Source organism: Lampris incognitus, chromosome 7, assembly GCF_029633865.1.
Source record: "Lampris incognitus isolate fLamInc1 chromosome 7, fLamInc1.hap2, whole genome shotgun sequence".
In the NCBI taxonomy this organism is placed as follows: Eukaryota; Metazoa; Chordata; class Actinopteri; order Lampriformes; family Lampridae; genus Lampris; species Lampris incognitus.
Genome location: NC_079217.1, coordinates 19,875,104 through 20,019,282, shown reverse-complemented (window position 1 = coordinate 20,019,282; position 144,179 = coordinate 19,875,104). Strand labels below are relative to the sequence as shown.

The following is a 144,179-nucleotide window of genomic DNA, read 5'->3' as shown; positions in this document are numbered from 1 at the left end:
GTGTGCGTGCGACATTTCTGCATGGTCTCTCCACAATCAACTCATAATTGCTTCTCTAAGCCATCCTGTATAGAGTGTGTGTGTGTGTGTGTCACGTTCTATCCAGAAAATAGAAATTAAAAAAAATGATACATATATTATTACATTATCGGCTGCAGTTATTACATTTTCAACGGATTTTTTTCCAATGCTAGGCCAATAACGTAATAACCAGCCAACAACGTAATACCCTATTACATTATTGGCAAGTTATTAAGTTATTGGCTTTATTACATTTAAAAGGGCAAAAATTATTACGTTATTGGCAGGCATTACGTTATTGGCAGGTATTACATTATTGGTTGCTACAAAGAAAAGTTTTAATATTGTAACACTTATGTCTCTATCTTGTCCCTTTGTGTTCTAAGAGTCGGCAATTCTTCAAGGAGGGTTCCTTTTGGCTAACAAGGTTAGTCTCCCAGCCTCCCTCTCCACCCTGCAGAAAGATGACTGGCCCAAGGCGGGTCACCCAGTCCTGCAGGCGGTTCGAGAGCTTTGCAAACAGGTGCAAGATAACGGCAGTCTCAACACAAAGGCTGTCGACTGGAGAAAGAAAATAATTTGTGTTCTGTGGTGTAAACTGTGGTGCAGGGAGAATAGAGAGGATATAGAGACAGGCTGGAAGGAGAACCCATTCTTTCAGATCCAAAATGGCCTCCCTGAGGTCAACTATGTTGTCCTGCTAGAGCTGGTTAAGTCAATGGCAGCAGCTGAGACCTTTGGCTACCTCCTCCGGTGTCTTCCCAGAGCCCAGATCACTGTTGAACTGAGTAGGCTGGCTCAACACGTGGCCTGTAGCCCCACTTCAGAGGACGATGTCCGTCTCTTCCTGGGGGTATTTCAGGAACTGTGGAGGGGTGGAGATGAGTGGAAGGCAGGAGAAGAAGACAGCCTGGAGAAGATGCTGACTGATCAGTTTGCTCGTCTCTCCTCCCAGCCTCCACTTTCAAACTTTACTGGTCAGTCCCCTCAGGCTGCTAAGAGGCTAAAGCTAGACACATTGGATCTGCCTCCACCGTCACCGTCTGTATCCCCATCCACCACTGATGTGTTATACATTCTCCTCCACACTCTGAGAGACTTAAGAGATCATGTGTCCACAACAGACCTCTGCCATCAAGCCCTTTCTGTTTCCCTTAACGCTGTCTACACCTCCTTCCTTATAAATCAAGTGGTCATACTTCCCATAAAGCAGAAGATGCACTTTCTATCAAAGGTTGTAAGCCTTAGAGTTGTGAATGATGGGAAGTTGACTTCAGAGCTTCTTCAGGAAGTTCAGAGAGACTTGCGAGCATCTCACAGCCCCTCTCTGTATCAACCCAGTAGGATGACTCTAAATCAAGCCTTGAGGATTGTAACAGAGCTCATACAGTTTTGGCAAGACAGAGGCCTGCTTAAGATGTCCTCAGGTACTTATCCAACTTATTCAGCATTTAAACTAGCACAAAGTATCCAGAGAACTCTAGAAGCCTTGGAGGGAGTGAACACTGGAACTATAAATGTAATGGATGAGCAGCAGAGTCTGACAAAGATGACAGTTATACTAAGAGGTGCACAGGAGTGCCTGGCCTTCCCTGTGATAGAGAACAGCCCTGAGATGAATGCTAGGGTCACAATGGCCATCATTAATTATCGCCTTGAGAACTATCAAGACTTTGCAGTATTATTGGCTTCCGAAAAGAGCTGGGCCACAAGCAACAGTCACTGGATGGACTGCCTGGAAAGGAATCAAGCAGCCTTTCGGCAACATGAAACGCTAATCACACTATCCACCACTTTCATGAGTGCATGCCACAGCAACACAGTGGATGTAAGCCAATCCAAAAAACTACTGAAAATCATTGTGGACATTTTCTCTCAACTTCCCCTTGAAGACAAGAACAAAGTATTGGCTGCCATGATGACACTGTCAAGTAGAGGGCTCTTTGGGGTCTCTCTCCCCTCTGCCTTGACGGATGGCTTTGGACAGGAACTCAACATGGCTTTCAACTGCATCATCCAGGGAAGGGGTGACGCATCAGTGGCAATGTTGCATAGTAGTCTGAACACCGCTGTTGCTTTGATAGCAAGGGTAGCATTCCAAAACCCCAAGGCTGCTTTAAGGTCTTGCTGTCATTCAGCTATTTTCAATAAGGGAGGGTTCTCTCTTATGGCTACGATCCTGCAGCAGCTACATGGACTGAGAGGGAGGGAGATAAAAGATGAGGAACAAAGGAGTTGGGAAGTAGACATAGAAAAAGCGGCAGGCGACCGGACATATGGAAGAAGAGATGCTGTAGGTGACCAGAGTCTACTCTGTTGTTGCCTGCAGGAGACAATTAAGAACAAATTGTTGTCAGCCAATGAAAAAGAACAGTTCCTCAAGTTCCTGGGTCTGCTAATGACGCCTGTCATAGAGATTGAGGGAGAAGAAAGAAGACAAAGTTTTTTGTTGCCCCAGGAAGTTGTGTGTTCTTTCGTCTTGCCTCACCTTTCCTCCATGGGTGAGCTCACTGCCTTTTTTTCATACTTTCAAAATGACATCTTTTTCTTTGTTGTAAAGTTTTCCAAAGTAATTGATAGGCCTTTTACAGGCACAAATATTGTCTTAGAACACTTGTAGTATGTAGTCTATAGTATATAACTGAGCCATTGAAATGGCTCAGTTGGCTGTGAATGGCTGGCATCCAGTGAATGGCTGTGAATGGCTGTGAAAATATGAGTCTGTTTGATCCAAATCATCACTCTTTCTTCTCTTCAGATTATGGCCTTAGTTCCTCTCATGGTCTTAATTTTGAAGCCAGTCTGCAGCTACTCCAAGGTGCCCTGAGTCTGGAGCTCCAGGAGCCAGTCTCTTCTCCTCACTGGGTCCTGAACTGTTCTCCCTTTCCTCTGCTCTACATCCTGGCCCAGCACCTCCACCAGGCCACCAGGTGGGTTTTTAGGCCAATCTCAGATCCCTGATTGTGATTTCCACCCCCCCCCCCCACACACACACACATACAGGCATTCCAATCTACCAACAAATGTCATTAAATGTGTAAAGCTGAAGTCCTTGGTTTCCCCTATCTGTCCCTCCATTTGGCGGCAAGAATCACAAACAAGGCGTGGCAACCACTGCCGTTTGTGTGCTGTCAGTCCAGCAGTAAACAGTTCCAACCTTTGTAAAATTGCCATCCCCAGAGCAAAGCTAGCACAGACAATCTAATGTATTGCAAACTACATCAACCAATGTGGGAACCCTGTTGTACTGTAATATTGATTGTAGATTGGTATATTACTAGTCCCTCAGTAGCATTGCCAAATTGTCATCACGTTTCAGTCCTTTTTCCTGCTTGAGTAGGAACATGTTGGCTGCTGCACCATTGTTCATCCTACCCTGTGAGGAATTTCATCAAGTGTATGAAGAGTGTCTCCAACCCATTATAAAGATGTGTTAAGTGTTATGTAACCTGACTCCATGGTAGATAGATAAAATACCATGTAAAATCCTGGATTTCCGCTTTAATGCTGAATACATCAAGTTATTTACCCTTACTTCGTGTAAAATCCTTATTTACTCATGTGCTGTTTCAATCTCCTTTTACATCTTAAACTAAACCCATTTTATCTCTGCTAGGTGTTGGGAGCAGCCACAAGAGGCTGCACACTCCCACTTTTCAATGGACACCAAGGAGCTGCTGGTCTCAGCACTGACTACACTGGGGTACATAGTAGGTCGAGAAGTAGCAGTTGCCCCCAGTACCTGGTCTAGAGCCCTGTTCTGGCTCTACAACAAGATGGAACAGCTAGACTGGACCGTTCGCTTCCACTTAAAGACTGTATGGGGAGAGCACTTCAAAAATGAGGTGCCATCATCTCTGATGACTGTATGTGCTCTTCCAGAACAGGTGGGAAATTTTTATTTGAATTCATATGTCTTGATTGCTTGATAACTTCCATCACAGGTTAATGAGATTATGAATTATGTTGTTAGTTCGTTTTTGCTTGTCCATATTGTTGAGCTTGCTTTCCGAACTTGAACATCTCCTGTATTTTTTTAAACTTCTCTGGCTTTCTCTGTCTAGGAGTGGACAGATTTGGAGCTGCCCCATTATGGCCAGGGAACAGGCCTCCTGGCCTGGATGGAGTGCTGCTCTATATCACACTCCATCCAAACCACCATGCTGTCTTGTCTCTCTTTGGACCAGTGTAATCCTGATCACTGTAACATGTTCAGCAAAGGCCTGCTGGTGGCCCTGACTCAAACTCTGCCCTGGTGCTCCATCTCTGAGTGGACTAGACTGCTGAGAACCTTGCGGGAGCTCCTTTGCTCAGGCAAGCTTCATGTTCCCTACTCGTTGGAGTATGTGGACTACCTGCCTCTCCTGGATCTCAGGGACTTCTCCTATGAGCTCCGCTTGTCGGTTATCCTGCTGCGTGTCCTGCAGTTTCTCTGTGGTCCCAGCTGCTCCAACTGGCTACCAGTGGAAGGATGGTCTCATGTTGGGAGGTTGTACGCCCATGCTGTGAGGGAGATACTGGCATCGCTGAAATCCCAACTGCCTCTTTCTTCAACCATCAGTTCATCTATTTCTCCAAAAACCTCTGCCACACCTGCTCCATCATCTGATTCTGTTATGTCATCGAAGCCAGAAGACTGTAGCCAAGCCTCTGCTTCATCCAAACTTTCAAAAGTGTCTAAGAAGCCAGAAGACCATAAACACAAAGTGTCTCCACTCACCATCCCTGCCCTATCTGTAGAGCCACTGAAAGAGGAAAGAGTTCCAATAGTTCCCAGCAAGGAAGTCTTGTTTGTTCTCAGCCAGCTCTTCTGTCATGTTCAACATGTTCAGGTTTGAATTATTAATATATTGACTGTGCTTACAGCATGACCGTGAACAACTGTAACAATGGTGAATTTTTAAAAATGTATTGGAATGGTTTCTGCAACAGTTTTTTTCTTTTGTCTCCCAGGTGATGATGCCAGGGGGTCAGTGTGAGCCTCTGTTCCTGTGTGCCTTGGAAATCCTCAGCCACTACAAGGCCATCATTACTGCCTTCCCAGACAGCAGCACACCCCTGGAGAGTGACAACACCAGACACTTCTTCTCCACCATCACAAACAACCTGGAGAACGAACAGATGAAGGCTGTGCTTCAGCAGAACATCACTCAACTCATGTCCTCGGTGGCATAAAACTCCTCAGATTTCTTCATTTGTGTACACTGTTGAGAGATCTAGATTTTGGAGTCCCTGGTTTAAAGATACACATAAAAACAACAATTCTCATTGTAATGTATCATTAGTAGAATATATAAAATTATTTTATAAAAGCAAGATATTTATTCTTCTGCTTTTAGATAAGTTTTTGACCAAACTAGTTTCAGGATGTCTCACCACTTGCTGTCTACACTCTGTAGTGTCATGTAAACTTTATTCAGACACGTGGCATGACTGGTTTTAAGTTTGAGGAGTCTATTACAAATCAGTTGTTTGACATTTTGACATCAGTAGAGTTCTTTTCAAAGTTTTAGTCATATTTTGAGTATATTAGCAGAAATCCTGTTAAAGCCAGGACTCTTATATCTGTAACAAATTTGATGTTTTGCACTGATGTCTTAATAAAAAAAGAAAAAAAAGAAATAAGATTTTGAAATCAATAAAAAGTATTATTTCTTAACAATAAAGTTTTTTCCTTCTAAAATGCTGTTCTGAATCAGCCAGCTTAATACTGTTTTGCTAACAAAATATTGTTAAGAAAAGGACATTAATGAAGATATCAGTCATGTTTATTCATAAAAATAATTTAGTAGTTCAGGTATTATTATAAAAGCAGCAGAGCAAAAAGTTCTCATTCTGTTTATTAGTATTCTTAGTAACTGATGACCCTCCTAGATTGATTCCTAAGAAGTACACATTCGCAGGAAAAAAACAGCATTGATAGGCATGGACTAATTCTACAACACATTTTACACACAAGTGATAAATGATGCAGGACCGAGACTTCGTGCCAATGAGAAAAGGCCTTCCAAAGTGTTAATGTCAGACCAGGTTTTTTTCCAGGACAGTAATGCACACTATTAAATGGTAAATGAACTGCATTTGATATAGCACTTTTTCTAGCTGTGACAGCCGCTCAAAGCATGTTACAATTAATGTTTCACATTCACCCACGCAAACACACACTCATTCACCAACGGCAGTGACAACCATGCAAGGTAACAACCAGCTCATCAGGAGCAGTTAGGGGTTAGGCATCTTGCACAGGGACACTTCGACTATTTGCCAGAAGGAGCCGAGGATCAAACCAGCAACCCTGCCAGTTACCAGACAACCTGCTGTACCTGCTGAGTTACTGCTATCCATTGTTCATTCTGTCTTTTACCTGGCTTTGTGGGAGTCATCTTTCCCTCTCTTCTGCCTACGGTACAGTCTTTGAGCTTTCTTCAGCAGGAGGATGAACCAGTAGATCTGAGGAGCCAGGATAGCCAGGTTGCCTACATTGCAGTGGAGAGGCAGGTGGAAAGCCACTCTGTGCAGAGGAATGTCATACTGGCGTCCATACATCCAGTACATGAAGGGGAAGAGGAGGATGCGGCAAGTGAAGAAGCTCACAAGAACCATGACACCGTTGATCTTGTGGAGCCTACTGTCCTCCAGGCCCAGCTAGATACAGAAAGCAAGTTGGGTAAGACAGAGGATTAACAGGGGAAAAAAAGGGGGAAAAATATAGGTCAACATCACCCTTTGTGGTAATAGAACAAAATAAGAATTGTATCTCAATCCTTTCTAGTGTAAAGGTTATGGAGTTGGTCAACAGCTAGTTACGATGGTATAATATAAGCTGTTAACAGGTATCCAGTAACACTGTACAGGGGTCACTTGTGCATTTGCGCCAGCTGTGTACCTGAATGAGAATCTTTCCTATTGAGACGAATGGAGTGCTGAACTCTGTAATGAACAGACAGCCTATGAAGAAATCTCCCAGTCCTCTCCTGAAAAACTGAAAAATACATATGTTGTAACAGTCAGTCCGCCCTAAGCTGGCAGGGCGTTTATTTTGAGTGTGCAATACAAATAGAGTATGACACATACACAGTTTTCACCGAGTGTGTGAGAGAGTTCTCCTCCTTACCAGAGTAATAGGCATGAAAACGAGAAGCAGCGCAAGGTGATGGAGGACCAACAGCCAGTCCCTCTGGAGGAAGACCCTCACCGTCTGCAGAGAGTGTTCCCTGCATGCACCACTGTGACCTTTGGCCCTCTGAAAATGGAAATTGCTCAGGTACATGGCAAAGATATCGTAAGCCATGTAGGGAGCTCCAAAGAGCACAAACCCGTCGACCAGCCAGTGTCTAAGCGAGATCAAGACACAAAAAGCATATTAGTCCAAATTAATATGTTATGCATCTGCAAGCTATGTCAGATCCTACACGTGAGGGGGGGGGGAAGGGAAAGTCGACAGTGTTTCCTTAAAAAAAAAATTGTCGCCGATTTCCGGTGGGGTAAGTCTATTCTCATACCTGTCAGTCATCACATCCCTGCAGGAGGCGACAACAATTACTCCAGCCGCGGTGGCCAGGGACGCATGGACGGAGGAAACAAACCTAAAGTACAAATTTAATGGCGGTTTCAGTCAGCGAAACATTCACAACAAAACAATTATGTGTATTACGTCATGTTTCTGTTACAATAAATAAAAAAGGCGTCAGAATGACATCACTCCAATAAAGCTTGTTACCTCGTACTAACAGCCACCACGCTCGCATCGCTCCAGTGTGAGCACGTAGATCTGAGCACTTTTCTGGAGATAATGAAGAGTCCTGAGAAAAACGCAGCCCCCCTGGCGAGGAGGGAGAACATCCTCGCTTTTCCTCTGCACCCCCCGCAGCACTTTCAAGTCACCATGGAACTTTTACAAGCTTCGAACAGCTGCAGGGAGACTCCGGAAGAGACGTGTAGCGCCAAATGTTGTACCCCCAAAAGAATGTATACGTATATCGTTAACCATACAATGGGAAATGTATTATTTCAACTATTTTTCAGATTATTTCAATTATTATTACATGTATTATATTATCGACACGGTTTGAGCATACCGAAACCAGTCTTGCGCGTTCGCTACGCTGCTTTGTTTGTAGAAACCGGAGTGATGATATAAAAAACAGTAGGAAAAAAACAATTCCAAATGTTGCTAATTTTCTTTTCCTTACGGAAATTTAACGATAGCCAACGTCCGTTTTCAGTGAACACGTTGCCTTTTCCCGCGACGCTACGGATAACATGGGATACAAACGATTTTGGGGATGCAAATATTGGCGTCGCGTGAGTGACTTGAGCCAAACTCTTGTTGTTATTGTAGCCGATCGATAACGCCCTGCTGGAGTCTAACACTAACATCCAATAATCAAGGACATTGGACTTGGTACAAAGTCACATTTAGTGGCAACACGTTTCTCTCTGTGTGCTTTCTGGACTTCCCCGTTGTGAGACTACATCGTATCATGTGTCATTTTACAGCGCAATCATTGGATGGAAGGGTGCGCTTTGAACCAATGAGAAGGATATTAACGCCAGTAACCTTGGATAAGAATAGAAGTCATAGAAATAACATACGACATGGCAGTAGACCTTTATTAAGAGAATTAGATTGGGCATATGACTGTCGTGAGTGGGCTTGTGCAATAGTTTTTCACATCTATTTGTACATAATCATTCATTTGTGCTTTGCACCACTGCAATGCAGTCTATGTAAATGCCCCTTTGATTTTCTGCTGTATGTATGCATGCTTGTATGCATGGTGCTAGGCAAAAGGGAGGAGGGGGGCTTGAAAGAACATTTGCCTTTTCTTAACCATGATAATTTTTCTTACACCTACTACTACTACTTTCGGCTGCTCCCGTTAGGGGTCGCCACAGCGGATCATCCGTTTCCATTTCTTCCTGTCTTCTGCGTCTTCCTCTGTCACACCAGCCACCTGTATGTCTTCCCTCACCACATCCATAAAACTCCTCTTTGGCTTTCCTCTTCTCCTCTTCCCTGGCAGCTCCATATTCAGCATCCTTCTCCCAATATACTCAGCATCTCTCCTCCACACATGTCCAAACCATCTCAATATTACCTCTCTTGCTTTGTCTCCAAACCGTCCAACCTGAGCGGTCCCTCTAATATTATCGTTCCTAATCCAGTCCTTCTTCGTTACTCCCAGTGAAAATCTTAGCATCTTCAACTCTGCCACCTCCAGCTCCGCCTCCTGTCTTTTCGTCAGTGCCACTGTCTCCAAACCATATAACATAGCTGGTCTCACAACCATCTTGTAAACTTTCCCTTTAACTCTTGCTGATACCCTTCTGTCGCAAATCACTCCTGACACACTTCTCCACCCACTCCAACCTGCCTGCACTCTCTTTTTCACCTCTCTACTGCACTCCCCGTTACTTTGGACAGTTGACCCCAAGTATTTAAACTCAAATGCCTTTGTCACCTCCACTCCTTGCATCCTGACCATTCCACTGTCCTCTCTCTCATTCACGCATAGGTATTCCGTCTTGCTCCTACTGACTTTCATTCCTCTTCTCTCCAGTGCATACCTCCACCTCTCCAGGCTCTCCTCAACCTGCACCCTACTCTCGCTACAGATCACAATGTCATCCGCGAACATCATCGTCCATGGAGACTCCTGCCTGATCTTGTCCGTCAACCTGTCCATCACCATTGCAAACAAGAAAGGGCTCAGAGCCGATCCTTGATGTAATCCCACCTCCACCTTGAACCCATCTGTCATTCCAACCGCACACCTCACCATTGTCACACTTCCCTCATACGTATCCTGCACCACTCCTACATACTTCTCTGCAACTCCTGACTTCCTCATACAATACCACACATCCTCTCTCGGCACTCTGTCATAAGCTTCCTCTAAATCTACAAAGACACAATGCAACTCTTTCTGGCCTTCTCTATACTTCTCAATCAACATTCTCAAAGCAAACATCGCATCTGTGGTGCTCTTTCGTGGCATGAACCCATACTGCTGCTCGCTGATCATCACCTCTCCTCTTAACCTAGCTTCTATTACTCTTTCCCAAATCTTCATGCTGTGGCTGATCAACTTTATACCTCTGTAGTTGTTACAGTTCTGCACATCGCCCTTGTTCTTGAAAATCGGTACCAGTATGCTTCTTCTCCACTCCTCAGGCATCCTCTCACTTTCCAGGATTGTGTTAAACAATCTAGTTAAAAACTCCACTGCCATCTCTCCTAAACATCTCCATGCCTCCACACGTATGTCATCAGGACCAACTGCCTTTCCACTCTTCATCCTCTTCATAGCTGCCCTCACTTCCTCCTTGCTAATCCGCTGAACTTCCTGATTCACTATCCCTACATCATCCAACCTTCTCTCTCTCTCATTTTCTTCATTCATCAGCCCCTCAAAGTATTCCTTCCACCTTCTTAGCACACTCTCCTCGCTTGTCAGCACATTTCCATCTCTATCCTTGATCGCCCTAACTTGCTGCACATCCTTTGCAGCTTGGTCCCTCTGTCTAGCCAATCGGTACAAGTCCTTTTCTCCTTCCTTAGTGTCTAATCTGTCATACAACTCACCATACGCCCTTTCCTTTGCCTTTGCCACCTCTCTCTTTGCTTTATGCTGCATCTCCTTGTACTCCTGTCTACTTTCTTCATCTCTCTTACTATCCCACTTCTTCTTTGCCAGCCTTTTCCTCTGTATAATTTGCTGTACTTCCTCATTCCACCACCAAGTCTCCTTGTCTTCCTTCCTCTGTCCTGATGACACACCAAGTACCTTCCTAGCTGTCTCCCTCACTATTTCTGCAGTGGTTGTCCAGCCATCTGGCAACTCTTCACTACCACCCAGTGCCTGTCTTAACTCCTGCCTGAACTCCACACAACAGTCTTCCTTCTTCAACTTCCACCATTTGATCTTCGGCTGTGTCTTCACTCGCTTCCTCTTCTTGGTCTCCAAAGTCATCCTACAGACCACCATCCGATGCTGCCTAGCTACGTTCTCCCCTGTCACCACCTTGCAGTCTCCAATCCCTTTTAGATGGCGCCTTCTACATAAGATATAGTCCACCTGTGTGCACTTTCCTCCACTCTTGTACGTCACTCTGTGTTCCTCCCTCTCCTTGAAATATGTATTCACCACAGCCATTTCCATCCTTTTCGCAAAATCGACCACCATCTGTCCTTCCACATTTCTCTTCTTGACTCCATACCTTCCCATCACCTCCTCATCACCTCTGTTCCCTTCACCAACATGTCCATTGAAGTCCGCTCCAATCACCACTCTCTCCTCCTTGGGTACCCTCTCCACCATGTCGTCAAACTCACTCCAGAATTCTTCTTTTTCATCCATCTCACACCCAACTTGCGGGGCATATGCGCTGATAACATTCAGCAATAAACCTTCAATTTCCAGCTTCATACTCATCACTCTGTCTGACACTCTCTTCACCTCCAGCACGCTCTTGACATACTCTTCCTTCAGAATTACCCCTACCCCATTACTCCTCCCATTCACACCATGGTAGGAGAGTTTGAACCCACCTCCGATACTCCTGGCCTTACTCCCCTTCCACCTGGTCTCTTGCACACACAGTATGCCTACCTTTCTTCTTTCCATCATGTCAGCCAGCTCTCTCCCTTTACCAGTCATAGTGCCAACATTCAAAGTTCCAACTCTCACCTCCACATGCCTACCCTTCCTCCTCTCTAGCTGCCTCTGGACATGCTTTCCCCCTCTCCTTTTCCTTCGCCCAACAGTAGCATAGTTTCCACCGACACCCTGCTGGTTAACAGTACCGGTGGTGGTTGTTGGTAACCCGGGCCTCGACCGATCCGGTATGTAAGTCTTATTTATGATCCGCATATTTGATTTGGCAAAGATTTTACGCCGGATGCCCTTCCTGACGCAACCCTCCCCATTTGTCCGGGCTTGGGACCGGCACTAAGGATGCACTAGCTTGTGCATCCTCAGTGGCTGGGTTGATAATTTTTCTTACACCAAGTGCATTAAAAAAAACCTATTTTTGAGCTCAGAAAAGAAAACATGCCTCTGGCCTGCAAATCTCTGATATGGGTAGAATTTAAACATTGATGATAGTCTTTATACATACTAATGTTCCTTTATTGAGCTATATCTCATAGCATATTTCATCCCCCCCACAAATTGACCCCTGTTTGTATGTATGTAAAGTGCACTGAGAGTTACTGACAACTGAGGATTAATTCCTTTCACGTGTAAAGCATACCTGGCCAATAAAGCCTGATTCTGAGTTCATTTACTTTCTAACTTCAGCTGCTATTTCACTGCATTTTTGCCAATATTGCCCTAATAGTGATGACTACCCACAGTTAACTTATCTAATTCCCACATTATTTCTAAAGCGGGTTTGCCATCTCCAGTAGTTGTGAACTTCAGTCTGATCTGTCGTGTTTTTGTCAAAGACGGTGCCAGTGGCCACATCCCTCCACCATCCACTGCAGGGGCTCTCCTCGCGCCGCAATAAAACTCTCAATCGCCCTTCCTCTTAGTTCACTTCCATACGGGAACAGCACCACGGTGTATCTCCAAAACCAATTCCCCAAGACACTGAGGTACTTCACTGTTGGTTTCCTGTCTTTCTCTCCAAAGGTGTCCACAGGTACAGCCAGGAGAAATACCAGTTTACCTCTGGGTGGACAGAGGGAGGGGCTTCATCCAATCTCCAATCTGACTCGCTCGGGTTTAGCCAGACTGAACAAACTCCATCCAGGGGCATCCACCACAGTGACGGACCACCGCGACACCTCCCCACGGCCCACATCACACGTGGTGGTCTTCTACCCCTTCTGAAACTCCCGTCGACTCAGGAGGACATTTCCTGCTAGACTCTTCTTTGCCACTCTCCATCCCAGTAGGATAAGACCCAGGATGGGCCTCAGAGGAATCAGGAATTAGGAAAAATGTATTGTCATTTCTTACATGTACTCACATACAAAAAGAAACTCAATTTCATTTCTCCCAGCCCACAGCAATGCAACACAAAAAAACACACATCCAAAACTTCCCAAAAACGACACTAACAAAACATACAAAAACAGAGAGAACAAAGCAAAAAAAAAAAAGTTAACAACACAGTCCACTCAGTGCAGCACAGACCAAAAAAAAAATTCCTCTGTCCAGAGAACAAACTTCCACCAGGATGAATGTTGGAACTGCCAGTCTGCATAGGCCAGCAGCTAGCTTAGCCTGCCCCGCTTCCACGTCCTGCCAGACTGCCCTTGGTGTTTCCTCCCTGGGCCCAGCTCCAGGCAGGGGCCATTGTCATGGGGCCCATCGGACGAAGCAGACCAGGCTCCCTCAGCTGATCCAACGCTAGCTCTCCCAGCAAGACACCTACGACACACCTCCCCTGACACCCCACACGATGACGCAGAAGCAGACAAAACACTGCACAGTCGACGCTAGGTGTGGCCGCCGCCAGACCTCCTCTGTGTTTCCTCATGGGTGCAGCTCCGGGCAGGGCAGTACAGCTCTGGGAAGGGCCACAAGCTCTCTCAGCCATTAAATGAAAGAAAAAATCGACAAACAAAATAAAAAAACTTCACACAAAGACACAAACTTAGATGCAGATGTGGACAAAGACACTGCATAGTCGGCACTGGGTGAGGCCGCTGCAAACGTGAGACTACTACCACTTTTGGCTGCTCCCATCATGGGTCGCCACAGCGGATCATCCGTTTCCATCTCTTCCTGTCCTCTGCATCTTCCTCTGTCACATCAGCCACCTGCATGTCCTCTCTCACCACATCCATAAACCTCCTCTTTGGCCTTCCTCTTCTTTTCCTCTTCCTTGGCAGCTCCATATTCAGCATCTTTCTCCCAATACACCCAGCATCTCTCCTCCACACATGTCCAAACCATCTCAATATTACCTCTCTTGCTTTGTCTCCAAACCGTCCAACCTGAGCGGTCCCTCTAATATACTCATTCCTAATCCTGTCCTTCTTCGTCACTCCCAATGAAAATCTTAGCCTCTTCAACTCTGCCACCTCCAGCTCCGCCTCCTGTCTTTTCATCAGTGCCACTGTCTCCAAACCATATAACATAGCTGGTCTCACAACCAGCTTATAAACCTTCCCTTTAACTCTTGCTGGTACCCTTCTGTCGCAAATCACTCCCAACACTCTTCTCCACCCGGAAGATTTGAATAATTTATTTTTACACTGTTTATGACATAACCACATTTGCCAAATAATGTCTAACCTATGCAGCCATATCAATATGTACCCTGACTCTGCTGAATGACAGAAGCTAAGCAGATGTGGGCTTGGCTACTACCTGGATGGGCGATCTCCTGGGAAAACTGAGTTGCTGCTGGAAGTGGTGTTGGTGTGCCAGTAGGGAGCAGTCTCCCCTCTGGTCCTAACAAATAACAAATATCCCAATGCCCCAGTGCAGTGACGGGGACACTGTTCTGTAGGAGATGCCATTCTTCAGATGAGCCGCTAAACCGAGGTCCGACTCACTGTGGTCATTAAAGACTCCATGGCACTTACTGCAAAAGAGTAGGGGGTTCCCCGGTGTCCAGGAAAAATTCTCAACCTGGCTCTCTCCATCTGGCCACCTAATCATCCCCCCATGTAATTGGTTCAATGATTCCTCCCTCTCCACCTCAACCTGATGTGTGGTGAGCGTTCTGGTGCAAAATGGCTGCGGTGCATCACCCAGGTGGGTACTACACATTGGTGGTGGTTGATGTGAGTTTCCCCCCTTCACTATCTAGTCTGGTCATAGAACAGATTGCACTGTTACAGGCCCATAAGCACATCTTACCTGACATATTCCTTATCCACAACTAACCAAGTTTAACCTTTAGAGACCATCACAGATATATCACCTGCCCTTTGAGTCTGCATGACTGAGAACATACTTCTGGGCAGGTACAGTGGTCCTGAGGCTAACCCGCCCTTCCTGGATATCTCGTTTTCCATCATAGCCATTTCTACGCCCTCTTTTCCTCTGTGTTGCTTCCCTTCATCCTCTCTCGTCATATCTTCTCTTATTCGGTTGTACATCATCTGCCTGACTCCACTAGGTTGGCTGTTGGCCTTCACCATTATCTCAGTCTTCTCAAGATTCCCCTTGACTTGGCCTATGGCATCTATGCTCTGACTGGCCACAACATGGTACCTGTTCCCACATCCCTCCAACAGCCACTGCAGACTTCTCCCCTGTCCTCTTACATATTTCTGTATGAGCAAATGTCCTACCAAAAAAAAAAAAAGAAGAAGCTTAACTGACATGATAACGCTAAGAAGATTGATGCACCATGCAGTGTTGTCAGCATTTATATATCAGAAGAATAGTAAAGATAAAGAGCCCACTGTGTACATACTGAATCACGGGGGTTCACAGTTCACTGTTGTTGTTGTTGGTTTTTTTTATACTTGTACTAGGATGGAATAAAATGAGGCCTTTGTGTGTAGGGAGGACTCTGTTTTTTCCCCCATTCACATGGCATAACACATTTGATTTATAAGACGCTATTTCCGTAAGTTACATCATCTTAAACAGCAAATATGAGTTGAGCTTTCCCCATATGTGCAAAGTGACAAGAAACAAACACAAGCAGATGAACATCAGTCACCTAACTCATCCCCATGGGTGAAGATAACCATGGCTCTCTGCCAGATGGAGGTCTGACATTGCCTGAGTTGGGCCTTCATGGCTACCCATTCCTTTTGGCCAAAGTTGCGAGTGATGGGCAACACCAGCAGAATGGCATGGAGTTATGAGCTGCAGAGAAACAGCCCTCTGCAGAGCTCCTTCAAGACTTCATCTGGCCTGGCAGACAAGGTAGACCATTTAGGGGTGTCCACTACTGTCAGGTACACGCACACACACACACAGACAAACACAATCTTCATACTGTCTTGTTTTACCTACTTCTCAGCGACTTACCAGGAGAGGATGCCACTTAAAGTTGGCTGGCCATGCCATGCAGAAAGGACCATAGAATACTGACGAGCTAGCGTAAAAGTAAAAGTCTTCACCTGGTACGACAAAAGTACAGAAAACTGACGCTTCCTTGGTGGCACAATAAACGATTATACTTTTTGATCACTCAGCTGGGTTCTCTCTTTGATTCAGTAGACTACCAGATCCTAAATGGACGGCAGCTTTTATTTTGACACGGAAGGAAGTTGAGTTTAACGGTTATTACGCATAGGTCACGAAGAAGAAAAACCAAAAACCATTCTCTCATTTGTATTATTTCTTTGAGTTCCCGGGTCGTTCTCTGTGTGGAGTTTGCATGTTCTCCCCGTGTCTGCGTGAGTTTCCTCCGGGGGCTCCGGTTTCCTCCCACAGTCCAAAGACATGTAGGTCAGGTTGTGATACACGCAAATAAATTCTGAACGTTATAACGTTAATACGAAGCAGGTTACATTAATCTTACTGTGAATACAAAGTTTTATATAGCATTTACATTCATTTCAGAGTGCTGTGTTTTGGTAGTTTGGTAACTTCATAATGTGTTACTACTTTGCTAACTAGTTAAGCATAATATGAGAAATGAAAACGTTTCATACAGTACAGCAATGTGACCTTACGAGGCTGTACAGCATTTACAGTATGCAGTACAGGCAGGTTAAATGCATATTTTGTTGCACTTTGTCACAAATTTCTTTCTTGCACTGTTCTATACTCTTCATTATCAATACAATCTTCTGGGGGAGGTCTTATATGGCCATGAAACATGTTTTTCTTTGCTGGAAACTGTTATAAAATGGCAGTTTAAAACCGTTTTTTTTTAAAAAACATTCCGCGGGAGCATGCCCCCGGACCCCCTACAGGGTCCCCCCCCCCAATATAAAACTCTCTCCTACGCCCTTGGCTATATCCATCCATCCATTATCCAAACCGCTTATCCTGCTCTCAGGATCGCAGGGATGCTGGAGCCTATCCCAGCAGTTGTTGGGCAGCAGGTGGGGAGACACCCTGGAGAGGCCGCCAGGCCATCACAGACCCCCCCCCCCACCACCACCAACACACATTCACACTTAGGGACAATTTAGTATGGCTGATTCACCTGACCTACATGTCTTTGGACTGTGGGAGGAAACTGGAGCACCCGGAAGAAACCCACGCAAACACGGGGAGAACATGCAAACTCCACACAGAGGACGACCTGGGATGACCCCCAAGGTTGGACTACCCCAGGGCTCGAAACCAGGGAACTTCTTTCTGTGAGGCGACCACGCTAACCACCTATATCCAACATATCAACAAAAAAAAAAGAAAAACAATGTTCGCTTTCCAAGAGAGTGAATGTCAGGATGACTGGTGGAACTGCTGGTCTGCATGGGCTAGCAGTTAGATTAGCTTGCCCCGCTTCCGCGTCCTGTTAGAGCACCCTTGGTGTTTCCTCCTCAGGTGCAACTCCAAGCAGGGCCGTGGTCCCTGGGCCCAGCGGACGCAGCAGACCAGGCTCCCCCAGCCGATCCAATGCCAGCTCTCCCAGCCAGACACCTTCGACACACCTCCCCACACTCCACACAACGACACCAAAAACACAGTCAACGCTAGGCGAGGCCGCCGCCAGACTGCCCTCGGTGTTATCGGAACTGCCGGTCTGCATGGGCTAAGTTAGCTTAGCCTGCCCCGCTTCCACGTCCTGTCAGACCGCCCTCAGTGTTTCCTCCTTGGGCATAGCTCCAGACAGGGCCGTGGTCCTTGGTCCCACCCCACAGGACACAGCAGACCAAGCTCTCCCAGCTGATCCAGCGCCAGCTCTCCCAGCCATCAAATGAAAACAGAATGTTTAACGCAGACATGGACAAAAACACTGCATGGACGGAGGGAGGCTGCCGCAAACGTAAATTTGCACCACCATCTTCCCACACTGATATTGGGTGAGACCACTGCAAACGTGAATTTGCACAGCCATTGTCCCGAAATGGAATTGGAACCCAAGAAGGTATACTATTCCCTCCATCCATCCATCCTGCTCTCAGGGTCGTGGGGATGCTGGAGCCTATCCTAGTCATTGGGCGGCAGGCGAGGAGACACCCTGGACAGGCCGCCAGGCCATCATAGGGCCGGCACACACTGGGATTATGTTTATTATGAAATTATATGATAATATATTAATATATTATAGAAGGTACAATGATTACGTTTCAGTTGTTTCACTACAACTTATGTATTAATTGTATATGTTCTGCACTTTTTTACTTTGACATGTGTAATCATTGTACCGAATGCAGTTGTGGCTGTAAAGCCCTTTGGAACTATATTTTCTAATTAGGGCTATGCTAACAAATGATTTGACAAGTGTCTAGTTAATAAACGCAGCCCAAAAGCAAGGGGTTGGGAGGGTGAGGAACAAAATCAATGCAGAGTGGATTCCTTCTGATCTCCGTAGCACCGTGGTGATGATTGCTCTTGTGTGGTCATTTGCATCCTTACCGAGACATTCATGCAGTTAAATTCACATTTCATTGCAAGTCGCATGAATGGATCCATTCCAGTGTCTCCGGGCAAAACACAGAGTCCCTACCTGAGTCCTGTGCAGAAATTGAGATTAAGCACAGCCGTTTGCCATAATACGTTAAGTACGCGATATTGTATTTAGAAATCACGTCAGGACACAGCGCTGTCGCTCGACACAACCTCTCCGTGGCATTCTTTATTTAGACTGACACAGCATCAAAGGCAGACCCGATCAAACAACCCAGAGCCCGCAGGCATCACCAATCGATCCCAGCACAATAGAACAGCACCAAATCAAATGCAGCACTGTCGATGTGTGCATACATAACATTTCCCCCCCCCCCCCCGGCAGGATTTCAAACATGAAAGGTTGACACAAAGTCCTCTAGGTGGCCAGGGCGTAAACGTGTGCGAACAGGTCGCGGGGCGGCCTGAGGCTGGTCAGGCCGAGGTGGGGAGGGAGATGGCAGGGGAAGCTGAGGCCCAGAAATGTCTGGGCCCGTGTAGGAGCTGCATGAAGCCCCGGGGCGTCTCGCCATGCTGAGGGAATGGCTATGGTTGTGTCACCAGCTGTGTGTGGCGGAGCTGACACCTTCCGTAGACGACTGGAGTGCCACCGAGTGCCATCGCTGAGGAGGTAAGTGGCTGGGCCCAGCTGACGGGTGACTTGGAGAGGAGAGGACCAGTATGAAGCCATTTTATTGTCCCTGTGGGGCCTGCGGACCCTGACCCAGTCTGACACATTGATGTCTGGCACCCTGGTTCGTTTTGACTGGTCAAACCGTTGCTTCATCCGCGTCTGCTGACGAGTGACTGAGGCTCTGACCCCAGAGGGAGGTGCCTGAGGTGTGGAGGGGCGGAGCCTGTCAAGGGGCATGCACAGTTCCCGGCCTAGCATGAGAGAGGCTGGGGAGACGCCTGTGGTCGAGTGCTGTGTGGCCCGATAGTGCAGCAGAGTGTGACGGATGGCCTGCGTGAAAGAGCACCCTTGGGCCATGTGTGCTCTGAGGCCGTTCTTCAGTGACTGGTGAAAACGTTCAACGCCGCCATTGGCCTGGGGGTGGTAGTACGCAGTGCGTATATGACGGATGCCCTTGCTGTCGAGATAAGCAGTGAACTCAGCAGAGACCAGCTGAGGGCCGTTGTCAGTGGTGATGGCCTTTGGGAGGCCCCAGCGAGAGAAAAGAGAGTCCAGGAAGTCGATGATGATCTGTGAGGTCACAGTGCCGGAAGTGGTGAGTTCAGGCCATTTTGAGTGTAGATCGTAGGCGACCACCATGAAGCGTTGGTGGTGGGGAACTCCATGGATCTCACCACAAATGTCCAACTGCAGGTGTTCCCAGGGCTGAGAGGGCCAGGCGAGAGGTTGCAGGGGTGGGGGAGCCTGGTGGCCAGTCTTGCCACTCACAAGGCAGGCAGAACAGTCCTTCACCAGAGCCTCAATATCTCTGTCTATCCCCGGCCACCACACCAGGTCTCGGCAGCGCTGTTTCAGTTTCACAATGCCCAGGTGGCCTTCATGCGCCGTATTCAAAACACGTGCACGGAGAGCAGCTGGGACCACTGTGCAAAACCCACGTGCCACGCAGGTGTCGTTCCAGCAGGAGAGCTCCTGTCTGACTCGGGCGAACGCAGCCAGCTCCTCTGGGACCTTGTGAGGCCAGCCGTTCTGGATGTAGGTGCGGAGCTGGGAGAGGACAGGGTCCTGTTCGGAGGCTGCCCTCAGCTCCTGCAGAGAGACAGTGGCCTGGAGGGGTGTGTGTAGCATTTGGACAATGTCCTTTTCCACACAGTCAGTGTCCGTCTGTGGAGCTGGGGTGGAGACAGAGCGAGAGAGCAGGTCGGCGACAACATTGTCTCTGCCTGGGGTGAACTGCAGGCTGAAGTTGTACTGGCGGAGGCGGTCAGACCAGCGGTGCAGCCTCAGGGGTTTGTGGCCTGTCCCAGATGTGGACAGCAGCGCTGTCAGGGCCTGGTGATCTGTCCTGAGGGTGAAGGAGCGGCCATAGAGGTAGAGGTGCCACCTTTCACAAGCCCAGATACAGGCTAACGCCTCACGCTCACCCACGGAGTACCGCTGCTCGGTCAGGTTGAGGGCACGGGAGGCGAAGGCAATGGGCTTCTCCACACCGTTCTGGGTTTGAGACAGCACGGCCCCTATCGCTGTGGCTGAAGCGTCACAGGTCACAAAGGTGGAGCTGGAGATGTCGAAGTGAGCCAACACTGGTGGTGAAGTCAGTTGAGTCTTAAGATCACGCACAGCGTCACTGCATGCCTTTGACCACACCCATGGCTCGTCCTTACGCAGCAGCTGGCGCAGGGGGGCTGTGGTCGCAGAGTACTGGGGAAGAAACCTCAGGTAGTAACTTGTCATACCCAGGAAGGAGGCGACCTGGGCGGCCGAGCTGGGCTCAGGGATGGCCTGAATGGCGTCCACGTTGGATTGTAGTGGAGTTACACCGCTCGCTGACAGCCGGAACCCAACGAAGTCGATGGCTGGTACAGAGAGGACACATTTCTCAGCACTGAGAGTTAGCTTGTGCTTGGACAGGGCTGCGAAGACCATGTTAAGGCGCTTGTCGTGGATTTCACTGGTGGGCCCGTGTACCACTATATCGTCCAGATAAATGGCCACGCCCAGTATGCCAGCCAGCACGGAGACCATGATTTTCTGGAAGCAGCTAGGGGCGGAGCTGAGACCGAAAGGCATCCTGGTGTAGCGAAACACTCCTGCATGTGTCACAAAGGCTGTGAGGTTTCGGCTGCTGGGGTGGAGGGGCACCTGTAAGTACCCCTGTCTGAGGTCGAGCTTGGAGAACACCTCAGAGCCATAGAACTGAGCAGTGAGTTCTTCTGAGGTGGGCAGTGGATACTTATCAGGGACCACTGCCTTATTTACTGCACGTAGATCGACGCAGACACGCAGGCCCCCCGACTTCTTCTTAGCCACCACGAGGTTTGAGACCCAAGGTGACGCGTCCACCAGTTCAATGATGCCAGCTTCCAGTAGTTGTTGCAGCTCGGCGGAGACCCCATCACGGAGAGCCAACGGGATGCGGCGCAGTGGTTGGATGACAGATTTCACAGCAGGGTTGAGGAGAGGTTGATGGGTGAAGACAGAGAGGCAGCCCAGCCCCATAAACAGCGATGGCCACTTCTGCTGCCAAGGTGTGGCGACAGTCAGGATTGCTGCCCCCCTTGTGTCTAAGAGGGAAAACCCCAGAGCGGAGAACAGGTCCAGGCCCATCAGGTTGGCCCCACGGCGTGCCACATGAAAAACTGCATTGGGCACCAGCTTGGTTCCATAGCGGACAGTCAGTTGGAGAGAGCCAACCAGATCGATTTTGGAGTCACCATACCCACAAAGGACAGCTGAGGGTGCGGACAGTGGCAGTGAACCGAAAAATTGACTGTAGGTATCAACATTCAGGAGAGACACACTTGCACCGGTGTCCAACAGCAGGGGGATGCACACATCATTAATGTTGACTGTGCATGATTTGAATGACACTGGCCCAGAGCTCACCTTGTGAATGACGGCGGTTGAAGACTGGGGGGTGTGGCCCTCTGACCCAGCCGGGGAAGATCGACAGACGTTGGCAAAGTGATTGTGCTTACCGCAGCTACGGCATGTCTGGCCACGGGCAGGGCAGTTCTGAGCCCTTGAAACATGAGACCGAGACCCACAGTTACCACAGGACTGTTGAGGGCGGGGCCGAGAACGCCGTCGTTGCAGTTGCAAGACGTCCCCAGTGGAGTCGGTGCCCGCCTCGCTCTGGCTGGGTTGCGTCCCGAGGGGCAGCCGTGAGTAGAGGGAGGAGTCGTTGGCAGCTTGACTGGAGGTAGCCACTTGCTGTGTATTTAGCATAGCAGCACACTCAGCTGCTCCCTCAACCTGTAGTGCGATGGTAATTGCTCTGGACAGCAGCAGATCGTCTTTTTTCCAGCAGGAGAGTCTCACGCACCTTTGCGTTGTTGGTGTGTTCGATTAGCTGGTCGCGAACCATCTCGTCCTGAAGCGCGCCAAACTTGCATGAGCTAGCTAGCCCTCGCAAATTAGCGACGTACTGCCGCACAGACTCACCAGGCAGTTGGTGTCGCTGACGGAATATAAATCGCCGAAGGAGGGCACTCTGTGGAGCAGCGAAATGGGTGCTCATAAGTCCCACAGCATCGGCAAAGCTTGTGACGTTCCCCAGAGTCCCGAGCACACGATGACCCTCTGCTCCCAAGCAGTGAAGCAACAGAGCCGTCTTCCTAGCCTGGCTCACGTCGTCGAGCCCTGAGGCGATGATGTAATTTTCAAAACTATGTAGCCAGCGAGTCCATGGTACCGGAGGCTCGCCAGGTAATGCCAGGAAGGGGGCAGGTGGTGGGAGAGAGATATCAGCCATCCTCGTCGCCAATATTGTATTTAGAAATCACGTCAGGACACAGCGCTGTCGCTCGACACAACCTCTCCGTGGCATTCTTTATTTAGACTGACACAGCATCAAAGGCAGACCCGATCAAACAACCCAGAGCCCGCAGGCATCACCAATCGATCCCAGCACAATAGAACAGCACCAAATCAAATGCAGCACTGTCGATGTGTGCATACATAACACGCGACACCAGGATTTTACTCAGATTATGGGATATATGGACGCTGACACTTGGAATCAATAATTCCAGTTTCCACACTTTGCAATAAATCCACTCACTTTACAGATCATCCCTCCCTCTGCAAACCCCCCCCCCCCTTAAATCCTAACTGACTTTAAGATTCCCCAACCTGAAGGGACTCTAAAGAGCCCTGATGTAGTACGGGTACTGTAGCTGCCTACACACTTTCTTATTTGCTGAACAGAATATGCTTCCAATGACAAAAAAGTATATATGACATTACATATTACATTACAGTCATTTAGCCGATGCTTTTATCCAAAGCAACTTACAATAAGTGCATTTAATGTAGGAAAGCAGAACTACCAGTCATCAAAAAACATATACGTATTCATCTTGTTGCCTGAAGCACCTCTGTGAGCATGGGGATATCCTGGTCCCATTTGACATCTATGCTGAGAAGGTGACCACAGATATGCAAATTATACAGCGGTACATCCGCAAATTAATTAATTCATCCCTTATAACTTGTTTCATCCAATGTAGGTTTGTAAATTACTATTGGAGCCTAAGCTTTTTATTGTGGGTATATATCTTATCAACCATCACTCACAAAGCAAAGAGTTTAAATTCATAGACGTGTATATTACAAGCTAAACATGTAATTGCTATTAATTGTAAAAATGTTAATGGGCCAAGAATCGGAATATGGTCTGAAGAAACGGTTTCAAACATGTCAATGGAAAAGATAACATACATTGTTAGATCTAAACAAAATATTTTTGATATCTGGAGACCTTTCATGTACTTCTTACGGCATAATGTTAATGTTGGTAACCTGCTTCAGCAGAAACAAGCTCTGAGGGAGTAGGGTACCATCAAGACCATGTACACTGATCTAAGACACACCCTTTACTTTTTATTTAAATAAAAAAAAAAATTATATTTTTTTTCTTCTATGTACCTACTTGGTTGGCGGGGATGAGTTGTAGGAGGGAAAGTGTTCGCTGTGTTTTGTATAATTGCTATTCATTGTACATTGTCAAACTATAAAAAAGATAATAATAAAAAACATAAAAACGTAGGTTTGTCCAGGGCTGGAGTCAAGCCCACTGGGAGGACACATGGGGCAAGATCACCAGCAGGAGTATCTTGGAGTCTGTAATTCACCTAACGTCTTTAGAAGGTGGGAGGAAACCGTAAACTTACACCAACACGGGGAGAACATGCGAACGCCACACAGAATCCAGGACCCTTGTGCTGTGGGACAACAGAGCTAATAACCACCGAACCCCAGGCGCAAACATACAGTTGTTTGATTTATTCAAAAATTGTGTCCTTCCCGGGCTCTCTTTTATAGCCTGGGTGCAGACAAAGAGGCTGGTAGACCTTACATGGTATCAGGTCCCACCATGCAGAAGGCTGCAGATCATGGGGTGCAGAAATAGACGGTGAGGTCACCTGCAGGATGTAAACAGTACTCTTATTTATACACAGGGTTCCATCTTTAAAGGAAAGGATGTGTTTATATGGTGTCTGAAAGCGAAGGAGAGAGCCCTTTGTGTTTACTTTCCCCAAGACAAATGATATCACAAAAGTAAGATTGCACCCTGTGTTCTCCCAAGCTAAACGGAGGCCTATGATTCAGGAATGAGCACTAAAAAGCGCTTGTAATGCACATTCTGCAGACAACCACGACACTATTGCGTCTCTGAAATTTGTGTTTGCCTTTTTCTGGCTTTTAGCCAGTTTATTTCATGTCGCTATTTCTCACATAACTGCATACAATTTATTTAATTTAGTTCATAGTAGCATGCATGTGATGGTTAAAAAAAAAACAAAAAAAACCCTTTATTCTCTGGAGTTCCACTGACACATTAAATTACCGGTATGCTTTGGCCCTTTTTTCAAGAGACAAAACCGTTGGTGTTTCAATGTGAGGGTCCCAAAAGGCAACTTGATTGGTGATGACCGTTGGCAATGAGAAATTCTGAAAACAAGTCTTTTGGCTTTAGTCCAGTCAAAAAAAAAAGACAACACAGTGTAAAAGTAAAACCACCGCTTCATAGAATTTATTCTCATATATATTTATATATATATATATATATATATATATATATATATATATATAATGTGTTTGACTGCCACTGTTGAAATGTGTGACTCATCACATTATCAGCTGTAAGCATAAATAATAAGTTTTTTCTCTCTTGAAACCTGTTAAATGAACCGACTGAAAACAGTTATGGGTCATTTTCAGCACCACTGAGTAGTACATTCTCTATATTGCATCAGGATATAAAAATATACAGATATAGTGTTTTTTGTTTTTTTTTTCATGTTGAAAACATTCTTTCTGTGTTGTTCAATGGCATGAAACAAGAGAGGAAGAAAATACCCCATGCTGAGGATGAGGATTGTTACCATCCACGTTATTAAGTCCTATCACATCCCTACTGGATCGTCCATTCATTCACAACACTTGTAAAACATCAGTAGCAGCCACACAGGGAAAACTAATTAAATAAAACACAAGTTTGAGGGGAAGGCTCCAAAATAGGCCACACTCACAGTGCTGCTGGCCTCCCAATCACCTTTTTTGGGGGTGGGTGGCGAGGGGGAGAGTAGACACAGAGTTTAGCAGTTATCTCTCCAACAGACGGACTACAGGAGTGTGGTAGCACAGTGGAAGGGCCAACTGGGGTAGCCAGGCTGGCCAGTAGGCTGTGAGCGTCATGCAACAATCACCAGTCCTGTGACGTTCTCTCCCGCTGCTGTCGTACTGCCACAACTCAGCAAGTTTCAAAAGTGGTGGTTAATGATGTTATTCATTGTGCTAGGGAAATACAGGTACAAAAATCAAAAAAATAAAATAAAATCCAAAGCAAAAAGTATGATAAGTGCAACAAGTCTTAATGTTTTTTTTTCTTTTTTTTTTCAAATATAATTTTTGAGGCAAATGCAATGATGAAGAATTCAGGAAAAGGTGCAGCTGGCATGAGATTTGGGTTCGCACTGCATAGAGACGGACTTTTGAGATGGAGACGGTTTCACCTGTCTGTCTGTTAGGCAGATAGGATTATTGCCTGGCACGGATCCCCTGTGTAAGCTTCACATACACACACGCGCCCACACACACACACACACACACACACACACACTGACGACTAAGACACATACAGTTACACACACATGCACACACACAAACACTCATGCATATACAGAGTGCTGCTCTTTCTCTCTGTCAGTTATGACTGGGTTTAGGATGAGATATTTAGGCTTATGGGGGATGCAGCCTTCAAGATGTGGAAGTTTGTGTTGTGTTTGTTGAGCGTGACTGTGTGTTTATGTGTCCATGTAAATGTGAAATACAAGTCCAAATGAGCCAAATGAGGCATGGCTCCACTGACACTCTTCCTCTCTCCTATTGCTCCATCTTCCAGTCCATCTAGAGAGTTATCTGGTACCATGGCCCCTTGTCCTCCAGGAGGTGCTCACATCCGTGAGGAGGAAGCCAGCTCATAAAACAACACATAGGCATCGCTGCTGCGCACTTGGCTGGAGGACATTGGCGTTACTCTGGAGGAAGGGAGGGAGGGGGAGAGAGGGAGAGACAGACAGACAGAGAAAGGGGAGTATGCGGCAGTGAAATTAGAGGGATTGGGTTTGACTCTACTCAAAGCTAACAGTAGCTGTAATGATTTGTACATGATCAGCAAAACGTTTCTGGGCTTACAGGTAAATGTGATTGCAAAAACTAATCCAAACAAATAATGACACTGTAAAATATTAGGAACGTCTGCTCTCTGGACCATCCAGATCTCAGCCTTGATCCCTTACTGACTGTAAGTAATAAGTCAACTTCCTTCATGAAGTACAGATGCATAGATGAATAGATGAAAGTTTTTTTTCTAAAGAGCTGAGACAGAAGGGCATCAATCTCAGAAAACAGAAGGCAGCTTTTTGTGACAATCGATGCATACATGCAGTCTTCCCAACCAGTCTACTCAGTGCAGTGTGCTGTCATGTGAGGGGCCCAGTGGTCTTCATGGTTACCCTCGAACAGCTGCAGCAATACCGCTTGCAAAAAACAACAACGCGATCGATGGGAGAAGTGCAAGAAATATGTGTAACTAATAGTTCAGTGAGATCCAATAAACTACAGCTGAAGAGAAAGAGAGTGGTGCATTAAGTAAGAACGCAGTGTAGCTGGGAAGACCCTGAGGGGCTTCAGGGAGGACCGAGGACTCACAAGGCAGTGAGCGGGAGAGGTGAGTGCAGCTTAGGGAAGACATGGAGAGTGATCCCTCTTTTACTTCCTCCTCTCATATTATCATTCTTAGTGGGATTTTTTTTTTGGGGCTACTGTTATCATTTTGTCTGCCTTTCATTTCTCTCATCTGCGAGAGAGTCAAGTCCAGTTATAAATTATAACCGTGTTGTTCAGCAGGAAGTTATCAGTATCTCAAAAAGTGAAAACACTTAATCACCCTGCGTGCTGTTAACGACCATTCACTTTTCCTTGAAAATTAATATGTAAAAAGGTATTAAATCTGCCATTTTAGGGCATCCGGGTGGTATGGCGATCTTTTCCATTGCCTACCAACATGGGTATCGCCGGTTCGAATCCCAGCATTACCTCCGGCTTGGTCGGGCGTCACAGACACAATTGGCCGTGTCTGTGGGTGGGAAGCCCAATGTGGGTATGTGTCCTGGTTGCTGCACTAGTGCCTTCTCTGATCGGTCGGGGGGAGGGGGAACTGGGGGGAATAGCGTGATCCTCCCACGCCCTACATACCCCTGGTGAAACTCCTCAATGTCAGGTGAAAAGAAGCAGCTGGTGACTCCACATGTATCAGAGGAGGCATGTGGTAGTCTGCAGCCCTCCCCGGATCAGCAGAGGAGGTGGAGCAGCGACCAGGATGGCTTGGAAAATAAGGTAATTGGGACCCCCCCCAAAAAAAAGCCATTTTATTGAGAGCTACTTAGTGAATTGTGTGTATGGCAAATTTAACTGAGATTTTCAAAAACTGATTTATGCTACTACTTCTAGGGGATGGAAATGCAAATGGCTCCAAGCACAAAATCTAATGATTAAAAAACAATTTTAAGACCACTATTTGGTGTCAACAACAAACTATTATAGACTTATGCATGATGAATTTGACTGGCGGTTAATGAAGAGTGTGTTCTGGGCACAACCACAACTGCCTCCTAGTAGGTTTTTTCATTTTGGTACTTGGCGCCTTCGAGAATCAATGTTCCCCTGGTGTTGCTACGTTTTCAATTAGAAATCTGTATTGATAAATAGGAAGTGATTGATCTGGTCAACCAGCTGACTGTTCCAACCAACCTGGAGTCATTGAAGGTGTACCATTCTCCCGAGGTGGGATTGCGACAATAAGCTGTGTAGTGACCACCCATAGTGGTGCCTGAGTGGTTGGACACTGCATACAGGTTGTACACTGCATTAACTGGGGAAAGATAGACACAAAGAGAGAAAACTCAGATCCTATAGCTAGCGTTTTGTCACCAACATACTAGAATTTTAATCACATGTTACTTTGGTGTACAGTCATAAAATATTAGATGGCTTATGTTTACGGCAAAGCTGTTGACACGCTATGCTTTCCTTTGGCTTCATGAAGAAACATGTTTATAATTCAGTTATCTCCCCAATTTCCAGTATGCTTATGGACAGTGGGTGGACAATTTCATCATCTAAGCCTGGTTACTTCGTAGTTGAAGTTTACTCTTCAAAGCAATGATAACACCAAAATGTTAATACTAGAAATGTGAAATACAATGTTGGTCCCACATATAGATACAATATGTAGTTATTTTTATACAATCAAACCTAAAAAAAATCATCATTCCTTGATTGATTACACCCCCCTCCTTCTTTTTTTTCTCCCCAGTTGTATCTGCCAATTACCCTACTCTTCCGAGCCATCCCAATCGCTGCTTCAACCCCTCTGCCGATCTGGGGAGGGCTACACACTACCACATGCCTCCTCCGATACATGTGGAGTCACCAACCGCTTCTTTTCACCTGACAGTGAGGAGTTTCACCAGGGGGACGTAGCGCGTGGGAGGATCACGCTATTCCCACCAGTTCTCCCTCCCCCCTGAACAGGCACCCTGACTGACCAGAGGAGGCGCTAGTGCAGCGACCAGGACACATACCCACATCCGGCTTCCCACCCACAGACATGGCTAATTGTGTCTGTAGGGACGCCCGACCAAGCCGGAGGTAACACGGGGATTCGATCCGGTGATCCCTGTGTTGGTAGGCAACAGAATAGACCACCATGCTACCCAGACGCCCTGACTACACATTTTTGTGCAAGTTCCAAAACTTTGCCCTAACACTTAGAATTTCTCATATTCATCTCTCATGCCTATAGACCTTCCTAACCTGTATGACAGAACCACCACCATCTCAATACTTACTGGTATTTTCAGAGGCAAATTCATGCAGGTCAAGGTCTTTCATGGGGAAGTTGACAAAGGTGGACAGTTTGCTGGTTCTACGGGCTTCAGAGAATCGTTTCAGGTCTGGACAGGAAGGGCAGTCAAAGAAAAACTGAACTCTGTCAACATCCTTCAATACATGGCCCATGATTAATATTAGAGGTTATCTTGTAAGATCCAGTACAACTACTGGGCAGGGCTCAAACTGTCTCTCTAAGATGTTCACATAATAAGAACAACATGCTTCATGTAGCTTGAGATCCAGGACGAGGTGCAGAATTTATGTGGACAAAAAAACCCTGAGTGTGTAATATGTCATATTTGAGAAAGGAGAGGGTTTCTCTCAGCAATCTATATACACACCACCTGGTTGCTTGTCCCCACCTAAGGCTGTGATTTTTATTTCTATCTTTGTGAGTAAAACCCCAGGAAATGTGTAAATGTTGACAACCCAAGTTGTGTGACTGCCACAATTTAAATTAATTGCTTCAGTGTATTTTAAGACAGCGTCACAAAATTTAGGAAGTTTCAAATGAAAACATGGAATAACTGTGTCCCTGACTTTCCTTGACACTAACAGACTTGTCCTGATCCATGCATCTGGCAGTCAATAATGCAGCTTAAAATGCAAAAGCTAAAAAGCATATGCCACAGATCTGAAATACATGTAAACAGGAAATACACACATGCCTAGAATCTGCACTCATCACCACCATACTTTGCTGGTTATTTCTGACATTTTCCATCAAGATCAGTCACCCCTGTTCTGGGTAAAGGATACGAAGCACTAAGATCTTAGGGAACTTCTGTATTGTGAACTTCTTTGTGCATCTTCTCCTGGCTTTACACCTGTAGCATGTCTGTGGAGCAGAGGGATAGAGACACTTAATTCGATCACCATTTTACAAGCAGCCAGTTTCAATCCACTGCAGCACACACGTAAGCATGTCCTCTGCTTCTGAATCTGTTGCTGTTAGCCTAGTCGGATGCCATCTCATCCACCTCTATCGTCCGCTCACGTCAATTGAAGATGTTAGCTGGATGGAGAGGGGGTGAATGGTCCTAATTAATTCTCACTGATTTTTCAACCTGAATGTAGCCTGGGTGACAGCTGTCCTACATAAATTTTATCAGTATATCATCTTTGAGCCTCATTCTTTTAGCCTCCGTTGGCAGGAATTATTATCGTTGTTCGTCTCTTTTCAGTATATTCCCACAGTTGCATTTTAATGGTGGGGAAGACATTACCGGTCTAATACATGGCAATGATTTTCATGTGATTAGTTGTTTAGACCTGTTGTGTTCACATTCCTAAAAGTAAAACATGGGCAACAGGTTGCAATTTTGTTCCCAGTGATTAAAGCACAGACTCTCTCTATTCTTCTCTCTCCACCGCGTGATGACTTCGGATCTCGGATCCTTTTTGCACTGCGTCCTGTCTTCCCTTGGTCACAGTCCCACCTTCACTCTCATCACTTCTCTTCTTTCTCCCTCTGTGTGAATGTTGTGTTGAAGTCTGCCTCTTGTGAATTCTGTTCTGCAGGGCTACGCAGCACTGGTCTTGTGGCATGGGTCTCACTGGCTCTTGACTGCATCTGTAGGGTTGCCTTGACATTGTCTTGCGTGGCCACAGATTTGCCACATATGCCTTGCACTCGCTCCTTACAATTTTTATTACCCAATACATTGAAATTTACTTTGTTAAAATCGATGTATTAACTGTATATTTTCTACGATACATCACTCTGTGTGTAATCTATGATGGTACATTATACTCTATTGATTCGACACCTATTGCAGGTCCTGGAAGAAGGATCCCTCCCCTGTTGGACTTCCTGAGGTTTCTCCCATTTTTGCCCTGATAAGGTTTTTCTAGTAGAGTTTTTCCTCATTCATATCAAGGGTCTAAGGATAGCGGGTGTTGTATACTGCACTGATTGTAAAGCTCTTTCGGGACCACCTTGTGATCTTGGGTTATACAAGTAAACTTGACTTGACTTGACACTAGGGATGGGACGATATAGGATTTTATCATGGATTGTGATAAAAAACACCCATGAAAAGGATGATCGTGGTGAATTTCCATTATCAGGATAATCCTAAATGGGGATAATTGTGACTATCCTCAAGAGTGACTTGAAAAAGTTGTTGGCGAGTCAGATCCATAACTTCGGTACAAAGATTGGCTCTAACCGGGAATCCCCACTGGAGGAGAGGTGTTCTGTCATCCAATCCACACTGACTCCGTCTTCCGTAAATGCCTATCCAACCAGATGTTGACGACTGTTCTGGGAAGCATAAACCGCCCGCATTCAAGCCTCCTAGAAAATGGCTAAAGTTTTGTTTATTCTTGCTATATAACTGTTTAATTTTGATTCAAGATGATGTTAACATACACGTTTGTATTCGTAATGACCACTACCACTTTTTCACATCACAGAGGTTTTTTGTGCTAACGTAAAGAAAATTAAATTAAAGTCTGCCTGTCATGAAACAGGCAAGCTCAAAGACAGATTGGGAGCCTTGATCAATCAATGTAGATATGGTTAACAAGTTCAAAACACATACAGCGGGATATTTGCGTGAATTAAACAGCTGTCTGTGCAGATTATGCTTCACTAAATGCGACAAAAATAGACTCGAAGCGTTAAAAAAAATGTGGGGGGTCTCCGTGAGATGCACCTCATGGAGTCAGTATGGATTGATACTCTTAGGGTCTCCCCGTGGGATATGGCAATGTGACTAAATGAAAAAAAAAAAAAATTCCAATATATTTTTGTGCCATTTTAAGAGTTTTAAGCATGTTTTGATGATTCTCGGGATAATGTTATGAATCGCAATTATTTTGGCCAGGAACATTGTGAGATGACATTTTCATATCGTCCCACCTGTACTTGACAGAGCTACCCTTATTTTAGTCATTCATACATGCATTACTCACTGGCTTCTCGTCCCCATCGAGGACATCTTCTTTGGTGAAGAGCCGCATACAGTCCATAAGGCTCACCTCACCATAGCCCTTCTGAGCACAAACACAGATGCATTCACATTAGCATGCACACAAACACGCACGCACGCGCACACACATTTAGAGGACACAGACAACACAGAAAGAACAGAAAGATAACAGACAGCTCACATTAGTACAAATCAGCAGTGCCAAAATGATGAAGCCTCATGCAAACAAAAAGCACTTTAATACTTGAGGTCGCTCAGCAGCAACCCTAAGGTCAAATCTTCACTCCAGAGATAAAGGTAAAAGTCTCATATGTACAGAATGTTTCAGTATATATATATATACACTACCGTTCAAAAGTTTGGGATCACCCAAACAATTTCGTGTTTTCCATGAAAAGTCACACTTATTCACCACCATATGTTGTGAAATGAATAGAAAATAGAGTCAAGACATTGACAAGGTTAGAAATAATGATTTGTATTTGAAATAAGATTTTTTTACATCAAACTTTGCTTTCGTCAAAGAATCCTCCATTTGCAGCAATTGCAGCATTGCAGACCTTTGGCATTCTAGCTGTTAATTTGTTGAGGTAATCTGGAGAAATTGCACCCCACGCTTCCAGAAGCAGCTCCCACAAGTTGGATTGGTTGGATGGGCACTTCTTTGAGCAGATTGAGTTTCTGGAGCATCACATTTGTGGGGTCAATTAAACGCCCAAAATGGCCAGAAAAAGAGAACTTTCATCTGAAACTCGACAGTCTATTCTTGTTCTTAGAAATGAAGGCTATTCCATGCGAGAAATTGCTAAGAAATTGAAGATTTCCTACACCGGTGTGTACTATTCCCTTCAGAGGACAGCACAAACAGGCTCTAACAGGTACTATTTAATGAAGATGCCAGTTGGGGACCTGTGAGGCGTCTGTTTCTCAAACTAGAGATTCTAATGTACTTATCTTCTTGCTCAGTTGTGCAACGCGGCCTCCCACTTCTTTTTCTACTCTGGTTAGAGCCTGTTTGTGCTGTCCTCTGAAGGGAGTAGTACACACCGGTGTAGGAAATCTTCAATTGTCGAGTTTCAGATGAAAGTTCTCTTTTTCTGGCCATTTTGAGCGTTTAATTGACCCCACAACTGTGATGCTCCAGAAACTCAATCTGCTCAAAGAAGTGCCCATCCAACCAATCCAACTTGTGGGAGCTGCTTCTGGAAGCGTGGGGTGCAATTTCTCCAGATTACCTCAACAAATTAACAGCTAGAATGCCAAAGGTCTGCAATGCTGTAATTGCTGCAAATGGAGGATTCTTTGACGAAAGCAAAGTTTGATGTAAAAAAAATCTTATTTCAAATACAAATCATTATTTCTAACCTTGTCAATGTCTTGACTCTATTTTCTATTCATTTCACAACATATGGTGGTGAATAAGTGTGACTTTTCATGGAAAACACAAAATTGTTTGGGTGATCCCAAACTTTTGAACGGTAGTGTATATATATATATATATATATATATATATATATATATATATATATAGTGCTCGTGTGTGTGTGTGTGTGTGTGTGTGTGTTATTGTATTCCTGAGTGTTCCCTAACCTTGGCGATAGGTAGAGAAAGATCCCAGAAGGGGTCGAAGACAGTGGAGCAGAAACCACAGTGGCTGCAGGTCAGAGAACTCTTCAGCTGGCCTACAAACAGGTCTGGGGGAGAGGAAAGCACAACGGTAGAGAACAGACATTAACACACAAGCTGCAACAACACTAGGGCCACTAAGATCAACAGAACATGAATAAGAAAAGGAGAAAAACCCCACTGGATTCGTGTTATATAATCTGAGTTTAAAGGATCTGCCTTCCAGACAAAACAACAGAAGTTCTTTAATAACATTTAAAAGGCAGTCATATTTTCATGAGAGCAAGAATCTTGCAAAAGTACGTTTTAACTTCACGTGGTGAATATCTGATTCAGGAATGTCACTGAGGTGTGCCGACTTAGATGTTCTGGACTCACCTACAATCTTACTGTCCTCTCTCTCCAAGTATTTGCTCCACATCTTCTTCCCTTTCTCCTCATCCCTGGAACATGGAAAATATGATATCAATACATCAAGGTCCAACATCTGCCCCAATATCCAAGCTCACTTTATTCAATTCAACAAAATACCAGATTCATCTTAGTTTAATGGAGAAGTTAGAACCCAGAGGAGTCAATTGAGTTGGAACCCAGAGATCAGACCCTGAATATTTGACCCTTTGGACTAGACACATTTTTCATTCTGAAAATGTTTGTCTTTATTGGGGTCTTTCTTCAAGGCCTGACAGCAGACAAAACACTGTAAATTGCTGGTGAAATTGAGGATTTACCAGCAATTGTGGCCAGCATGTTTCCTCCTCAAAAAACTATTCTGCAGTGGCAAATACTTATTTCTCTGTTTTAAAGAATGAAAGTAACATGGCCCATGTCAAGGGGTGACATAAATTACGAAGAGTAAGCCTCACCCTTGAATAAGCTAGAGTTATATAAATCCATAACTGACAGCCCAAATAAAATCCAGGGATTGGGGCTTTGAACGGATTTGACCTCTAGTGGGGCAATATGGGGAAGAAAGCAGCCTTATTCATTTGAGGCTTATTATTAAATGACAGCCATAAGAAATTTATTCTGCCTCACTCCTAATTCCTACCCCACACATCATCACATGTGCACACACATGCCCACACACAGGCAGAGTACTCACGGGAGATGGTCAAAGTCCTCCACAGTGCCTCTAGGCCTGACAGTGACCCTGTTGACCTCATTGTGCAGGCCATCCAGGAGGAAACGCAAGAACTCCTGGGCGTCCTGTTGGCTGAAATACAGATGCACCAGGAATAAGTCAGGACCACTCTGACAGAGAGGGAGTCAGTTCTACATGGTATAGTATTTTGGTATCTTGGACTATCTTTACTACAGCTGCAGAACAAATTTGTTTTCCAAATAAAGCTGGTTCACTCCTGTTTCAGATTGCTCATAAACAAGCAAATCTCAGAAATCCCAAACAGACAATGAATAGTAAAATTAAAAAGTAATCCCCAGTGTGCATGGCATCTCATCAAATCTTGTGTTGAAGGAGGAAGAAGGCTTACTTGTATCCCACAAATCTGGGAGCGTATCTCTGGATCTGAGTTTTGAACTCATAGGGGCTGACCGCCTCACTGCTGGATGACGTCCACATAGTCTGGATCAGCTTGGCAAATTCTTCAAGCACAAGGACAGACATACAGCTTATTGACACAATTGTCTCTAGTTTTAAACCACTTTCACTGATTCCTTAACTACAAGAACTGAGGTAAGATTTAAGCTTCTGGGTTGATGACAAGCTGTGTTTGGATGTTCTCTGAAGTAAAACTAAAATACATTAGTCCAATTTGGGTCAGCATTGGTGTGGTTTGTTTTGTGTTATCCTTATATTTTAATCAGCTCAAAAATAATCAAAATCAGTTTTCATACGAAGTATGACAGGGGACATCTTCATACTTTATTAGACAGGAGGAATTGTGAATAACAGTTACACTTTTTTACCAAAACATCTGCTGCAGCGAATCAAATGCATCCCTCATAGAGACACAGTGTACTGTAAGTTGGTGCCGGGTGTAAGGTGTGTTTGTTTCGTACTCTAGGGGGCCTCTGCGTCATTTCTCTCACCTTCCATGAGGGCTGTGTTGGTGCGGCTGTTGTTGTTAAGGTCTCTACGGTGCGAATTGTGCAGGCAGTAGTCTCGCAGGCTGTGTGTGTTGCTGAGACACTGCAGGATACTGTTCATGAAACACTGTGGAGAGATAAACACAGACCCAAACACCCACACACACACACACACAAACAATTTAATTGGGTTCCTTAACAGTGAAAACATCAAGTTCATAATAACAAGTAAATGTTTGGCGACTGATCACTCATTAAAAGAGTACTGACACATACTGTTTTCATCCCTCCCTTCGCCTAATATCCATTTGAAATACGTAAGAAGGGCTCAGCTCAGAGTTTTAGCAGTTCACCCATTCATTTGACCGAAGTTATGGTGTGTGACACCAAGTTGCACAATACTGAGGGGTGTTCAGAACCTCATAATTTTGAACCACTAGCTCCCCTGGCTCCGACTCAAACCCTCAGGGCAAGTCAGCTCAGTCACAGGCTCAGCTGCCAAGCCTATAGGGGCAGCCACTAGGGAGGCGCAGGAGAGACTGGGAGTAGCGGCATTGTGCTAGGACACTGTTAACCAATGGTCAGTGCACTCACTCATGTAAATATTGGTGGAATGAACTCATTCCAGTAATGATAAACTCATGTCCACCATATGCTTTCCCATATAGAAAGAATACAAGCAAAATTGTACAGAAATTGCTTTCGCATAAACTTTTCTGTCATGGTTGCAAGGTCAGGATAGAGCTTTGCTGTTATGACTGAAAATACTATCATGTGCTGACACACACATACTACACTGAAAACACTGTACCAACACACACGTGTCCACATGTGCCACGTGCAAACTGGTAAGATCAGAACAGTTAAACAGTGAGAAAGAGAGAGTGAGAGAGAGAATCCTCTCTGGTCCATAGTTCAGCAGTGAGCAGCAGGAGCTAACTGATTAGGTTACTGTACACACACACACACACACACACACACACACACACACACACACACACACACACACACACACACACACACACACACACACAGAGTTTATTTCAGGAACCGTCCTTCTGCCTGTTGCCTGGCAAGCATTTTGTCATACCTATACCATCTTTCATTCCAAAATACTTCATAAATAAAGACTTAGCACACAACTCGAGGTGCAATTTCTAACAATTAAGTAATGACATGAGTTAGAGTAATTTGCTATTTGAAATAAGTTTTGTAAAATTACGCAGTGGATAAAATTTTGCATAACAACCGCCACTATGAAACCAACTGTTAACTAATAAACATTTTTCAGAGTTCTGTGTTTGCTGTTAGTATTTTTATGGCCAGGTATGAAAAAAGATGCCAGTTTGGGTGTACACTGAGATACTGCAGGTGCAGATCTTTTACCTGGATTTGGAGTCAATGCTTAAAATATAGCCAGGAAGCCCCGCTGTAGAGGTGAGGGGCAAGGAACGAAGGCTATAAGGTGACTTCTCTAAAAGACTCCATTTATAATTCTACTTGACCCCTGACCTCTGTTGTTTGGTGATGTGGGAAAAACAACAGCAAAATCCATGTAAGCAAGTCAAACAACTTAGATGAAAATATAATGGATACACAGCATATATGATAACGTCTGCCATTTCTGAAGGCCCTCAGTAGACATGGTTTGCTAAATCCAATTGGTGCAAAGTTTACCAAGAACTGCGAGTGCTAGCCAAGTCTTTGGTATCAAACAAGGGGAACAGCTCAGCTGGCTGGGCTCCTGTGTCTTTCAACGCAGAACCTGTCTTTGACTTGGAGCAACAACAGCCCAAATTAAAACTGACAAAAAATAGTGAGATGATATTACCGATTTCTCTGGTTATCTGTACAAAAGGAAGCGAACCATATTATCAGCTCTTCCGTCTTTTTCTGTGAACCACAGCCAATCTCGTCTAAGAGGATGTGATGAGGAATGACAGGAAATTTGGAAGTATCAGAAATCCTTGAACCTTTTGTGCAGCAAATTAGATCGTAACCGGATACATGTGCATATATGTGTGTGTTTGTGTGTATGTACATGTGTACGTTTGTGTGTGCGTGCGTGCGTGGGTGTATGCCTTGTGTGTACTTACAGTGTTCCCCAGGTTCCGTAGTCCCACCAGGCCCTGGGCACTCTTAGAGTTCTGAAATGAAGGAGACAAAAGAAATAGCATGTTCAACTTGGACATGTGAGAAAGATGCAGCACACTCTTGCATATCAGTGTGTGCGTATGTGCTAGGAGGGAATGCAGCCTATGAATGAAAGACATTAAGTTTTTCCTGGTATAAGTGATCTTTTCAGCTGCAAGAGAGCACATTGCGGTGTTAAACTACAGCAGACGTTTTGCTTGGTAATCACTCCTTTGACTGTCCAAGTCTGTCAGGCACTCTAAACACTAATGGCCGTACCACCTGGACTGCCTAGACGTTAGATGGTTTTCATATGTGGGCTCATTAACAGAATCGGAATCAGCTTTATTAGCTAATTGTACCTATGCACACAAGGAATTTGACACCAGTACACAGCAGGTTCTAGCATTTGCAGACTCACACAAAACAAAACAGAAGAAATAAATGGAACCAAACCGGACATTGGAGGCAAGCATATACGCACAACAGGTATGTTGCTACTATACAGTTATTTTGGTTGAATAATCAACAACCTCTGTCCATCTATTATACTACCATATGACCTGTATACTATATTGCCCATACACTATACCATATTCCATACCACGACTCCACAACCCATCATGCTCATATACAATGCTATATACTCCTGCTATATTACACTATATTATATTATTTCATGTACCAAAAGTATACACTATATATTCACCTACCCTCCACCTCATAACATACTACTATATTATATACCTTTATGTTACAACCACAACAATAACAGCAGTGATTGTAACCAGTATACAGCAGTTGAATATGTATTTACAATTGTATATTTGTATTGCACAAACATTGTATTGCACAGCTGGTTTATAGCGGAAGTGCACATCGTAGATATGTAGGTGAGACAGACCAGAAGGGGCTGTTTACAAAGTGTCATATTTACATAATAAGTGTCTGTTATTGCACCATGCTGTTAAGTGTTCATGAGAGATGGCTTGTGGGGGGGGGGGCTGTTCCTGCCAGAGGGTAGGGGTTCAAACAGACTGTGACCTGGGTGTGTGTGTGTGTGTGTGTGGGGGGGGTCTGTGCTGATTCTGCCCACCTATTTCCGGGCTCTAGAGGTGTACAGATCCTGCAGGGTGGGCAGGGGAGCGCCAGTGATTTTTTTTCTGCTGTCCCTACTGTTCGCTGCAGTCTGTTCCTATCCTGTTTTGTTGCTGCTCTGAAGCAGACCGTGATGGATGTGCACAGGACAGATTCAATGACTGCGGTGTAGAACTGGCTTATTGTGCATGTTGGCAAGCCAAGAAAACATGGAACATTATTCTTATATACGAGATCATTTTAGTTACATCAAACGCATGGTAAAATATAGACGTGAATTTACAATTTTACTCGTGGAACTTTGCTGTAAGGCTTGTGATATTAATGCAGTTGAATCAGTTGTGGGTGATTATGTAAGCTTTGTGTTTGAGAAGCTACTGTATCGGTGGAACTATCAAAGCGTGGATATGGCGGCAGATAAGAGGGGCACTTGTGCCCTTGACTCAGAAGCAGGAGAATCAAGATAATATTTTTTTAACGCTTGCTTAAGTCTTAACGGCATTTCTTCATCATGTTTTATCAAAAGCGCCATAAAGTCTTTCAATTATTCCTTCATATGTTATGTAGATATAGGATATAGTCTAGCCATTTGTGTTTCTACGTGAAAAACAGCCTTTTATGCTGTTTTGTATTCTGATTGTTGCAGCTTTGCCTTACCGTTCTCTCCAATAAGTAACCCGGCAATATGCAAAATGGGGGATAATGATTGCATAAGCAAATTAATGATTGATTATTATATACAAATTATTTGACAAGCTTGGCCATGATGTGTTGGGCCTCCAGCCAGAATGACAGGTAAACAAGCTGGTAACCTGAGCTGGTAGGGAGAGGCAGCGAGCAGGACTGCTGGGCTGACAGCTTAAAACCAGTCACCTGATCTTACTGTGGAACTCAATCTTACCTCAGGGTGACCCCCACGTTCCCCGCTACCCCTCATCTGTGGCATAGCAAGAGTACATCTACTAACCTTATTGTTTGTTAGGGCAACCTGCTCGTTCCATGCAAGAGGCTGGGAAGGCAATGCCAAGTGGAAAGGAGTGCATCCCAATATGGGGACTATAACTTTTTGTACTTTCACAATGAAACTAATTGTGAAAAATACAGCCCACCTCTTGAGAATTTGATTTTAAAGCCTGAGATGTTGCCCTAAGTCTGAGGCACAAACCTAGGCACAGTTTGTGGGCAGGCTTATGAAGAGAAAAATGTTATGAAATAAATAAATAAAAAGAAAGCCACTTTATTTTTGCTATTGTAAAGGTTAAAATGATTTTTTTCTCTGCATTTAACCCATCCTATTGTATAGGAGCAGTGGGCAGCTGCAGAGCCCGGGGACCAACGCCAGTTCTTCTTTCCATTGCCTTGGTCAAGGACACAGACAGGAGTATTAACCCTAACATGCATGTCTTTTTGATGGTGGAAGGAAACCAGAGCACCCGGAGGAAACCCATGCAGACATGGGGAGAACATGCAAACTCCACACAGAAAGGACCTGGGACGGCTTGGGGTTCGAACCCAGGACCTTCTTGCTGTGAGGCAACAGTGCTAACCACTGGACCATCGTGCTGTCAATATGTTGTTTAGATTAGGCTATCTTCTCTATCGAGACAATTCTTCCCATCGTTGTTCCCAATATAAAGAGCTAAGTGACAGAAGGGAAAGGCAAGTGACTGTCATACACTTATGAGAAGTGTGGAGCTGACTTTATGTGCGGCTCCCGTCAGCCATCGTGTCACATACACACGCTCACCTATGGAGACGAGAGGCACTGTGAGTGGGTAGTAGGATAAAAGGGGCTATATAGGTTACACCAAAAGTTACAAGATAAAGTGAGCAGTGCTGCCCCAGTCAGACTCTCCTGGCAATTTACACAAGAGGGACTGTGTTCGTCAGTGTGATTTGTCTATCGATAACATGCACTTCCAGCTTGAGTACTAACTCCGAAAGGGCATTGGTATTTTATTCCTACATATATAATCTCAACCACCTGCCTCTTTTACTCAGTGTGTGTGTGTGTGTGGGAGGGGGTGAGGGGGGGGGGAATCCAGCAGTTTAATTAACTCGGGATTACCTTAAATCCTCCTTTCCCTACATACCACTGCGGTTAGTAGCGCCCTTTAATAGCCACTGACAAATAACACACTACAACTGCACAAGTAAATAAACACAGACACATGTGCAGACTCTCTCACAGACATTGACTAACACACACACTTGTGGCGTGTGTCTAACTTCCAACTGCTATTTCCTGAAGTTCTGACTCAACCCCTGTCCAAAAAAAGTTGACCTCTGATTGGCCGCTCCTGTCCTAACAGGAAGCAGTGCAAACTCTGTCACCGCCAGCTTTTCCACAACAAACCTCCCTGCTGTTTTGTGTGTGTGTGTGTGTGTGTGTGTGTGTGTGTGTGTGTGTGTGTGTGTGTGTGTGTGTGTGTGTGTGTGTGTGTGTATGTAAGTGTGTCTGAACACAACGTTGTGTCTGACCTTTGCTGAACTCTGTTGAGTAATTCTACCACTGCCCACAAAAATAGCACCCTTTCTTTTAATACAAGCCTGACTTGTCTGCTCCTGATTGGATGAGCCTCTGGTTTGCTGGGCTGACGACATGATGATGAAAACACCATCCAGGCTCTGTCGCCATAGCAATGCTATTTTTTTTCTTTTCAGATAAAGGGAAAGGGGAGGACATTATGACATCACAGCTGCGCAGTTAACAAGTGTGTGTGTATGTGTGTGTGTGTGTGTATGTGTGCTCTCCTGTGAATGCCAGACAGAGAGAGAGGGAGTGTGACGGACTGGCAATGAACAACTAGTGTCAGTTGTGACTTTAGACCATTTGTTTTTCAGTAAAACACCAACCTAGCCTATTCCAAGTCATTTATGTTAGCATAAAAAATACTTAACATATCCTATGTTGGTCTATTGTCTACTTGTTTACGACACTGTGTGTAAAACGCAACCATTAAGTCTACTAACCTTCTCACAAAACTGTTGGAAACAGGATACTGTAATGTTATGATGAAAAGCCTGTATGAATCATTGGCTCACACCCAGCTGTAATATCCCTAATGATGGCTAACCCAGTACGTTTATCTTCTAATATTCTCCGATGTAAGTCAGTTAGCCAAACCGTTACGTTTACTTGTGAGCTGCTTATTTGAATGAAACGTGGTTAAACGTGGATTAAGAAAATTATTTCAGAAAACATGAAAAATAAACATAACTAGACAGTAACAAAACTGTCATGTTTTGTTACTGTCTTTTGTTACTGTCATGTCACTGTCATGACAGACAGACAGACAGACAGACAGACAGACAGACAGACAGACAGACAGACAGACAGACAGACAGATAGATAGATAGATAGATAGATAGATAGATAGATAGATAGATAGATAGATAGATAGATAGATAGATAGATAGAACACAAAACGTTCCACAATCAATCATCTAATCCAACGCCTTGGTGACTCGCCCGATCCCCACCCACGCATTACAGAATTAAGTTGGTTAACGACACTAATTTAAGAAAATGAGCTTACTTAGGTGTTTTCCAAGGGAAAGAAAAACAGAACAGATGGGACTGGTAAACAGAGCAGGCATTTAGTTAGGGTGGGCAACGACGCAGCTCTCTCGCTCTCTTAGGTCCAAGATGGGTTAGCTTAGCTCTTATCCCGGCTCCCTTCCCTCCCTTCCTGGAGCGATCACACCGCTTGCGGTGGCGTTTGGTCCGGCTGGTCTGGCTGGGTGGTCGGAAGATGCTGTAGGCAGTGATCGTCTCAAGGTCCGCTGCACTTAATCCAATCCCCGTGCTTCCTTTTTTGTCTAAATTAAAGTGATTGCATATTTTATCTTTCCAGATTGGGGGCTCCAAACCGTGGTCGGGATACATACCTCCGGTTTTAGGCCATTTTAATCAACTTTTAACCTGACTCATAGCTGGTTATAGTAATCGTTAATGAAAGAACAGCCTTTCAGTGAACAATAATAAAAGAAAACAGAAAAAACCATTGATGTCTGCATTTTTTTTTCATTAATACCCCCCATTTCACATTGCCCCCACGGTAAACCTTTTGTGCAACAAGAAACACTGCAAACTACTTGAAAACATCGACTGTTAAAGGATGGGGTAACACCATTTACTTTCATTTTAGCTCTGCTTGAAATTCTTTGGCTAATTTCCACAAACATCACTATGAGACCATATTTTGGGAAACGACTGTCATACCACGAGTAGTTGATGACTGTGTTATAATAGCACCGCTACTGTGTTGTATTCATTCTCCTTCCCATATTTAGCTACTCTCCTCATACTTAAGTGCGCCTCCTCTCCTGCACTCTGAATGTAAACATGGCCTCGGTCCAAAATCCTGGGCCTTCTCTGTCTCATGGCCCACACTGTCCAGTGGGACAGCAGTTCTTGGAAATGTCTTACTGACCAACTCTTTGGAAAAACACACACACACACACACACACACACACACACACACACACACACACACACACACACACACACAAGCTGTTGGAGGCTTCCTACCAAAAGTCCACAGTACATGAATGGCAGAAATTCCTGTTCCAACACCCTTTTTGTCCTATTAACCTCCTTTGCCGTTTCCCTCTGCACACCTATTTCCGTACTCCTCTCTCTTCATCATATCACCATCCACCACCCTCTCCTCCTACCTACCTCCCTCTAAACTCTTCCCCTCTTTCCCCTTTTCCCCCTAGGGGCGATGAACAGAAAAGTAGATGAATATTGGGGGTGGTGATGTAGCCTAATTAACTACCTCCTTGCCTAGCCTTATGCGCTCATATACATTTGCTAATTACTCTGATTTGTAAGCTTGAAGTTGATCTACTTAACAAGATAACCTAATTTGAAGATGGTTTCATCAAAGTGCAGCTGTAAGCTAGAAAGGTCCAAGGAGGCTTTTTTATGCTATGAATGAATGAATGAGTGAGTGAGTGTGTGTGTGTGTGTGAGTGTGTGTGTGTGTGTGTGTGTGTGTGTGTGTGTGTGTGTGTGCATGCACAGTAAAATATGATAAAGTGAAGAGGATATTAAGAAACCTGAAATGATGAGGGGAGACAAAAGAAGAGGAGAGTATACTGTGGAGAGGGATTAACTGAGAAGAGGAGTCAGGGGAGGGAACATAGTCATTATAGTTTCAGTCCATTCACGTGAGAAGAGCAATACATTCTGCACACAAAAGAAACAGCCCAGAGGAGAGAGGTTACTTACAAGTGTTCTATTCATCTAAGCAAGTAGCAGCTCAGCCAACTAGCTTGCCGCTTTAGAAATCCTACTCCCAGTCTAAAAAGCAGAAGGGGTACTGGCCCCTCCATTAAGAACCTTTCCCAGATCCAGCTTTAACTGGGTCTACATCCCGAGGCCTGAAGTCAGAAACATGGAAAATCACTGGTTGGCCTATACCCAGCCTAGCGGACGTAATATCTGTCTATTCACTGTGCTATATTAATCTAAAGCTCTGAGAGTGCTGGCCTGTGGGGTCGGTGGGGGTCTGAGGAGGTGGGTCACAGTCAAAGGGCCCATCTTGGCTCAGTGGTCTCTGCTAGGAGGTTGAAGGAAATTTAAAAAACAAAACAAAACAAAAAAACACTGAACTTGGCACTTGAAGTCACTGAAAAATTAGCTTAAAATAGCTCACATCTATATAGTCTATGACATCACAAGTTCAAGGTCATATTAAGCATTATCATATTAATATTATTAATATCACATTAAGCATTATGAATGTATGCAGGTTTGCCATTCAACTAGACACCACACTGGGGGATTTTGCAGATGTTCACCAGGGAGGATGGGAAAAAGGACAGGTTAGCCTTCTTAAGACTGTGAAAATGAAATTGGTGAGGGGGGGGATATTTGATTGTTGACATTTACCGTAAACCAACACATACTGATCAGTACTTATGGTTTGACTCTCATCACCCACTGGAGCACAAACTAGGAGTCATCAGGACGCTGTACCACCAAGCTGACAACGTCCCCACTGACACAGTGGCTGGTGAAGGGGAGAAATCCCACATTAAACAGGCCCTGGTTTAAGTGTGGTTACCGTAACTGGGCATCTGTCAAAACCAGGAAGTAACCAAAGCAGCGTGCCAGCCGATCGAAGAGAGAAGGACAACAGCTGCCTAAGTGTAAACCAGTGGTGATTCCGTAGGTAGCGGGAGAGTTGGAATAGTTGAGATGCGTATTTTCCAAACACTGGGTCTCAGTTGCTTTCAAACCCCAGAACACACTCCACCAGAAATTGGTCCATCCCCAAGATCAGGTCCCCGGCACAAACAGAGCAATATAGTGTATACTGTTAAGTACCAGGAGGATTGCCAAACAGACGCTGGCCAAGAGGATGGCACAACACAGAAGAGCTAACATGTCAGGCCAGGACTCCACAGTCTACACCCATCTACAGGCCTGTGGCCAATCTTTCAAGGATGAGGATGTGCACATCCTTGATAGGGAGGAACGCTGGTTTGAACAGGGAGTCAAAGAGGCCATCCATGTGAAGAGGGAACGACCATCCCTGGGGGGGCTAAGAGTACATCTGTCGCCATCTTACAATGCTGTGATTGCAACTATTTTCCAATCCTCTGTGACAAGTACACATGGCCATTGAAACTCTAGTTAATGGTCACAGTAATTTGTATATGAAACTGATCGTTGGTTCGGTAGTTATGCCACTGTATTGTTTATAATGGGTGGGGACACCTGCAGTCGGCTGAGACTGAAGAAGACATTTAGATGGGTGATTAAACGTTTCTCCTAGTAAAATGTGTCCTGAGGAACTGATTCAAGTTTCTGTGACTCACCCACACACTATCTATATCTCTATATATCTCTATACCCATATGTCTATACCTCTCTATCTAGCTCTCAAACTATCTATTTTGTCTAATCATTGTTAAATGTTCATTTATACTGCAGTAGTAGGGCAGTTGTGGACTTTATCTAGGCAGTCAACAGTTTGAGGTATGTGCAAAATAACGACCCATGTCCAAATCCATACATTGTTCCAGAAAGACCTGAATGGGCAGTCTGGTGAGACGATCTGACAGGGAAGCTGATAGCAAGGAAAACAATGGCCGAATGAGCAGAATGTGCTAAAATAGATAAGCTTAAAAATAAGATTTATTTTACTTATTCATGTTACTCAAAGTCAGGGGAGTTAATCTCTTTGATAGACTCAATGAGTGACATGCCGTCAAATGTGTTTTGTTACTTTTTTGGCGAACAGCTTTTTTTTTTGGCATCATATTTAGATTATGCTAGAGATGTTGCTAAGTTATGTTCAGCATAATAAGTAACTAATTGACGTGTCTGTGACTTGTGTCCTGCATTCAGTCCAGTACTGATTGTTGACTTTATTGTAAACTATAGCCTGGAGAATAGCAAGATTACAAATAGTACACCATTTTCAGCATTCTGTGATTTACTGTAAAAGGCCAAGTCCTTCTTCACCTTTTTTTTTATGTGTGTAGGGTTTCCTTTTTTGCAGGCAGGTAGCTGTGGTATGCTGAAGACTAAGCCATCACACTACATGATAGCAGCAACAATGTTCTGCACAGATTGGATTCTATGCACTCAACATAAAACTATCTTTAGAGCTTCGTTATTGCATCAAACCGGATGTTTACATTCAACCAATGGGAGAAAGAAACGATCATTTTGCATCAATGCATTTCACTGTATAAAGCATGCAAACAAGTTCAGAACTGAAAAAAAATGGCAAGTCAAATTTAATTTCCCTTCGACTAAAATCATTTGACCACGTGAGTCAAATGCTTCATAGCTGCCAGGCCGAGGTTCATTGGGCCAATGTAAAGCCTGCCACTAGATGAACTTTGATCCGGTGTTTTGGTCACATGCTTCACATTGTCATCAGTAAGTCAATGCAGCCATTTTTTTTTATTTTCAAAGGAAGCTACTGGGATGTTAATTGTGTGAGCGTATTAGTATAGGCCCAATAAGCTGAAAAATCAGCAAAATATCAACATTGTCAAAATGCCAGAAAATATCTATATTTTTGCAGTATCATCCACTCCTACTTGGTGTGTTTACATCACGTAAAATCTAGGATTCGAAGTAAAAAAAAAAATGACTGTAATGTTTTCCTGTAGTGCTGCATATCAGCCAACACTGGTCAGAAGGTAACAGCCTTGATAACAGACTGCAGCCACAGATGGGCTAGGGTTAGTAATTTTTGGCTGCAGCTTGTAAATTAGTTTACGTTGCAAGCGCTTTCTGCAAGCAGCAAACAGACATTTGCATGTTATACTGTATTCCAAAAACCTAGCTGGCTGCTAAAACTGTAAAGATGTCTTGTAAATTTTGATGGCTCAGTCCCTGTGACCTGCAGACAAAAAGGATTAATTTGATATCCTGAACTTTACAGCCAAGGTGCAGAATACAGGGGGCCCTATGACTGACACCTGAGACCCCTTGACAACCACAAGAGAAAATTTTTGGGGGGTCTCAAAAATTAAGCTAATTATTTTAGTAGAGAGAGTAAAAGAAGTAGACAAGTAGAAGAAGCGAGTGGAAGAGTAGATTTATAATTCAAAGGCATTTTTCATGGAGCTGTTGGCAATCTCCAATCTAAAACATCTCTCATACTCATTGCAGCTTGTAGAAACTAGGTAACTGTTAAATGACAATGTAGTATCTCTGTAATCAGTGTTAAGGTCAGTAGTAGGGTGATTTATGATACAGATCCGCATCACCACAATGTCAACGAAATCCCATTACTGCTCCACTTTAATTTTGGATGCCGTCACTTATTGAAGTGGAAACGCATTAACAAATTGTAGAAGTTTGGTCATCGGCTCTCAAGACACGGAAGCAGAAAACCATTGTGCTTTTGTGGAGTTGATCCTTTCAGCTGAATCTTTGTAGCCAGTCAATAGGCATGGGAACACTGTAATTGTATTTATTAATTTCTTTAACAAAAGTATAATACCCAATTATAACCACATGATGTGATGATTAGAATAAGAATGTTCTAACGATGAAGCAGCAATCATTGGCAACGCTGTCTTCGGGAGGGGGGCGGAGTCGGCTTGTGTTTGTCATGTGAATGCGTCTCTGTGTGTGTCGGAAAAACAGTGGTTCGGCTTGGATTCGCCTTGTCACGAAAGTGGGGAGGCGCTTTCCTTCGAGACTGCCGGCCGGAGAGATGCAGTTGGCGAACGCATGCAATACGAGGGTGGGTGTTTGAATTAAAATAGGGATCAATTGGCCACTAAATTGGGAGAAAAAAGGGAAAAATCAGAAATAAATTAAAAAAAAAAAAAAAAAGAATGTTCTATGACGTTGTCATGAATACTGAGCCACCAATGGGGTTGAAGTGCAGTAAAATCTAGCCAAAGTCTTGGCGTCGGATGGAGGGCGGGCTGTTGGCCAAATGGGACAGCACGACACTACCCGCTGTACAAACTAGTTCTGCAGCAAGTTGTCAGTACACCAGACTCCAAAATTGGAGAATGGGGGAGAGATATGAGAATGACAAGCTCAGAGAAATATTTATCCTTATTAGACCCAAAGTTTCAAACATGTTTAAAGCTGCTATGGACGACAGTGGCTCAGAGGTAAAGCAGGTCGTCTGGAAACCGGGAGGTTGCCGGTTCGATTCTCAGCTCCTCCTTGCAAAAATGTTGCGGTGTCCTTGAGCAAGTCACCTAACTGCTCCTGATGAGCCAGTGTCAACCTTGCATGGTTGACACCCCCATTGGTGCATGAGTGTGGGTGAATGTGAGGCATTAATCGATTGTAAAGCGCTATGTAAATGCAATCCATTTATTTATTCACTACAAGGAGTCATGGATTTCAATTGATTTTGTGCGATAATGTGGAGAAACATGGTAGTATTTCGTGGCAGAACGACTTCATTGTCACAAAGATCTACACATTCACCATCTGGCTGTTTTGAAGAAAAGTGTGAAAGATGTATTGACGTTTGGGGAGAACAGCTGTTTGCAAGAAATACAGGTAATGTATTTCTATGAAATTATTTTTACCTTTATTAGACTAAATAAATAAATAAATGAATCGAAAAATGAATCGAAAAAAGGTCCTCATAGTAGCTTTAAAGCATAAAAATGGAAGCGAAAACTATCTACACATAGCCTACATTGCAAATGTAAAATATTTAAAAAGCATATAAGCATTTTAAATCCCCTTGCTCATTGTGCCAATTTGCATTTTTGTTTGGTACAGAAATCATACACCCCCCACACACATTTTCACCTCTACACAGCCCATTTGGCAGTAGGGTTTTTTAAAATAATCCCACTTTTCTCAGTCTCGCCTGAAGTGAATTCATTTTACCAAACATTGACAAGAGAAGACATACAACTTGTTGGGTTTAAGTCAAGTCAAGTCAATTTTATTTGTATAGCCCAATATCACAAATTACAAATTTGCCTCAGTGGGCTTAACAACAACACAACATCCTGTCCTTAGACCCTTTCATCGGATAAGGAACAACTCCCTAATAAAACCCTTTAACAGGGAGAAAAAATAGGGAGAAAAAATAGGAAGAAACCTCAGGGAGAGCAACAGAGGAGGGCTCTCTCTCCCAAGATGCACAACGTGCAATGGGTGTTGTCAAGCAGCGTCCAGGTGTAAAAGTAGATACAGGCATTTATTTTCTATCTATTTCACAGAACATAGGCTTAAATATCCTCCCTGTCCAATACATACACTTGGTTCCTGGGAGTCCTGTTAGTAGACTGATTGGTTTTGGTTTTTTACAGGGTTTGGGGATCAATTGGAATGTAAACCAAATAACCCCCATGTTTCTGGAGTGGGCTCATAGCAGCTGATCTACAGAATAGGTGCCCGCTGGGTTGATCCTTGAATGCTATGCCAACCAGTATGTTAAAGACTCTTGCCCACTCTCTCTCCTCTACCAATGCGTCTATGGCACGAGAAAAATGAATGCCCCGTTATCAGCGGTGGCATTGCCTAGGTCACCCTGGAAGTGTAGAATGCAGTCTACTGATTGGCTGGCATGCCCGTGTGAGAGAAAGCAAGAGAACAATTTGTTCTGACCCTCTCCCGCCCTCTCTCTCCCGCCCTCTCCCTCTCTCTCTCTCTATCAACAATCTCACATCTCCATCTCTGTAAGAGATAACACTTCTACTACCAACAAAGCCTCTCGAAAATGTGAATATAGGTGACACAATCACTTACATGTAGGTGCCTGCACACATACAAACACACGAAAACAAATGTTTTCACAGACACCAATTGGAAATGAGAGACAATATTTTCATTCATTCCCCTAAAAGTACATAGTTTTAAAATGAGTCAACAGCACTGGCTGTGACAACATCAGATGATGTGAAACCACTGCTCCTCACACATAGAGAAGCACACATACACACACACACACACACACACACACACACACACACACACACACACACACACACACACACACACACACACACACACACACACTCACAAAAGCATAGCCAGATCATCTTACTAGGAAGAATGACCCTTTTTCTGAGTATAATTAATATAACCTATCATTCTTGCGATTGGCCCTTGGGTTGTGTTTCATAAGATCTAAGACTGTGAAAGGATGCATTAATGCAACCAGGTTCTCCCATTGGCTGTACTGAGCTAACATTTAACATTGTTTAGATAACAGATAGCAAGAGGAGGGCGGTAAAAAAAAAAGACTAGCCTCTTATGTAACAGCAACATTCTTCTTTACACTATCTCGAGTCCACTTTCCCATGCATTTCCACTGGGAGAAAAAAAAATTCACACCCTCGATGGTAGAAATGCTGAGCCAGATGGGGACTCTTACCCAACGAGATTGTATTTTATCCTTGCTGAAGCCTGGATCTCTGTGCCTACACAGAATCACCAGAAACTACGGTGGAGTGTGTTACAGGTCTGGAGACTGTGAAAATGACAGAGAAATACGGACGTGTAACTGAAACAAATGGCATATTATGTCATTACTGTTACAGTGTCAGCACTGCAGGATCTACCTTCCTTTACTGCCATTATTTACAACAAAAAAAAGGAGGAAAAAAAATGCGGAGAAGTGGATGAATGCTGCTTTAGAAAACAAGCTTTGACCAAACAGCTGTCAGTGCAAGTGGGCAGCTTGCTTGCTGAGCAAAATCATGCACATGCGTGCAAAGCCACACACACACACATATACACAAACACATACACACATATGCTTGCATACACACACACACACACACACACACACACACACACACACACACACACAGTCTCTTATGCAAATTCGCAATACACACACACACACACACACACACACACACACACACACACACACACACACACACACACACACACACACACAAAACGTGGGTTTTCCTGCCAAAATTACTGTAATCCAGGCAGTAGAAGGCAGAGAGGAAGAGAGTATACGGAGGAGGAGGAGGAAAGTGGCAGGTGGAATGATATTAAAACATACAGCATGTCAGGCTGCCAGGTCTATACAGAACTTAAAAGTGTGTTCTAATGCAATTTCTCATTACATAACAGTAGCCTGCATGCAGCTGCCTCACTCCACTTGGTATCCTGGCAGGATGCACACACACACACACACACACACACACGTCTGTAACAGCACTGTTTTTATCAGAGCTAAATGTCATTGAGATTTCTTTCTCACAAAACATGTAGCCTAGAAATAGGACTTTTCTCATATAGAAAACCCCAAAAAGTTGCATTCACTGTGAAGAACTTATAGACTATTTTCATACAGCAGGCTGCAGACATTTAATGAGCTTTAGTATTTGTTAAAGTAAAGTCTGCTACGCTGAAAAGATGGCTTGAAAAAGTGTCTCCATCACTGACAGCAGCAAAAACACTAACCTGTAGACATTCAAACCAAAGCCACAGCTATATCCGGTTTTTTAAATAGAGCATAGCCTTGAGCAGCCAATGACTTTTCTCATCATAATAACCTGGCTATTTATAGGTGCCCCTACCCCCCCCGAAATTGATTTTGCTCCCAACAGTTTTGACAGTTTGCTTGAAATCGAAAAAGAGGACTCGTAATCTACCAGCCTTAAAAACTCGAGGAGCACCCTTCTCAACGAGCTCCGAGTCTGCTGTTTACAACCAGAGCTGCCGTCACGCTCTCTTAAGACGAAACATCGAGGGGAGACCGCGTGCAGCGGTCACCCAAACAAGACAAGGCGCGAGTCACCCTGTAGCTATGACTACAACGACTTAATCAGATGGCAATAGTCACACTCCTGCAGCCCACCTGTTGTAGCTGATGATACAATAACTCCCACAATGCATCACACGGATTTATATTTGGTAGTCCGCAATCCCCCCAAATTAAGGAAAATTAAAGATTAGATTTCTGTCCTGCCCAATCACACTTTCAACAACAACAACATAGTTTTGTATAGCGCCTTTATTAAAGGCGGATAACGTTTGTTTTCTCATGCTATGTGGACCTTATTGTCTTATTTCCATTTCTGGGGCAAAGTGACTGGCAGGTCGGAAAAAGCCCAGGGCGACGTATACAAACCAAATATTCCAGATGACAAGAGCTACGATAAGAATAAGCTCTCCCGAATGGCTCCCCTATAAATAAAAAGACAGCAGTGGAAAATCGGCTCTTTGTTTATATTTACACACTATATAAGGCAACACATAACACGAGTTGCACGGTAAGAGCAACTGTGAGGGTTTACTGGGAAAGATTAAATCTCGGTTATATAACTTGTGACCTGGCAGTGCAGGCCTGACGCGGCGGCTTAACAAGAGAGCGGCTTACCGCTGGAATGACTCACAACCGCCGCTCGACCGCAACAGCCGACCTCTCGCCAGCCCGTCATATCGACACAGAAAAGTACCTTCAATCCGCATCTAAGCTTAACCCCCCTACATGGAAAAACACGTCAAGGGCATGCTGCTATACCGATAACGCCTAATAAATATACCCCCCCCCCCCATCTCCATCGCTTACCTTGGCTTGGTTTATGAGAAGCCCCACGAAAGTTGAGACCAGCACGGAGCCGGACACGCTGCCTTTCCTGCGCATCTCCTGCTTCAGAAAGGGGAAAGCGGCGGCCGGCGGGTCCTCTGGTACGGTCACCGTGTAAGACTGCCGCATGCTCGGCATACTTGCGGCGGCGGCGGTCGTCGCTGGAGCCCGTTACTGGTGCGAGTGAAGATGGGGGTCGGATTTTTTTTTTTTACTTCTTTCGCTCTCGTGTTACTTTGTTATTGCGAATGAAACAAACGCGAATGAAATACGCAATACTTTCAATCCTTGACCCGATCTGCTCCCCTCGCACTTGTCAGCGCCATTCATTCATTCATCATTCACACTCGCGGTAACCTTAAGTCCCTAATCACAACGAACACGGGGACCTGTGGCTCTCAGGTTCTATTACTCTACCACGGCGCAACAAACGGCTGCTACGGCGCACACACTCAACGACTTGGCTACGACGAAAGACAGAAGATGACTTAGATCATTCGGCGCTTGCCCAGTTTCATCATAGGTCTGGTAAATGCGATGAACGGGTACTGTATTTCCATTCCGTTCGTTGGATGCCGCTTAAGACCCGCCCCTCACAGCGACCACACACACGTCACTCACCGCCCCCCGGTTGGTTTCTACGTCACACGGTGAGAACCGTCCATTCGGTTTCTCCGGGGAATGACGTGAGGACTACTGGCGCATTCCAAGGAGACTGCTATTCTCCACGATGGCCCATGTAGAAAATTAACCTCAATTCCTGAATACAATAAACGTTAATACATCCCACACACAAGTGAGGAATGTTTTGTTTCGTTTTCTACACGGTGCTGGCTAAGAGCAGGACAACACAGTTCTAATCCTTGCCCGCACACTACGCCTCTGGGGAAAATACAGATGTGCTCATATTTGTTGATACCCTTTACAGCTCACTGAAATAATACTTCACTCCTCCTGAGATGTGATGAAATTAAAAGCGATTTTGTCATGTATACTCGCATGCCTGTGGTATGTCAGAGAATAAAGTAAAGAAGCTGTGAAAAGAGACGAATTAGAGATGATAGAATAGATGATGATGATAGAATATCTACAGGTATATTCTAAAATGGCCAGGACACATTAGTTGGTACCCCACAACAAATGTTCGCTGAAATAACTTGGAAATTGACAAAAGTATCTAGCATCCACCATTGTTTATTCCATTTCAAAGAAATCAGATTTTGCTTTTATTTTTTTTTATTCAACATCCACCCATCCATCCATTACAAATGAAAATGGCCTGGACAAAAATGACGGGACCCTTAACCTAACATTTAGTTGCACAAACTTTAGAGGAAATCACTACAGTCAAACGTTTTCTGTAGCTCTCAGTGAGACTTCTGCAGCTTTTAAAACGTATTTTGGCCCAGGTATTTTGGTTTGATGGGTGCCTGCTCCAGACAGCAAGTTTCAGCACTTTTATAGGATTCAGATCAGGACTCATAGAAGGCTACTTCAGAATGGTCCAATGTTGTGTTATTATCCATTCTTGGGTGCTTTTAGCTGTGTGGTTTGGGTCATTGTCCTGTTGGAGGACCCATGACCTGCATCTGAGGCAGAGCTTTCTGACACTGGGCAGTACATTTCGCTCCAGAATGCCTTGATAGTCTTGAGATTTCATTGTGCCCTGCACAGACTCAAGGCACCCTGTACCAGGTACAGCCAAGCAGCCCCAAAACATAACCGAGCCTCCTCCATGTTTCACTGTAGGTATGGTGTTCTTTTCTTTGACAGCTTCATCTTTTTCATCAGCAAACAGAACTGATGTGACTTGCCAAAAAACTCATTTTGACTCATTCGTCCAAAGGACATTCTCCCAGAAGGATTGTCACCTGAATATTAATGGGTCTTAACTGATAATGCAGATGATATAGCTAAATTATGTTATAATTACTATTCTAATCTACACACATCAAAGTTTGATTAAAGTAACTTTACTTTGTTTTGTCAACATCTTGATGAATTTGATCCTAGGGAGTTGTTCCTTATCCGATGCAGGGGGTCTAAGGACAGGATGTTGTGATGCTGTAAAGCCCCTTGAGGCCCATTTGCAATTTGTGATATTGGGCTATACGAATAAAATTGACTTGACTTGTCAATATGCATTTTAGTAAATTCCAGTCTGGCTTTTAATGTTTTTTTCTGTCAAAAGCAGAGTCCTCCTGGGCCTTCTTCTATGGAGCCCACTTTTGCTCAAAACACGACAGATGGTGCGATCAGAAACTGACATACATTCACCTTGGAGTTCAAGAGATTCAAGATTCTTTTTTACGTCTCATTATACAAGTACAAGAGAGTATAATTCTTGTGTTTCAGCTCTTCAGCACTGCAGCAACAATAACAATTTAAAAAAAAGAACAAAACAAAACAAAACAGATACAAGTTCAGCTTGTATCTCTTTGACAGTTCTCCTTAGTTCTTTTCCCACCATTTCCACTATCCTTCTGTTCAATCTGAGGTCGGTTGTCCTCTTGCGGGTGCGCCCAGTGAGGCTGGCTACAGTTCCATGGACCTTAAAACGTCTTAATAATATTTGCAACTGTTGTCACAAGAACATTAACCTGCTTGTAGATGGTCTTGTAGCCTTTACTTTTACCACACTCGTCTATTATTTTCTTTCTGGCCTCCTCAGACAACTCTCTGCTTTGCTTACTCTGGTCCATGTCCAGTGTGGTGCACACAAAGATACCAAAAAGCACAGTGACTACTTTTCTCCATTTAAATAGGCTGAATGACTGATTACAAGATTGGAGACATATGTTACACGAATTTAAGAAACTAATTAGTTTGAAATATCACTATAATTCAAATATTTATCTTTTCTAAGGGGTGCCAACAAATGTGTCCAGGGGTCTCATTTATAAAACAGTGCGTAGGATCCTTACTAAAAGTGTACATGCGCACAAAAGCCGAAAAAGGCATGCACCAAAAACAAAAAAATGGGACTTAAATGTGTGAGAGGCATCATTATACAATCTGGCTTCAGTCACCACCTCACCATGCGTTTATGTACAGGTGCGCACATTCTCCTGTCGAGTTTGTTTTTATAGATCACAAATTTTGCGTGGGAAGTGACGTACGCCTCTTTCAGGAACTGTTTTGTGCATACACAATGGTTATAAATGAGACCCCAGGCCATTTTAGAATATCTTTGTAGAATAAGCAATAATTCATCTGTTTTCACAGCTTCTTTGCTTTATTCTATGACATACCAAAGGCATGCAAGTATACGTATATATATATATATATATATATATATATATATATATATATGTATATATATATATATGTATATATATATCTTTGGCAGTCCATCGAAACGATGATGACTGTGTGACTGTGATACAGTTTAAGCTCGGCAAGCACGCCTGATGGCCCCCAGGCCCGCATTGTGAATTCAGTGCAAGTGCAAAATTGCAAAAATAACCCCAAACAGTTTAAATATTAAAGCATTTCCCCTGAAGCGCAATTTTGAGGTGCCATTAAAAGTTGCTGTGAAGACGCTGGATGTAATGATTTCAACATCTCTAAATTTTTTAATTTCAATTGTTTGAATGTTTACTCAGGGACGCACGCAAACTTACATGTTACATTTTTGCAATATGAGTCTTGGATTATTACAATTTTCACACTTTACTTTAGATAAAAGGACATGGAGCCCTAAAAAAAAAGTAATATCAAACTGCAATATTTATAAAATTGATACCACATAAATGGCATAATTTGCTCATTGACACAATTTTTTCACCCAGATTTATCAAAAAACACAGGCTATGCTATGTGTGCAAAGAACCATATTAAATATATGCAGTCAAATTTCATCAGAGGTGCACATGTTTATTTTTTTCATAAATGTTGCAATACTGAAAAACAACGTATTGCCAAATAAAGGCAAACAGCCACTGTAATAGCTCCTGGACTCCAGAATGGGTGACTATTGAAAATAAATGCCATTAAATGAAATAGCTGACATGCAGCATTCACTGTTGAGAAATGCAGATATTGCTTGTCTGTGAATGTTCTCATTGCTTGTTGACAAGGTTTCCTTATTATCTCCCCTTTGACTTTAAACATATCAGGATTTACAGTGGACACAACCTGGATAACCCATGGCTATTGCAACAGTGCACGTTCTGCCAGGTGACATAAAATCCTAAATTAGATGTACTTAAAAAAAAGCATGATTGAATTATACTTGGCACCAGAGTATGAGTTAATGCGCTGGCGCATACTCCATTTTAGCAGATGAGAATTGCATTTTGACACCCAGATTGTCCATAATACAGCAGCTGTTCACAAAGGGATCACTAAGAAAATAAACTTGGCATGTGAGATTGTCAATAACACAACAAATAGCTCCAAATAATATCTAACGACTAATAAGGGTCTTGATGACAAATTTAAATAAAAATGCACAAGGGTTTTAGAGTTGTTGCTAATTTTCTTCATTTAAAAATCAAGTTATCTATAACCATAAACTCTGATTTTTAAAAATGGCAAAATGACAAAAAGACAATTTAAATCATCACTAGGAACAACAGCCAAAGTTTTTATTAAAATAAATGAGTAATAAAGTCTGTACTGACCACGTCATGCATTATGCATTAGTCTACCTGTTTAACGGAGCATGGCCAATAATGTTTACTACTTTGTATGGGGGGGGGGGTTATCAGAGTGACTGACTGTTCAAACAACAAGGCATCTGTGTGGGGGATATTTCAGTTGAACCAAGTTACAAGTCATAAAGAGCAGCATGTCCCCAGTAGCAATCATATGACCTGGACTCAAGCATGTGTACACAACAAATAGCTGAGGAACACATTCCATCACCAGGCTGTGTGTGTGTGTGTGTGTGTGTGTGTGTGTGTGTGTGTGTGTGTGTGTGTGTGTGTGTGTGTGTGTTTACCTTTTCAATTACTGCTATTCCGGACATGGAAAACTGCAAAGTCAAATGGAGCAAAGACTACATGTTTATGCTCTGATATCTTCAGCAAAAAAGAGCTTAGCAGTAGCATAAAACAAACACAGATCCCTTATACAACACATGGGCCATGTATAAAGATCATGTGTAGGCCTAACTGATGAGCAACATCACGAATCAACTGCCTTTATCTCCTTTATGGAGAATATGGAGACTGATGATGGTTGTGGTTGGGCGGCATGGTGGCGCAGTGGTTAGCGCAGTTGCCTCACAGCAAGAGGGTCCTAGGTTCGAATGCCGGGGTAGTCCAACTTTGGGGGTCATCCCGGGTCATCCTCTGTGTGGAGTTTGCATGTTCTCCCCATGTCTGCGTGGGTTTCCTCCGGGTGCTCCGGTTTCCTCCCACAGTCCAAAGACGTATAGGTCAGGTGAATCGGCTGTACTAAATTGTCCCTAGGTATGAATGTGGGTGTGTGTCGGCCCTGTGTGATGGACTGGTGGCCTGTCCAGGGTGTCTCCCCGCCTCCTGCCCAATGACCGCCGGGATAGGCTCCAGCATCCCCGCGACCCTGAGAGCAGGATAAGCGGTTCAGATAATGAATAGATGGATGATGGCTGTGGTTATCAGCTGATCTGTTAGCAAACAGGTATCTCTTCACCTGGACATTTAAGATCAAACCAAAGAATTACACATTGCTTTGGATGACAACTGAATCAATTCTTCATCGTTCATATGGGTCTTACACCTCTGAAGCCTGCTCCCCTGCAAAGAACAAAACATTCTTCTTCTACCTAAAATATTGGCAGAAATTCACTCAAGATATGAGGGCGAGTTAATGTCTGAACAGAATGAAGTTTTCTGTATAGTCCTTGTAGATTAGGAGTCCAGCAGATACAGGCCAGTCAGCAGTTGGCTGCAAAAAATGTTTCAACACCGTGTTACCTCCAGCTTGGTCGGGCGTTCCTACAGACACAATTGGCCGTGTCTGTGGGTGGGAAGCCAGATGTGGGTATGTGTCCTGGTCGCTGCACTAGCACTTCCTCTGGTTGGTCAGGGCGTCTGCTTGGGGGGAGGGGGGACTGGGGGGAATAGCGTGATCGTCCCACATGCTATGACCCCCCCCAGCGAAACTCCTCACTGTCAGGAGAAAAGAAGCAGCTGGCAACTCCACATGTATCGGAGGAAGCATGTGGTAGTCTGCAGCCCTCCCCAGATCAGCAGAGGGGGTGGAGCAGCGACCGGGATGGCTTGGAAGAGTGGGGAAATTGACCAAGTACAATTCGGAGAAAAAGGGGGAAAAATCCACCAAAAAAAAGTTTCAATAGAGTTCTTAAAAACTCCTTCCATTTAATTAACAAATAAACTTTCTATTTGAAGCATTTGATACACAAAAAAGAAAAAAACAAGTTATACCTTAGAAGCATGTAGCTGTCGAATTATATAATGAGACAAGAATGCACATTAATACTAATACTGCCAATATGGGTTCCAAATAACAAACATAAACCCATTGATTCAGTGGACAACACGTTTTTTCAAACGATTTGCTTCCTGAAAAAATATTAAGAGATTATTATAGACAATGTCAAGCTGAACACAAAAATAATTTTGGATTTTCTGTTATCACGTAGGAATTTGGAGAAACATTAAAGTAACTGTTATTTAATTGAACACGTTTAATCGCATAATGACGTTGACACATTGTGATATTTCAACTGAGTATAAAATGTTTTCCTGTTGATTTTCATTTGTACTCAGCATCTGGTGCCTCTCGTGTCAGTGTCCAACAATAGTCGGCCAGCACTGATGGATTCCAGTTGCCCTGATACCTCTTTTCCATGGTTGCCATGTCCTGGTGAGACCTTTCACCAAGTTCATCACTGACTGCACCAAGATCAGCAGGGAAGAAGACCAAGTGTCCATCCATCCATTATCCAAAACGCCTATCTTGCTTTCAGGGTCGCGGGGATGCTGGAGCCTATCCCAGCAGTCATTGGCCGGCAGGCGGGGAAACACCCTGGACTGGCCGCCAGACCATCACAGGGCCGACACACCAAGTCCAAGTCCAAGTGTGAATGCAGAAAATGAATTTTCAATGACATGTTGCTCTTCATGGTTTTGTATGCTTTAAGCATGTTGTCCAGCAGCTCAGTGTAGTTTGGTGCTCTGTAATTGCCAAGAAAATTCTCCACAACATCCTGAAATGCCTTCCATGCAATTTTCTCTGGCTCACTAGCAGATCTTCTAACTCCTTGTCATTGATGACCTGTCTGATATGTGGACTAACAAAAATGCCTTCCTTAATCTTGGCATCAGTTATTTTTGGAAACATTTGTCTCAAATAGTGAAATCCATCACCTTCTTTGTTCACTGCTTTCACCAAATTTTTCATCAATCCAAGTTTTATATGAAGAGGAGGCAGAAATATCTTTGTTGGGGTGACAAGTGGTTTATGGACCACACTTTCCTGCCCTGGAATGAAATGCTTACAGAGTGGCCAGCTCTTTTTAATGTAATGCGAATCTTCAGCACAACTATCCCATTCATAAAGCAAACAACAGTACTTTTTATATCCGAGCTGCATTCCTAGTAGCAGTGCCAGTACTTTTAGATCACCACATATGTTCCAGTCGTAATTGTTGTACTGTATGTTGTTTCAACAACAGTTCCATGTTATTGTAGGTTTCTTTAATGTGTACTGCATAGCCAATGGGTACTGAAGGGTGGACTTTGCCATTGTGTAAGAGGACAGCTCTCAGGCTTAACTTTGACGATCTATAAAAAGACGCCATTGTTGTGGGTCATGCACAAAACCCAAAGCCATGAACAATTCATCAATGTGAGTGCAGAAACAGAGCTTGACAACGTGTGTAAGGAAGTTTGTCAAATGTTCTTGACGGTTCCAAAAGACAGAAATTTTTGTACCTGATGACAGCAAACCCCATCCTTGCAATCTTGAACAAAGTCGTTCCGCTTTAGGTTTCCACAAATCTAAATCCCCGACCAGGTCATTTAATTCTGGCTGTGTTATCAGATGAGGATAACCAGGCATAAAGGGTTCAACATCTGGATCAGTGTCATTTTCCACATCTGGTTCATGCGTTGTGGTATCTTCATCTGACTCATCTAGGCTCCATGTCTCTGGTGACTTTGGTACTGGCAAACTGTCCTCATGTGGCACTGGTTTCATGGCTGAAGGCAGATTAGGGTATTCAATGGATTTCTTATTTTTAGTAGAGAAGCCAGATACATTGGTCAGACAGAGGTAACAGTCCGTCATGTGATCCTTCTGTTCTCACCATATCACTGGGACTGCAAATGGCATTGACTTCCAAGTACTTCTGAGCCAAGCTTTCAGGTTGACTGCACACATTGCACAACAAACGTGAGGAGCCCAGGGTTTCTCTTGGTCACCAATTTTATATCTGAAGAAGAGCAGTCATAGTGCGTCTTTGAGCCTAAAGCGTATACTCGTCACAGATGTAACAATGTACCGCAGCTGTTGCAACATTGACGAGATATTTCTGGTGCATTAAATCATCCTGAAGACAATAAATCCTATTGTTAAGTATACTCACTATTACGGGTGGACCGATATGTTTTTTTCAGGGCCGATACGGATACCGATTATTGGTAGGTTATGGAGGCCGATAGCCAATATTTGTGGCTGATATTCAGTTGCAGTAAATGTAAAAAGTTTTGTGCCAAAATTTACAGCAACACAAACCCCAACACAAGGCTGCCTTTAAGTGAGCTATGGGCCTGTAGTTATTTAAGCTGCATATTTTACCTGCTTTGTCCTTAATGACTGGCACCAACAGAACAGACAACATTGAGTCTGGTAACAAGTCATGGATCATAAAACCAGTAAAACAAATAGCAAGGAGAGGAGCTATCCTCGGACTGGCATATTTAAGGTGTTCAGCAGTGATATGATCTAAACCACTTGCTTTGTTAACAGACAGCTTGTTTGTAGCTTGGTACACCTCATGTGACATGATCACCATTGAATCATCCATCCATCCATCCACCATCTTAACCGCTTATCCTGCTCTCAGGGTTGTGGGGATGCTGGAACCTATGCCAGCAGTCATTGGGCAGCAGGCAGGGTAACACCCTGGACAGATCTCCGGGCCATCACAGGGCCGACACACACACACACACACACACACACACACACACACACACACACACACACACACACACACACACACACACACACACACACACAAACTAGGAACCGACATGTCTTTGGACTGTGGGAGGAAACCGGAGCACCCGGAGGAAACCCACGCAGACACAGGGAGAATATGCCAACTCCATACAGAGGACGACCTGGGATAACCCCTAAGGTTGAACTACCCTGGGGCTTGAACCCAGGACCTTCTTGCTGTGAGGCGACTGCGCTAACCACCGCGCCACCGTGCCGTCCCCATTGAATCATCACTCTCAATACTGCCCACCTTATACAGAGCTGAATAAGGTACTATAATGCTGTCCCCATAACTCAGCAATATTGTCTGTACCGGAGATACCATCAACAGTGCATCGTAAAGATGTTTTATAGTTGTTGAGAACTCACTTCTTTCCAAAAATTAGCAAGATTATTTCTTAGCAGCTTCTTAGCCATGGAATCTGCCCTCTGTATGTACTGCCCTCTGTATGTACTCTGTGTGTGTGTACATACACACAGGGTGTTGTGATGCGTCTAGTGCAGCAGTGTGTAGTTGGAGGGAAGGTGCATGTGTTCTTCCAACCCGCTTGTGTCCTTCCTGCCCTTAGCTTGCTGCCGCTGGCTAGCCTTTGTGGCGAATAGGGAAGCATCCTAGCGTGTAAGCCTTCCCTTGCCAGTACATAGCCTCTCCTTCACCAAGACTCCTGCCAGGCCTCCCCGTGGCCACACATGGTAACTGGGGTCTTGCGGCCCCAGGCTAACTTGGCAGGGGATCTCGGAGCAGCAGTGGGCCCGAGATATGGTGTGCAGGCCCTGGCACCTATCAACCACTGCCCCGCTGCCTTGTGGGTGAGTCTGGAAGACATAAGGCTAAGGGAGCTTACCCCAACAGAAAAGCAAGCTGTGGCGGCACGCTTCGAGGCGGTTTCCGAAAAACTGGATTTCCGGCAGCCCCCTGCAGTTGTGTGGAGGTGCCGGTCGTCTAGGGATCCCCCTTGCCATCGGAACCATCTCCTCTACAATCAAGTCATGTGGCGTTGGGAGAAGCGCACCCCCCATGCCACTTTAAAAACCATCTCTGCGCAGGTATCTTCTGCTATCTTGAGTCCTCAAAGGACCCACAAATAGAAGAAGATGGTCATCATCGGGCACGATGGACAACCAGCAAGCAAATGTACTCTGTATGTAACTAAAAAATATCACACATTAGCTTTTTTCTTTTAGCCTAGTTACATTTGAAGATTAAGCACAGCAGTGGAAATTGTGTTCTCTGTTGTCGAGTTCATGTTGGACAGACATTATGCTCTTTGGTGTGTGTGTGTGTGTGGGGGGATGTAGAAACTAACGTTATAGTGATTAAAATGAACTAGTTCATGTTCATTTATTTATTCATTTTTTTCAAATGAGCTGCTTTGAGCTTTAAGAGCCTCCGCCAACCCATCCATCCCCAGCCTGCAATCACTGCCACCAGTGCATAAGTAACAATGTGTCACTAATAGGATTTCGGCGTTACCACCCGACCTCGTCGTCTGGGATTAACAATGTTGTATATGACATCAAAATATGTTGTACATGATAGCACATTTAATGACTGCTGCTCTTTTAGCAACGCGTTACCACCTGACGTCACCATCTGGGATGAACTATGTTGTATACAACATCAAAATATGTTGCACATGATACGTTTAATAACCGCCGCTCTTTTAGCAATGCTTTACCACCTGACCTCATCATCTGGGATTAACAATGTTGTATATGACATCAAAATATTGTAGTGAATTCAGAGGCAGCTGGGAAGTGAACCCGGGTCTCCCGCACCGCAGGCAACTGTGTTAACCAGTCAACTAAAGCAGGGGTCCCCACCTTTTTTTCATCGCAGACCGGTTTAATACTGATGATATTCTGGCGGACCAGGGGTGGGCTAATAACGACCGGAATATAGGTTAGGCTTATAAATCAATAGTATCATAACATTTAAAGTAATGTTTGGATATTAAACACACAGCACATATTTTCCTTGGATTAACATAACATACATATACAATACTGCAACTCACCAATATCACTGAATCAGTGATATTAGTGAGTCCTGGGCCTGTTTCCCTGCAGCAAGACAGTCCAATCAAGGGGTGAAGGGAGACAGTGACACCCGAAGTGCGTTTCTTATGTCCAGTCTGTATTGGTTGGCTAAAATAACCATAAATGACTCAACCAGAAGAGCTGTTTAACATGCTTTATTCGTACTCTGATAGGCCCTGCCGTAAATCAGTTCATGGTAACTCCTGTGGGGTCACTACCGTAATAATGTAAACTAACCTATGACACATCAGTACAGCCCCCTTCCTTCAAAACATTCAGTTTTCAGATGTAAACATTGATGACAACATAATGAACAGGTCAATTGTTTTTGTGGAATCATAAAACACTTTTTTGTATTTTTGTAACAAAAATCCATAGCCCCCCTCCCCCACCCCCAACGTCCTGGGCTCCCCAAAGTCCTTATAACACAAAGGCATGGCCTGTAAAACATATCTAAAAGTCAAGCCGCTCAGGAGGCCTAACAGTCCGCTTAGATTGCTGCAAGGCTGGAGGCTCCAACTCAGGCCCCCGCAATGCCATGTGAGAGGAGGCAAGGGACAGTTCCTGTTGACCTGGAGAAAGACCCTCTAACTAACTGGGCGTCGTTAAGAAATTCTGAATGTCATCACTCCAGTCCGGCTAAAAGGTCTCTCCTGATTTTAAGAGGCTTCTCCTGTTTCTCCATTAAGTGTGGCCAGTTTTGGTTCTTACAGTATATGACCGTGGTGCCACCTGTTCCAGGAAACCATCACTTTTGTGCTCCATGCAGCAGGCTCCTCTATGAGCACTACATCATGCCTCACCAGTTCTTGTAGAGGCTTGGATCACTTGTCACAGCTGAGTTTTTGTTTGTGCTTTAGGCTCCTTATGTGAGCCGGGACTTGTGCCTCACAGTTGTTAATGTCCAGCTTTGGTCTAGTGTGCAACTTTAATCCCATAAGGATCTCAGCCGGAGAATAGCCAATTTTGAGAGGTGAGGATCTGTAAGCTAAGAGGGCCAGGTATGGATCTGTATCACTCTGTGCACACTTCTTCATGAGTCTTTTTATGATCTGGACCCCCTTTTCAGCCTTCCCATTTGCTTGTGGGTACAGCGGACTGGAAGCTGTGTGGCTAAACCCATAATGTTTTGCAAACTGCTTAAATTCATGACAAGAAAACTGTGGGCCGTTGTCAGTAACTACCTCTTGAGGAATGCTGTGTCTAGCAAAAATTGACTTCAGATGAACTGTGACACTTTGTGCTGAAGTCGTTGACAGCAGAGCTATTTCTGGGTAATTTGAGAGGTAGTCAATGGCTAACAAATATTCCTTTCCATTGCAGTAGAAGATATCAGCCCCAACCTTCTCCCATGGTTTTGAGGGGATCTCAGACAGACTCACTGGCTCTTAGGTTTGCTTGTAATGAAACTGAAGGCATGTGACACAGTTGCCAACCATTGCGTCTATGTCTTCATTCATGTTTGGCCAATACATAGCCTCTCTTGCCTTGTGTTTACACTTCTCTGCCCCTCGTGCACCCTGGTCAGCATCTCTTTATGCATTGAGGTAGGAATCACAATACTATTGCCTTTGAGCGTCACACCATCCACCAGTGAGAGCCCAGACCTGATTGGGTGATACTGCTTGCACGAGCCCCTTTGCAAGCCATGCTCCATGTTTTCCATTACTTTGGAGAGAATGGGGTATTTGGAAGTCTCCTCTGCTATTTTCCTGAGTTGTTAATCAGAGGCAGGAAGTGTGTCCTTCACAATGTGAACATGCAGAGCAACATCCACCTCAGTGCTGCTACAGCACACCTGAGACACGACTGGAGTGGCACGAGAGAGCCCATCAGCAATCAACAAGCAAGGCCCTGGCACATAGGTAAGGACAGCATCATACCTTTGTAGCTTCATCATCAATCGCTGGATGCAAGAGGACATGTCATTCAAGCTTTTTCGGGCAATGGCTATCAAAGGCTTATTTTTTGTCTCAAGAATTACTTTAGCAAGTCCATATATGTATCCATGAAATGTCTCACAGCAAAAAACCAGTCCAAGGCACTCTTTTTCAATTTGTGCATAACGACACTCCACTTTTGTCATAGAGTGTGATGCGTAGGCGACCAGCTTCCAGGAACCTTCATGCCATTGCAACAATACGGCACCTTTCGATGCATCAGCTGACACTTTAGTTTCCCCGTCAGCTTGAAAAAATGTCAGCACAAGCTCCTGAGCTAAAACACCTTTAATATCCCCCCATTCTGCATAATGGGCAGCTGTCCACTCAAAGTCAGTCTTGGCCTAAAGGAGTTTTCGCAAGCGTACTGTTCTGCCTGCTAAGTTAGGGATAAACTTCCCAAGATAGTTTACCATTCCAAGCACCCACTGAAGGCCTTTTTTGTCAGTTGGTGCTGGCATGGCATTGATTGCCTGAACTTTTGACTCATCACGCTGAACACTTGAAGATAACTTATCCCCAAGAAATGTCGGTTCCCTCACACCAAACTGACACTTTTGCCAATTGAGTTTAAGACCATGTCTCTGTACTCGTTGCAGCAACTGTTCAAGTCTCCGATTGTGCTCCTGTACTGTAGAGCCCCAAACCACCAAATCATCCAAATAGACTCGGACCCCCTCCAAGCCCTCGATGATGCACTCCATTGCCTTATGGAACAATTCTGGAGCCAAACTAATCCCAAAGATAGTCTGTGGAAGGCGTATCTCCCAAAAGGAGTATTGCATGTACAAAGTTTTGCACTTGGCTCATCCAGTTTCACTTGCTAGAACCCATTTGATGCACCCAGTTTACAGAAGTAATGAGCACCAGCCATTTCACTGGCTATTTCTTCACGTTTTGGAATTTGGAAATGTTCCCATTTGATGGAGGCATAGAGGTCTTTTGGGTCTATGCATTTACGCAGATCACCACTCTTTTTTTCTCATGCACACAATTGACCTTTCGCAAAGTACCGCCCCAGAATGGTGCTTGTCCAATCCTACTTTAGCAACGGTCCATCAAGCTTTCAAACACACAACAAAATGCTGAAACGGCGTGCCTATGGGATCTGCGAATCGGATACTAGATATCTGAAAAGTTTGGAGGGGGTGTAATTTTCTTTCCCTTCCAGAAACTCAGAACGCAAGAAGCGCAATGTCGGCCATAGATTTCGCAGTATAGCAGACCCCATGGCTAGCTTAATCCGTCCAAAATCAACAAAAATACCTGTCTGCTCCAAGCTAAGCTTGCTACTAGCTATTATTGATAGCTAATACAGCTAACGTATTATTACTGTTACTTTTACCCACACAATGCACTGATTTCTTCCTTCATGTTTTGGTGTTTTCCAGCTACTTCCTGGATAGTTCTGAAATGCTTGACGGGCAGTAACTAAGGGGGGCGGGACTTTGCGAAAGGTCAATTGAATTGACCCAGTCAGTTGGCTCATCGGTTTTCTTTATCCCCAAAGCCACCATTCTTTCCAACTCCTTTTTGAGGCCGTCACATAGGGGAACAGGAACCCATCTTGGGGCATGAATCACAGGTCATGCATTATCAGTAAGTGTAATTGAGTGAACAAATGGCAAGGTAACAAATCCAGTAGATATCGTCATATTGGCGAACAACCTCCTCAGAAATACTGCTCGAGTCCGTTAGAGCATACACACGCTTGACCAGGCCAGGGTCCTCGCATGATTTGTCTCCGAGCAATGAATCATGATCCTCTGGAACAATAATAAATGGCAGTGATTTGCATTTGTCTTTCACCTTGACAGTGCGTTTGCAGGTGCCATGTGTTTGAATGGCCCGTCCATTGTATCCTTTCAAAGCAGTTTCAGTCTTTGCTACAGTGGGTCTCCAGCCCAAACTATCAGAGTCCACAATATTAATCAAATTGGTTTTAGCACCAGTGTCCTGTTTTAAGAGAGGAGCACCCTTTACTTCCAAAGATGCCACCCAGTTATCACCTGTCACTGCATTAACTGTAGGTGTATCCAATAGCACCCGTGTCCAGTTTTAAGAAGGAGCACCATTTACTTCCAAAGATACCACCCAGTTGTCACCTGTCACTGCATTAACTGTAGGTGTATTCAACTCAGTTGTCACTGTGCTAACAAAAAACTCATCAGCTTTTTCACAACGTTAATGTTGCGCCTTATTGTCTTTCCTTTTGCAACACACATCCTTGCAAAATGACTTTTCCCCATTGCATTTCAGACATATTTCGTCATAAGCTGGACACTGTCGACCCTGATGACGTGTGCCACATACTGCAATCAAAGCGCTTTTCGCTGCGCTCTGCTGAAAATTTGTTCCCTGGACGCTCTCTTGTGTACTTATCACATCGACAGAGGCACTTTCCATATCCAAGGACAATTTAAGAGTGTTTGTGCTGAATGTTTTCATGAGAAACTGGGCAAATTCACTTGCCTAAACATATCTGAATTGCACCATCCAAAGTGAGCTCAACCTCCCTCAACAAGCGCTCTCTGATTTTTTGGTTGTTTATTCCAAAAGCAATTTGATCCCTTATCATAGATGAAGTCAGATCAGCAAAATTGCACGTTTGCGCTTTCAATTTTAAATCCGTAAGGAAAACGCCGAACTTCTCCCCTTGCTGCTGCACACGGCAACGGAGCACATAGCGTTCATAAGTTATTTTTTGGCGAACAATGGGCATCAAACTGCCGCAACACCACATCAAAACTGTTCCTGTCGTGTTCTGAAGCAAATATGAACGTGTTGTACACATCGATGGCTTGTGGACCCGCAATCGTAAGTAAAAGAGTAATCTTACATGGGCGCCAATGGCGGACAGGTAAAACATGAATCGCTGTCCAAACGCTCTCCAATTCACATCGACATTGCCTTCCAACTGCAAACCTAAAGGTGGATTTAAACAATCCATCGTTGTTATTGCCGCCGCTGTTGTGTTTTGTTGAGTCTTAAAAAAATGAGACGACATAAGGAAACTTTAGTCTCCATTTATTGCCCAATTCCCAACACCTGCGACTGGTTTGTCTGAGCCGTACGCAAGTACGTCACGTGATACGCAAATCACGTCATGACGTATACATATCTCCGGCCGGCGTTATTATGGATCCCACTGCTTTTCTTGGCAAGACACGCCCTGCGTAGCGTCCAGGCGCTAGGACTCCACCCCTACTCTGCCTCTGATTAGCTAATCTTAAACCTAACTCCGCCCTAACCCTAACCAACCCAACCAAGGGAGGCAACGAGTACTGGCCAATCAGAGGCAGAGTGCCAAGAAAAGCAGTGGGATCCATAATAACGCCCCCGGCCGGCAGTCTCGAAAGAGACGCCTCTTTCGTGGCCAGGCGAATCCAGGCCGAACCACTGCTTTTTCCGACGGTACAGGCTAGTTCCCATCGATGCAGAGAACGGTCAACTGAGCATGCGCAAGTACTCGTTGCCTCCGTTGCTTGGGTAGGTTAGGTTAGGGTTAGGGCGGGGTTAGGGTTAAAGTTAGCTAATCAGACGCAGAGTAGGGGTGGGTCTTCCTAGAATCCCAGCGCCTGGATGCTACGCGGGGCGTGTGGAGGCATGGTATAGGCATTTCGCGCATGCTCAGTTGACCGTTCTCTACTCCATTTCCGTTCTCTGCATCGATGGGAACTAGCCTCTACCTTTTTCCGACACACACAGAGACGCACTCATGTGACGAACACAAGCCGACTCCGCCACCCTCCCGAAGACAGCGTTGCCAATTATTGCTGCTTCATCGAGTCCGGCCATAGTCGGATCTGACGAGACCGGGGCGCGAACCCCGGTCCCCAGTGGGTACATTTTCTATCTGTTAACATTCAGTTCCCCTTCTTTGGGTTTCTTGCTTGTTTCCAACTATTAAATTTGCTCAATGAGCCTCAGAGGTGCTTTAATGTTTCTGCCTGACCTCCTGATTTCTGTTTCAGTATGCTCTTTGCTTCCCTTTACAGGTGTTACAGATACAGGTGAATTTGCAGTTTCAGTTACAGGCAAGTTTGCATTATCAACATTCACGTTTATTCATTTCCTCGGGTAACACTTTGCTCCTTTTCAAGTATCTTCAGTACGTGTCTGCAATTTCTCCTGTATGTTGCCGCTTTCTGTGTTTGCACCTCATAGGATCTTGGAGCTACATTCTGCAGTACCCTAGCGTCTAGGCCCCAGTATTTTCCATCATGCAATTTGACCCCATCATTTGGTTTCAGCTCACTCAGTTCTTTTGACCCTGTCATAATTTCTTTTCTGTTTCAGTTTGTCCTTTTGTTTTCTCTCAACTAACCCTTTGTCTAGTACACACTCACTTTCCAGTGATTGTGGCATCCGGGTTTTTAACTGTCTATTGAACAGCAGTTCAGCTGGCGACCGCCCGTGTGACAGTGGAGTTGACCTGTAGTTCAGTAGTGCTAAATAAGGATCAGTTTTAGAATCAACAGCTTTCTTAATTAGCAACTTCACAATTTTCACTCCATTTTCAATGAAACCATTAGACTGTGGATACTTTGGACTTGAAGTCACATGTTTGAACTCATAGGTCTTTGCAAAGTTGTGGAACTCCTCACAGCTGAACTGTGGTCCATTATCAGTCATTACATAATCAGGTATGCCATGATGTGCAAAAAATGAGCGCCATCTCTGGGTAGTTTGAGAAATAATCAACCACAAGCACGCACATTTTCCCTTCTAGCTCAAACAGATCTATGCCCCCTTTGCTCCATGCTTTACACACCTCATTATTCTCAACCCATTTGGGCTCTTTTGTCTGCTTGGCCCCATGTTTCTTACAGGTTTCACATGAACGTATGGTCTGCTCTATGTCCGAACCCATATCCGGCCAGTATAATACTGTTTTGGCCCTTCTCTTAAGACTTCTCCATACCAAGATGTCGCTCATGTATTTTGATCAACATGTTAAGTTGCAAAACCTTAGGAATCACAATTCTAGGACTCTTAAACAGAATGTTGTCTGACAACTCGTCCCTGAACTGGTGGTAAGGTGCAGGTACACCGTGTACAGACCAACCCTGGGTGATTGCTTTAATTACACTTTTAAGCATTACGTCATCAGCTGTGGCCCTAGCTATGACGGTCCACATCTCATCTGAGACTGGACAGCTTTTCCTGATCAAATTGACATGAACGGTTTCGTCCTGCTGATACTGTTGCAGTGGGACTGTGCTGTCATATGCACATGACAGCATGTCTGCCACCAACAGTTCTTTACCAGGTCTGAATTCAAGCTCAATGTCATATTTCTGCATTTTAAGGAACAACCTTTGTACCCTAGGTAGTGTGTTCGCTAGGCCTTTTTTTTGTTGCTATGGCCACTAGTGGCTTGTGGTCCGTTTCAGCCCAAACTTTTTTTTTTACCATAGATGAACACAGGAAACTTTTCACACCCTAATGCAAGAGCTAAAGCTTCCTTTTCCATCTGTGCATAACTGCACTCTGAGGTTGTCAATGCTCTTGAGGTATAAGCTACTGGGCGCCATCGGGTGTCGTATCTCTACAGCAACACTGCACCTACCCCCGATTTAGGTGTATCTGCCGAAATTTTGGTTTGACGTTTTTCATCATACAACTTTAAGATGGGTGCTTTCACTATAAAGTCTTTCAACCCATCAAACTCTCTCTGATGGTTACTGTCCCAACTCGTCAGAAGTTTTGATTAGTAGACCTCTCATCTAACTGGTGTGGCTTGAGAGGTTAGGTATAAACTTACCTACATAGTTTACCATATCAAGAAATCGCTGAACACCCTCTTTGTCGATTGGTGCAGGCATGTGCCTAATGGCTGTGACTTTGCTTTGGTTAACTTCTACACCATCTTGTGTCAATTTTTCACCAAGAAAAGTAATTTCTGTTTGTATGTACTGACATTTGCCTGCATCCAGTTTCCAGCCACTAGTTATGGCTGCGTCTAGTGCCATTTTCAACCTCATGCTGCTCAACTGTACTGCCCCATATCAATGTCATCAATGTATACCTCGACACCTGGAACACTCAAAAATTTGTTGGATTGTTCTATGAAACACCTCAGATGCAGAAGCTAGCCCAAAAGGTAATCTTTTGAAAGAATACCTTCCTAATGGAGTACTGAATGTACTAGGTTGACACTCTCTTCATCTAGACTTATCTGCCAAAACCTGAGGATGCATCTAGTTTAGAAAAGTATTTTGTGCCTGCTATATCAGAAAATATGTCCCCTCTTGTAGGCAGCTGGTAGTGTTCTCGTTTTAAATATCTGTTTAACTCTTTGGAATCCATACATAGCCTAAGTGAGTCATCCTTTTTCTCTACTAGAACGAGTGAGTGTGCCCACTCAGTAGGTCCCTCTTTTTTCTACTATGTCCAAGGATTCTAGTCCGTTCAACTCTTTTAGTTTTCCCCGTAGAGCTAGTGACACATTCCTAGCTGCATGAATGACTGGTTTGTTTGGCTTTTCTAGCTCAATTTTGTGAGTGACTAAGTTTCCCAATACCCTGAAAAACATCAGCATAATCATCCTCTACATTTCCTGTGCCCTTGTCACTTTCATTTTTTTACCCCATGAACACGTTTTACCGGACCTAATGCATTGCATGTTTTAAGCCCAATTATGGATGGCTTGTTACCTTGCACAATTACAAAAGGTACACCAAATCGCTCAACTTTTATGGACATTACCAAAGTGCATGTACACATTGTAGGGATAGCCTCCCCACTGTACACTCAAGTTTCACATGGTCCTTGGTGTTCACAATGGTTGGAATCTCCAACCTGGCCAGGTCAGTTTCAGCCATTATGTTGGCCTGTGCGCCTGTGTCCAGCTTGAAACAGGTGTTTGTTCCATTTACAGTGTACTCGGCCGTCCAATCCTCGTCCTTCACTGCACTGTAGACCATTCCCACGAAGAGGTCACCTGCAGCGTCACTGTCGTCATTATGGATACAGGGATCTTTCTCTGGATCTGTTTGCAGACCCTGGCGAAGTGGTTCTTTCTGCCACACTTTCGTCATTCCTTTCCGAACGCCGGACATTGTTGTGGTCTGTGTTCCCCACCACAGCGCGAGCAGTGCCTCATCTCCAGACTCTGCCACTTGCTTTTTTCGCCACTCTGCTGCTTTGCTTTGTGCTTAGGTGCAGACTATTTCCATGACTGTGTCTTTCAGCTGGTTACGGTCCATGTTTTTCAGTCTATTCTGTGTCAGTTCTCTTGCCTGACACATTGGTATCACTTTCTCTAGCGTCAAGTCAGCTTCTCCAAGTAATTTTTCTCTGACTCTTGTCATGCACCTACATCACTATCCTGTCACGGACCAGCGAGTCAGCCAAACCGCCAAAATTGCACGACTGACTTTTCAACTTAACTTCCATAACAAATTCTTGGGTCTGCGACCTGCTATTGAAAACATACTGTAGCGAATTCGAAGAGCAGTGCAGAAGACCGTCGCCACAGCCGGGACGCGAACCCACATCTCCCACTCCGCAAGCGACAACGTTAACCAGGATCCGACTGGTTAACCAAGGACCAACGTGTCTACTTATCCATGCACGTTACACTACCCCCCCTCCTTCGGGAAGCATATCAGCTCCTTCACGCCTCTAGGCACATACGCTTCCGATGGCCTTACGGTCTCATCATCCCACTTCTGAAACCAGTGTGGTAAACGTAGAAGTAATGACAAAGGTACATTTTCAGTCTCCTTTGTCGAACTCACGCAGAGACAAGAACTTTCTTAAATGTTTCCCGTCAACTTTAGTTCAGTCGGAGGCTTTAAGAGATGCTCCATCTTTTCCAGGCGTGTTTTCCGCACCCGCGTGCCGCGACTAGCATAAGCTAACACTGATAGCACTAGCAACTAAAGTTAGTACTCACCGTTCGTCGTCCAACTTTTTGACCACTTAACTCGTCTGTTCACGAGTCTAACATGAGTTCGACAACTGCTGGTACCATGTCTTGTTTTGTTGTTGAGTCTTAAAACATGTAAGATGACATAAAGAACCCAGCATCCCCGCGACTCTGAGAGCAGGATAAGCGGTTAAGATAATGGATGAATGGATGGATAAGGAACCTTTAGTCTCCATTTACTGTACAACTCCCAACGCCAACGACTGTTTTTTTCCAAGCCGCACGGAAGTACGTCACCTGATACCCAGATCACGTCATGACGTAGGGCAGTCCCCAAGACAGTTTACTCTTCGTACCATGTATAGCTTGTTTGCATATGACGCGCAAACTGTAGGTGGAGAGCAGGAAGTGATTTTCTACAGAGGAAGCACTATCAAAAATTCTCAAAATACCAGTCGCTCACATCGATTAAACCGAGAAACTATGAGGAGTGTTTATCGAGTACCAAAAATTGTTGTTCGTAAGGGGTGGAAATACAAGAAATTGACCGAAAACGCCGGAAAAAATGGCTTGCGAGCCGTCGTCTGCGGTCGGAAGGAGCGGAGTCGGATAATGCTCGTGTGTGCAGTGACCACTTCGTCAAAGGTAAAGCAATTGTATGTGGCTCTGTTTATGTAGCTTAACTGTTTTCTTACTTCTCTCATAATATCGTCTAAACTAGCACAGTTCGGGCTTTCCTCCATCTCTTCCATTCTGCTTTTCACTTCCTGCCCTCCATCTGAATCTCGCGCGTCATCAGAATCACGTGACTGCAAACAAGCTATTGGTTGGCTAAAATAACAACCAGAAGAGCCGCTTAACATGCTTTATTCGCGCTCTGCTAGGCACTGCCGTAAATCAGTTTATGGTAACTGATGTGGGGTCACTGTCGTAATAATTTAAACTAACCTACGACACATCAGTACACACTTTATTCCGCAATTTTGTTTTCGTTGCATTCATTGCAGAAACCCCGCTTCGCAGAGATATGGTGTTGGAAATGGAAGAAAAGTTTTCAGCGCTTTCGTGGCTATCTCAGAATATTCAGCCTTGACTTTGATCCAGAATGTCGGCAGAGATGTTACGTCAAACATACTTCTCAGTCCACCGTCATTTGCAAGCCTTCCCGCGCTGACGATTCGCCGGGTACATTCACAAATGGGTCACGGATCCATTTCTTTAAATTTCTTGGGTCATCTGCGGTTGGGAAGTAACGCTCAAATTCTGTCGACAGCGAAGCCAGGTGATCGCGCACCAGCTGGGAGAAGGCCGGTGCAGCCTCAGTCTCTCCCAAAATACCAACTAATATTTGGATCATGTCAAATATGACCCTGTCCACTCGCCGTCCCCACAGTTCCAGTTTGGCCTCGAATGCAGACACTATCTGCCAACTTGAAACTGCTGTCATTCTCCTCTGAAGTGACAAATTCAGTTCATTGAGGAGGTTGAAGATGTCACACAGATAAGCGAGTTTTGTTATCCACTCCTCGTCACTGAAATGTGCTGCCAGTGGTGACCTTTTTCCAGAAAGAAATCTCTGTAGTGGCTCTCTTAACTCAAAAACCCTGGCCAGGGATCGCCCCCTTGATAACCACCTGATTTCAGTGCGTAAGCGGAGTCTGTACTGTGCGTCCCTTCCCTCGCAAAGCTGCTCAAACAGACGTGAGTTAAGGACGTGTGCTTTGATGTGATTTATGATTGTAATAACGTCACCCAGTGAACTTCAGACTACATGACATTTTTCGGCTTGCCAGCATTTCTGTGTATCATAGTGTGTAGACTGGCATTCAGGAGCAACCTCTTTGACTCGGGTAGTGAACCCAGACAGCCGTCCGGTCATAGCTGCGTCCCCATCCGTGCATATTCCAACACAGAATGAACAGTCCAGTTTGCCTGACATGTAGTCATCCAAAGACTTGAACAGTTCTGCCCCAGTTGTGTTAGTTGGCAACGACAGAGCACACAACATATCCTCATGCACACACACACACATATATATATATATATATATCGCACATAAACCAGCAGTATTGCCTTGTCGACATTGGTAGACTCGTCGACCTGGATAGCATACCACGGTGACTCATTAAGCCGCTCAAACAGCTGTATTTCTGTGTCCTCCGCTATTTCTCAATTCTCCTTGAAACTGTGGTAGCTGAAAGAGGAACCTTTGCCACCGTGTTAGCTGCAGCTTCCCGCAACAGTTCACAGGACATGTCCTTCGCAGCAGGCCAAATCAATTCTTCACCAATAGTGAAAGGCTTCTTAGCCTTAGCAATACGACTAGCCCCAAAGTACACTCTCAGAGCAGCAGCATTTGTAGAGGTGGTGGCTCTCAGCACTTGCTTGTCCTGCTTGCTCGCGTTGTTTTCACCCAAAGAATTCCACAGGTTTGTCCTCAAGTGCAGGGTGCTTGGACTCAAAGGTGCCGAAGGAGTTTTGAGGGCTTCATTGCCTCATTAGTGCATGCTTGGACTGACCAAAACAGCTTGCTTTGTGGGCAATACACTAGTTTTGTGTATTGCCCACAAACACACTAGACACTAGCGTGTCTGACATTCTTGTGTAAGAAGTCGGGTTGTTGTGAAGCGTCTAATGTGTTGGTGTAGTGTTCTGTGCCTGTCACGTCTCACTCTCAACCTTCACCGCTGGCCAGCAGAAATGCAAACAAGAGAGCCAAGCTCGTAAGTCTCTCCCTGCCAGTACATAGCCTCTCCAACAGCAAGCCCTATGTAGTGCCTCCTCGTGGTGACACACGGTAACTGGGTACACCTTGGACCTTGGCTGAATTACAAGGGAATCGGAGGCGGTCTGGTACCTAGACGTGCGGTACGCAGGCCCACCGGTGTATGAATATTCCCTGATGCCCACGAACCAGCCCCCAGCTATGGGTTAAATAGTGCCACTGCCTAGTGATTACCTCGGGAGAGGAATAGGCTGCAGGAGTAAACCCCTACAGAAAGTCCATGTTTTTTTGCCTTGCCCTTTTGTATCAGTCCAAGTCGGGGAGTACTGCTGGTGTCGTGTGTGGCTGCCGCTTCTCCCCCTCGTAGCCCCCCTTCCCAGCCACCCCTGTATGTTTGTGATATGTTTCTGTTGTCTTGTTTCACCCCGTTTATTGTAAAGCGACTTTGAGTGTTAGAAAAGCGCTATACAAGATTGATTTATTATTATTATTAGAAGTAGACTTAAAATATGATGGGAAAATCACAAAAAAAAACAGCATGTGATGGGAAAGATAGCAGGTGATTTTCATTATCAGCAGCCCAAAATCCATAAAATATACCCAAAAAAGTTCAGGAAGCAAAATCTTGTCTAGTGATTGATTTTAAGAACCTGGGTCTTATTTCTGCAGTTTTTACCATCATGCATGTCAGTTATATATTCGCTGGCTTCATTTTGTAAAATCTTGGATATGGCACCACTGCTGGACTCAGCTTAATAGCACTTTACAGGGCAACAGAACATGAGTGTCAGACACATTAACAAGTCCAATTCAACCTGATCTAAAATGTATTTGGAAGTGAACTACTAGTGAACAATCACCCAAAATGCCCAATATTAATCAGTGCTACTTCAGAGTGTAAAACGATTTCATAACTAGTATGCACGACTGCAAATACTATGAAAATGAGGTCTAGGTTGTAAAAAAAAAAAAGTCCTTTAACAAACCAGAGTTATGGAGAGCACAAACAATGTTCGACAAAGACTGCAACTCTGAATCTGTCCACTGCAGACGTTGGCCACAAGCTGACACGTTTCATTTTATACAGAGCTATACAGTCCAAAACAGACTCAATACCCGCTTACTCAGGCCTGAGCTACAAAAGCATGGGCCATTCTTATTAAAAGTCCACAGTTAATCTCCAACTCATACCAGAACAGCTTTTTTTTTTTTTAGATCAAACCATAAACTGCCTGATCAAGGTAGCAAAACAGAGCCAGACAGTCTAAAAATATTGTTGACTCAACACCAGTCTAGACACAAAGCAAAAACAGGTTGACTTGAGACTGGACAAATTTCACCCATGCACATCACTCTGGCATTTAGGCAGGGAACTTGCTGAATCAACCTCGGTCTCAGGTGGGGGACTAATTTAGAAGAGTTTTATGGACTGCAGAAATTTCCGGCATTGTTAATACGTGCGATAACTGAATTGATTTAAAAAAATAAATCTCTCAGTTCATATCATCATCAGAAACATGACCAGTTGTGTTCAGAATTAGTGGTGAAAGAGGAAGACCAAGACACTGATGATTGATTTGCACATGTCATGGTGAGAACAGGACCCAAATGCAGACAGTAGAGACAGGCTGGGATAAAGCGAGGCTTTAATCAAAGTACTTAGAGAAACTGAAGCGACAGGTACAACACAAAGGCATGAAGCACCTGGCCAACATATAAAGCTGACAAAATGAGCCAGGGCAACCAGGGGGAATATATACCTGCTGGAGAACAAATCAGGGAAATGGGGAACAGGTGAGCAGGGCAGGAACAGAAATGGAACACCAATCAGGGAATGGGGAACCAGTGACCCTTGGAAACCCAGACCACACAACATGACCCCACCCCCCCAAGGGACAGATTCAAGATGTCCCAAATGAATGGACCAGGAGGCCCAAGCAGGGTTGGCGGAGGAGGTCAGGACCAATTGGTCTGGGAGCAGATGAATGGGGCCAGAGATCTTAGGCAGATGGCCTGTGGGCTGGACTGAAAGGTGGAGCAGCTCAGGCAGATGGGCAGGCGGATGACCTGGAAGCTGGTGACATGGACGGGACAGCCGCTCAGGAGGCCAGCACCGTGGACAGGATGGAGGTGGGACTGCCCGGGGCATGGGCGGCAGGGCCATCGGAGATATGGCAAGTTGGGGCTGCCTGAGCCATGGGAAACCAAGAGCTGGAACCAGGCAATCTCGAAAGTCCAAAGGCAGGTAGCGGATCGAGATCAGGCGTCAGCAAGGTTGGCTGGAGGCTCGGGAACAGGATCAGCCCGGATGTCAGCAGAGAAAGCTGACGGCTCAGGAGTGGGAACAGGCTGGGCGTTGGCAGGGACAGGCCAACCACTCCGGAACAGAAAGGCTCTCTGTAGCACCTGAGACTGATGCTGAGCAGCTGAGACTCTGGAGAAACATGGGAGGCCGAAATGCCTGGCTTGGGAGGATCAGAAACAGGGTTACCATGGAACTACCACCTGAAAAAAGCCATTTCTTGGGCAAATTCAGAGTCCCTCTTCCAGATGGCAGTGAGAAGTTTAAAGAAGCCTGGATTTTTTCCAAGAAGCTGTCCCTTGACACACCAAAATCCTCCCAAGTATACATCAGGCTGAGCAGACCTTCTGGGTCCATATTTGGTCAGATTATACTGTCACAGCAAGAGCAGGAACAGGACCCAAATTCAGACAGCTGGGATAAAGCAAGGCTTTAATTAAAGAGTACTTACAGAAACTGAAGCGACAGGTACGAAACAATAAATAAGGCATGAAGCACCCGGCCAGCATAAACTAACATAGAAAACATTTATAATCCAACAAATGAGCCAGGGCAACCAGGGGGAATATATACCTGCTGGAGAGCCAATCAGGGAAATGGGGAACATGTGAGCAAAGCAGGGGCAGGAATAGAAATGGCAAACCAATCAGGGAATGGGGGACAGGTGAGCAAAGCAGGAGCAGGAACAGACCTGGCAAACCAATCGGAATGGGGGACAGGTGAGCTTTAGAAACCCAGACCACACAACCATGGCAGCACATAGCTACTTAACCTTGCCACTACTTGCAAACTACTTACTATCTGTCACCGTCACAGAGAAATACTGTTCTCTGAATTGTGAGGCCATAGCCAACTATGCTTCTTTGAGACATGTGTTCTGCTTAGTTGGTGTCTGCACTGAGATATGAATACACAGGAGGATAAATTCAGGAAAGTGGCCAATGGCTAATATGAAAACAGATCCCAACAGAATAGCTCATCTTTCAAACAGCCAGATGATTAAGTGCACCTGGCACAGGAGCGTCTTTATTAATGAGAGATATGCTACTCAGAACGCACTAAAGATGGGTTGACATTAGCAATAGCAAAGTCGGGGGTAATTTTCTCAGTACTGTCTTTGGCATTGGTACAACCACTTCAGTACGCTGGTGTGTGTGTGTGTGTGTGTGTGTGTGTGTGTGTGTGTGTGTGTGTGTGTGTGTGTGTGTGTGTGTGTGTGTGTGTGTGTGTGTGTGTGTGTGTGTGTGTGGAATGTGCTGTGCAGCATGGTCTGTGCTTTGTGCTTTAGTGTGAGTTCAACAAGCGAGTGCTAATTATATCAGCTTGTACTTTCAGGGCTACAGTAGGAGAAAGCAACAAACAAAACTCTTAATTTTTCTTTGATTTTACTTCGGTTTAGTTAAAGGTAGCATGTTAAGGAGTTTATGGATTTAGACTGAATTTAACACAAGAACAGTGTATGATGGGTATGAGGTACTGACTGTGTAACATCTTTGGCTCTGATGTAGCAAATGGAGTCAGCTCTCAATTAAAAATCAAGGTTATCCAGAAAATCACCCCCACTGGACTGCACCTAATGTACGGTAACTTTGGGAGGACAAAGGGGAGGTGAGAACAATATAAATCAGGGAGGAGAATGGGGAGGTGATGGGACAAAAGATACAAAGCTTAACACAAGTGGATAGGTGTGTAGTTGTATAACACGGGCCTACTCAATGCAGACCGCATGGGTTGGAGATTTTGAGTTTTTAAATGCATCTAATTTCTATCCTTATCCTTGAGCTCATCCTCCCAAACCTTTATCATGAACTCCAAGCAAACAGAACACCGCTGTTGAATGTGTTGGCTGGACGTGTTTGACCTGAAAGGACACACTGGGTGATATCAGGAAGCATTCATAGGGACTCTCTCAGATTTTCATCCCCCATCATGGTATTCAGATGTTTCTCTTCACCATGCATCAGTGCAGTGAGCTTGGGAGGGACATGAATATCCTCCTCAAACCATTCTAGAGATTGCTCTCAGGTTTTATCAACAAACAACTTCTTCTCTCACTAATCAGAATCTACATCAACCCATACACAACAAGCATGCACACACCAACAGAATGTACTCACATATCCATCTGAGCGTTTACTGTGGCCCCAGGGTTAAAACTCCCCAGCCCTTACTCCCTTATTAATGGATAGTTGTTGATGACTTAATAATAACTAGGACTAAACAATATATTGTTTCAGAATTGAGATCCCAATATACACATGTGCAACAGTCACATTACAAAAGATGCAACGTATGGCAAATTAGGTCCAACAGTCATAATAGGCTACAATTCTTATTGCTTGATAGAAAATGAAATCTAGCAAGATCCACTTCTTTATGACTACTCTCAAAAAAAAGAAGAAAGAAATTCAAGTGCATCTGACAAATATCATTTAGCAGTCTGATTTAATGACTTCTAGGAAAACTGTCTTATTTCCATCCATCCATTATTCAAGCCGCTTAACGAAAATTAGGGTCGCGGGGATGCTGGAGCCTATCCCAGCAGTCATTGGGCAGCAGGCGGGGAGACACCCTGGACAGGCCACCAGTCCATCACAGGGCAAACACATTCACACCTAGGGACAACTTAGTATGGCCGATTCACCTGACCAACATGTCTTTGGACTGTCCTTATTTACCCCACCAAAATCCCCCTAATCATTGCTAGAGTGATACATTCTTTGCAAAAGGAGCTTTGAAAGTTAAAAGCTGTATATACCTGATGAAATTATCCAACATCTTTTTATTCTGATATATGCAATACATATTGTAAAAAAAAAAATCACACTGTCATTTTTCACAATGTCATTTGTTGGCCGTGTCTGCGTGGTGCACTCTGGAGCACCTGGAGTTTCCTCCCACAGTTCAAAGACATGTAGGTCAGGTGAATTGGCCATGCTAAATTGTCCCTAGGTGTGAATGTGTTGGCCCTGTGATGGACTGGCAGTCTGTCCAGGGTGTCTCCCCGCCTGCCGCCCAATGATTGCTGGGATAGGCTCCAGCATACCGTGACCCCAATTGGGATAAGCGACTTGGTTAATGGAATAGAACAATTTTTTTTTTCAATATCTTTCCGCCCAAATAATAACAACACAAGGTCTAGTTCAAGTTTGTTACTGCCCGTATCTCCACAGCATGGCCAAACATGGACAGGGAAGACAAGCCTGAATAGTTTCAATATGCTTTTCATTCGCATTTACTTGTATACCAAGTCCAAGTCAAACCTTCATGAAACCTTAGAAGAAATACTGATATTGTGCTGGGAGAAACTCTTTTCTTTGACCCATTCCAATGGAGAAGATTTCGTTTTGTGCCACCCTGAAATGCAAACACGACTTTGGGATGAGGGGAAAAATAATTGCTATGACGTATTGTTTTACAGTGCGCAGCACGCAGAAACAATTCCATGTGGTAATGCAATGCACAAGAGGCATTGCTTTTCACTGTGTGATGTGAAGAGAAAGTGCCACAATGAAAAGCAAAATCATCATTTCATTGATATGCATCTTGTTCAGCTACCATCAAGAAAAACAATGACAAGGGATTACATTACACACAATTTAATGATGAAATCGTTCCATACCACACCGAAATGCAAGGGGCATCTTTGCTTTCCTCCAAACGCTCTATTACCTCATTTTCAAAAAGTACATGCTGAATCGTGCGACCAGGAAATGTAATCACTGTCCAATCACAGTTCTCTAGCAAATGGGGCATGGTTGAGGAAAACTGACTGAGATAGTCACTCAAGATCTCTCGCCCTGGAGGTGCATGGCCGGCAACTAACAAATGACTACTGATGGAGAAGAGTGTCAGGAGTGATTTGTGACAGAAGGCTACCAGCAAGAGTTAAAGGGAAGGTTTACAAGATGGTAGTGAGACCAGCTATGTTATATGGTTTGGAGACAGTGGCACTGATGAAAAGACAGGAGGTGGAGCTGGAGGTGGCAAAGTTGAAGATGCTAAGATTTTAATTGGGAGAGACGAAGAAGGACAGGATTAGGGATGATTATATTGGAGGGACAGCTCAGGTTGGACGGTTTGGAGACAAAGCAAGAAAGTCAAGATTGAGATGGTTTGGACATGTGTTGAGGAGAGATGCTGGGTATATTGGGAGAAGGATGCTGAATATGGAGCTGCCAGGGAAGAGGAAAAGAGGAAGGCCAAAGAGGAGGTTCATGGATGTGTTGAGAGAGGACATGCAGGTGGTTGGTGTGACAGAGGAAGATGCAGAGGACAGAAAGCGATGGAAACGGATGAGCCGCTGTGGCGACCCCTGATGGGAGCAGCCGAAAGTAGTAGTAGTAGTAGTTGAACAAGATGCAAATCAATGAAATGATGACTTTGCTTTTCAGTGTGGCATGTTCTCTTCACGTCACACAGTGAAAAGCAATGCCTCTTGTGCATTGTATTTCCATGTCGCATGGTTTCTGTGTGCTGCACACTGTAAAACAATATGTTGTGGCAAATGTTTTCCCTCTCATCCCAAAGTTGTGTTTGCATTTCAGAGTGGCATGAAATCCTCTCCATACGTTCCTAACACGCCTTCCTCCTCGAGTAAATAGGGTCACTTTTTTTGTGGAATACAGACACTTAGAATCAACTTTAAAAGGAGCACTCCATGTCTAATTTGAGGATTTGCCCTACTGCACAAGGTCTGTTCTCCCAGATAGGATTTTCATGTTTGGTATGTGTATCACACTTATCTCTCCAGTTTGTCTCCATGTGTTAGAGGCAGTGCTGACAAGTGTCACAGGCTGGTGGAGAATTACCCTGTTTGTCTTCACAGCATAAACATATCATGATATGATATTGAGCTAGTGTGTTTGAATGTATTTTGCATTTGACAAAAAGAAAAAAAGTTTACAGAGGACTCTTTAACTTTTCCACTATTTCATTGGATGACTTGGGATATCAAACATTTGTCCATTTTTCTAATCCCTGTACGATTGGGCATAGTTCATGGTTAAATAGACAACACCTTTCCAAATCTCAGTAGCCACTATCCAGTAATAGGTGTCACATTTTGGATAAGAAAGATAGGATATTTTTTGCAAGGAACCCTAAGAACATGACAGATTTGCCAAGGACAAATAGCCAACTATCTCTTTTTCAGAAAAAAATGTATAGATTGATTTTTATTTTTCCCTCCCGTTTGCCCTGATGTCTCATGCCTGTCGTCTCCTCTTTCACTCATCCTCCTCCCCTCCTCTCTCTTCCTATGAGTATGTAAGCAGTTATTGGGGCTAAGCTTTAAAGGAAGTGGGTCAACTCACTCTCTTGACCTCCATAGAGGAGACATTCACACTCAGGTCATCAATACGTAGCTTAGAGATGAGCTTTGTGGACCACAGTCCTGTTCCATCTTAGCCAGACAACTCCCTGTGAGATGTGATAGGTAGCTAATTGCAAGGCTACAAGGGTCAGGTATCTGTGCCCCATTCACCACTGAACCAGCGTAAAGAAACAAATCATGTACACTAAAATTACTAGTTTACACCCAACTGATCAAGTAGCTTTTTATGTCTTTAAGCCTGTGTATAACACGAGTGACAGAGCAAATGCAACATGCTTGATATGCTTTTTTTAAAATCAGGATTTGGATCAAGTGGGCTTAATTTGAACAATAGCGCCCCCACCTGGCACAAAAACCGATAGTCTAGGTAGCCACAGAAAATATAAGGCTTGAAAAAAGAATGTGCAGTAAGAAATTTAGTTAAATCAGTAGTATCCCTTTATGCAAGAAAGATGCTGAGGACTCATGTTATATCCCCAGTGATCCCTCTCTCCACCCTGGATACTGTTCTCCTTCTGATAATTACATTGCGAATAAAAACAGCAGATATCCAGCCAGCATAGTACTGGAGTAATGGAGGTCTTCTTACCGTGGAGTCCCTGGTGGGGGAGCTGGAATACCCATGGTTGCTCCTTTCCCATGAAGAGGAGCTGAACCCTCTACTGCTGCTGCGGCTGCTGCCGAAGGCCTCCTGGGTGGTGCTCCGCGAGAGGGCATCCTGAGTGGAGCTCCGAGACAGGCCCGAGTAGCCCGGACGCGAGCTGCTGCTGCTGCCATACAGGTCGGCCACATCACTGGTGCGACTGCGGTAACTCCTCAGGGCACTGCTGGAGGAAGAAGGCGGGGAGGGGGAAGGGTCAGTGAGGCCCAGGGTAGACAGATCCCTGCTCAGGTCGCTCTGGGACACGGACTTGCGTCGGCTGAGCGAAATGCTGGAGGCCATCGGTGAGGAGGTGAGGTAGCTGGGCTGCACTGAGGAGGAAGAGTAGGAGCTGTAGCCTGAGTAGGCTGACCCCCCATTTAGACCCGATCCTCCATAGGCCTTGATGGGGGTGCGGCTTAGGCTCTCACTGCGGCGGCTACTGCTGCTACTCCCAAGGATGTCGCTGCGTGGGACAATTCGGCCGCGGTCACGGTCTGGCTCAGACGAAGTGCTGTAGTTGCGTGTGCGGGCGGAGGAGCTGCTTAGGTAACTGGAAGGGGAAGAGTATCCTGAGGAGGGGGAAGTGGGGGACTTGTAGGAGGACAGCTTATCCCGCTCGCCATAGGAGCTAAGGCCTGGGGTCAAGGAGGAGCCATAGGAGCTGTAGTGGCTGGTGTAAGAGGAGCCAGCATAGCGCTTGGCTGTGGAGGAAACGCGGGACATGGTGGTGCTGCTGGGTGTTCAGCCACAGGGAGGGAGAGCCTCTGGAAGACCGCATTGACTGCAGAGGGGGCAGAGAGAGCTCACAATTAGTTCATCAGCAGTGACTGAATCAATAACCACTACATTAACAATGTAGTATGTAGTTATTCAAACAATAAGTGTATCATCTATCCTCACGTCTATTAAAAAGCATAAATTAAACTTTAAAAAGACAAAATTGTCTGAATGTGAATTAGTTATGACCACCAGAAATGCCCCTTTTTGTAAACATATATTGGGTGAAATATCATCAGGCTTTCAATATACCAATCATCAAATTTATTTTATTTAAAACGTATTTTAAATAATTATTGCATTTCTTTTATTTATCTTGATTATCGATTAAATAGTGCATGGCTGGCAATAGCTTAGTCTGAACTGTTTCTAGTCAAGCAAACAGCAGGTTGTGACATGGGATGATCCAATGTCACTACTATGAACCGAAATTATGGGACTCTGAAGTGCAAATTACACAATATTAGTGTCATTAGCATTCAATTCAGGTGAGACAGCATTATGTCTGTACAATCAGTAGAGACTATGGCCATGTAGAGTAGTTACAGAAGTGATGAAAATGATATCTTGCATGGTTTGAAAGGTACATTTCACTTAAAAAAAAAAATTAACTGATCACTTCTGCACTGACAAACTTACCACCAGTGAAATTTTCTCAATACGGAAATGATCAGTTTTCAATCAATGATCATTCAACAATAAAGTTTTGCCAGTGCATTTCTAAATTATGCACAACAAAACTTCAATGGTGTCTGGATTAAAAAAAGTAAACATGTCCCTTGTTTTTGTTATGACTACATGATAAGATTGAAAACATTCTGTTGTGTCAGCCTAAAGCTGTTTTAGCAGGTATGAGGTTACTTATATATTTAGCTTAGAATATACAGTGGGCCAGATGCAGAGTGTATTTGATGGTTAAGACCCTAGTTGCCAGAGCCACATGTACCCCAACTTGCTAAAGAGCCCTCCTTTTTTGTCTTCCTCACCTTTCATAGATTACCCTTTCTCTTGACGATTTGTGAAATCTGACACTGAAAACCCTTTTTGTGGTATATTAACACTTTTCCCCAGCCTGGTTCTATGTATGTACACACTGTGACTATATTGGGAAAGACCAACTAAATTTTGGAGGTTGGGCTAGATATTAGCGATGCAAGCAGGGTGCACAGTGTGTTCCTGTGGCAGCGGAGGCAGTGACAGGCTCTAGTTCACAACGCAGCGCAGCATCTGAATAAATAAAAGTATCTGGTGTTGTTGATACGTGTTGGGTCCAGTGGGGACAGCTCCTGTTTCTGTAACCTCTCTTTCCTTCACGCACTCCCTCTGTTCCCTATAGTCTCCCCCCACTCTGTTCTCTTTACCCCTTCTCTTGCCCTCTCTCCCTGGATATTCACATAAACCCCCTAGCTAGCTAGCTAGCTAGCTCTCTCTCTCTCTCTCTCTCTCTCTCTCTCTCTCTCTCTCTCTCTCTCTGTGTTTATTAATAATTCAAGAAATGGATCTGGAGTAGGCAGACAGGGAGCATACTGGAGACAGGCCAACACACACTGCAGGCGAAAATAGACAGACCCGGGGTGTGGAGGTACATAAGCGGACCATCCCATAAACTAGCTAGGCTACCAACATCAACAAACCTGGCCCCTGACTCCTCTTCTGGGCTTGGCTAGTTAGGGCTTCTTTGCCTTACCAATGAGGGTAATAGTGGGTAAACTTCATTTTGTTCCCTTATCCAGCACTGTCTCATTCGACTTTTTCACTCTAAATACAGATGATCGTGCTAATCTGTACTAATCTGTGTTTTGGGGGAAATGCTAATGCTTTCACGTCATACGTTCTCTCCAGTGGTGTTAATTTGATTAATTATTACAAAGACACATGTTTACTTAAAATCACATTGTGTTGGTGTTATCAAGAATGATGGAGTGAGTAGATGGAGTAAAATAGGAGTATTGTGTGTAATAAGTACCCCATAGTCAATTTGCTGTTAAAAACAAGAAAAAACTGACTTCAGTGAGCAAAAGTAACCCTTCCCCAGATGATGGGCAGAAGAAAGGCAAGGAGACATGAGCCTTGAACAAAACAAAACTCACTTGTTCCAAATTTTACCTAAGTGCCTTGTGCATACAAACCTCAACAGCCAGTATATTTTCAAAGGTGTCCCCTTGTCAAAGTCTCTGGGCACAACACACTGAAACAAGTTCAGGCTGGCCTGGTGAGTGAACTGCTAAGAGGAAAATGCAAAAAGCAAGCCAAACCCATGGGAGCACACAACAATTCCAGGGTTGATGAAATGACAGCAACTTCATGAGTGGATGTCGCCACAGAAACAAAACATGCACAACACCACGCCAAACACCCACACACATTCACTAACACACCTTCAGCAACACAAAGCATGCACACGCGCACACACACACATACACACACACACACACACACACACACACACATATGCACACACGTTCAGCAACACAAAGCATACATGCATGTGCTCACACTCGCTCTCATTCTCTCTCTCTCTCTCTCTCTCTCTCTCTCTCTCTCTCTCTCTCTCTTGGCTACTCTTCATTTCAAGCCCCCCTGAGGTTGTGCCTACCAGTAGTTACCATAGCAATGAGCTGCATCTGTTTGCTTGCTACCAACGCATAAAATACTTAAAAGTCGTAGCAGAGCTTATTCCACACAGTTTTGTCCTACTATATTGTCAGAGCAGTAGCCTGGTTGTTCCGCTTATCATTGTAGCTTTTCTTTCTTTCTGTAGGTCACCAACAAGACAATACCCTCATCAATCATCTTCATCTAACTTTCAAGATGCCTCCACACTGAAATAGAATAGAACAGAAAGTTAAATTATGGCTAGAACATTGGTACTATTGTTTCTGATAAGTTGCTGGGGCTACTCAACTTTGCTGGCAAGAGGGTAATACCATGTGGCAGGTGTGACAGGTTGTTTACACCTCCGAATGAAAGGTAACAGGCATTTTAAAGCACTATAAGACCAATCACATATGCATATTAGATAAAAAATTGAGACTTCTTTTAGTTTGTAGTCACTACCATTTAAAATACTTATAGTCTAGTCCCTATGAAGTATAATATAGATGGAATTGTTAAGTTTGTCAAGGACTGTCAATGTGAAAGTGAAAACAAAAATAACTAATTTTAGCAAAGCAAACACAATGCCTCTATTCATAATCATGCAGTTCACTTTATAAGTGGGTGCAAAATGGCCACAAAATACAGTAACTTCCAGCAACATTTTACAAAAAAAAGAAAAAATCAGAGTAATCCATGAAATAAGTGGACCTGTTTCCAATGGCATCAAACACAACGCATGCAGAGAGATGCCCACTGCTTACATGACATGCAGACTAAAACCTATAGACTGGAGGAGAATGTATTATCATTAAACCCTTTCCTATTTTGACCTTTAATGAGACAGCATGGTGAAGCCAGTCAGGTCATCAGGTTATTTACCATGAAAGCTACTCATAGAATTGCAGCTACTTAAATCAATCAAAGAAAAATAATCAGTTAAACTTTGCCATCTCAGCAAAGTTTGGCTCAGCAAAGTAATCTCCTAAGCATTGGTGCAGCTTGTTATTATTCATGGATCACCAAACACTAAGGATACTGATGGGAGAGGAGCTCACAAGTATAAGGTGACTGGAAGCACTCGCAAGGCTAATTTTATTAACCATGGGCAACCAATATTAGCTAAGCTGATCAGTCCAAAAGTCAATCGCTCCCCCAGCCTGTGGGCACTTTAAAAAAAATTAGGAACAGACAGCCAAATCAATCATCAATCACCCAAGGGAGCTCTCATCACCACAGGACATCACTTTACCATTTTGAGACAGGCTTGCTTGAGGTTTAATTGAAACAAAACCAGCTGCAGTCCCCCTTCATTAATACAATTAAACTTTATAATATTCACAAAGTTTTCAATCAGTTTTGAAGTGATGGCGAGATCGAAAAGTGGCCTTTGGCAGGGCACTACTATTTGGTAGTGCTATGTCACTCTCTCCAGCACTTCCACTGGCAGATATCACTTCTCACCGAGAGATGCCACTTAAAAACTGGTATGGCAAACTGTTTGACTGGTATGTCACACTGGATACCGCTTCTTACTGGCAGCTATACGAACACCATCGGCTTCTGCCTACAGTTAAGTGGTACCTCTGCCGGCGGGCGGGGGCAGCCCCTACCGCCAGCTTTCCAAACATATAAATAGCACTAGATCTACGATTTCTGGCATGTTTGTTTTGTTTTTTTTGTAATTATTGTCATTTCAATATTTTTTGATTATAAGTTTTAGTCGGTATGTCACAATCCGGGTTTGTCTAAATTATTGAAATGTAAAGTAGAAAATGCAAAGAAATTGCAACACATCAATCCACACATACAATTAATAAAAAGTAAGGGTTCTAAGAATATCTACAGCATTTTTTCATAAACATTTAATGTTTACAGAGCGAATAACATTATCATAAAGAGAGAAATGCAGGCTGGAGCTGTAAGTGACACACGGAAAGTCCAAACCTGAGTTAGGTTAATTCAAATGTTAACTTTCATATTTCCGATACATTTCAAGAAACACACACACACACACACGCACAAAAACGACATGGCTAATGAAATCAGCAGAAATACATTCAATCATTTTACGGCTTTACCTGTCGTAAAATTATACAGGAAGCAAAAGTGTAGCTTATTTGAATATGTATATTGGGGTTGAGCTGGCAGTAGGGGCTGCCCTGGCCTGCCAGCAGAGGTACTACTTAATTGTTGACAGAAGCCAAGTGTGTTCATGGCAGCCAGTGGTGGAAGAAGTATTAAGAATGTTTACTTGAGTAAAAGTAGCAATACTACAGTGTAAAAATACTTTATTACAAGTAAAACTCCTGCATTCAAAATCTTACTTAAGTAAAACAACAAAAGTGTTGGCATCAAAATAAGTAAAAGCAAAAGTAAAAGCACTCATTATGCAGGATGGCCCATTTCAGAATCATATATATAGCACATTATTGGACTATAATTATTGATGCATTAATGTGTTCATCACTTAGTAACTAGTAACTAAGGCTGTCAAATAAATGTAGTAGAGTAAAAAGTACAATATTTCCCACTGAAATGTAGTGGAGTAGAAGTATGAAGTAGCAAAAAATGGATATACTCAAGTAAAGTACCTCAAAATTGTAATTATGTACAGTACTAGAGTAAATGCACTTTGTTACATTCCACTGGTGGCAGCTGCCAGGAAGAAATGGTATCCAGCGTGACATACAATTCAAACAGATTGCTATACCAGTTTTTAAGCAGCATCTGTCAGTGAGAAGTGGTATCTCCCAGCGGAAGTGCCGGAGAGAGTCACATACCACTACCAAACGGTAGTGCCACTTTTCGATCTCGGCCTTGCTGCAGCCTTGTCAAAAAAATCTGTGTCATGGGAAAAACAGGGACGAGAAAAACCAAATTTCTTTTGAGGTGCAGATTCTGGGAAAATGACGGTACAAGAAAGAAAGAATAGTTCTCGAGGCAGTGGTGTCTAATCAGCCAATGTTTCAGCTCAAAACCTGTCATAACAAATGTAAGGTGTGCTCATGAATGCAAAGAGCTTTGGGAGAGGAAGCAGATTTATTGCTGTTAGGTCCTTTGTGAAAATGCATTTAGTCACTAAGATACTGAGCCTCTCCGCCAAATCCTGACCAAACTTTATCTGCTCCCACTGAGGCCAAATTCAGAATGTTGGTATTTAAAAATGTCACAAAGAAAGCAGACTTCTACAAGGAACTGCTCATTCCACTTTTGTTCCAGAGCTTTCACTGTATGTTTATGCTTATACTTGAAGAGGAAAGATACCATCGCCTGTCTGAGTGCACAAAAGCAGTTCAGCACCTTTCTTTTGCTGGGCCATCTGACATCATTATGCATGAGTAAATCAGCACGCTCTGCAGACATGTTGGCGAGCAACAGCCAGAAATGATGATGTTTAAGACTGAAGGTGTAGCAATAAAAATGCACGATTATCGTGTTCAGTGTTCACAGCAAAGCTTGAAAGATGTAAAATAAAAAAAAACTGTATGCATGGGGCCAGATGACATTTACATCATTGTGCCAAGCATGCAATCTCTAACAGTCTTCAACTCTGTAAAAAGTGCTCTTCTTCCCTTGTTAAAATCTGGGCAGCATGAAGTGAAGCAACCACATATCACTCTTATTCCAAGCAAAAAATGATCAAGAGCTCTTGACTCTGTTGAAAAGATGCCAAATTCCAGTACTTCTGTATTGTTTTACAAATTTGGTTCTGGCACACATCTTGCCAGCGACACACATTGACTCCATATCCTCCTTTCCTTTGAGGAAGGCACAGTCAGTCTCAAGTGTGCACTCCTATCTAAGCTTGCTTAGGAGAGTGTCTGTAATGGTGCAGGGCTGCCAGTGCCACTTTATGCAGGAGTGATATATTGCATGAGGAATGCAACATCAACAACTTTCTTTGGTGCTTTTCAGTGTACATGTGTGGCCCGCATACACACACACACACACACACACTATATATATATATATATATATATTATATATATATATATCATCCACATTTGTCACAGATGAATGTTGTTTGAGTTGGTCTGTTATGTCTTGCATGGTGGGCCTTATCATAGGCTTCTTGTCTCTTGCCTTACTGTGGAGTGCCATCTCTGTCTGTCCAGGGCCACTATCTCCCAGCTGGAGTCATCTATGCCGCAGATCTTTATGTGGCGCTTGAGCACATCTTTGAAGCATTGCTTCTGGCATCCCTCCTTCCTTTTTCCCTGGCACAGCTCCCTGTAGAAAACCTCTTTTGTTAGGCGGTTGTCTGGCATTCTTCTCACGTGGCCGGCCCATCGGAGCTGGGAGGCTGTTATTAGGGCTTCACACTGACAGTACCAGCATCTCTCAATACTTCACATCGGGCACCTTGTCTTCCCATCTGATTCGCAGCAGCTTTTGCAGATGACGAAGCTGTATGCTGGTGAGCTTCTTGATGTGCTTGCAATACAAGGTCATGCAATTCAGTGGAGTATAGTAGAGATGGGAGAACAGCTGTGTTGTAGACCTTGATCTTTGTTGTCAGCCTGATGTCATGGTGGGACCAAGTCATTTGTGGAGGGCACCAAAGGCTTCTGTGGCCACTTGGATTCTTCTGTCCCCTTCTATAAGTCAGAGGAGTTTGTATCTGTCACAGCACTGCCCAGATTAGGTAAAGCACTCGGTGGTCTTCAGAGTTGCTCCATTAACCAAAATACAGGGCTGACCCTTCTTCGGGGCTTTTCTGGGGGGGAGGGGCTGGTACAGAAGCTCTATTTTAGAGACATTGATCATCAGTCCAAAGAGGGTAGCTGCTGAAGAGGAGCGGTCTACTATTTCTTGCATTTCTCCAGGATCATTGGCAACCAGAGCTGAGTCATCTGCATCGAGAAGCTCTCGAACACAGAGTTCTATTGTTTGGTAGATGCCTTGAGTCTCGCAAGATTGTAGAGGTTTCCATCTGTTCGGGTCCTGATGTACAAGCCACCTCTCAAGTTGGCTGACATATATATATATATATATAATCCAGTGAGTCAAGTAAATTCTTTGCTTATGGCATGAAGCAGGCTTGTACTATCTCATAAAGAATGTATTTGACTCACTGGATTATTTTGCTCCTTATTTGTTGAGCACTTTCCCTATATACATACACAGAGAGAGAGAGAGAGAGAGAGAGAGAGAGAGAGAGAGAGAGAGAGAGAGAGAGAGAGAGAGAGAGAGAGAGAGAGAGAGAGAGAGAGAGAGAGAGAGAGAGAGAGAGAGAGAGAGAGAGAGAGAGAGAGAGAGAGAGAGAGAGGAGAGGAGGAGAGAGAGAGAGAGAGAGAGAGAGAGAGAGAGAGAGAGAGAGAGAGAAGAGAGAGACGAGAGAGATGAGAGAGAGAGAGAGAGAGAGAGAGAGAGAGAGAATTTTTAAAACTCTTTAATTTACATAAAACAAAAAAACCAACAAGACACATCCATTTCACAACATCAACACGAGCAACTCCTTCACATTAAGACGTCCCAAAAAAGTCTTCCTTTTTTTTTGGAACAGTGGTCCAAGGTCACATACTCCCCAAAGGGTCAAAAGAAATATTATGCAAAAACTGAATGAAATACTAGTTGCCTCTCAATGACTGAACAAACGGCTTTATTGAAAACACCACCGCAAGATAAATTCATCCAAGTTGTTCATTAAGGTGAAGAAGCTGAAGTCCACTCGGACTCTCGCCTTCACCCTTGCAACAAACAACGGAAGTAAATCTTCCTCCGAACCATTATTAATCAGACTTTTCCTGCTCCTATAAATCGCAAACTGAGCTTGCCCTGCTACAAAATTTAGCAGCTGCCACTTTTCCGCATCCTTCCCCTTGTACCCAGCGCCAAAGATAAAAAGTTTCATTCCATCTTTCATCACAGTGTGAGAATATGATCTGTAGAGCTTCAAAGAGCACCTGAAGTCTTTCACATTCCAAGAAACAATGTGAAAAATTGTCTCTGGCGACTGACAGAAAGGACACTTAACAGAAACAGTTGGGTTAATCTTAGAGATGAAACTATTGACTGCAAGCACTCCCTGCAGGATCCTCCACTGCAAGTCACCTGACCTTTTGTTCAGCGGGGCTTTATACAGCACCCTCCACACTGGTTTACAATCATCTGCCACTTTTAGCCTTGTTCTCCATATAGTGTCCTTTCTCTCATTCAGTATTTTCTTGTTCATGGCAACAACACAACATTTGTACAAGACCTTACTATCTAACATATATAAAGGTCCATTTTAGTAGCCAAATTTGGCACCGGCAAAGGTCTTGTTAGACCAGTTTGGTCCATTTGAAGGCCCAACTCGGGGAACGGATCTCCATTATCAGGAGCCTCGGTTCCAAATGGCATAGTCAAGGCAGCATGACCAGTTCCTCCCTGGTGAGTCTTCTAAGCCATGCATTCAGAATGTCTCTGTGTGTCTGCTTGACCTCAAGCCCAGCAGTGAAGCCATTGCCTCTGTGTCAGAAGCATTGGACCTGCAGCATCCACAATGTGCTTCAACTTAACAGTTCCAGCTGAGCATAGTCTCCGGTTGAGACCTGGTTTTGCGGTCATCCTGAATGTCCAGTCTGGCCCCATGGATTAGGGGTTCTTCCAGAAGCCAAAACAGAGATGCTGTAGGCTCCAGTCTGCACCACTTGAATAGAGTCCAAGCTTTAAACAATCCTTGATAGAAGGGTGACAGGTCATGCATATTCTTAAAAACACAATCTGTTAGAAACAAAGAAGCGCCTAGACCCAAACCCTGTACCTTCTTTAAAATAACACTATGAGGTCTCCACAGCACATCATCAGTCCCTGTGAGGTAGCGCTGTATAATTTGTAGTCTAAAGGCTGCTGCTCTGCTCTCCAGATGCACCAAACCCTGCCCTCCCATCTCTTTTGGTAGGTATAGTACATTCTGTGGTACCCAGTGCAGGTTATCCCAAAAAAAGTTCACAAAGATGGACTGTACTTTTTTTAGCAATCCAGCAGGGGGCTCCAGAATGGTTAGCTTGTGCCAGAGGGTGGAGGCTGCTAAGTTATTAACAACCAAAACCCTTCCCCTATAAGACATCTGTGGTAACACCCATCTCCACTTCTGTAATCTCCCTTCCACCTTTTCCACCACCCCCTCCCAGTTTTTCCAAACTGGTCATCACCAGAAACACTCCTAGGTACTTGAAGTCCCCCTTCTTCCAATTTAGCCCCCTGGCAGCTGAGGGAGACCTGCCGACCACTTTCCAACCGCTAAGGCTTTGCTTTTTGCCCAGTTTACTTTAGCAGCTAAAAGATTCCCAAACCTTTCCACAAGTTTCTCAATCAGATCAGCATCATCTTGACTTTTTATGACGATAACTATATCATCTGCATACGCAGATAAGACAACTCTTGTGCCAAGATCAGGCAAACACAGACCACCAATAGAAGAGTGAAAATTGTGTAATAACGGTTCAATCGAAAGCGTATAGAGCATGCCTGACAGTGAGCAGCCTTGTCTTATACCTCTACATGCTTTGAAAGGTTTACACAACACACCATTAATTTTCAGTACACTCTCGATATCTTTGTACAAAACCTTAATCTTGGCAACAAGTCCAGGGCTGAGGCCAAACCTTTCTAACTCCTTCCAAAGGTATTGGTGCTCAACCCGGTCAAATGCCTTTTCCTGATCCAATGAAACCAGACCAGCATCAATGCCCAATGGACCAGAGACTTCCAAAACATCCCGAATTAGTGACACATTGTCAACAATGGACCTGCCGGGCACACAGTAGATTTGGGTCTGATGGATGACTTGGTCTATCACCTTCTTCAGTCTGTTGGACAGGACTCTGGAAAGCAGTTTGTAGTCTGCACACAGAAGAGAGACCGGACGCCAGTTCTTCATATCTTGCAGGTCGCCTTTTTTTGGCAACAATGTCAGAACAGCTCTCCTGCAGCTCTGGGGCAAGAAGGAGTCATTAAAACATTCAGTGAAGACCTCAATGATGTCGTCACACAGCTCGGACCAAAAAACTTTGTAGAATTCCGGCGGGAGTCCATCAATCCAAGGGGCTTTCCCCCCCTGCATGCTCTGCAACACTGTAGACAGCTCCTCTGCAGTCAGAGGACCCGCCAACTCCTTGTCACTCTCCTCTGAAATTCTGGGCAGCCCACTGCAGAAGGAGTCAAATACCCCTTCATTTTTGGTGTACTCACTGCTGTACAGAAGAGAGTAAAAATCCACAGCTCTCTTCTGGATCTCATTGGCCGTAGTCAGCAGGTGTCCTGTTGTTGACTTTAGGGCGTGAATGAAACTGCTTTGTCCATTCTTCTTTTCCAGGCTGAAGAAAAACTTTGAAGGTGAGTCCATCAGGGCGGCACTCTGAAAACGAGACCGGACCAATGCCCCCTGTGCCTTAACACCTAGCAAGTCAGCCAGCAAGGCTTTTTTGGACTTGAGGTCTTCAACACAGCCTCGGTTTCCTTTGGACCCTGCAGAAGTCTGCAGCTCCACTATTTCAGTGTCTAGATCCCTCATAGATCTGGTAATGTTACAAGAGACATTGAGAGTGTACTGTTGACAAAGCTGCTTGATCTGCACTTTCCCATAATCCCACCACTGTTTCAAAGAATGTAAACTCCTCCTTCCTAGTTTTGAAAATATCCCAAACAAATTTAAAGGTTTCTTTAAAGTGTGCATCTAGTAGCAGAGCAGTGTTAAAGTGCCAATAAGCAGACTTTTGCTTTTACGTTTGCAATGAAAACATTGCATGTCACCGTTGAATGATATGAAAAACCTACGGGCATAATCATGCATTCTTTAAAAATACTGAAATTATGCCTAAAAGAATAGAAATGATCAAGCCGTGCCATAGTAAGAGATGCTTCTCTACTATGAACCCAAGTGTACTGCCTGACATCCTCATGCATCTCTCTCCACACATCAACCAAACTATGAGTTACTATCAACTGCTTGATTGCACATCTGGAGGCAGCATGAGGTTCAATATGATTCCTGTCCATGTTGTCATTTTCTGTGTAGTTAAAATCCCCTCCCAGAAACAGAAACTCTTCAGGTCCACACTGACTCAAAACTGCACTGAGGTCAGTTAAAAACTGAACTCTGTCAGGCCCTGCATTCGGAGCATAAACATTTACAAACACCAAAGTGAAGGACTCATATTTGGCTCCAACTACCATCAATCTACCCTCCACTATTTCCTCAACCACATAAGATTGTGGTAAAGAGTTTTTAGAAAAGAGGAGAGCCACTCCTCCACTACATTTACTCAAGTGGCTTAGGACAACATCACCATCCCACTCCTTCTTCCAGTCAGTGGCATCCATTATATCACTGTGTGTTTCCTGGACAAACAGTTTTACAAATTCAAAGAGACATGCTCTCTTTCTCATGTCTCTAGCTCCATTCAGATTAAGTGTTGAGACTTTGACGTTGGCCATCGAGACTGATGAGAGAAAAAACAACACATGATAAAAGAACAACATTGAGCAGAGCAGGAAATGACTTGTCTTATACTGCTTCTGACGCTCCATGCTGTAATTCCTGTTTGAGCTTCTGAACCATTTTCCTCAACCTGTACACCTCCTGCTCAGTGTAGCCCCCATTCTTCTTTTTTTCTCATCTGAGATTGAACAGAGTGCATAAACAATTCTTTGTCGGCAAAAAAATTCTCAATTTTTATATTCCTCAATTTTTTTGTTTTTTTGCAAGAAATTCTTGATTCGGCGGGCATCATAGTATTCTTGATTCGTCGCCCCTGACAACTGGGACGAAGTGTGAGGCTGGCTGTCTACACCACCACCTTCCTCCTTAGACTCATCTCCTGACATTTGTACCTCGTGCTGTTTTTCCTTTAATACAGGCACCTAGCTGTCTATACCACAGTCCCCGTCATCCTCCTCTTCCTCCATACCCAACTCACCCTCAGACAGTTGTTCCTCATACTGCCTGCTTCTCTCCCTTATCAATGCTCTTCTTTTGGCTTGAGAGCCACTCTTTTTAGCCAACTGCTTTCTCTTTAGTTGCAGGAGAACTACAGACTTTGTCATCCTCCACCAAATCCTCATTGTTGCTCAACACTACACCTTCTGCTACTCCACCTGTAGTGTTTGATGCCACTGCCTGCTCACTTCGTGATTCCTTCCTAACATACGTTTTCCTTTGTACACTTTCCACCCTGTTTGGGTGGTTCCGTTTTGTCAGTGTGGTCTGGACTCTGTCCCTTCTCTGCTGTCTCTCCGCTGTTCTGCCTGGTTTCACTCTGTCCCTTTTCTGCTGTCTCTTCACTGTTCTGCCCGGTCTCACCCTGTTTATTTCCGCTCTCTCCTTCACACTGCGCTTTGCCCTCAGAGGAGTGTTTCTCAGGACAGGCCCGAACCAAATGACCCTCCCCACCACAGCCAAAACACTTCAAGGTCCCAGAGTTTACAAAGATGACGTAGTCAAAATCCTCAACCTTCACCCTAAGAGCTACATCTAAGTCTTGGTCTTTCTTGTTCAGGATCATTTGAACCTGTCGTCTGTGTGAAACTACATGTCGCACCAGCGGCGATTTGCAGCCAGACGACAGTTTCCTGATCGACGAAACTACTTTTGCATACCTCGAAAGCTCTCTTGTCAAAAACTCATCGGAGATGAACAGCGGGATGTTTGAAATGGTAGGGTCCGCGGTGGCGTAGCGGTCTAAGCGTCGGCTTGGTGTCGATGCAGTTGCCCACTGGGGACTGGGGTTCGCGCCCCGGTCTCGTCAGATCCGACTATGGCCGGACTCGATGAAGCAGCAATCATTGGCAACGCTGTCTTCGGGAGGGGGGCGGAGTCGGCGGCTTGTGTTCGTCATGTGAATGCGTCTCTGTGTGTGTCGGAAAAACAGTGGTTCGGCTTGGATTCGCCTTGTCACGAAAGTGGGGAGGCGCTTTCCTTCGAGACTGCCGGCCGGAGAGATGCAGTTGGCGAACGCATGCAATACGAGGGTGGGTGTTTGAATTAAAATAGGGATCAATTGGCCACTAAATTGGGAGAAAAAAGGGGAAAATCAGAAATAATTAAAAAAAAAAAAAGAAATGGTGACTCTTGTCGACGGCGTGGTGAGCGGCGACACTGACACCAACACGAAGCTGTCATTAACAACAACGCCGGCCTCGACCACTTTGTTTGCTTTGGCTACAGCGTTGACAAAAATCACCACAGCGCCATTCATCCTAGCAGCAGATTTAATGCTGCTGTGACCCACAACCTCTCCGACTGCCAAAGCACAGTCCTCCATCGAACACGGGAAACTGGGCGACACTTTAAGCCCATGTTCCCTGGTGAGTTTGGTAAACTCCATACCGGCGTTTAGCACGCCAACTAGCAAGCGCTTGTCGACCAAAAACACGCACACACACAAAACCTCTCGAAACCTCCTTATATACACAAAACAAACCAGTAACCCTACAAAACACACTGCAATATTTGCAAGGTGAAAATAGCAAAAAAGATAGAAAAACGCTCACAACCACTTTTGGGCGTCTGCGCCACATGCTCACTCACACTTCCGCTCAGAGAGAGAGAGAGCGGGAGAGAGAGATACGTAGATATATAGATATATAATATATTCCATTCCATTATCCAAGCCGCTTATCCGAATTCAGGTTGTGGTGTGCTGGAGCCTATCCCAGCAGTCATCGGGCAGTAGGTGGGGAGACACCCTGTACAGGCTGCCAATCCATCACAGGGCTGACACATTCACACCTAGGGACAATTTAGTAAGGCAGATTCACCTGACCTACATGTCTTTGGACAGTGGGAGGAAACCAGAGCCCCCGGAGGAAACCCATGCAGGCACGGGAAGAACGTGCAAACTCCACACAGAGGGATGACCCCTGAGGTTGAACAACCCCGGGGTTCGAACCCAGGACCTTCTTGCTGTGAGGCGACCGTGCTAACCACTGTGCCACCATGCCGCCCATCTTCCTCTCACCCTTTTCAGGTGGTTTGTTGTCTTTCTCAAGCTCAGGTCCTCTACCAGAGGTCTGGAAGTTTGAGGGTTCTGCACAGTATCTTAACTGTTCCTAGGACTGCACTCTTCTGGGCAGAGACCTCAGATATTGTTCCTGGAATCTGCTGGAGCCACTCTTCCAGGATCAGGAATCAGGAATAAGGAATCAGGAACAATTTATTGGCATCTCATTCATGTACTTGTGTACACAAAAGAGACGAAATTTCGTTTCTCCCAGCCCACAGCAGTGCAACACAAAAGACAAAAAAACTATCCAAAACAAAATGACACCACAAAAAACATACAAAAACATAGAGAACAAAGCAAAAAACAGTCAACAACACAGTCCATTCAGTAAGATTTGCAACACAGTCCAAAAATTTCACTGTCCAGAGATCGAACGCCAGTCAGGACGACCGTTGGAACTGCCAGTCTGCACGGGCCAGCAGTCGGCCCAGCCTGCCCCGCTTCCGCATCCTGTCAGACCGCCCTCGATGTTTCCTCCTCAGGCACAGCTCCAGGCAAGGGCCGTGGTCCATGGGCCAACAGCACGCAGCAGACCAGGCTCCCCCAGCCAATCCAACACCAGCTCTCCCAGCCAGACACCCTCAACACACCTCCCCCGCACTCCACACGACAACAAAAACCAGACAGAAAAAAACACTGCACAGTTGATGGTAGGCGAGGCCGCTGCCAGACTGCCCTTGGTGTTATTGGAACTACCGGTCTGCATGGGCTAGCAGTTAGCCTAGCCTGCCCCACTTCTACATCCTGTCAGACTGCCCTTGGTGTTTCCTCTTCCAGTGCAGCTTCAGCAGGGCCGAGGTCCCTCGGCCCACAGGAGGCAGCAGACCAAGCTCTCCCAGCCAATCCAACGCCAGCTCTCCCAGCCATTGAAACAAAATCTATGATCACATACATAATTCTTCACATGATGACACAAACTCAGACGCAGATGTAGACGTGGACGAAGACACTGCATAGTTGGCACTGGGTGAGGCTGCCGCAAACACGAGCTCACGCCGCTCTCCTCACACACCAGAAGTTTGGAGGTCACGGCCCCTGGTGCTCCTATTACCACTGGGACTACTGTGGATTTCACCTTCCACATTCGATCTAGTTCTTCCCTCAGTATTTCTCTAGCTTCTCATGCTCTTTCTTCCCGATGTTGCCATCGCTCAGGATTGCTACATTGATCACTCCTGCTGTCTTCTGTTCCTTGTCGACCATTACAATGTCTCGTTGGTTAGCCAGCACCTGCTTGTCAGTATGGAACTTAACTTAAAGTCCCACAGGATCTTAGCTCTGCTATTCTCAACCACCTTTGGTGGTGTCTCCCATTTGTACTTGGGGACTTCCAGTCTGTATTCAGTACAGATATTCCTGTACACAGTCCCAACCACTTGGTTATGCTTTTCAGTGTACGCTTTCCCAACTAGCATTTTATACCCTGCTACTATGTGCTGGACTGTCTCAGGGGCATCTTTGCACAGCCTGCATCTTGGGTCTTGTCTGGTGTGGTAGACCCCTGCCTCAATTGATCTGGTCCTGGGTGCCTGTTCTTGTGCTCCTATGATCAGTGCGTCTGTGCTGTCCTTCAGTCCAGCCTTTTCTAGCCACTGATAGGATTTCTCGATATGAGCTACGTCTTCTATCTATTGATGGTACATCCAATGGAGGGGCTTAATCTTCCATGATACCTCCTCTTCTTTTTCCTCTGCACTCTCTGTCTTCTGCTGCCTGAGGTACTCACTCAGCAGTTCATTCTGGTGGGGGGGGGGGTCTTTCTGATGTACTCATGGATGTTCCTTGTTTCATCCTGTATAGTGGCTCTGACACTCACTAACCTTCAGCCCCCATCTTTTTGTTTCACGTGCATTCTCAGGCTGCCGGACTTTGGGTGGAACCCTCCGTGCATTGTGAGGAGTTTCCATGTCCTGATATCTGTGGCCTTTATCTCCTCCTTTGGCCAGCTTATTATTCCAGCTGGGTGTCTGATGACTGGTAGGGCATATGTGTTGATAGCTTGGATGTTATTATTCCCATTGAGCAGGCTCCTCTGGACTTGTCTCACTCTCTGGAGGTATTTGGCTGTAGCTGACCTCCTTGCTGCCTCCTCGTGGTTTCCTTTTGCCTGTGTAATACCCAGGTACTTGTAACTGTCCTGTATGTCTGTTATCCTGCCATCTGGTAATTCAACCCCTTCAGTCCTCGCAGCCTTTCTTCTTTTTACACCATTTGACCGCACTTGTCCAGTCCAAATAACATCCCAGTGTCATCGCCGTAGAGCCTGGTGAGGTGGATCTGCAAGTCAATATCTCGTTCATTCCCGGCATACAGCTTGATGTTATCCATGTATAGGAGTTGGCTGACGGTAACTCCACTTCTGAACCTGTGTATATATACTATATATATATATATATATATATGTGTGTGTGTGTGTGTGTGTGTGTCAGGTTTTTCTATCCTAATGGGGATATTCGGTTCCCAGTGGGGGGTCTGTAGGCTGGAAGCCATGCCAAGGCCTACAGGTTACCTCACTATTTTTTGTTTTGTCTACCTGTGCTGTAATCTTTGATTCTTGTCCTCTTTGATTCTGTAGAGTTTGATGGGTTTGTGAAATGTTTTATTTCCCTATTGGTTTGATATATGTTTGTTGTATTTTGAATGTTGTTTATATAGAATAAAATAGAAAAAAGGATAGAAAAACCTGAAACCACCTACCTTGTGGGGATATTTTATGGGTCCCCTTGAGGAAAAGGGCCTATTTTAGGGTTAGGACTTGGTTTTAGGGTTACTGTTAAAATTACAATTAGGTTAAGGTTAGGGTTAGGGTTAAGGTTAGACATGTAGTTATGATGGTTAAGGTTAGGGTTAACGGCTAGGGAATGAATGTATGCAGTCAATGAGCAGTTGCCACAAGTATAGGGTGTGTGTGTGTGTGTGTGTGTGTGTGTGTGTGTGTGTGTGTGTGTGTGTGTGTGTGTGTGTGTGTGTGTGTGTGTGTGTGTGTGTGTGTGTGGTGTAAACTATTGGGTCATTCTCTGATAATAAGTTAATGCAGCTTTGTTTTGCAGTGTGATTAAAATGGTCACGTTCAAGGCTATCTCAGACCAGCATATCCGTTTTTACGCGGATAAGCATGTGCCAACAGACAGAAACTGAAGATAGATCTACACAGAGAACACCCATCACATACAGTCAGTTCTACATACTCAACTTCTCGGCGATTGTATAATTGGCATTTGTACCTAAATTACACAGTATTTACACCACTCACCACTGTCTGATGGGAGTAACCGCTATAATCAGTAACCAACCATGCTTAACACTTATTACTCTTTTTCTCTTCATTTTCTTTTCTCATTCAAGGAAACCTCTTGTATGCTACTTCATAATTCTGTGTTATATTTAAGGTGATCTAAGTAATCCACCAAGTCAAATTACTTGTATGGACTAAATTACTTAGCTGTTACACATACAGTAATTCTGATTCGGAGGCCTTTTTTGAGGCAAAAGGGTAATTTGAGCAACTTAACCGTTGTGTGGTGAGAAGATTGGTAGCAGTCTAGTTTCACCCAATCTCTACCAAAACAACAAGTAAAAATAAACAGTTGCTACCAGACAGAGAATAACAAATGCAGTGTTCTGCCTATAGTGCATAATGTTTTAAGTCGACATATGGGCCATCACGAGGTCTCTCAGCTCAACTGAGTTTGGACAGGTCTTAGAGGCAGCTATATATACCCCGAAATGTGAGGCGATAAGAGACTGCTGTGACTGCGAGGGCCATACCGACGCCTTCCAATTCAGCTGAGTTCAATGGTAAGTAACTTATAACTGGTTTCCAAGCAGGACTATATTAAAACTAGGCTCAGCTGTGGCGATGAGCCAAAGTTTAACCTGCATGGGGACACCATTTAAGATTTCTTTTTTTTTTTTAAACATATCACAAAAAACTGCTCAACAACCTGTTACTACAACTCTTTCTGTAGTATGGGTGATGTTTCTGGTGCACTTCACAAACAAACAAGGTACTTGGGAGAAGCAAGGGCCATTAAAAAGGGAAAGATCCCAGTAGCTTGCACTTGTTTTGAGAACAAAAAACTTTTTGTCAGTAAGAACCAACGTTTAAACGTGTGAGTCTTCTTTTTATGAAGTTCCTACTAATATAAAAAGTTTTTGTTCTCATTATAACTACAAGAGCAGCTGGATTCTTTCAGTTTCCCACTGCAACTCTTTTAGTCAGCAAGGACAATTGAATTTGAAAAGTGACAAGCAAGTCTACAGTAGACAGTCCTAGAGTAAATTTCTGTTTAGATTCATGCAGGGTAATTATCAATTATCTGCTCAAATAAACTCCAAAATGCTGCAATTTAAAACTACTACCTAACATTGATCCCCATCCCACCCCACCTGCCAACATGTGCAGGCTACTTATAGAAAAATAAACAAACAAATAAATAAATAATAACTATCCATCCATCCATCCATCCATTAGCTTGACCTCTTATCCTGCTCTTAGGGTCGCGGGGATGCTGGAGCCTATTCCAACAGTCATTGGGCAGCAGGTGGGGCGACACCCTGGACAGGCCACCAGACCATCACAGGGCATATCACAATAATAATAATAATTTAAATAATAAATAGTAAAACAAAAAAAAAGTCTTTGCCCACGCTCATCCATGCCTCTCCCTTTCAAACAGCCCTACAGTCTTGCTCTCACTGAGTGAAAAGGGTATAATGGCATACACAAGGAAGAAAGTAACAGTAATGTAATGTCTATGATATATGGTGTTGATCCTCTTAAGGTATGTTGAGTGAAGAGAAGGTGGAGCACAGCCAGTAGTGACTACTGTGGCTCCAGATCAACTTGCATGGATGTAGCCTGACTGGTAACCATTGTCCATACCAGCCAGCTGCTGTAATACAGCCTAAAATCGGCAGCAGGGCACATCATATGAGTACTTGCATACATTCCTGCTTTCAAATAGCATTGTCAACAAGCAAGTTTCATGGTTAAAGGCAAAAAGATGATCTTAGTGTAACACTGACTACAAATGGAACGAATGTGTATAGTTGGATAGCGTTTGCCACATACTTCCATTACCATCCCTGTGCTCTAGTTAAACTTATGGGCAGCTATCCCCATAACTGATAATCCTGAGTGCACCTCCATTATATTCTGCCATACATGCCATCTACTGCAGATGTTAGCTTTAGCCTAAACATTTTTCAGGTGTAGGGGAGGGGCTATAGGGAGGAGGTATTTTGTAATCCATTTAAAAGTACTTTGAGTTAAATGCAGGGTGCTAAAACAAACCACACTGGATATAAATAGATAAAAAGTACATCCTTCCGAAGTACCTGTGGACCTATCAAGATGATTGTTTTCTCGCTCGAGGTGAAATCTTACATAGTCCGCCAATTAATGTTGGAGAGGAAGACTTTTATCTTTTACATACATAATCCACTCTATTACCTTCACTAAACTGTCCAAACATACTGAAATTATAAACACATCCTAGCGAACTCTTTATCAAAACTATGCATTGCCAAACAAAGACTTTGAAATATGAAATAAGTTACCACAAAGAGCCAACTAGCCTTTTTTAGCCACCATCCCTTGGTGAACTCAAATGAGTGGCCATAAGGTACAACTGACCTCATAAAGGACAGAGGCCATGGGCTATATTGATTGATTATCCAACCTCCGTAGCTAAGTGGATTAATTCTTTATTCACTGAGCCAATTGTTTGCTCAATTAGAGAACATTACCATTTTAAACAGCTATCAATCTTTGCTACACCAGTTACTGATTCTTATGTACAAAAAGGTTGCACAAAGACAAGAGCAGCTAGCAATTAAAGCAATTTTTCCCTTTAATAAAACACATTTTCAGCACACATACTCCCATTCCATTTATGAATAGCCAACCACCAACAATAGCTGGCCTGGGTGTAAAAATCATAGTTTAATTAAAAAAAAAAAACACTGATAAAACAAACTATAGTAATGCAACGCTGAATTATTTTCTCTCTGAGTAAAACCTGAAAAAAGTTTTAAAGCTGACAGGAGCTTGGCGAGTGGAATTGCAATAACGATGAATGTCATGATACTTTAAATTTCTATCAAACAGTGTTGTTATGAGCTTAAAAGTGACTGAAGTGCGGAATTGATTTTACCAGTTTAGTCATTTTTGTGTCTATTTCACAAGCAGGGCGATAGCCCAAAGCCCCAAAAGTATTTTTCAGTCAGAATAACATGGTCAAACACAACATGTTAGAAGTTTGATCATAATACGTCTAAGCACACATGATTATTGAACAGCGCATAGTTTGCAGCAGCACGGTAAATGCAGTGAGGACTAAAATTGGACAAGGTGCTCCAAAACTACTGGGCCTCACAGTTTCAGAGAGACAGGGTACATGTATGTGTCATGTGTGCGTAAATCTGTCTATGACATTCTTACCTACTGTATGTGTAGGCGTGTCTGTCAGTCCCCACAGACAGCAGTAGCTCCGGGGCGGCTCATCCCACTGTAGCTACCCCGCAATCAACACGCAGAGGCCAAGTCACTGATTACTCCTGAGGGAACACAGACAAATTACATGTGAGGAACACAACAGAGACCACCACGGCAAGAAAGCTGTCATTCCCAATGTTGAAATAACTTCTATTCCACAAGGGTTCTAGTCCAATTCATTTAGACTGAGACTTTGATTTAGGAAAGGGCAATTTATGAAGCTAATACAAGCTGGTCACCAATGGCCTATCCACATTCTTGTAAATTCAGCTGGAGAGAAGGACCCTCGATGACAAATTGATATTTGCTCATTCATAATAATAATAATAATAATCATTAAATTTATATAGTGCTTTTCTAGACACCCAAAGCGCTGAATAATATATACTATATCATGGTAATTTATATCACTTATTGCCCAACATGACAGGGATACAGGCCAACCAAACCATCGCAGGGTCCATGCTGAAATGTGTCTCTCACAGCTAAATGTTTCACTTTAAAGCAGACAACATCAACATGAATATGGCTAAGTTGGTGTATAGGCAGAGTTATTATAGTTTTGGATTTTTCATTAGTTTTTATTTTTATTTCATTTTAAAATTTTGTTTTCAGTTTAGTTTCAGTTAGATTCCAGAGTGGGTTTGTTCATTTCATTTTAGTTTTTATTGTTTAAAAATGTTTAGTTTTAGTTTAGTTTTTATTAGTTTCAGTATTAGTGTCAGTTTTTTTAAAAATCATAAATATGGGGGGGGTTATTTGTCAGAGGGAATATTTAAGAAGTTCAGAATGGGTATTACAACACAAACACAACACTTTGTGAAGGCAATTGACTCACAGTCATGTAGACATGGCTGTCTCAATAAACACATGCACCAACCCCTCCTCATGCTTGTTGTGTTGACAAAATTGACCAAATCGACAAAGATTAAAAATGAAGACATTTTCTGTATAGTTTTATATTATTTTGTTTAGTTTTGTATGTACACAAAATCGTTTCAGTTTGTTTTCATTTTTTCTGAAGTCTTAATTTTTATTTTTATTTCAGTTAACTATAATGTTTTTCACACCTTAGTTTTAGTCAACGATAACAACCTTGGTATAGACTAGAAGTCAACAAGTTCTCTAGATTCATGTTTGCCTATCACAGATTAATGACACTGCCTTCATCTTGAACAAGGGTTATCAAATCCAGAAAAAAAAGTTGATCAATTTTAAGCCTTAGGAAAAAAGAAATGTAACTTCTCATCTTGACCGTTTTACAATACAAGAGCTGTTCTTCACCATCATGTCTCTCGATAAGTACACCGTACAGCTGCAGGTACATATCCCCCAACCCCTTATATACACACACATACACACTTGTACACAAACACGCTTGTACCAGGACAATTGACAAGCAGGTGCCTATAAGAAAGGGAAGAATAGTGGTGCGATAGGCTCACCCTTGTTGTTCTGAGTAGACAGGCCGATGGACAGAAATCGACAGGGTACGACTGAGGAGGCTGTGGCCCCAAAGTGTGAGAGGAGCCAGGCAGGGATAGTATGAGCACAGCGATTCAGAATGCAACAGATCAAATTACAGGGCTGGTAAATATAGCGGACGCCTATGACCTCCCCAGGTCGCTCAACACTGTGGCATTCCAATTTGCCTCTAGCATTAAGGCTTTTTATAGGCCAAGCTGGGTAAGCAGCAAGCCACTCCAGTGGTTATCATGTTGGCTCATTTCACAGACATGAGCATACAAAGCAGAAGAGCATGGGCAACTGCTTGATGATAATAATAATAATAATAATAACAATAATAATCTTTGTGATCACAGTGATTCATCGCCGTGCATCTCCAGCAATAACCAAAGCAGTATAGAATATGGAACAGAAGTTGTGCTGAAAAGTTAACAGTGTTAACCAATGAAGAGCATTTACAGGGGCTCTTTTTTAAATGTAGTCCAGAGGTAGCTGAGTGTTTCAAGAACCAGGAGAGAACAGTTGGCGGCAAGTGGACACAGAGGGGAACGGCAGGCGAATCGGCGGTCGCCGTGAGGTGGATAACATTACAGAGCAGACGGAGATGGGATGACACTTTCAGAGAGCCACGGACAAGTCCGTTCGTCGGTTGGTATACTGTAGACTGGTGTCGTCCTGAAGAAACACCATAGTTTTCACATGAAGATGCGGATAAGTCCACACGTGATTAGATAACCATTCGGTCCAGTTTGCTGGTGATGGGAGCGGGCCAGTGATAGTAGGCAAGAAAAAAAAAGAGGGGGGGTAAGGTGGAGGAGGGAGACATTCAAATGCGAAACCTGGCCATGCCTTGAACAATGGTCCTGGAGAAAAGGGATAGCAATGAACACGCTTGGTACGACAATGGCCGTTATACAATCGGCTCAAAGCAGGTGAACGTCGGCTTACGTCCGGTACCTGTTAGCCGCCTAGCTAACTCAAGTGAACAGACCTCCGCAGCACGCCAGGGCAGCGGTGGAGTGAGGTAACTGCATTCACTCACCCCCGCAGTTGGAGATCATCCCGACTCCGACGGGAGCTGTTGGTTGGGCGACCAAAAAAACGCTCTGAAAGTCGGTCCTTGCTTGGCTGAAGCTTGCTGATTAGACAATCACTTTGCCAACTTTACCATTGCCTGTGCCTGGCAATATGCGACAGACCGGCTACTCTGTTGGCGATCTTAAAACGAGGCGTTCGTTTCCAGCCATCTCCACCCGTTGCAGTTGTGGAGTTTTAAACAACCGAGTAACGGTCCTTGTCTCTTTAAGTATGACGTCATTCCGGTGTGTGTGTGTGTGGGGGGGGGGGAGTGGATTGGTTCGTTCGCCTATGCTAGCGTCACGGACGGACCGCCTCCCACACCGTTACCTTGGTGATCAACGTAAACATTATACAGCGCTTTCATTGAAGAAGGTTCTGCTCTGTTGAACGTACTTGATAAGGACTGAGTGAGTGGGGAAAGGACATCGCTGATTTCGGGACTATTAGTCTAGACCTTAAAGCTTGGTGTTACTAAGGGAAACATTCTGCCATGGAAAAACATCAAATTCCATTGCCTCAAATTCAAATGGTACAGCCCTGCATTACAATTCAGTTCAGTTCAGCCCCAGGGCTTAACAGTCACATCCTATTCTTCAACAAGTAAAACAATATAATATGTGTCAATGACCAAAACCTCCTATCCCGATACCTTTGATTCAGATGAGGGAAAGACGCCACAGAAGAGATGATGCCAACCGTCAAGTGTGCAGTGGCTGTCTGTGTGTACATGTCCTCCCCGAGCTCAGGAGTTATCTCTCGACTAGGGGGCTTGCTTTCTGTGTGGAGTAGGCATGTTCTCCACGTGCTCACATGGGTTTCTTCCAACATGCAAAAAGAACCGAATAAAAAACATGCAGAACGCTCTGCTGTCCTGCCCCTGACCATGACTAAGCCCACTGAGGCAATTTGAAATTTGTGATAATGGGCTATACAAATAAAATCGACTTGACTTGACACGGATGTCCAGCTGGAATTAGTCCCTGGGTGTAGAAGGAAAGCGCTTCTCACTGCTCCTGGCTGCCCCTGGAGGAAGGAAGCAGGATGAGAAAAATGCAGAAGAAACATTTCTTCAGCCACCACTCCCTGCGTGCATGCATGCGTGTGTGTATGTGTGTGCGTGTGTGTGCGTGTGTGTGTGTGTTAGCTGTAAGATGAATAAAGTCTCTCTCTTCTTCTTCTTGAGTGAATAGCAAAATGATCCTGTTCCTTTTCTTGTCCAAATCACTCAGAGGCGACTAAAGACCCTTTCAGCTGCACCCTGTTTTTCATCTTCAAGCCCCATATGATGCATGCGCACATGCCTGGTTCCAAAGTATATGAGTAAAAAAAAATCTGCAACAAAATTTTATGCCAGAAACAATGAATCATCTGCAGGTTTCCAGAGTCATTTAAATGTATCTCAAGTCGTGTTAAGGTTTCAGGAACGCTGCTGTAAAAGCCCACAAAAAAGAAAAGGAATGCCACACACAGGGAAGGGAGCCAGCCATTTTATTTCCATTCAAATCTTTCTTTACATTTGTTTGTGACAGTAGCGGAATGACATCAGTCTACTTGTTACTAGACCAGAAGCATTATGCAAGGTCCTACAAAAATGATTGACTTTTTTTTTGTAATTTTGTTAATGCCACCTTTCATTAATGTCACAGTAGTCATAAACAGTCCCACTTCACTAGCTTAAATACTGCTGAATAGACTGACCAGGAATGAATTCTGGGTCTTCTATGCGCCAACCCAACGTGAAACAGATGAAATACTGAATCCAAGTGAGCTCTGAGGCTGCTTTGTGAAGCAACCTATTTCAGTGGTATGTCAACATGTCTATATTGAGTGTTAAGATTCCAGTTTATTTGGGTGTGCGGCGTGCAAAGATGTGATGTTGTATATGCCAAGACACTCTTATTAGCGCGAACGCTGCAGCATTCACACTATTGTTATTCGAGTCTTTATTATTTTTCTTATAACCAGTTAAATTTCTACGGAGTATTTAAGTCAAGTAGGTCTGTCATTGTTTGGCGCAAAAGAAAGGAGGTTGTAGGTCATATGCCATTTTTTTCTATTACACCAGGCAAGATGAATCAAACACAGAATGCATAACAGAATAGTGTTTCAGAGTATTTTTGAAACAGGTCTGATGTCCTTACTCCCATTCATAAACCGAATGGTGCAGGATGTCACCTCCCTTTAATCTATCTGGTCCCTTTAAACACCTGCTTCAAGGAATTCAGAAAAAAGATAGTGGGATGTTGGTTGGTATACCTGATTATCTTTAAGGACTGCCAGGTGGCATCGAGATCATTTCAGGGTTGACAACAGGTAAGACACTAAGCTACAATAACAATAAAGAACATGGGACTATATGCTTTTTCATAAGTGAACAAACTCTGTTTGAATACAACTGGAAATTATTATAAATTCAGTCTACTCCTAGATGAGGTCATAGTCCTGATCTCAAGACATTGACTGCAAGCACACTACAGTACATACCTTACATAGAGCTTAATGTAAAATAAGGTCGGTATAGCATCAAGTGCATCGTTCAAATAACAGGCATGGCTTACGCTTTTATCTCACGCACACAAAAATACAAGCACACCATTAAGTCACCCGCTCTTAAAATCACTACATCCAACATTTTCACTTAAAACCCAATCTCACACTGACCAGCAGAGACATTATAAATGAACACATCTCCCCAGACCATGATGTCTGTGAAAAACATAACATCGGTGCCTGTCTCCATGCGCAATTTTCTGTCTGTGGTTCATGCTACACTAAATTTGTTTACCATGGTTGTGATAAAAATGGGAGAAATCTTTAATATTTTCATTGTCTGAAATGGATTTTCATCCATCTCACTGTGTAGTTTCTATGCGTTTACACTGATTTCTTTGCACAATATATAGTGTGCATTATCATAATACTTTTTAATGAAAACACAAATATTCAAGTATAGCTGTAGTGTTATATGATAGATACTACCATTTTTTGAAGGAGGGAATATATTCTATATTCTTGAGATATTGAGTTTTCTTATGGCAAAAAAAAAAGCAAAATAAGGCCAAACTACATTAAACTAGCAGAAACTTGATACCTACACCAATTATCTCAGCAAATTTACTGATCAAATTGTATGCTTTGTTATTAACATACAAAATAAAAGACACCTTATCAAAGAATTCTTGATCTGAATTTGTCACGTTGTTGCTCTGGCATATCAGTTGTGATTATAATATGTATCATAATACTACTTGTTGCCTAGTCCCTGCAAGAGAAGTCGGGAGTATGCGGAGTTTGTTGCTGTGTTAACATATATAACACCAGGCATTGAAAGTTCTCTTTCACATGATGAATATTTTAACAGCAAAATGAATATACATGTATCCCACATTAATACTAACACATAAATGACCCATCTTTGGTGAAGGAAGAGCATAGCTGTGCAGGATGGAATTGTGGATCTATGGGGAATGTATAATATGCTAGCTTGTGCGAGATTAAGCAATGGTATACCGACATAAATGGGGTATTTTAGCAACAAATTCATACCTCAAGGATGCCAACAGATACACAAAGCAGCAGAGGTTCTCTCACATTGCAAGTGACTGTTGCAGGGGACTTACTGACTCATATTCATAAATAGATAGATGGATAGATCAATAGATAGATTGATCAACCGATAAATAAATAAATAAACAAACAAACAAACAGATGAATAATGAGGATATTGTTCAAGCACTCTAGGCCATATAAAAACAAAATAAAATATGATCATATAAATCAACTGAAAAGGCAAGGAAATTTTTTGACAAAAGGTAAACAATTTCCCACACTAGAAAAATTATACTCAAATTTGTAAAAAAAATTAGATACTAAAAGGCATGAACTCTGGATCATTATGAACAAATCGTTTCAGCAAATGTAATAATCTGAATGAATATGATGACACCAGGAACCTGTATCACATCTTTCTTTCTTTTTTTTACACCAGTCTACAGAATTTAGGATTTAAACGAAGGGCTATGACCCACATTGTCATTTTATAACATTTAATCAAATAAAAGTATGTGACCTTTCTATGGTGATTTCAAACCCTACTGTTTCACCTACTGTTTATCTAGATGAAATAAAGCTATTTGATTTTTATCAATTAAAAGTTCATGTTAAGCCTCATTATGTTCCTATGTAGGTCTGAAATGGGAGATTGTCATTTGGTGTTCTGGTTTGCCCCGTGTCTGTGTGCGTGTGTATACCTTACTTCCTTCTTCAATGTCTAAAGACCCGATCTACTGTAGTCAAGGCAATTTACAGGGCACCATTAAATTAAGGATAGAGATGGACAGACATAGCCTATGACAGCCTGTGGAGGGCAGAAGGTAACAAAACACTATTATGGCTTTATGCTAATTTGTGTACATGCTTGTATATATTTAGGCATACATACACATGTGTATATGTATATGCATTTGTGTGTGTTTGGTGATAAGAAACTTCTTGGTTCAGCATTGAGAGCTGCAATCTTTCCTATAGCATGTGCCACACTAAAATTCCAGATGAGAACAGTAGAATCCCATCTAGAGTCGCACAAATTTTTTTCAGGTTTTTCAGCCGTTTCTCCATTCTGCAACACAAGCATAAATCATCAAGCTTAGCAACATATGGGCAAGCTGGAGGCCTTGGATACTCTCCTATGGAGATGACATCGTTTATGCCTTGTACAACAGGATACAGCTTCAATGCATCCTTGCTGGTAGAGTAGCCTTCTGCTTCTCTGCTTCAGCTTTTAGCTGACAGGGTGTTGCTTTCATTGCCTGGGTGTTTGTTGCTAAAGATTTTTCCATTGATTTCAACAGATGCCCTCAAAAAAAGCTCGACTGTGCATAAATAAAAACAAAACTCCTATTGAAAGGGGGCTTCATAAGCAGCCAGAACCCGTCAGCAGTCCACCAACCAATCTCCCTGTCTCCATAGAACCTTACATTTTCTTGTAATATTCTCTATATGCATTTTTCAAATTGTTTCCACAGTCAGTTCACCAGTCAATAAATAATCCAGTTAATCAATCAATCATTAAATCCGCCCGCTGGGAGCCAGTTGCTTCACTTGGTCTTGGGAACCACCAGTATCTCATCGCCGTCTCGAATGCTGTAAGAATGGAGCGCTCGGTTGCTGTACTTCATCTCTTCTGGTCCAAAGTGGCTGCCCACATCCTTGTCAATGTAATAGAGCCTCATGTTGTTGGTAGGAAGCTGGACCACTGTTCTCAGCTGTTTCTTCAGCTCTGCTACGGTCTGGTCCAAGCGGATGTTCACCTGACAAAGAGCCAGTCATATTTCTAGTTTTAAATCATTTAACTGACTTTCTTCTCCAGGGCATCCAACAAAAAGTACAACAGCAGAACAAGCTCAAAATGCTTTATTATCAATATTACAAACAACTGATAGCAAGGATGGCAAGGGTTAATGCCATACACCTCAGACAATAGAAAGTCAGAGTTAAAAAAAAGTGAAAATCAGATTAACTAACAAAACACGAGCAAGATTAAGGGCATAACATACTGGAGTTATGAGCGAAATCACCGACAACAGCAGGTATGAGGATGCCATGACTCGGCTCTGCTAGGTGTTTTAAAGTTGAAAAATGAAACCAGTACCCTGGGCGTTTCAATACGTTTCAGGAAAGATGGTATACTGACCTGCTCCACCTTGTCCTCACAGTGCACCTCCACCTGAGCACGGCAGCGGGGTCGGAGGTCAATCTCCGCAAGTGGTTCCAGCTTCCCATACTTGGTCACCAGGCAGTGGTATCTTAAAACGGGAGTGTATTGTAAAACTTTAATGCTACACACATAATACATAAAGAACACAAAGGTACAGACATAAACAGAGAATGCATACACACAGCACATACAATAAAGGTATCACCTACCTGTAGGGCAACTCCTCCTCTGGGTAGTCTAAATAATATCGAATGAAGAACCGTTCTGCATCTTCTCTCTCTCCTTCGCTGACAACACTGCCATTTAGCGACGATACTGAAGGAAGCCTAATCAGACCAACAGAAAACATTCTTTAGAACTTCTTCAGAAGCCAATTTACACACATGCATGTCAGGTGGGGGGCAAGGAACAGGAGAATTCTGTGACTTGAGCTCAGGTATGTTATAGGGCTTAATTAACTAGTCCGCCTGAAAAACAAACCTAATTAATTTTGATATCACAGTATATCACAGTCATCTTCACAGTCAAATATTGCTAGAATTAGACCCTACCTCTCCCTGGAAGACGCCAAAAAGGTGACACATGCTTTTATCTCTTCGCGTCTAGACTATTGCAATGCACTTCTTACTGGTTTACCCCAAAAAAGTATTGATAGGCTGCAACTAGTACAGAATGCGGCAGCAAGGGTCACAACAAAAACCAGGATGAGAGATCACATTACCCCAGTTTTAGCATCTTTACACTGGCTTCCTATAGCATTGATGATTGATTTGAAAATTCTTTTACTTGTGTTTAAAGCTCTACATGGTTTAGCACCCTCGTACCTATCTGACTGCTTATCTGATTATGTTCTGAGCCGCTCTCTTAGATCCTCTGGTGCTGGCCTGCTCAATGTCCCTAGAATGAACTACAAAAAGTATGGCGAAGCAGCATTTTGTTTTTATGCACCGACGGCTTGGAATAGACTCCCCCAACATAGTATAAGAGAAGCAACGTCCATAGATAGTTTTAAGAATCAGCTCAAGACCCATTTTTATGCTCTTGCTTTTAATCAATTCCACTTTATATTTCTTTTACTCTTATTTTTTATCTTGTACTGTGGTTTTATTTCTTGCCATATTTAATGTTTTTTGCTTAGGTCTGTGTTTTATTACTTTTAACTTATTTTATCTGTATTGTTGTTGAGTTTTACTGTTTCCCTTGTTTTTAATGTAAAATACATTACTCAAGGAACAGTGGAGCTAATCAAAGTGTCTGACATCACAAAAAGCAATGTACCCACGAAATCTATATTTTCAAAATATTTCTACATAATACAATAAAATTGCAATGTCTATCAAAATGTAAAGTAATATCTCTATTGTACAGCCCTAAAACAGGGAGGGCTTTCATTTCCTCGGTGTCACAAATGGCTCCCGGAAAGACTCACTGTGCTATCATGAGGCTGCGGCGCTCTGTGTTGGTGTAGGTCTGCAGTAAAGGAATGCCCTGCAGTCGCACCTCTTCCAGCTTTGGGAAGAAATTCAGCTTCTCAATGTCTCCCCATTGGTTGAGACCTGAGAACATATAAAGTTAAAAATATGTGTGTGTGTGGGGGGGGCAGGGAATACATACATAAATGCAGTGGTGTAAGGAAACAAGGAAACACACACACACACACAAAAAAAACAAAAAACAGCAGAAACCACTCCCCACAGTTGGCTGTCATGTAACAGAATACAAGTGCGCCAGTAGAGGTTCGGCGCAAAAATGATTACAGGCAAGCCACTTGAGTTGATTATTTGTGACTAAACAAGTTGAGAGAAACATAAGAGAAGCAGACAAACTGTATGATTATGTGAATACGTCGTCCAAATAATGGACAACATCAAAAATGAATATAGAGCTTATTGTTGAATATATCTGACTGCTACTTTAAACAACTGAATCTTGTTAAACATGTGATATTTGAGATGTCCTTTCTCCTTTACTATATATTGTGTTCATTTAACACATAACATGCATAGTTTCACAGAACTATTTTTCTGACATTAATTCAATTTTGTTAATTTACATAAGCATGTGATTCAGATTCCCCCTCCCCTTTTTCTCCCAATTGTACCCAGCAAATTACCCCACTCTCCCGAGCCTTCCCGGTTGCTGCTCCACTCCTCTGCCGATCCAGGGAGGGCTGCAGACTACCACATGTCTCCTCCGATACATGTGGAGTCGCCAGCTGCTTCTTTTACCTTGACAGTGAGGAGTTCCCCAGGGGGACATAGCATGTGGGAGGATCACACTATTCCCCCCAGTTCCCCCTCCCCCCCGAACAGGCGCCCTGACCGACCAGAGGTGCTAGTGTAGCGACCAGGACAGATATCCACATCTGGCTTCCCACCTGCAGACACGGCCAAATGTGTCTGGAGGGACGCCCGACCAAGCGGGAGTGATTCAGATTTTTATGTGTAACGTCATCCTTTGTCTTGATGCATGCTCAATAATCCAGGTAAGAAAATCAAGTAAGGTTGAATCAGTTCATCTGGATACAACATTTATTGACAGACACCTTTCGTCATTCAACTAAGGGACAGCTTCAGTCTAAACTGACTGCAGGTATCCCCACCCCTTATAAACAATACAGTAGCCTATGGTTTGAACGGGGAGTCAAAGAGGCCATCTATGTTAAGAGGGAACAACTATCCCTGAACCGAGGGGGGGGGGGGGCTAAGAGTACATCTGTCACCATCTTACAATGCTGTGATTGCAACTACTATTCCCCGGTCCTCTGTGAACAGTACACATGGCCATCGAAACCTCTAGTTAATGGTCACACCCATATCTGCACAACAAACTGGGCGTTGGTTTCAGTCGTTATATATCTGTCGCCATCGTAGAATGCTGTGATTGCAACATTCCCTAGTCCTCTGTGAATGGTACACATGGCCTTCGAAACTCTAGTTAAAGGTCACACCCATATTTGCATATGAAACTGGTTGTTGGTTTCGGTCGGTAGGCAACTGTATTGTACTGTATTGTTCATAAGGGTAGGGATAGCTGCAGTCAGTTTAGACTGAAGATGTCACTTAGTTGAGTGATGAAATGTATCTGTCAATAAATGCTCTATCCAGATGAACTGATTCCACCTTCTTTGAAATGTCATTCTTTGTTCCCCTGTGTTTATAGTGGCACACCTTTCAGTTGTACCCCCAAAGATTGATAAGGACTTGTCGTTTTCATTTGTTAATGTAATGTTAAAAGAACAGTTCACCCCAAAATCAAAAATACACCTTTTTCCTCTTACCTGTTGTGCTATTCATTTATCGATATCGTTTTGGAGTGAGTTGCCGAGTTCTGGAGATATTGGTCGGGTAGATGTCTCCCTTCTCTTGAATACACTGAACTGGATGGCACTTGGTTTGTGTTGCTCAAAGTGCCCCAAAAAAAAAAACATTTGGAAAAACTCAGCAGCAATGTCTCTTTCCATAAATTATGACCCGGTTACTCAAGATAATCCACAGACCTTGGTGTGAGCAGTTTCATGTAGGTGTTGCTCGGTCAAAGAAAATAGTTCTTGAATCTTGAGTAACCGGGTCATGGTTTATAGAAAGAGACATTGCTGTTGAGTTTTTCCAAATATTTTTTTGGCACTTTGAGACAACACATGCCGAGTGCCATCCAGTTCCGTTGTATTTGAGAAAAGGCAGACATCCCTACGGCCGATATCTCCAAAACTCGGCAACTCACACCAAAGATGGATAAATAGCAATACAGGTAAGAGGAAAAATATGTATTTTTGATTTTGGGGTGAACTGTCCCTTTAATGTAAATATTTCTTAAAAGTTAAGTCAGGCCTGAACCAACCAACCTACAAAGCAGGTCTGTTAACACATCACTGGTTTTAATACCTGATGCAACTAGGAAGCTTTGAAAAGAGGAGGTGAACAGGACACATTCTTCCCTCACCCAACAATTAACACCAATTTGACCTTGAACTCTGAATTTAACCCTAAAATTGCTCCACACAAGTTGCTGTGTAGCCAACATCGGACGACTGAAAGTTTACTAGAAAGCTTTAAGGTGTGAATTCATGGAGGTAGACGAGCTCGATCAGCCTTTTCAAGAAAAAAAAACAAAAGTTAAAAAAGTACAACTCTGTATTGCACATATTATTCTATTTTTAGCTCAGAAATGCAATAATTTATTACACATATATGGCTTTAGAAGGTGTTGTGACAAAGGGATGCTCTCGACAGTTGATGTGTGCTCCTCCCATCCCAAGACAGTTCTAAAAAAAGATTCAGCACTGTCATATATTCTCTATCACTTCCAAATGATCAAACCTAAACTGAAAGCTGAATTGGAGAGCTATTTTTTGTCATCTTCTGCAAGCAATACTTAGCACCCAGACTGCTTTGACATTTTTGTGTCTTAAGTTACTGATACTAATACAACTGAATATAAAGGCAAACACTGCCAATAGGCAAATAACTAGCTACCAAAACATGTAAATATATAGAGCCACCAAAATCAACAGCCAACTCTGCTAACCTGAGTTGTGCAGGTTTATGCTGCGTAAGTTGGGGAAAAGCCGTTGCAAGATATCCCCACCATCCTGGATGGACGCCAAGTTGTTGTTGGCCATGACCAGCGTGTCGAGACTGGGGAACATGGTACCAAATTTCCGCACTTCACCCCAGTCCTGGAGGCTGTTGTCTGTTATGTGCAGCAGACGCAGGGTGGGGCAGGGCACAGTGGAGGCTGACACTGTGGTGTATTCATTAAGGCACAGGAACAGCTCCTCCAGCCTAGATTGCAGGAGAGTAAAAGACAAAAGAACATAGTGTAGCAGGAGAAGTGAACAGTAATGTGTACTGCAGAGAAGGAGTCTATAACAGATTTTAGGTATCTGTCCAATATAAGCATCCCTCATGGGACATTCACCAAGTTTTAGGCCTGTGTATATTACTGAGAAACTGACATTAAAAATCAGTAGAATAAGCTGCCAAGGACCATAAACTCTCGTGTCTTTATTTATGCTCAATAATTCAGGTAAGAAAATCAAAGAAGGTTGAATCAGTTCATCTGGATACGTTTATTGACAGATGTGTTTCATCCCTCAACTAAGTGACCTCTTCAGTCCATAAACCATAAACTTTCCTTTAAACCAGTGACAACAGCTTCACCAGCCTCAAAGAGTTGGGAGAACAACAGAATAGAATAGAATAGAATACCGTCTCTCAGCCTTTTTGGCACACAATCTGCTGACACGATGCCTATGTATAAGCACTTGTCTTGTTAAAACATGCAGGATAATGAACTTTGACCCGCTTTTTTTTTTTTACTATACACTTTCCATGTTTGTTTTTTTTTATTAATTACAATGGCAACCCTCCCAAAGCACCAAGGGATGCGAACCACTGTTTTGGGATAACTATCCATCTTACTCTGGCATTTCCCTTGTAAGCACAAGCACAGTATCCCAGGATACTTGTGTGTTGTTGAGGACAAGGCGTCGGACACGAGAGAAGGCTTCAGCACAGCGCGCCTCCACTCCTGAACCTGCCAGGGGGTTGGAGCTCAGATTAAGGAAGTCCAGGTTGGGGATATTGGACACAATTTTACTAATCTGAAAAAAGAAATAGACAAGAAATGTTGTTTAAGCTTTTGGACAAAGTAAAAAGCACTAAATGATTCAATCAAGGGATACAGTCTTGTCAGATGCATTGAAACCCCGCCATAGCTACTCCAGAAGAAACTCGAAACATTTGTCAAAACGCTCTTTACCTTTACTCTTTTCCTTCAGTTTGTGATTCCATGTTTGCTATATTTATCTAGTAAACCTTGTTTGTTGGCTATAAATCGATCAATCTGGAAGCTTCTGATAAGCACAGCTACCTCATTCCAGTCCTGCAGCTTGTTATGGGATAGGTCAAGCTCCATGACATGAGCACAGAATGCTGCAATCTCCGCCTCATCTCCAGCCCTGCTGATTCCACAGCCATTTAACACCAGCACACTAGGGAGGTTCAGGCGTTCTAAAGGGAAGGGAGGTGGGTGTCAACAGAGATATAGATGAGGGGATGGGGAAAAAACAGTGGGACTGAGTAAGGGGAGGATAGGAGTTTCTCCTCTGTGGAGTCTTTTCCTCATCTGACTGATGAAAGTTTTATTAACACATTTTAGAAATAAAAAATACTAACTGTAAAAGGGTTGTAAAATGGTTTCCAGCCACTCAAGGCAGTGCAGTATGCCCATACTGACATCTCAATTTGTTAATCTCCTGTTTATTAGAATTCACCGTATTTACCTTTCATAGGAGAGCCTTGGGGACCAATTGTGGGCACCACCACCACCCCTATGCCAGTCCCTCGGCGATATGGGAAATTCTCGGGGCTGTACTTCTCACTGATAACCTCCATGAAGGTACGGCCCTCCACATCCTCTGGCAGCTCTGCAGCTCCGTCCCACATCCCAGTTTCTCCCTCAGCTAGACCCGCAGAGGTGAGAGAGTGAGACACACAGACAGGTTAGTCACCTAGCCAGCCCCACCAGTTAGCCAGGCATACACAGTAATTTGTGTCATGTCAGCTGGCTATCTATAAAACAACACATCTGAATTTATTGGCAAATTCGCACTGTGATAAAGTGGAAAAAAGATTACCACTACAATTATCTTCTGGGATGGGGAAGGTCTACATTGTAAAAACCTCCTGATTTTGGCACAGTAGTCCATAATATGATACAACATTTGGTCATCACCATCATACACATCATCTTCTCTGTGAATTGTCACCTTGTCACAGTGGAGAAGCTTGCGTAGTCCTGAGATCAATGCCATCTGGAGCTAGGGGGAGGTCCCTGACAAAGAGCAATCCAACCAAGTCCTCAATGGTGGAACAGGCAGAGGATGATGGCTGACTTTAGGGAAGCATCACAACAGCTGAGAAGGCAGATGAAGGCTGCATAAGAAATGGACCCTCAGCCGTCTTGGACTCCATGCCACTGGATCCTGACCCAGATCTGTCAAGGACCATGTGATGGCTGTCTGTGCACAAACAAAGTCATGCACAGGCATCCTCCATAAAGGGAATCCACCCTAACATCCCGGATTAAGTCCTATGGTGACTGGCAAGTAGCAACAGGGACAGGATTGTGAGATCTGGAAGCCACTAGTCATGAGCCAGCACATCAGGCGGTGGGTGCTAGATTCAGTCACTGGGCTCTTGGAACGAGGTAGAAAGCGCCCTTCAGTAGCTACACCCATGACTGAGCAGCCCTCTTTAGGATCCACTCTGCTCATCCCACCTGGGGAAGGGGCTAGGAAAGTTGCCCTAAAAATAGCGTGCCTCAAACCTCTTGACCACATTACCGCATCCAGAGGGACCATCACATGCGGTCAGAAACATAGAAACATGAACTTTGGAGCCTGGAATGTGTGCACACTGATGGATAGTGCAACCAGTGACAGACCGGAGAGGAGAACTGCGATCATCGCTAGAGAACTGAAGAGACGCCGGATTGACATAGCTGCCCTTTATGAAACCCGACGGGCAGACAAAGGACAACTGAAGGGGGAGAAGGGTGGCTACATTTTCTTCTGGAAAGGAAAAGCTGCTGATGAGCCCAGGATCCATGGCATTGGATTTGACATCAGGAATCAGATCATCAGCCACCTGTCTGAACTTTCTGTGGGGATCAGTGAACATCTCATGACCATCCCTCTGGTGCTTGCCAACAACCAGATGGCAACAGTGTGAGTGCCTATGCCCCTACTTTAGACTCTGAAGATGAAGTAAAAGAGGCTGTCTATGCCTGCTTAGATGAGACACTGTCAATAATCCCCAAGGAGGATAAGATTGTTCTCCTAGGAGACTTCAATGCCAGGGTCGGCTGGGAACAACACCTCTGGAAGGGCATTATAGGAAAGGAAGGCATCGGGAACATCAACTCCAACAGAGTTCTGCTTTTTGCAAATGTGCTCAGTATGACCTCACCATCACTAACACTCTGTTTCACCCGAAAAACAAATTTAAGGCATCTTGGAGACACCCCCGCTCCAAACAGTGGCATCTCCTTGACTATGTCATTGTCGAACCAGGGACCGCTGTGACGTGAACATCACGAGGGTCATGGTCAATGCAGATGACTGCTGGACAGATTATCGCCTCATCTGCTCCACAATGTAAACTCAAGAGGAAGAGGAGGGTTCAAAAGAAGCAGATCCGGCCAAGACTGAACCTTGAAAGCCTGAATGAAATTGCCACCCAGCAGCAACTTCAGGCTTCACTTAGCGAAACTCTCCAACAGGAATATCTTGATGACACTGAGTAGCACTGGAGCCTGCTTAAATCCACCATCCTTGACACCTGCAAAACCACCTTTGGGCACAAGTCCAGAAAACACCACGACTGGTTTGATGAGAATGACACAGAGAGAGAAAAGCTCATCTCCAAGAAAAGGAAAGCCTTTCGTGCCTGGCAAAATGATGCAACCTGCAAGGATAAAAGAATGACTCATTCCAGAGCCAAGGCGGATTTCCAGAGATGGGTGAAAGAGCTTAAGAATTCTTGGTGGACAGAAAAGGCTCTGGAAATCCAGCGACTGGCAGACTTGAGTGACACCAGAGGCTTTTTCAGCGCTACAAAGGCTGTCTATGGTCCAAGCAACTGTGGTTTAAACCCCCTGTACTCAAAAGATGGGCAGGAGCTGCTGAAGGACAATGAGTCCATTAACACCCAATGAAAGAAGCACTTCCAGGAACTCCTCAACCGCAACAGCACAGCTGAATCAGACATTGCCAGCCACATTCCCCAGAGACCCATCAGGAGCCTTAAGAACAACAAGGCCGCCGATCCAAATGGGATCCCAGCTGAGATCTTAAACAGAGCTCCTGTACCACATCCATGCCCTCCTCCTCAACGTCTGGAAAAAAGAAGAACTTCCCTCAGAGCTCAGGGATGCTCTAATAGTGGCTATATTCAAGAAAGGGGACAAGATGGAATGTGGAAACTACAGGGGCATCTCACTCCTGTCAACAACAGGCAAAGTCCTCACTCGCGTCCTCGCAAACTGACTGCTACCACTGGCTGAGGAAGTATTCCCAGAATCTCAGTGTGGATTCCGCCCAACCAGAGGTACAGCAGACATGATATTTACAGCACACCAACTCCAGGAAAAGGCAGCCTTTGTACATGGCTTTCATAGATCTGACAAAGGCTCTTGACTCAGTTGACCGCCAGTCTCTGTAGAGCATAGTATCAAGATATGGCTCCCCTGACAAATACATCAGAATATTGAGGCTTCCACATGACAGCATGTCAGTCCCAGTGCTCAGCAACAGCAGCTCTGAGTCAGAGCCCTTCACTGTGGAAACAGGGGTCAAACAGGTATACATCATTGCACCTACCCTGTTTGCCATATTTATTGCTGCCATACTCCACCTCATTGGCGAAGAGCTGCCATGGGGGATGCCAGTCCTACACAGAACTGACGGCAGAATTTTCAACCTTAATTGGTTTAAGGCCAAGAGCAAAGTCTGCGACGCCATCATCATGGAGCTTCAGTATGTAGATGATAACACCATCACAGCACACTCCGCAGAAGTCCTCCAAGACATGCTTTATTCCTTTGTCAAGGCATACAGAGCCCTGAGTTCTAGCATTAAACATCAAGGAGACCCAGGTCTTAAATCAACCTCTACCTAACCAGCCATCTACCCAGTCCATCATAAAAGTGGAAAACAAAATTATTGAAAATGTTGATCACTTCCCCTACTTCAGCAGCCTTTGCTCCTCAAAAGCTGACATTGACTCTGAGGTCACCCATCGCCTGAGTTGTGCCAGTGGCGCTCACGCCAGACTCAGGAAAAGAGTCATTGAAGACCGAGGCCTAAAGGCCCAAACAAAACTCCTGGTCAACAGAGCTGTTGTTCTCCCCACCCTGCTGTATGGAGCAGAGTCATGGATCACCTACAGCAGGCACCTGAGAGCCCTAGAACAATATCACCAAAGATCCTTATGCAAAATCCCAAGGATCAGCTGGAAGGACAGATGCATCAACATCAGCATTCTGGAAGAAGCCAATATGACTAGTATCATCGCCACAATAATGCAGCACCAACTCTGATGTACAGGCCATGTCATCCGCACATCCAGCACACGTCTCCCAAAACAGATCCTGTATTCCCAGCTGAAGGAAGGTCAGTGAGCTCCCTGCGGGCAAAGAAAATGTTTCATTGACAATATCAAGGACCAGTCTGAAGAAGAAATTCAACATCACATTGAGCAACTGGGAACACATTGCACTGGATAGGCACTCCTGGAAGAAATCCGTGCAGGGAGGAGCTGCACATAATGAAATGGAACTCCACTGTGCTGCAGAGATAAAGTGACAGCACCACAAGGAGAGAGTGAAAAATGCTCAACCACCACCACCAACCACTTTCCCCCGTCCACACTGCACCAAAGTACGTGGATCACAGATCGGCCTCTACAGCCATCTGAAGACCCACAAGTAGACAACCCAATGGAGAGGACAGTCATACTCGCTTCGAGTGACTGCCAGTGATGACACATCATCATGTGATATTTGACAGAGCAATAGGTGAGTGCCTTGTCTGGCTGACTGTAAAAACTGACTTATTTGTGGTCCTAACAACTCCCAATTGTCTTCAGGTTTAGGGGAATGAAAATAAAAATAAAAATGATTGATCCACTTAATTCAGAATTTCATGTTTGATTTTGCTGTAGGGCTTCATAACAGGCACAGTCACACTCAATCATACAGACAGTGATATAACACTTATTTGATAACATTGGCTAGATGTCATTTTCACTTTCATTATTGACTTGCAAAAACAATAAATTCACCCACTCTGTGCTGTATTTTAACAATTCAAATTGAAACATAATAATCAATAATGACAATAGAAACTTGCAGAATACCTTTAATTTATGTAATCAGTGAAACAGTCTTATGTCCAGCATAGGGAAAACCAGCTACTGCCCTAACTCTGCTGACATAATGCTGGATAGGCTGATAAATGTCTGCATTTCTCTATGAGAGGTAAGGCTCTAGTGATAGTGTTTGAGGAGGGAGGGACACAAGGAGGTGTCCTCAGCACCTTATCAGCAAAACACAGAGACACTGGCCCATTTAAATATGCCCTAAAGGATTTTTGAAATAAAGAACACGAATGTGAATCAGAAACCCTGTTCAATCTCGTCAGTTTATTTCCAATGATTAAAGCGGTTAGTCTCCTTTCTGTGTTTGTGAGACGTCTGAGAAATTATTTGAATGCCTATTATGTACAGCCTAGACAGCCATTTGCTGCAAGGAAGCATAAATTATGTAGTGGTTTTACTGAAATAAAAAAAATAAAGAACTTTATTACTTTATCTTATTTGATAATGCTGGCTACAGTAAATTCCTGCAATGGATGAATCCAGTTTGTTATTTTTCAACTGATAGACTGGAAAGCCCAAACTTTTACCATAGACCCTTTCATGACCTACCCAAATCGAGTCATATTACAAGCATTGATTAATTTCACAAATAATCTGCACATATTAAACCCAGTTGGGTTTATCAAACATACATTGGTCTGCGTAAACAGATTAGCCAAAATAATAAGTGTCTGTTTTCATAAAAGCAGTGGCGCCAGCAGCCGTAATCCTGTACGCACCGTGTGTACATTTTTTTATGATTTTGTTCGTACCCTAAGCCGTTTGACACAAATACATCTGAAGGCCGATGATTGGTGTTAATGTCACTGGCTAATAGCGCACGGTGCATACAGGATTACGGCTGCCGGCACCCCTGCATAAAAGGAAATGCGAAATTCTGAAGTATAAATATTTTTTTAAATAAACATACAATTAGGTGACAAGAAAATAGCTTTTATCTTACATGCAGAGCAGTTATCCTGCGCCTGTCCACTATCACTGCTCACTGTCCGCTTGCGTTTCTGCACCAGTGACCTATTAAACACATGAAGAGTTATTTATTCATTTATTCAGTCACCAGTCAGTCACTGACTCATAATTTCACTGATTCATCTGGTAAAGTAAAAGTCAACTTAAGGTGGTGCCCATATTTAAAAAAAAATTTTTTTTTACACAAAACAAGACAGAGCTTTAAGTCCATCTAATTTACTAGATGGGCAATGCCTACTAATTTCTTACTCCAGAGTGGCTGTAACGCTTGACAGGTGTCCTCAAAGGAAACGCTGAACCCTCTTTGGTCAGGTGTCACTCTTTCTCTTGAGAGGTCAAAGAAAGGAGAGCCTTGAGGTGACACATATTCTACATATGACACTGAAACACAGACAGGGTCAAAGATCAGCCTGCGCGCGCTGTTTTCTATAGACTTATACCTGACAGAACTTAAGAGGCAGAAAGTCAGATTCCTCCGAAGTGAACGCAAGCAGCTCAGATTACATTTGATATGCTCCCAGAATATTAGCACATTGCATGACATGTCGAAGCACTAGTGCTCATTACTGCCGTGCAAAAAACCCCCCAAAAAAACCGTCCTCTATGAAAACAGACACGAACAAAGAGGAGAAGAGGACTGCGAATTGATTAGGACCATTTGATCCGACACGAAATTGTATGACTGCGATACCAGCTTTTTTGCTGCTGCCACCGTTGCGATGGATGCTAGAAACGCACGATAAGATATTAGCAAGACTAAGGCTCACGGGCGTTATAGCTCTCTGCCTTAACAGCCGTGTGCACCCGTAGTTAAACGCTCCGAATGTAAAAATACATGAGTGAATGTGCGTTTTGTTTTACAAAACCCCAACCTCCACTGCCACCGGTCCACACCAGCCTCAACAAAGATGACCCTAACCAGCATTTCGATGGAAACCGATTACGGATAACGAGAAGACAACGCAAACCACGAGTTACAATGGTGGCGTGCGAAGTTGTGGTCTAAAATGTTAACAGAGTAAAAAACAATATGCAATGCAGCCTCGCAACATACCGTTGAAGTGGACTTAAAATTCTTGTTGATGATAACAAATCAGCTGTACTATGTTACGCTCCCATTATCCAGGAAGTGACGTCACGCATTAACAAACCGTAGGTTTTGTCAATCCGCGCCATCCTCTGGTCGCGTTACGAGGAGAGCGACGTCCCCGTTCATTTTCTCACGGGTGGAGTTTTAAACTTGGCGCTGATATTTAAAACTTTGGGATTCACGCGCCATCAGTTTTTCATCTTTTCCCCATCTGATTTAAACGTGATTACAGCAAGTATGTTTTATAGAGATGTGCAGCAGAAGAACTGGCCTCGCATGATAATTGTGTCCAAGTAAATGTCTTTTCTTTTTTTGTTGCCAGACTGATCCCAACAGGTAAGAGTACCAAGTAGCCCTTTCCTATGTCTCCACCCGTGGCGTAGGCAGAAATCAGTGTGGGTGGGCACAGAGGAAATCCCGTCCAAGACCAGTCATAAACGGTTTGGATAATGGCTGGATGGATGGATGGAGCTATACTTGCTTGAACGCAACACAGTTTAATCATACAAGGCTTACACATCATCAGAGGTAATGTTACAGGCACCAAGACGAACATTAACAGCATCGCATAGCCTGGTACGGCGGGCACACACACAGCTGACAGACGCAACAGCATCAATAATCATTATCTATGAACAGATGTACACCGGCACCAACAGTAACGTTAAAGATGACACTTGAACATAGCTAGCTCGGCGGCCACACATGCAGGGATGCTGTTGAAGAAATTCCTGATATCTAAATAAAGCACCATTACTACTGAATAAGTGACTCACCCAAACAATGTTATTATCAAACCCATCCATGATCCATCCTTCCATTGTCCAAACCACTTATCCTACTCAGGGTCCCGGGGAACAGTCATTAGGCGGCAGACACACACATAGCAGTGACGGTCCTAACGATTTTTTTTGGGGGGGGGGGGCAGTTTACCTTGGCACCAGGCACGTAGCCAGGTAGGTGGTTTTCGTGTCTGAACCCCCCCCGAAACCCCACGGCCCGTCTGAAATGGCACCAATAATTATTTAGTTATCGTTTTGATTATTTGTCACCGCCCCTCTACCCTATTCATATACTGCATCTATCGTGACTGACAGGCGTTAAACCTGTCAGTTAATTTGTTTCCAAACATGATGTATCTTATTGGTCTGTTTCGTAAAACAAATAAAATCACACGCTTTTGAGTGGCTCAGGGGTCTGACGAGTCAGCTAAGCAACCTGCCACTGGTTATGCTAGCTAAATGGTCGATCTATAGTTTGCTTTTCAAAAGCAATGGAGCCTTCGAAAGCTACCTGTAAATCAGGCAAGAGCAGTAAAGTTAATATTCGTAAAATCAATGATTTTTTGTTTCAACGTGTCCCGACTCAAAAAAGAAAAAAAAAAGAACATTACAGATGATCTGGTCACTAACGTTACCGATTTCCCGGAGCAAGTGTTAGCAGACCCACTGCCCTCCTCCTCGGAAACGGAGCCAGAGTTAGCAGACCCGCCCGCCGTCCTCTACCTCGGAAACTTTTTCACACGACTTTGTTGATTATATTGGTGGGAAAATATCAGACGAACAGAGAAGAGAAAGATACTCACTGGACTGGACGGCCAATATCGGACAAACATTCCCTACAAAACTAGGAGGTAAACTACGTTTCCAACGTCATGGGATTGACCAGTTTAGCTGGCTAGCTAGTATACTCAACAAGGTCCGACGGTTGTTTTTGTAAGCACTGTGTTGCGTTTGCAGTCGAGCATGTGGGCAAGGGAGGGCACAGAAAAGCTGGCAAGCTAATTAATGTCCGCTTCTCAGACTGAAACATGCTTTAGAGACGTTCAAAGACCATGCACAAAAGGCATATCACAAGGATGCATGTTTGAAAGCGGACAATTTCCAAATGGTTCTCAACAATAAAATGGATGCAATTTCACCGAGGCTAGATTCTGAGAGAGAAAAGCGAGTCCAAGAAAACAGAGAAAAACTCAAAAGCATCATTGCAACGTTGATTTTTTTGTGGTCGCCAAGAACTCGCCCTGAGAGGTGATATTGATTCAGGACCAGTGACATTGAATGAGCCAACTCACAATGACGGAAATTTCAGGGCTTTACTCAGGTTTAGGGCTACATCTGGCGACACAGTACTGTTACAACACTTGAGTAAACGTGCAGCAAACGCTAGCTACTGCAGTCCTGATGTACAAAATGAAATAATCAGCATAATTGGAGATGTGATAACAAACAAACTGGTGCAGAAAGCAAACTCCGTGCAGTGTTTCGCTGTGTTGGCAGATGAAATGAAAGATGTTTCAGGGCGGGAGCAGCTTTCTGTCTGTGTCAGATACGTGAACCAGCATGACAGCCAATATAGCATCAGAGAGGATTTTTTGTCCTTTGTTGATATCGAGAAGTTAACCGGGGAGGCAATCGCCAATTCAATCGAAAGTCAGTTGACAAATGCAGGCGTTGATTTACAGTTTTTACGTGGCCAGAGATACGACGGCGCATCTGCCATGAGTGGCCGTTTAAATGGTGCCCAAGCTAAAATCAAAGAGAAGCACAAGCAAGCAGTTTATGTGCACTGTGCCAGCCACAGTTTGAATTTGGTCCTAAACAAGTGCTGCACTGTACAAATGGTGCGAAATTGCTTTGGAATTGTCTCGGAAATCTGCACTTTTTTCCATGATTCGGCTTTGCGGTCTGCATGCAGTCTGCGACACGAGACGGAACGTCTTTTACCCGACTGCAAGAAAACGCGACTGACGAAGTTGTGTGAAACGAGATGGGTCGAACGCCACGACGCAATATTTACATTCAACGAGCTTTTAGACCCTGTGCGATCCAGCCTGCAGAAAATCGGCGAAACCTTCACAGGAGACACATCTGTCAAAGCCACTCAGCTCTTTAATTCAATTGACAATGCAGAATTCATGCTGTCCATGAATGTGAGTGAGAAGATGCTTGCAAAAACCTACCACCTGTCCACCTTCCTTCAGAAGGAACATTGTGACTTGGTGAGTTGCGTTTCAGCTGCTGATGCTGTTATTAAGCAGGTAGATGAGATGAGGGCTAACTCTGAGATGGAGTTCAGGCAGATTTTCCAAAAGACCTCTTCCCAAGCAGCCAAGTATGGGGTTGAATTTCGACCACGAAGAGGCATGGACTGCAATGAGGATCCATTGAAGGCCTGTGAAAATCACTACCGGCAAAAGCTTTTCATAGTCATGCTTGACTTTTATTCATCACAGATGAAGGAACGCTTCAGCAAACACAGAAATTTGATCTCCAACCTCTGCTCCTTACTGCCATCTAAGGTCAGCATGCTGAATGACAGCTTAGCTCAAGCGCTCTCCAACCTGTATCCTGATGAAGTGTCACCGCATCTGGAAGTTGTAAAGTCAGAAATTGACACCTGGCGGGATAAATGGAAAGATGCAACTTATGTTCCACGAAATGCCATTGAGGCATTAAATGCCTGTAACAGTGAGTTGTTTCCAAGCATCTTAAAGCTTCTCCGCGTTTTGACCACGCTTCCTGTCACCAGTGCCCATGTTGAGAGCAGTTTTTTCCCGTCTGGGAAGGATCAAGGACAAAATGCGCAGTACAATGACGGAAAGACGGCTTAATGGACTGACATTGCTCTCGGAGCACAGAGACATTGTGGTGACGCCGGAAGTGGTACTGGACATCTTTTGCAGACAAAAAAGACGATTGGACCTGCTTTTATAAGGTAAGACCCACTTTTATTTATTGATGCATTGATGATTATCTATGGGCCATTAATACGCTGACATTTACCGTACGGTTGGGTATTAGGCTATAGTATACAGTGTGGGAATTTTACTTACCGGTAGCTTTCGGCAGTGTTGCCCGACCCCCCCCCCCCAAAAATATGTTTCTGGCTACGGGCCTGCTTGGCACAGCACACCTGACAGATACTTTAATGTCAACAGTCACAGAGTTATTAAGAAGGACAATGTAGCCTATAGATTTAATCAGGGGTACGAACCCTGATGAAAGGGTGAATGCAGAGGGCATTCACCCTACTGGGGACGGCACCACTCTTTTGTTTTGCAAAATAGATAACTGTCTACATTTAGTTTGACATTAGCGACTTATCATTCAGCAGCTTGCAGGTGATTAGAGAGCCCGCTAGGTTTAAATCTAGTACGGATGTGGAGTCAAGTAGTTTAATTAATGTCTTTAGTTTGGGAATTTCTCATAGTGTAGATTATCAGACTGACAGCGTGGTCTAAAAAAAATTGAGACCATCTCCCTACCCTGTTGTATTGCTCCCAAGCTCCCCTCCCCTAAATGTGTGAATCACAATAATCTAATTCCTACCACTGGTGGTGGTGAGATATGCAGCGAAGTACCTACTACAGAACCAAACAGCTAGTATTATCAAAAGTGTGACCACATATCAGCCACAGCGTTGGTCGTGACAATTGTCAACAAGGTGTCTACTTCCAATTAATATTTACAATTTACAATTTCATTTAGCAGACGCTTCTATCCAAAGCGACGTACATCTGAGAGTTGATACAACACAAGCAAGGATAATAATAATCTTTATTTCGGACACACAGCCGGTCCATAGCATAAAAGCAACAATACAATAAAAGAGAAAAACATTTAGGCCTACATGACACCCTACACTCCATGAGCACACACACACACACACACACACACACACACACACACACACACACACACACACACACACACACACACACACACACACACACACACACACAACATGTGAGGCGTCCACACACGCCCTGTACAACACAGTCAGTTCATAACAGATACAGGCTGTCTTGCCAGTGCTTTTGAAGTCTGGATGTGAACCGATAGCAGCTTTTCGTAGGGCTGGTTAGAGCCTCTATGATGCCGTTCTCCAACACATCCAGGCAACGCATAACATTATACATTAGCTGTCTTAAAAGTACATCACATGTAGGGACATCTGAGGACACAAACAACTGACTGGCACTATGCCATCTGGGGACATGAAGCAACAACCTTATAGCATCATTGTAAGCTCCTCTGAGCCTCTGCATACTTGTCTTCCTGTAAGAAGACCAGAGATGAGCTGTATACAGAGGTGTTACATAAGTTCTAAACAATGAACACTTGACATCAACCGAGCACATAGAGAACTTCCGAAGCAACATATTAGCCTGGGCATAGATTTTACAGCATTGCCTGTGTATATATATATATATATATATATATATATATATATATATATATATATATATATATATGTCATCCGTCAGATCATCAGAGAGGACATGTCCAAGATATTTTATTTCCTTGCATGTATCGAGAGGACTAGCTGATAACTGAAACACAGGACAAGTATCTAGTCAGGAGACGAGAATGCAAGTACGTGTAAAAAAAAACCCAGGTTCAAATCTGATAGGACATGTCAACAGGCAGTGCGCAAAGGCAATGCATAGGGTGCATAGAAGCGATTTTTTCCCCCTTCAGTACCACCAGGTGTCACTAGCTAGTCTGGCTAGTGACTCAGGGTCACTAGCCAGGGTTAGGGTTACTATTTTTTTTTTTCTGCTCATTCTGTGTTTGTGAAAATCTATTCCCGAACAAGAAATCAAATGAATTATCTCAGCACAAAACGTTCAAAATGTGGAAAAAGCTATATTGAACTATCCACAAGCCACTTTTGAGAGAAGTTCTACTACCACTACTACTACTACTACTACTACTACACTACTACCACTACTACCACTACCACTGCTACTACCACCACTACTACTACTACTACTACTACTACTACTACTACTACTACTACTACCACTACTAATACTACCACCACTACTACTACCACCACTACTACTATTATTATTACTACTACTACTACTACTGATACCACTACAACTACTACTACTACTACTGCTACTACTACTGCTGGAGCTATACTAGGTGGATCAAACTGTGGATAGTTTCTGAATTGAGAATATTCGATTAAAAATGACTGAAGCCTTTAATATTTGGTGTGGGTGATGATCATACCTCTCTGTTTGGCTGTGCAGCTCTTTTTACATTCTGAACTCTCCAAAATGCCACTGAAATCAATCGAAATGTGAGTCTGTTGAATATTATACTATAGATTGCTATTCTTTCTAGTCTGTCTCACCATGAAGCCTCTTCCCTCATACTGAACCGCAATCTATATAAGCCCATCAACCAACACCATCAACCCACACATGCATACAAGTATAATATTGCTCTTTTGTTTTGTTTTGTTTTTTTCCTTGTTTTCTTGTTTCTGCTTACTCTGAAATTATCGCTAATTGAAAGGAGTTTGTGAAAATATATTCTTGACCAAGAAATTGGATCAACTCTGTCAACACACAACGTTCAAAATGAAAAATGAAAGCATAGCTCACACAACTGAACTATCATGTCTTTTAGCCTCTTTACATAGTATATTGTGGATATTTTAGTAGTTTTTGAATTGTGAAGATTGAAGTGAAAAATAATTGAAGCCATTGTGACAATGATCATACCTGTCTCTGTTGTCATGACATCCAGCTGAGCAGCTCTTTTTACATTCTGGTGTCTCTGAAATGCTGCTGAAATCAATGGAAATTTCAACCTCTTGAATGTCAGAAGTCATTACAGGATTATGGCACAGCACAAAATCACAGCCACATGTTGCTTCTCTCTCTGGTCTTAACCTGAAGCCTCTTCCCTCATACCAGAGGTCAATTACTAAATGGTTCAACCAACACCATCAACCCACAGCACTATAACACACAAACACACACACACACACACACACACACACACACACACACACACACACACACACACACACACACACACACTTACTGGGAGTTGTGGGAGAGGTTGTCCTCAGAATGGTCTCTGGTGATGAAGGGATGCTGCAGGACCTGGTCAGGTGTTATTCGCAGGTCTGCATCCATCTGCAGCATTTTCTTCAGCAGGTCCATTAACTCATCCAGCTCACTGTCCTTTGTCACACAGTCTCCTGCCTGAGATGGGATGGCCTAGAAATGTATTGGATGACAAGGGTCAAATATATTGTCAAATCAGTCCATGATGCTACATAATAAGAAGTACTCCAGGTTCTTTTGATTGTAAGAAAGCCTTATAAAAGGTCCTCATGTTTGACTCCTAAATGTGAATAATGGAAAGAGAGCCCCTACATGCTTAAGTTCATCAAGGGAGCTTGGGCTAAAATCCCTGGCCTCAGACCGGATCCCTGCCTCCGCTTTATACTCGGCTGGTGTCTACAAAGAGACAGTGTTAATGGATGGATGGCAATTGTATCCTGACTACAGTAAATCAAAGCGATCACTATACAATCCCAGCAAACATGCCCGTGCGGGCTCACTGTGGGTAGGTGTGGGTTTACTGTGGGGCAATGTGGGCAGGGGCAAACCCGCACTAATCCCACATGGGCCCCATGTGGTTAGCCCATGCGGGGCCCACAGTAGTTTTGCCCTTTGAAGCCCCTATGTGGGCTTATTGTGGGCAACCCACTGTGGTCTTGCCCACAGTAAGCCCACATGGGCCCCCTGTGGGTCAACCCATGCGGGGCCCACAGCAGTTTTGACCTTTGAGGTCAACCCCCTGTTGACAGTGCAGTTAAAACGTTTTAAGATCACAACTGCTTTAGGGTAAGCGGTACTCAAACTTTTTATTTACCGCCCATGCCCAATGCTGCATATAGTCAGACCTCTGCAAAAATGACAGTAAAATGTAAACAAGTTGTCCAAGGTATAACCGGTCCATCCCATACTTAACTAAAACTGCCCATCCAACAAGACAAGTACCGTCTCAACTTTTTGGTTTGTCGCAGCTGTTTCATGTTATAGTTAAGAGAAAGAACACTAGTTTTTTCGTTAATTTTTTGTCCCTTAAATGTTCCCATAGATCAGCTCATGCTGTTTTTTTAATCAACTTAATTACAGATTAACTATTACTCATAACTTTACAATTTTAATAATTTTGAACCATCAGAAAATTAGCGAACATACACACACAGCAGCGTATTGTAGTCTCATATAGTCTGCAATACATCTGACATGTTGTGCATGTGTGCAGTAATAAACTTGACACACTCCATCACTCTAGCAGTACAAGAATAAATATAGCCTATAGCCCTGGTTCAGTTTGGGCTTGGTCACGAGGTGGTGCCAATCCTCATTACTTTAAATACTCCAAGAAGTTGGATTTGGGTAGTTTAATTTGAATTTTGCCCCACCTGAGTGCACGGAACAATCAGTCAGTTTACCTAAATAAAAAAAACACGGTCACATTGTGGCGATACACAATGGAGGATAGATTCACCAGGGGCTGCTGCTCCTTTAAGGCAGACGTTCAGAGTGCTGACGTAGGCACTGCTTTAGAGTTTCCGGGGTGGAGCCTTGTTTGCAGTAGCCTAGCGGTTAGCTGGTTGCCACGAGAGATTTTGCTGTATCGGTGTCGTTTTGTGTGCCGAGTAAACGGAATTGACTCGACTCGATCTCTCCGTCTCCTCATTCCTGCACTCCCACAACGTACAGATAATTTTGGCTTTACTTACCCAGGTTTCGAGCACTGGTGTAACATATTTATTATGGGCCCTGGTGCAAGCGACCCTCGTAGACCCCCCCCCCCCCGTCTCTATCTCACTCGCTCACACACACACACTGTGGAGTAAGTTTCACTTGAACATTGGGGGGGCACATTTAGCGGGGGGGTCAGGGGATCCTCCCCCTGGAAATTTTGAGCATCACACATTTAATTTCCTGCATTTTGGTGAATTTGTATGCACCGATTTCCTCTTTTTCTACATCAATTTATTGTGGAAATGTAGATGCATTTGAACTAATACAATACCCTTGGCACAAATTGGTTTGTAGATGTACCTATTATGTTATCTCATGTGCTCGAAATTATCAGTTCAAGTTCATTTAAGCTAACATAAACGTCTAGGGGCTACTGTTAGCAAGCGCTAGCTAGCTCATGAGGGGGTCTGAACTAATAACCCCAAACACAAGTTATAAACTAGATAAGGCTATAATTCATCCGGAAATACGTAAGAAAATCAAACTCAGAAACCCCAAAGGTAAGAAAGGGTGGCGTACTGGGCTAGACAAGCAAGCTGGCCAGCTACGTTACTTATGTAACCGGTTATTTTCTTGCCCGGTGCGGGATTCGATACGAAGTGTACTGCACCCCAAGGTGACATCGCTAACCGCTAACGTGTCTTGTTAGTAGTTTACACTTACACTTGCTTACACGATCATTCATGCTCCGGTCTCCTGGTTGTCATGGGGCAACTGCAAAACAGCAACGAGGTCGGCAATCCCAGTGGCAAGGTTAAAATGGTATGGTCCAAGCATAGGGGTGTATGAAATCGTTGGAAAACAAGTATGAATGGCATTTTAAGTAGTTCGACTGTCTGTGTTGTTATTTTACCTTTTTTGGCGAGGGAGTTAACATTATCATTCATGATATATTTTTTGGGGTGGACAAATTCACCTCTTCTAAATATTGAGGGGGACATGTCCCCCTGACCCCCCCATAAGTTACGCCCATGCACACACACCACCACCACCATAGGTGGGTTTAGTAAGTAATTTTAGTAATTTATTTGTATAGCACCTTTCACAGATATACAATCACAAAGTGCTTCACAGCATAAAATAGAAATATCAAAGTAACAGACAAAGTTTACATAGATTAGTTATTGTAAAGGTCAGTACGTCAAAGATTGGCTACACTTCAGAACCACGGAGAGCGGACGCACCACGGACAGAGTTCGGAAACCTAAACAGACGGTCTCTAAATCAAATCAGTCGACAAGGCAATGAAACAAGTCAACAAAGCAACTAGGCTGTAATATAGCTAATAGCCTTGTCATTTGACAGTAACAGGGGAGCACACATCACACTCAAAACCTGGTAGATTGCATGGTTTGGCACGCACGCAGCACACATTGCAGCTTTCTTTTTTTCCCTTGCTCTCCTTCCTCTTTTTACATCCACTTTTATGTGTGTAACTCATGTTTGCTTGCCTGATTTTATTTTTCTAACGTTACTTAGGTAGGCTAGATAGGTAAATGATACTGCGCGCGCTAAACAAGCTATCATCTCATGCTCAAAACAGACACGTAACATTGGACTAGGACAATGCATGCAGAAATATTGACGGGCCCCCCCTAGTGACGGGCCCTGGTGCCACTGCACCGGCTGCACCACCTATATTTACGCCAATGGTTTCGAGACATCTCTGTTCGAGATTTGCCTCTACCCCAACAGGTGAATGGAATTTAATTTGTGATACTCACAGCAATGAACATCTGTTAATCCATCCATAATCCATCTGAACATTTTAGTTCCAGTGAAACCTGTACATAGTGAGGTCTATGGATGCTATGACAAAAAGCAGCCGGGCCACAGAATGCATCAAAATGTGGCTCAGAAATGCCAGGGATAGAGACGGAAGAGGGAGCAGAAGGAGCAAAAAATAAATAGATTTAATGTTTTTTTTTTAGATTTAATGTTCTTATTGTGTTCAAATGTGGTTCTATGTTTGTTGTTCTGTTTTATAAAAGCATTTAATTTGGTACATAGTTTTGTTTTTCAATTCCAATTGTTTCCAATTTTCAATAAATTCTTTCTTCATATAATTTATATTTTCTTGATTTTTTTGTTTGAGCTGGCTGTCAATAAATGTCACTAGCATACCAGGTACACATGGGGCACTATGGGCCCGTGTGGGACCACTGCTCCCAGCCCAACGTGTAGGCATACTATGGGTATGCTGCAGGCCCACAATGGGTCCGACTGAGGGCCCACTCTGCTTAGTGTGGGCAGCCCACACTCAGCCCAGAGTGTTGGCTGAGTGTGGGCTGCCCACTGGGGCCCCACCAGGGACCTTTAGTGTGGGGCCCACATGTGCCCTGCATTTCATGCCGGTAACAGGGCCCACAGTGGGCTGCCCACAGTGGACCCTCTGTTCCTGCCCACAGTGGCCCCACATGGGCCCCAAAGAGGCATGTTTGCTGGGATGTGACTAATGCACAGGGAGAAAGCTTTTTAAGTGTGAGAGCAGCTCAGTAAGAACAGAGACATGGTGTTACCTTGAGCCGCCACAGGTGTTGAGAGGAGCTGGTGTTTGTCTTAAAATACCATGAGGTTTTCACTCCAGAGATGAGCAGCTGGTCTGATGGCTGTCCTTGAGTTTCAGTGATGTATCTCACCTACACACCAAACACAACATCATATAGTTGGAGAACAAAAAACACACTATAACATGGGCCCATACAAAGTTTATGACCTCTGCATCTCCTCAGTGACTTCTACAGAAGGATTAATGAGGGAAAATCTCTAGCTCCATTTGTATTATTGCATTATTATTATTGTACTAGGACAGCGTGTAATGACAGGAAGGGCCCTGTATTGACTGTCTAGAAAGACAATGAATGCAATATTAAGAAAAATGTAGTTCAAACCTTTGCAAACCAAATTGAAAGATTATCTCTGCGTAATTTATGAAATGTAATGTGGGTAAATTCTGCTAGTCTGACAACCGGTCCCAGATCATCTTAAATAAGCAGAGTGATCTCTCTGATTCCACATTATTGTCACTTTCTTCCAAAAATATTGAGTGAATGATTGCACCTTCATTGTCTCATTGTTCCGAGAATGATGATTGGTCGATGGAGCTCCTCAATGCCACATGAGAAAGGAAGGTCATTTTACAATGACAAATGCAACTACAGTTAGTAATAATAGTAATAATAATAGTAATAAAATAATGTTGTGGCATGGCTCAGGAGGTAGAGCGGGTCATCTAATAATCAGAAGGTTGCTGGTTTGATCCCCGGCTCCGCCACAGAGTGTGTCGAAGTGCCCTTGAGCAAAACACTGAATGTCTAACTGCTCCTGATGAGCAGATTGGCACCTTGCATGACAGCCTCCACCATAAGTGTGTGAATGGGTGAATGTGAGGCCTACACTGTAAAGCACCTTGACTTGTTCTAACAGACTAGAAAAGCACTATATAAATGAGTCCATTTACCCATTTAATAATAATAATAATAATGATGATGATAATGACGGCATGGTGGCACAGTGGTTAGCACAGTCACCTCACAGCAAGAAGGTCCTGGGTTCAAGACCCGGGGTAGTCCAACCTTAGGGTTCGTCCCGGGTCGTCCTCTGTGTGGAGTTTACATGTTCTCCCCGTGTCTGCATGGGTTTCCACCGGATGCTCTGCTTTCCTCCCACAATCCAAACATGTGAATCAGCTGTACTAAATTGTCCCTAGGTGTGAATGTGTGTGTCTGTGTTGGCCCTGTGATGGCCTGGCGGCCTGTCCAGGGTGTCTCCCCGCCTGCCGCCCAGTGACTGCTGGGATAGGCTCCAGCATGCCCGCGACCCTGAGAGCAGGATAAGCGGTTTGGATAATGGATGAATGAATGGATTATAATAATAATGATGATGATGATGATGATGATGATGATGCAAATATCGTTGCATGTGGCATGAATGGGGTCCAAACATAATTTTTCCAAAGATGAAAATTTTCCAAAGATGACAAACCTAAGATTATGATTAGTTTACTGTAGTACTAATGCTGTTATGTGAACTTGCAGAGGTGGACAGTTTGATGGATGGATGGATGGATGAAGAGATGGAAAGGAAATGGAGATGGTGTAAAAAGCTTGGTGTATTTTTGAGATCTTTGATGGTGTTATGCAGTAAGAAGACCTTTTAACTCTATTATCATGGAATGGGTTTGACCTAAGAAGGCCCAATTAAATAGACCTCACAACTAAATAAAACTCATTTTGCCAAAACTGTATCCTCCAATATAAGTCTCTATTGACTCACTTTGTGTCTTCTGCATAGTTTAGTCAAAAATTCTGAAATGTTTTAGCTGGATAGTAGTCTTAATATTCTACTGGCATGGAAAGTTTTGCATATCAGCACAGGTGTAGTAATTATTATTGAAACAGTCCATAAAACAAACACACACACGCACACACACACACACACTTTCTGGGAGTTGTGGGAGAGGTGGGCCTATACAAAGTGGGCCCATACAAAGTTTATGACCTCTGCATTTGCTCAGTGACTTCTACAGAAGGATTGATGAGGAAAAATCTCTGGCTCCATTTATATTATATTGCATATAAGTACTGGGACAGCATGCAATGACAGGAAGGGCCTTGACTTGACTGTCTAGAAAGACAAAACAGACAATCATCCCCTTTTCATTGGTGGGGGCTTTGTGGAGAGTGTCTCGGACTTCCGGTTTCTGGGCATACACATAGAGGAGGGCCTGACTTGGAGCGCTAACACCACAGCGCTGGTTAAGAAGGCACAGCAGAGACTCTACTTTCTGAGGATTCTTAGGAAGAACCACCTTACCACCTCACTGCTTGTGTCCTGCGCCATAGAGAACATACTGACCTGCCTCTGTGTCTGGTTTGCCAGCTGCACAGTAGCAGAGAGGAAAGTGCTCCAGAGGGTCATCCCCACCGCCCAGAAGATTATCGGATGCCCACTCCCCTCCCTGGAAGACCTATACAGTTCCCGCTGCCTCAAAAAAGCCCATGGCATCCTCAAGGACCCATCCCACCCAGGACACCATCTGTTTGAACTGCTGCCCTCGGGCAGACGTTACAAGACAATAAGAGCTCGGACAAACAGACTAAAGAACAGTTTCGATCCCCGAGCCATAACCGCACTAAATGCTGCTAAGTCCTGATTCCTGACTTTTTGTGCAATATGTTGGTGCCCAGTAGAATGTAGAAATGAATGTGTGTGTGTTTTATGCTTTTAATTCTTTTTATACTGATCTTTGCACTGATAAGAACTGCACTTTTGAATTTTGTTGTACTTGTAACAAGGACAAATGAAGTTCTATTCTATTCTATTCTATTCTATTCAATGAATGCAATATTATTAATAACATTAATGGGTTACAGTTATGTAGCACTTTTCTAGACACCCAAAGCGCTTCACAGTTAAGGGGGAAATTCACCTCAACCACCACCAATGTGTAACACCGCCTGGGTGATGCACGTCAGCCATTTTGCAGCAGAATGCTCAGCACACATCCGCTTGAGGTGGACTGGTTAACCGTTTGTTTTCCGTTAATCCCCAAATTCATCAGCTTGAGTTGGACTGGTTAATCGTTTTTTTTCCGATAGTCCCCAAATTCATTCTAGTTGTGAGGGCTGGTTCCCGCTATGTAGTGTCTGTATCTAGTCTGTGATAACTCTACTGGTGTTGTTTGATGTCATTGTAAAACTTTTCTTCCTGTGGTGTTGTAAACAGGTGTATTTTCTCATCGTGTAGCACTCTCATTTTACAGGGATTATGCTGGAATCCCCAAAAGACAGCCAAATCTACGAGGAGCCTCGCGACTGTATTGCACCCCCTTCGGACACGAATGGTCTCCGCCGAGAGATCTTGAGTGAATGAAATCTTGACTCCGTCATGCTTAACCCGTTTAATCCCAAAAATTTTCTTGCAATTTGAGTACATGCATTTTACTCCTTTGACCTCCCTAACACACAAGCTTTATGCCCTTTTTGTTTTTATGTTGGCTAAGTTAGTGAAATATTAGGCTTTATACCCAATGACCGGTGGGAAACAGCATAGTCAGAATTCCTACAAATTCTTCAGTTAGACCTATTTACACATTTGAAATCATAAAATAACAGTAACATATGCAACACTGAAGAATGAGATATGGTTAGAATTTACTTCATAACTATTACTACACATGTTTGAACTTACAATAATACAAACACTGCTGTTGGCAAACTCATTTGAGGGAGGCTCGTTTATCTATTTATTACTTATTTATTTATTACTTGAAACAGAAGCAAGGGCATGGAAGCTATACAGCAGAATCCAACACTTTAAAATAACATTAAGTAAAATAAGATATATAATCTGAACATTTTATAACAGCAGACATTCATCAATAATGTTACATTAACAGTATAGTGCAAAATGTACTAGGGCAGTGCATACTGTAAGGTACTATCAGTGACAACAATGCACTTATTTCACAGTCTCGTAACGGTTTCAACAACAGTACACTTGTTACAACATCTGCATCTGTGGAAACGGTTCCCTGTAGGATAACTTCAGCAATTTTTATATTGCATGGAAATGTACCCGTTTTGAAAGACAAGTTGCAGATACCATCAATGACTTTCTTAACTAAACTCATATCAATTCCATTCCGGTCTCTCGACATTTGGTTCTTACTCTTGTTAACAATGTCAACGATTTCCTTTCCTTCTACAGCTCTCAGAAAGATTGAACTTTGAATTCTATCTTTATAATACTCAGTAGCCCCCACCTCCTTTGGCTGTGGGTCATTGATTTCTTCTGCCAGTTTTTGTCCCATACTTACAAAAAATTTGTTAAACCCAGTTACCACACCATTCATATTGTTTACAGTTTTATCATTGTCCATGAAATACTGAGGGTAACTTGTGTTTGTTGATCCATTTCTACTAATGCTATTTAATACTCTCCGTGTGCC

The 144,179-nt window shown here is 43.8% G+C and overlaps 4 protein-coding genes across 8 annotated transcripts in view; 1 reads left to right on the top strand and 3 right to left on the bottom strand.

The window, feature by feature from the left end:
• gemin4 (gem (nuclear organelle) associated protein 4) overlaps nt 1–5,196 on the top strand; it is a 5,720-nt gene extending 524 nt beyond the window's left edge. The window contains exons 2-6 of the mRNA XM_056283483.1: nt 408–2,522; nt 2,780–2,951; nt 3,638–3,908; nt 4,086–4,853; nt 4,975–5,196. Of these exons, the coding sequence (XP_056139458.1) occupies nt 408–2,522; nt 2,780–2,951; nt 3,638–3,908; nt 4,086–4,853; nt 4,975–5,196 (3,548 nt within the window). The remainder of the gene's footprint in view (nt 1–407; nt 2,523–2,779; nt 2,952–3,637; nt 3,909–4,085; nt 4,854–4,974) is intronic.
• Nucleotides 5,109–8,444, bottom strand: LOC130115702 (TLC domain-containing protein 3A-like). Its single transcript, XM_056283484.1, has 6 exons — nt 7,742–8,444; nt 7,524–7,607; nt 7,136–7,355; nt 6,908–7,003; nt 6,386–6,666; nt 5,109–5,253 (listed from the first exon to the last, which is right to left on the bottom strand). The coding sequence occupies exons 1-6, from the start codon at nt 7,861–7,863 to the stop codon at nt 5,238–5,240; spliced, it is 819 nt and encodes a 272-aa protein (XP_056139459.1). The 5' UTR covers nt 7,864–8,444; the 3' UTR covers nt 5,109–5,237.
• Nucleotides 8,445–24,435: 15,991 nt separating this feature from the next.
• On the bottom strand, nt 24,436–110,066 carry usp2a (ubiquitin specific peptidase 2a). 4 transcript variants are annotated; one of them, XM_056283120.1, is made up of 14 exons: nt 109,879–110,066; nt 107,316–107,431; nt 85,452–86,286; nt 38,315–38,365; nt 36,222–36,345; nt 35,663–35,774; nt 35,275–35,385; nt 34,548–34,612; nt 34,134–34,237; nt 32,527–32,607; nt 30,367–30,445; nt 29,565–29,669; nt 28,465–28,585; nt 24,436–26,690 (listed from the first exon to the last, which is right to left on the bottom strand). In XM_056283120.1, exons 3-14 carry the CDS (start codon nt 86,226–86,228, stop codon nt 26,606–26,608), a joined length of 1,815 nt encoding a protein of 604 aa, XP_056139095.1. In that variant the 5' UTR covers nt 86,229–86,286; nt 107,316–107,431; nt 109,879–110,066; the 3' UTR covers nt 24,436–26,605. The 4 variants fall into 4 exon arrangements, with proteins under 4 accessions (XP_056139095.1, XP_056139096.1, XP_056139097.1 ...); XM_056283121.1 differs by having other exon boundaries at nt 32,527–32,604; XM_056283122.1 differs by lacking the exons at nt 85,452–86,286; nt 107,316–107,431; nt 109,879–110,066 and adding an exon at nt 53,453–54,003.
• A 4,551-nt stretch (nt 110,067–114,617) lies between these two features.
• LOC130116076 (tubulin-specific chaperone cofactor E-like protein) lies at nt 114,618–127,862 on the bottom strand. 2 transcript variants are annotated; one of them, XM_056284009.1, is made up of 10 exons: nt 127,794–127,862; nt 127,519–127,589; nt 121,919–122,098; nt 121,507–121,646; nt 121,056–121,237; nt 120,160–120,416; nt 117,062–117,188; nt 115,842–115,958; nt 115,609–115,720; nt 114,618–115,225 (listed from the first exon to the last, which is right to left on the bottom strand). In XM_056284009.1, the coding sequence occupies exons 3-10, from the start codon at nt 122,079–122,081 to the stop codon at nt 115,013–115,015; spliced, it is 1,311 nt and encodes a 436-aa protein (XP_056139984.1). In that variant the 5' UTR covers nt 122,082–122,098; nt 127,519–127,589; nt 127,794–127,862; the 3' UTR covers nt 114,618–115,012. The 2 variants fall into 2 exon arrangements, with proteins under 2 accessions (XP_056139984.1, XP_056139985.1); XM_056284010.1 differs by lacking the exons at nt 127,519–127,589; nt 127,794–127,862 and adding an exon at nt 122,588–122,609 and having other exon boundaries at nt 121,919–122,053.
• Nucleotides 127,863–144,179: the final 16,317 nt, after the last annotated feature.

Excerpts from the sequence above, each read along its gene's own strand:
- LOC130116076 (XM_056284009.1), bottom strand. The coding sequence starts at position 122,081 with ATGTGGGACGGAGCTGCAGAGCTGCCAGAGGATGTGGAGGGCCGTACC. Across the intron at positions 121,238-121,506 it reads AGCTGCAGGACTGGAATGAG|ATTAGTAAAATTGTGTCCAA; the intron begins GTAGCTGTGCTT and ends TTCTTTTTTCAG. Across the intron at positions 120,417-121,055 it reads CTTACAAGGGAAATGCCAGA|GCTGGAGGAGCTGTTCCTGT; the intron begins GTAAGATGGATA and ends CCTGCAATCTAG.
- LOC130115702 (XM_056283484.1), bottom strand. The coding sequence starts at position 7,863 with ATGTTCTCCCTCCTCGCCAGGGGGGCTGCGTTTTTCTCAGGACTCTTC. Across the intron at positions 7,608-7,741 it reads GTGGTGGCTGTTAGTACGAG|GTTTGTTTCCTCCGTCCATG; the intron begins GTAACAAGCTTT and ends TTTGTACTTTAG. Across the intron at positions 6,667-6,907 it reads TAGGAAAGATTCTCATTCAG|CTGGGCCTGGAGGACAGTAG; the intron begins GTACACAGCTGG and ends TTCTGTATCTAG.
- usp2a (XM_056283120.1), bottom strand. The coding sequence starts at position 86,228 with ATGTCCCGCGTTTCCTCCACAGCCAAGCGCTATGCTGGCTCCTCTTAC. Across the intron at positions 38,366-85,451 it reads CCCCCACCAGGGACTCCACG|AACTCTAAGAGTGCCCAGGG; the intron begins GTAAGAAGACCT and ends CCTTCATTTCAG. Across the intron at positions 35,386-35,662 it reads CCCAGATTTGTGGGATACAA|CCAACAGGACGCCCAGGAGT; the intron begins GTAAGCCTTCTT and ends TCTGTATTTCAG.